General features: G+C 39.0%; 1 protein-coding gene across 1 annotated transcript; it reads right to left on the bottom strand.

Moving 5' to 3' along the window:
- Positions 1-43,816: 43,816 nt before the first annotated feature.
- PELI1 (pellino E3 ubiquitin protein ligase 1) lies at positions 43,817-93,267 on the bottom strand. The gene is made up of 7 exons (XM_081254395.1): positions 92,944-93,267; positions 55,951-56,090; positions 53,071-53,200; positions 49,511-49,612; positions 47,086-47,283; positions 46,807-46,995; positions 43,817-46,229 (listed from the first exon to the last, which is right to left on the bottom strand). The coding sequence occupies exons 2-7, from the start codon at positions 56,019-56,021 to the stop codon at positions 45,663-45,665; spliced, it is 1,257 nt and encodes a 418-aa protein (XP_081110521.1). The 5' UTR covers positions 56,022-56,090; positions 92,944-93,267; the 3' UTR covers positions 43,817-45,662.
- Between the last annotated feature and the right edge of the window lie 50,912 nt (positions 93,268-144,179).

Genomic DNA, 144,179 nt, shown 5'->3' with positions numbered 1-144,179 from the left:
CCAACCCTAAAACCAAAATGAAATAGAGTCAACTTCACCAGAACACATAAAATAAGAATGAGGAAAGATGTGGTTCTCCAAAAAAAGAAAAGCGAAACAAAACAAAACAAAAAACAAAACTGGGGCCCCATTTCAGAAAAGGAAATAAATGTGGGCTGAAAACCCAGGAAACGTGTACCACAGGTCTCCTGCAAGTGAAAAACCAGATTTGCCGATTCCTATTAGGTCAACTTCCCTTTAATCTCTTTCATTTACCACACATGTTTCAGGGATTTGTTTTTGCTTACTTCTTCCACTACTAACATGATTGCAAATAGACTCTTTTCTTCCCTTTCATTAGCTGAGAAGTAGGGTACTCCCTGTTTCTATGGCTTTGAGACAAGCCGAAAACAATCAACCAAACAAAAATTAACAACAAAAATCCGTTTAGAGTTTTAAATATCTGTGTCTGCTAGAAACTACAATGGTTAATAAAAAATAATCAGACCTTGGAAAATAAGTTCTATTTCCGCTCACCTTCAGAGGCTCCTTTCAGGTGCCTCAGGGGATACCTTCTCTGGTAAGCTTTCTTTACCATCTCCTTCCCTGATCTGAGTTACTCAGCTCCTCTGACTGCTTGCTTACACTGTACTGTAATTTCCTGTTTTCTTATCTGTCTTACCCATTGCCTCATGTGTTCCTTGAGGACAGGCTTTGGCCTATATCGCTGTATCACCAGTACAAAGCTCACTGTCTGGGACATACACGATGGAGGGTCAATAAATATTTTCCAAATGAATGAGTGCTTCATATCCCATTTGCATTTAATTCTGGTAACAGCCTGTGAGATAGAGATTATTAGCCTGAGGCTTGGAGGGGTAAGGTAGGTGACTTGCCCAAAATCACATACAGGATCTATCTGATGCCAAAGTCTGGGCTCTTGGCTACTGTCTTGGTCAAAAATGTTCATTTATTTGGAATAAGGTTCAAACTCTAGCTTGCAAAAGTTGTCCATAATTGGATCCTATCTGCCTTTCTAAGCCTTTCTGTCATTCACCTTCACATATCTTTCCTCACAGCCCCTGAATAGACTTGGGTTTTCCTGCCTCTGTTTTTGCTAGGCTCTGCCAACTCTGCCTACTAATCTTATTCCTTCTTCAAGGATCAGCTCAGATGTCATCTCTTTGATGAAATGTTCCCTTATCATTTAGCCAGATGTGACATCCTCTTCTCAATTTTCATATCCTTTATTTCCTGAGCCATGGACATGGCATTTATGACACACTAGTGTCCTGTTCAAGCTATTAGCAGACCTCTTAGTTTCCATATTAAACTATTGCTCCATGGCCTGTCCCTCTATGGCCCCTCGTACAGTGACTTGCACATGGTAGACTTTAAAAATGCTGGATGAATTAATGGTGGCAATGGTGACTTTTTGGTATGCCACCCATCTCCCTCCCTGTCTAGGGCTTATGACTGTGCAAATCATTCTTAAATCTGCCTCATATCTCATATCCTCCTCATATTCCATAGTCTGTGCTCTCCTGGGACTCAAAGGGATCTTCTGCATTCAGAATCACCAGCTCTTAAGTTGGCAAATTGAAGTATAGAAGGGGTTTTTTAGCTGTCAACAACGTGGTTTCACAAATAGTTTGGTGACATGGCTTTGTGAATAATCTATCTTTTTTTTTTTTTTTTTAGTTTAGAAGGCCTAGCGACCGTGAGAGCAAAAAATAAGGGAGTTTATTCTAGGTGTTTCTAGAGCTGAGGTAATTTGGTCTGTTAACAGTAAAACCTGACGTTAACCAGAACCCAATTAACTAGTAGTAATTGGCACCTCCAATGACACACACACACACACACACACACACACACACGAGAGAGAGAGAGAGAGAGAGAGAGAGAGAGAGAGAGAGAGAGAGAGAGAGAGAGGATTTGCCCTTAGGAGAAAGAAACAAATGACAAGAACAACACAATATTATCAGGTGCACTCAAAACAACCACTAGCAGCATGTGCCCTCCTCTCTCAAAACATCATTTCCAGAAGTGAAGCAACTCATACTTCTGAATCATGCAATGTGATAGAAGTGTTTACCAGAAAATTCATTTAACGAGCACATGTCATTTCCCACAAATTGTGGTTAAGCAGTGTTATATCTTAAGACTATAGTGAGCTGCCTAGCAGTTGTGGGCAAGTGTAATTCCTTAAAAAAAAAAAAAAAAAACACAACTTTGCAGACTTCTTGAAGGGAAGAATTACAGCAACTCAACTAACTAGAAATGTAAGCCATTTTCAAAAAGAAACCAGAATCCTCAATGTACAGCTGGAGCAGAAGATTCTGGAGTGCCTTGTTTTCTGCTAAATTTAAGGCTCCTTCAATGATCAGGTTTCAAGTTTTACTGCAGCAACTGACTCAAAGTGATTACTTAGCTTGCAAAAGAGAAGAGTGTAAAGGAACATGACTGAGGTACTGAAAATTGCAATTAAAGAGGGCACATGAAACTTGATCTGTTCCTCCTTTAAATCTGGTTGAACAATACATGGACAAGAACATTTAAAATAAAGTTTAATATTAATGGAAATACAAGAGAAGCAACTAAGATTGCTGGAGACATTTTTAAAGGCATAGTATTTATAATGGCAAAGGGGGGCATGGAGAAAAAGGCTGAAATAAGATATATTTTTAACTGAGTAATCACACATATTAGCATTTGATAACAATGTCAAATTTCAGGTGATTAGAACCCAAGAACTTGGTAGGCTAACCCTGAAGATGCTGCTGGAAGAACACAATAGCCATTGTAAGGTTGGAGGCAAATTAGCATGGTGAGCAAAGTGGCCAGTACATCAGATCTTCAGATGACGGTGATGAGGAGGAGGAGAGCCTGCATGTTCACAGCTACTTCCCCATTATTTGAAAAAAAAATTTCCCTGAGTTTCTTTTTGTTTTGTTTTTCTCCATTTCTTGGATTACCTTCCCTGCACCTCCTCCTACCTGCCTCACCCCCAACTCTGCATATCCAAATTCTACCTCTTCTTCGAATAAACTTTTAAAAATGCAGTTTATTCCAGAAAGTGATTTCTAAGCTCACTACTAGGAAAAAGCAAGCCTCCTCTCTTTATCCCTCCTCCACACCTCTTGTGAGACACTAGTCATTTTCTGCCTTATAATATGGATATGTATAATGGGGCTTGTTTTCCATACTAGATCTTAAGCATAAGATTCATGATTTATCTCTGTATTCTCACATTATCACTTCTGTCTTATGTACAGAAAGCAACCAACAAATATTTGTAAATAATTATAAATTTGTGTTTAGTGAATGGAATAGTAGAGATGGAGTTGCACTGATGTAACTTTGTCTTATTCAGATTCTCTTTGACCAATGTCTCATCTTTTCAAAGGCTAAAGATGCAGTTCTTATGACTTCATGGGCTAAGGATTATCAGTATTAAGACAACATATGATACACGTTTTAGAATCTTTATGTGAATTAACTTTATAAATTTAATTATATTTTAATGCCAGAGGGGTTTCGCTATTTAGAGGAAACATGTATAGGATCCTTTTGAAATACTTAGCTCCTCCTAAGTATTTTGCTGTAATTTTAACACATGGAGATAGTTTTTTATTTAAAAAAAATATTTATGTACAATAAAAGTCACTTTTTTGATGCCTTGCATTATAAGCTTTGACAAACGCACAGAGTCACATAATTAAGACACAGGACAGTGCCATCACTCAAAAAGTTCCCTGATGCTGTCCCCTTGTTAGTCCATCCCCGCACCACAAACCCTTGACAACCACTGACCTGTTCTCTGTCCCTATAGTTTTGCCTTTTCCAGAATGTCATATAAATGGAATCAGATAATATATAGCCTCTTGAGTCTGGCTTCTCTCACTTAGCATAATGCATTTGAGATTCATCCATATTGTTGGCATACCAATAATTTAATTCTTTTAATTGCTGAGTTGTATTCCATGGTACAGAGGTATTACAGCTGAAGGATATTTGGGTTATTTCCAGGTTTGGGCTATTATGAATATATCTATTATAAATATTCATATACAAGTCTTTGTGTGAACTATATTCTTTTCTCTTGGGTAAATACCTAGGAGTGGGATTATTTGGTCACATGGTAAGTGTGTAACTTCATGAAAACTGCCAAACTGTTTCCCAAAGTTTCTGCAGAATTTTGCATCCCCATCAACAATATATGAGAATTGCTCTGCACTTGGTATTATAAGTTTTGTTTTTAGATTCTAATTTTGTTTCCATTCTAATGAGTGTGTAGTGGTATCTCATTGTAGTTTTAATTTATATTTCCCTAATAACCAAAGATGCTGTGCATCTTTTCATGTACTTACTTGCTATCCATCCTCTTTGGTTAAAATATCTGTTGAAATCTTTTTTTTCCATTAAAAAATTGGGTTGTTTATTTCATATGGCTTGCCTTTACTTAAATAATTTTTTTAAATCACATAACTTTGTAGAAAAAGAAGAAAATTAAAATCATCCATGAATCCACAATAGGTGATAACTATTTTAAAATATTGTATATGTACTTCCCATCTATTTTTTTAATGTGGGTTTACCCTGAATTTCCTTGGTTGCACCAGCCTAAATATATAAACGAGGTCAGCAAGTAGTAATAAGTCAAATGTAACTCAGGTCCTTTCTATGCCTTGCTCACAAAATGCTTAAGATAGAAGAATGGAGGATTCTTCAATGGAGAAACTAAATAGCCTTAGAAAAAGGTATTTTCACATACTGGCTTTAGGCAATTGGCCAATAAGAAGGCTGTTATACCAACTGATCACCCTAAGAGAAGCCCATCATTTGACCTGTTCCCTTCACCCCAGCAAGTGCTTTCAGTTTACTTTTTTAGTTGATTTCTGTCACTTAGAAAAAGAACAGAGACCCAAGAGTCACCCAACAATTAAGAAAAGCCTTGGAATATTACTCAGCCATAAAAAAGAATGAAATAATGCCATTTGCAGCAACATGGATGGACCTAGAGATTATCATACTAAGTAAGTCAGACAGAGAAAGACAAATATTATATGATATCACTTATATGTGGAATCTAAAAAATGATACAAATGAACTTATTTACAAAACAGAAACTGACCCAGACTTAGAAAACAAACTTATGGTTACCAAAGGGTAAAGGTGGGGGGAGGTTGGGATTAACATATACACACTACTATACATAAAACAGATAATCAACAAGGACCTACTGTACAGCACAGGGAACTCTACTCAATATTCTGTAATAACCTATACAGGAAAAGAATCTGAAAAAGAATAAAAATATGTATATGTATAACTAAATCACTTTGCTGTACACCTGAAGCTAACACAACATTGTAAATCAACTATACTTCAATATAAAATAAAAATTTAAAAACAAGTCCACAACATCAGAGGTAACAAAGAAAAAAGGAACTTGGAGGAAACAAAGATGATGCAGGATGCAGAAAAAAACCCAAAAAACAAAAAACACCTTTAAAAAAAAAAAGTACTTGAGGGAATTCCCTGGTGGTCCACTGGTTAGGACTCCGTGCTTTCACTGCCAAGGACCTGGGTTCAATCCCTGGTCAGGGAACTAAGATCCCACAAGCTGTGCAGCACAGCCAAAAAAAAAAAAAAAAAAAAGTATTTGAAAATTAAAAATACAATCACTGAAATAAAAAGTCCCAAAGAAGATCAAGAGGAGGATATTGAAGACAAAGAAGACAAGGAGATAGAAAGTAGGGGGAAAATGTAAGCAACTTTAAAAATCAAACAGAAATTCCATTGTTTAGCTAGTTAGAGCTCCAGAGAGCACAGGACAAAAATGAAGGAGAAAAAATTATAAACGAAATCCTAGAAACTGTATCTGATGTAAAGAACATAATCACCAGGTGAAATACCCAGCCCAATGACTGAAAAAAGGCCTGTAACAAGGACATGATGATAAAATATTAGTACACTGAGCATAAAGATCACAAGACCTTCTAAAGAGGGGAAAGATGATTTGTATCAAAAGGAAGAGGGCTTCCCTGGTAGCGCAGTGGTTGAGAGTCTGCCTGCCGATGCAGGGGATGTGGGTTCGTGCCCCGGTCCGGGAAGATCCCACATGCCGCAGAGCGGCTGGGCCCATGAGCCATGGCCACTGAGCCTGTGCGTCCGGAGCCTGTGCTCCGCAACGGGAGAAACCACAACAGTGAGAGGCCCACATACCGGAAAAAAAAAAAAAAAAAGGAAGAAGAAACAATAGCTTCAGCCTTCTCAATAATATCACTCAATTCTAGAAGACAATGGAATATTATCTTCAACATTCTGAAATGAAATTATGTTTAGCTAAGAATTTTATATCCAACCAGTACAGTGTGAGGGTAGAATAAAGACATTTTCAGAGATTCCAGATCTCAAAAATTTATGTCTTATGTATCCTTTCTAGGGAAATTACTATTTCAGAAATATAAGACAGTCAACCAAGAAAGATGACAAGGAGTCCAGTAAATGGGAGAGCTAACCCAGAGGATGGTGAGAGAAGTCCTAGAATGCTAGAATGACAACCATGCCTCAAAGCCTAGGGCTCATTCAGTCCTGATTAGATCAAGAAGACAGAGATTTTTTTTTTTTTTTGAGAAAAAAAGTAGAACTGATAGATTGATGGTTCTGTGTTTGGAGGCTTGGAGAAAAAATATTTCTAGCCTTTTGAGACTTGAAAATCTTTATATATAGTCGTAATTATGTAAGTTCTGACTACTGGCTTAAAACATTTTTGCCTTGTGACATTTTTGCCAAAGAGTCTTGCCATGTGACATTTAAAGATTATGATAAATCTATAGTGGGAGGAGGTGGGGAAGGGAAGTGGAGGTGGAGGTGGAGTAAAAGGGCTAAATCCTCAACCACCATAACAGGATGTCAGTAGACAATGTCTTAAATTGAGAAATCGAGAAATAGCTGAATGAGCAAAGTACTTAAACACAAAGAGGTAAATAATAGATAAAACAGTTAGAAATTGAAAGTGGCAGCCTCTCAAGAGCAGTACGGATAAGAGATGGAGCAGAGATCCAACTGTATCCCCACATAAGTCTTCTAGAATAATTTATTTTTTTAGAACCATGTGCACATATTACTTTGATGAAAAAAACACAAAAATTAAGTAAAAATATTTGCATACACTCTTCAGATAGAATTGGAGTTGACGTTTCAAAAGGCCTTACACTTTTTAGGTATTTGCTATATACTGTAAAATTGTCTTCTAGAAGTTATCAGTTTTATTGCCACCAGCATGTATAACTAGTATCCATTTCCCTACCTCTTTGCCAATCTATATTATTTTTTTTTCAAATCTTTGCCAGTTGGATAGGGGGGAAAAGGTTTTTAACCATTATTTAAAATACATTTTCTTTAATGGGTCCTACTTACAGTTGAGGCTTAGTGGCATTCTGTCAGTTTGCTTCCTGTTAAATTCCTGGATTGCTACTTGATGAAATTGCTAATCTTCTACATGAGTATGTGTCTTAACATCTAGACCTGGAGCTAGACAGACTGCAAAAATTGCCTTAACTGTGAAGTAACAGAAAACATATCTCAAACAGAATTACTGATCTGCTTTCCCAAGCAAGTACCTCTTCCTGACTTTCCTACTTCTATTTAAGACCCTAGTAATTTTGGACCATTTCCTCCATATTTATTCAGTCATCTAATGAATCAACTTTGACTCTACGTAGACTCTTATACTTGTTTCCTTTTTATCCCCTTACCACTCAAATGTTGCTTTTGTTTTCAGAAGAATTTTGATAGATATTTCCAAATTTCCCTTCCAAAAGATTTTATATGAACTTATATTTCCACCAATAGTGTAGGAGAACAACTTTGTCCTTGAACTGTCAACACTTGGTACTAAACTTTTTGATCTTTATCAGTCTAATAGGTGAAAAATAGATGATACCTCATTGTTATTTTGATTTGTACTGCTTATGTATGTAGCTAAAATGTATAATTTCTGCCTACATCTCAGTAACCAACATTAGGTCACATAGACAGGCTCAGAGGCAGGGGGCTCACAATGCCAGCATTTCACTATACAGCCTTTACAGTGCAAGGCAGGGAGGAAGGGGGCTGGAATGGATGTTGAAGCCATCGTCATTTTTCTCATATATGACTGTTGGGTTTTATGTCCTTCTCTACCCTAAGATTAAAATTTTGCTCATTTTTTATAACTTTTTATTATAAAACCATTGAAATACAAAAAGGTAGAGAGAACAGAATAATGAACTTTCTGGTATCTATCACACAGCTTAAAAATTATTAACATTCTATATTTTGTTTCACTTATCCCATGCCTAATTATTTTTCTGAAGTCTTCCAAAATAAAATCTCGGATACTGTATTATTTCACTCATGAATAATTTAGTAGGTTTCCCTAACAGGTAAGGAGTTTTAACTGATGTATAACATATAGACATTAAAATGTACGCCTCAATTAACTTTCATAAAATGAAAACACTCATGTAACTACATCTCATATTAAGAAAGAGAACATTACCAATACTCCAGAAGCCCCCTTTCTGTCTTCTCCAGGTTATTACTGTAGGGAAGAAAAAAGTTGTCTTTGACACTCTTAGGGTCCCTGGATGGGTCTGACAATTAAACTGACAGAGACAGGTTAACAGTCGAAGAGCATACAAATTTAATATAAATTTTACTTGACATGGGGGCCTTCATATGGAAGTGAAGACACAAAGAAACAGAGCTGTGTATTTTACACTAGGTTTGATGAAGAGTGGACAGTGATGGAGGAAGAGGCTAGGTTAAGGAGTATGAGATAATGTAGTAAACTAGGGGAAATTCACAAGGCCTGTTTGTTAGGATGCTTCTTGGTGTCCCTTTGTCTTCCAAAATTAGGATGCACCTTTACTCCAGCTATAGTGAGGGCACCTCTCACATGAGAGTTTTATGACCTGTTTCAGAGGAAAGGGTAGGAAGGGGGGTGAGTAGGGGAAGGTCAGAGAGACCTTCTTGCTCTGCTGTTTTTTCAACTCCTTCAGTTTAAAATAGTATTTCATTGTATGAAAATTTCATAGGTTTTTAACCATTCATTATATTAATGGATATTTGGGGTATTTCCAATTTTTGGCTATTGCAAAAAGTGCTGCTATGATCATTCTTGTACAAGTCTTGCTGCACATATGTCTGCATTTCTCTTGTGTATATACCTCGGAGTACCATCATTGGATGATAGGGTATGCTTATGTTCAGTTTTAGTAGATACTTTCAGTTTTCTAAAATGTTTGTACCAAGTTATAGTCCCACAAGCAGTGTATGAGAATTACAACTGTTCCACGTGGTCATCAACACTTGGCATTGTCAGTCGTTACAAGCTGAGTTCCCTGGGAAGTAGACTCTGAGAAGGAGATGATCAAGCAAGGAGTTTATTGGGATCAACACCTGCAGAAGGGAAAGGGAGTCAGCAGGACTGGACAGAGGGAGGAGTTGGACTGTGATGCAGTTTCAACCAGTGACTCAACTGACCCCACAGAGAGCCAAGTTTTGGGGCCATTACAATAGTCCCCACCCTGCCACCATGGCTGCTCTGTCTATTAGATCAGCATAGGAGCTGATGATGGAGGCTGAGTGAATCAGCCAGCTGAGTCATTTTGTCTCCTGGTGTTTAGTGCCTCTTCTGTGGTAGATGCTCTCAGTGGGTGTTCACATGCAATCTTCATATCCACTTTATCCCCACTCCTATATGGCCATCCCACCCCAGACTTCTTCCTCCCTGATCTCCCAATCTTTCTTCTTCCAGGCCCTGACCAGTTGGCCAATGCGTTGTCAATGACCATGACTCTGTGTATATTCTAACCTCCGGCTGCTTCTCTTTCCACACAAAGTGGATGATGAGTACAGTGAGATAAATGTTTATAAAAGCACCTTGTCAGTGGTTCTCCATGCCCAGGCTATATACCTCAGGCCAATTAAATAAAAATCTCTGGGAGTGGGACCCAGACATCAGTGTTTCTTTAAGGTTTTCCAGGTGGTTCCATTGTTCATCTAAAGTTAAGAACCACTGCTCAGGTGTTCAGCTTTCAGCTAAAACTTGAAAGAGTGTTTCTCCAACTCTGTTGTGCATTAGAATCAACTTGTAGATGCAGATTCTTAAGCTCCAAACCCACAGAGTCTGATTCAGAGAACTGAATTAAGGCCCAAATCTTTGGATTTTTTAAGACACCCAAGAGATGGGTGGATACAAGTCAACCAAAGAGCTAACTCTGACAATCTCTGATATAAGTAAACCAAGTTTCTTGCTTACAAGGAACTCAAATTTCACAGAGAGCAATTTATTTTAATTGGTGGCAGGAGGAATTTTAGCAAAGAGTGTTGAAAATTATCTCTACAGGATTTTAGAAATCAGATAATTCATTATCTGCTAGTATGACAAATAAATCTGTACTTGAAAAACAAATGGGTCTGAATTACTGTGAGACACTAAATAAGCTTATATTTCAAGCTCTCCATAATACATTTGACTTTTTTTTAAAAGCCAGGCTATACTACTGAGAATGTTTTCAAAAGAAGCACCCAACCTAAAATTACAGTGGCTCTTTGCTGTCTTTAGGTTTATGTTCTTTTTTTTTTTTTTTTTTTTTTTGGCGGTACACAGGCCTCTCACTGTTGTGGCCTCTCCCATTGCGGAGCACAGGCTCCGGACGCGCAGGTTCAGTGGCCATGGCTCACGGGCCCAGCCTCTCCGCGGCATGTGGGATCTTCCCGGACCAGGGCACGAACCCATGTCCCCTGTATCGGCAGGCAGACTCTCAACCACTGCGCCACCAGGGAAGCCCTAGGTTCATGTTCTTAATATTCATAGTGGGTTCTCATTTCTGCTAAAGCCCAGAGACAACTGGCAGCAGCAATTTTCACTGTCAAGAGTACTGGTTCTCCGAGACAGCATCTTCAATAAGTGGTGCTGGGAAAACCGGACAGCTACATGTAAAAGAATGAAATCAGAACAGTCCCTAACACCATACACAAAAATAAACTCAAAATGGATTAAAGGCCTAAATGTAAGACCAGACACTATCAAACTCTTAGAGGAAAACATAGGCAGAACACTCTATGACATAAATCACAGCAAGATCCTTTTGGACCCACCTCCTAGAGAAATGGAAATAAAAACAAAAATAAACAAATGGGACCTAATGAAACTTCAAAACTTTTGCACAGCAAAGGAAACCATAAACAAGACGAAAAGGCAACCCTCAGAGTGGGAGAAAATATTTGCAAATGAAGCGACTGACAGAGGATTAATCTCCAAAATTTATAAGCAGCTCATGCAGGTCAATAACAAAAGAACAAACAACCCAATCCAAAAATGGGCATAAGACCTAAATAGACATTTCTCCAAAGAAGATATACAGATTGCCAAGAAACACATGAAAGAATGCTCAACCTCACTAATCATCAGAGAAATGCAAATCAATACTACAATGAGGTATCACCTCACACCAGTCAGAAAGGACATCATCAAAAAATCTAGAAACAATAAATGCTGGAGAGGGTGTGGAGAAAAGGGAACGCTCTTGCACTGTTGGTGGGAATGTAAATTGATACAGCCACTATGGAGAACAGGATGGAGGTTCCTTAAAAACCTAAAAATAGAACTACCATATGACCCAGTAATCCCACTACTGGGCATATGCCCTGAGAAAACCATAATTCAAAAAGAGACATGCACCACAACGTTCATGGCAGCTCTATTTACAATAGCCAGGAGATGGAAGCCACCTAAGCATCCATCATTGGATGAATGGATAAAGAAGATGTGGCACATATATACAATGGAATATTACTCAGCCATAAAAAGAAACGAAATTGAGTTATTTGTAGTGAGGTGGGTGGACCTAGAGTCTGTCATCCAGAGTGAAGTAAGTCAGAAAGAGAAAAACAAATACCGTATGCTAACATATATATATGGAATCTAAAAAAAAAAGGTTATTAAGAACCTAGGGGCAGGACAGGAATAAAGACACAGACATAGAGAATGGACTTGAGGGCGCAGGGAATGGGAAGGGTAAGCTGTGACAAAGTGAGAGAGTGGCATGGACATATATATACTACCAAATGTAAAATAGCTAGCTAGTGGGAAGCAGCTGCATAGCAGGGAGATCAGCTTGGTGCTTTATGACCACATAGAGGGGTGGGATAGGCAGGGTGTGAGGGAGATGCAAGAGGGAGGAGATATGAGGATATATGTATATGTATAGCTGATTCAGTTTGTTATAAAGCAGAAACTAACACACCATTGTAAAGCAATTATACCCCAATAAAAATGTTTAAAAAAAAAAGAGTACTGCTTCTCCACTTCATCTGCATAAGAATCACCTGGAGCTCTTGTCAAAATGCTGATTTGGATTCAGTAGGTCTAGGCTTCTGCATTTCTAACCAGTGATGCATTACTAACATCTTCTGTATTTCTAACATCCCAGGTGATGCTGATGCAGCTGGTCTGGGAACCACAGTCTTAGTAGCCAAGATCCATGGCCTCTTGTCCTTCCCCTGTAGCTCATACTTCACCTTACAACAAATTCTGTTCCACTTTGGTCCTTTGGGTTAAAGCCAATAAACCCAAACTGCCTAAGATGTTAAAATCTGGGAGGTTAACTGATCCCATTACATGTTCTGCTTTGCAAGTTAGAATGAGGACTTAAAGAATTAAACTGTATTAAGCATAGACTTTAAAAACAATTAAGTTGGGCTTCCCTGGTGGCGCAGTGGTTGAGAGTCCGCCTGCCGATGCAGGGGACGCGGGTTCGTGCCCCGGTCTGGGAAGATCCCACATGCTGCGGAGCAGCTGGGCCCGTGAGCCATGGCCGCTGAGCCTGCGCATCCGGAGCCTGTGCTCCGCAACGGGAGAGGCCACAACAGTGAGAGGCCCGCGTACCGCAAAAAAAAACAAACAAACAAACAAAAAAAAACAATTAAGTGCTCGCTTCGGCAGCACATATACTAAAAGTGGAACGATACAGAGAAGATTAGCATGGCCCCTGCACAAGGATGACACTCAAATTCGTGAAGCGTTCCATATTTTTCCAATAAAATGGACAACCTGGAAGAAATGGACAAATTCTTAGAAATGCACAACCTGCCAAGACTGAATCAGGAAGAAATAGAAAATATGAATAGACCAATCACAAGCACTGAAATTGAAAGTGTGATTAAAAATCTTCCAACAAACAAAAGCCCAGGACCAGATGGCTTCACAGGCGAATTCTATCAAACATTTAGAGAAGAGCTAACACCCATCCTTCTCAAACTCTTCCAAACAATTTCAGAGGAAGGAGCACTCCCAAACTCATTCTATGAGGCCACCATCACCTTGATACCAAAACCAGACAAGGATGTCACAAAGAAAGAAAACTACAGGCCAATATCACTGATGAACATAGATGCAAAAATCCTCAACAAAATACTAGCAAACAGAATCCAACAGCACATTAAAAGGATCATACACCATGATCAAGTGGGGTTTATTCCAGGAATGCAAGGATTCTTCAATATACGCAAATCAATCAATGTGATACACCATATTAACAAACTGAAGGAGAAAAACCATATGATCATCTCAATAGATGCAGAGAAAGCTTTCGACAAAATTCAACACCCATTTATGATAAAAACCCTGCAGAAAGTAGGCATAGAAGGAACTTTCTTCAACATATTAAAGGCCATATATGACAAACCCACAGCCAACATTGTGCTCAATGGTGAAAAACTGAAACCATTTCCACTAAGATCAGGAACAAGACAAGGCTGCCCACTCTCACCACTCTTATTCAACTTAGTTTTGGAAGTTTTAGCCACAGCAATCAGAGAAGAAAAGGAAATAAAAGGAATCCAAATTGGAAAAGAAGAAGTAAAGCTGTCACTGTTTGCATATAACATGATACTATACATAGAAAATCCTAAAGATGCTACCAGAAAACTACTAGAGCTAATCAATGAATTTGGTAAAGTAGCAGGATACAAAATTAATGCACAGAAATCTCTGGCACTCCTGTACACTAATGATGAAAAATCTGAAAATGAAATCAAGAAAACACTCCCATTTACCATCGCAACAAAAAGAATAAAATATCTAGGAATAAACCTACCTAAGGAGACAAAAGACCTGTATGCAGAAAATTATAAGACACTGATGAAAGAAATTAAAGATGATACAAATAGATGGAGAGATATACCATGCTCCTGGATTGGAAGAATCAATATTGTGAAAATGACTCTACTACCCAAAGCAATCTACAGATTCAATGCAATCCCTATCAAACTACCACTGGCATTTTTCACAGAACTAGAACAAAAAATTTCAAAATTTGTTTGGGAAAACAAAAGACCCCGAATAGCCAAAGCAATCTTGAGAACGAAAAACGGAGCTGGAGGAATCAGGCTCCCTGACTTCAGACTATACTACAAAGCTACAGTAATCAAGACAGTGTGGTACTGGCACAAAAACAGAAAGATAGATCAATGGAACAGGATAGAAAGCCCAGAGATAAACCCATGCACATATGGTCAACTTATCTTTGATAAAGGAGGCAGGAATGTACAGTGGAGAAAGGACAGCCTCTTCAATAAGTGGTGCTGGGAAAACTGGACAGGGACATGTAAAAGTATGAGATTCGATCATTCCCTAACACCATACACAAAAATAAACTCAAAATGGATTAAAGACCTAAATGTAAGGCCAGAAGCTATCAAACTCTTAGAGGAAAACATAGGCAGAACACTCTATGACATAAATCACAGCAAGATCCTTTTGGACCCACCTCCTAGAGAAATGGAAATTAAAACAAAGATAAACAAATGGGACCTAATGAAACTTCAAAGCTTTTGCACAGCAAAGGAAACCATAAACAAGACCAAAAGACAGCCCTCAGAATGGGAGAAAATATTTGCAAATGAAGCAACTGACAAAGGATTAATCTCCAAAATTTATAAACAACTCATGCAGCTCAATAGCAAAAAAACAGACAACCCAATCCAAAAATGGGCAGAAGACTTAAATAGGCATCTCTCCAAAGAAGATATACAGACTGCCAACAAACACATGAAAGAATGGTCAACATCATTAATCATTAGAGAAATGCAAATCAAAACTACAATGAGATATCATCTCACACCAGTCAGAATGGCCATCATCAAGAAATCTAGAAACAATAAATGCTGGAGAGGGTGTGGAGAAAAGGGAACACTCTTGCACTGCTGGTGGGAATGAGAATTGGTACAGCCACTATGGAGAACAGTATGGAGGTTCCTTAAAAAACTAAAAATAGAACTACCATATGACCCAGCAATCCCACTACTAGGCATATACCCTGAGAAAACCATAATTCCAAAAGAGACATGTACCAAAATGTTCATTGCAGCTCTATTCACAATAGCCCGGAGATGGAAACAACCCAAGTGTCCATCATCGGATGAATGGATAAAGAAGATGTGGCACATATATACAATGGAATATTACTCAGCCATAAAAAGAAACGAAACTGAGCTATTTGTAATGAGGTGGATAGACCTAGAGTCTGTCATACAGAGTGAAGTAAGTCAGAAAGAGAAAGACAAATACCGTATGCTAACACATATATATGGAATTAAAAAAAAAATGTCATGAAGAACCTAGGGGTAAAATGGGAATAAAGACACAGACCTACTTGAGAATGGACTTGAGGATATGGGGAGTGGGAAGGGTAAGCTGTGACAAAGCGAAAGAGAGGCATGGACATATATACACTACCAAACGTAAGGTAGATAGATAGTGGGAAGCAGCCGCATAGCACAGGGAGATCAGCTCGGTGCTTTGTGACCGCCTGGAGGGGTGGGATGGGGAGGGTGGGAGGGAGGGAGATGCATGAGGGAAGGGATGTGGGAACAGATGTATATGTATGACTGATTCACTTTGTTATAAAGCAGAAACTAATAAAAAAAAGAAAGAAAGAAAGAAAGAAAGAAAAAAAAACAATTAAAAACGTGACTCATGCTCCATATTGATTCAGACTCTCCATATCCTTTTATTTCAGCAGTATTATTGTCATGCCTTGACCTCTTATTAATTAACAAGATTTTAAAAGATGGATTGATGAAAATGATCAACATATCTGATGACATTGAAACTAAGTAACAATTCTTTTGGAAATTTACTTAATCTATACCAAGAGACATTAAGTTTGTTTACACCAGCATTGTTTTGATATTTGATCTCATATTCTCATTCCTGATAACATATTACAAATAATTTACTTATACAACAAATATTTGCCGAGCATTTACTACATGCCCCTCCCTGTAATAGATGATGAATTAACTTAAAAGAAGGAAAAAAGCACTTTCTGCAAAGATATTTATTTCAGTATTAACTAAATCGAAAAACTTGGAGACTAAATCTTCAACAACTGGGGAATAATTATGTACATTTTGATATAACAACTCAAAGTAATAGTTCAAGACATTAAAAATGCTGTGTAGATTACAAAATTGTGTGTAAAAGGAATTTAAAAGAGGATTAAAAAACTGTAGAAGCAAAAAACTGAAATAAAAGCTAGGGAGGTGTATTGTAATAATATTACCGTAAATAAAATGTTGCCGTAAAAAACTTATTAAAAAACCACACACACACACACACTTGTAGCAGCATCAAATACTATAAAGGTTCATTTCTTTGACTACCAATGCAACTTTTTTTTTTTTTTTTGCGGTAGGCGGGCCTCTCACTGTTGTGGCCTCTCCCCTTGCGGAGCACAGGCTCCGGACGCGCAGGCTCAGCGGCCATGGCTCACAGGCCTAGCCGCTCTGCGGCATGTGGGATCTTCCCAGACCGGGGCACGAACCCGTGTCCCCTGCATCAGCAGGCGGACTCTCAACCACTGCGCCGCCAGGGAAGCCCTACCAATGCAACTTTTAAAAAGCCTTCTCTTACACCAACAAAAATATTTCTGTCCTTTCCTGCCTCCATAGCCTGCTTCTTCCTGTCTGTAAATGCAGGCAGGAGATGTCGAGCAGGTAATCTAGAGCTCTCCTGATTTACAGTGAGGAAAATAAGTTTCCTGAAGAGGCTGGCAAATGTTATGCAGACATTTTACATCCGCATCAGTGTTATCAATGACATGGATTCTACAAAGCTAAACCCAGGCATCAAGGTATTTTTCTTTCAGCTATTTTTGCTTAAAAGTTATTGGTTTGGGGTTCTATTTTTCTCATATTGCAAACTTTATGGATATTGGGTTTTTAGTTGTAAATATCATCTTGTTTATATTTGAGTTTACTCAGTGTTGGAATCCCTATGTAATTCTTTAAGTTTGGTAAGTTCTCAGGTACAAAGGCATAATTTAGGGAGGGAGAGAGGGAGGGAGTGTGTGAGTGTGAGTGTGTGTGTGTGTGTGTGTGTGTGTGTGTGTGTGTGTGTTTAGGTAGACTACCACAGCTAGTAGGTGATGAATGGCATTGGGGTGGGAGTGGGGGAAAGGGAGCTTGGGGATTTTTTTTGCAGAGAGACTGCAAGGCTCAGGGATGCTGTCCTGCAAACTATCAATTTTTATTCTTCTCTCATCCTTTCACCTACCAAAGACTTGCCAGGGCTGTGAAGAATAGATAAACATACACAGAACTAGAAGGACTGAGTAAGTAATAAGCCTTTTAACAGCAGAGATTTTATGAAGCTTACTATGAGCTAATTTGAAAAACAGTGTTGCTGAATGGTGAAGAAAGGATGCTCTCATATTCAGAGTTAGAGTGATGCCAATTCCTTCTGGGCACCATTCATACAGATAGGTTTGCTTCTTTGCCCTATGTCAAGGAATTAAGAGGAACGCCTCCTGGTTTGCCCTCCTATTTACACTCCTGACACACAGAGGTGAAGGCAAGTGGGGTTTTGCATTATTTTGTACGTGCAAGTGGTTGTTCAGTGACCTTGGAAAAGCCCAGTGCTAATGTTTTACAGCAGGTGGCAGCCTTTCCCTGGGAGAGAAGGAAGAGCTAATCTTACCTAAGGCAAAATTGGTTTTGGTTTTATAGCTTTTCTTTGATATAAGTGTAAGGTGATTTATCTAGGGCCTGAAGTTAAGACTGGCTTTATAACAGAGGGAACAGGTGCAGGAACCCTGGAACCCAGAAAAGGGGATGTGGGCTCACTTCCGGGGCCTGGCCGCTTAGTCACTGACTCTGAGTTACTCAATGGCTGCCCTTGGGGAGCCTGGTCAAGTTCAGACTCCACACCAACAGGTGTGGGTGAAGGCATCAGCCTGAGGCTCAGAAAGGGGCTCTGAGCAAGAGGCCACAGGGAGGTAAAGAACTGACCTAAAGGCATAGAATCAGAGCAGATCAAGAAGACTCTGCTCTATACAGTGAGGAAGGGCGTTTGATAGCAGAAGTATCCCCTTTTCATTCCAGATCTGTAAAGAAACATCTAAACTGCCAAATGTTTTTTTGAAACAGTTATTAAGTTATTCTCCTTCAAGTTTGCGAAGTGCTTAATGGATAGCCAGACTTGGCTGAGAAGCTTGACGCTGGATATATATCCAGTTCGTTTCTACTTTCTTAATGGTATGATTGTATTTTATCATTTATCAAGAAGGAACTATGTCAATTATATTTCAATTTGAAAAGGTTTTATGTAAAATGATGTTATTCAAAACAGTGTGAATAAGGAGACATTTACTAAAGTACTTACAAATGGATCTGCTTTGTGACTAAAGGTAATTACTGTGATGAGATGGGGGTAGGAACACTCGGCTATCAAGGAACCAGCTGTGACTATTTAAATTAATTAAAATTAAAGCAAAAATTCAATTCCTCAGCTGCACTAACCACATTTCAAGAGCTCAATAGCCATCTCTGGCTAATGGCTACCATATTGGATAGCACAGATTATTGACCATTTCCATGGTCACAGAAAGTACTACTAGTCAGTGCTGGACTAGAGGAAAAACTGGGGAGTGCTGCCAAGTGAAAAGGCATGCGGTTAAGAACAAGCCCTCCTTGTAATACTAAGTATTGTAATCATAATTCCTCAGTGCAGCAGGAGTTTCAAATAGAGTATTTCATATAATTCTGAAGGCAATCCACGACCATAACAACACTGCAGCCTACATTTGTGGAAACCTTAATGCTGGCCAGGCACTAAGGGCTCTGTTGTAATAACTCATTGGTCTTTGCAAAAAAACAGTGACTTCTAACTTATCTGTGGTTACCTGGCTTGTAAGGAACAGCTGGAACTCAAACCCATGTTTTTCTGGGTTGTAATAATTAGAGAGAAGACGTGGGAAATGCCTAGCACACTCTGTATGTGAATAAAATCTGCTTTTAAGCCACTTTCCCCTTAAACTGGGCCAACCCTTGGATTCTCTGTCACATACTTGTCTTTCTGGCTGAAGAAGGCTTTTATGCCAATTCTGATAGAGTAACAATGATGCCCTGTTTGTCAGGATGTGAGCCATTTCCTTCCCCCCACAAAGCAGAATAGGCTGTCTGCACAAAGGAAGTTGGTTTCTCAGAAGCTCACCTTTGTAGAAATCAAGTCTATTTGGGTGAAAATTTTGAAGTAAGATATTCTTGTTTAAGACAAAAATATTCTTATTTAAGACTGGAAGTATATATGGGAAAATGCTGTTTTCTCTAGGTTGGTACAATTATGAAAAATATTTCCTCTTTTTGCCCTTTTCACCTTTTTCTTCAAAATGTTTGCTCTATTTTGTAACTTTTCTACATGAATATGTGTAATAACATTTAACAAAATCGAATCCAGATACTACATCATGAAACTGGTTAATTGGTTAACAATATTTTAAGCTTTTGATAATATAGCAAATACTTTAACACTAGCCAATAAAAAACTTTAAATTGGATGCTAAATAATACTTTAACCAATAGCCGAGGAAGCATGGAATTTAATTATAAGGTTAAAAACGGCAATAAACAGTGTTTGGGTACTCACTGCCTCTCTGCAGGTGGGGACTCGGGGTTTTATGTCAGTGGCCCCATGGATGCCTGCTTCATGTCATCCCGTTCAAGACAAAGTAAGGGGCTTCCCTGGTGGCACAGTGGTTGAGAGTCCGCCTGCCAATGCAGGGGACACGGGTTCGTGCCCCGGTCCGGGAGGATCCCACATGCCGCGGAACGGCTGGGCCCATGAGCCATGGCCGCTGAGCCTGCGCGTCTGGAGCCTGCGCGTCTGGAGCCTGCGCGTCCGGAGCCTGTGCTCCGCAATGGGAGAGGCCACAACAGTGAGAGGCCTGCGTACCGCAAGCAAAAAAAAAAAAAAAAAAAAAGATGAAGTAGGGACTGGTCCATAAAACAGTCTGTGATTCACGCTGTTATTTTATCATCAATTAGCACCATATGGTCTTTGAAAACTAATAAACGTGGTGTGAGGAAAGAGAAAAGGGATCTTTTCAAACTATGGCATAGATGTCTGTCCTTCCCAGGTGAGGCTCATTATGTAGGAGTGCTGAAACTGCAGGGAAGGCAAAGGGGAAAAAAAGAGGTTGAGAACTGGCCCGTATGTGCTACGGTTCTTTTCTCCAATAAAATTCAGACTTTGTGATAGTTTTACTTTAAAAGCATGTCTTTACCTACTTTTAACACACCATTGTAAAGCAATTATACTCCAATAAAGATGTTAAAAAAGAAGTGGTGTGGGGCCTCCCTGGTGGCGCAGTGGTTGAGAGTCCGCCTGCCGATGCAGGGGATACGGGTTCGTGCCCCGGTCTGGGAGGATCCCATATGCCGCGGAGCGGCTGGGCCCGTAAGCCATGGCCGCTGGGCCTGCGCGTCCGGAGCCTGTGCTCCGCAACGGGAGAGGCCACAACAGTGAGAGGCCCGCATACCGCAAAAAGAAAAAAAAAAAAAAAAAAAAAAAAAGAAGTGGTGTTCTCTTAAGTGTGTATGCATTTTAATTTTCTTTAATGAAATTTGGTATGCTGCTAAAGGATATCTTTACGTACTTTTAGTTAAACCTGTAGTGTGAGTCTACTGTGAAATAATAGCCAAACGAAATGGTAGCCAAAAACATTTTCAAATATCTAAGAATTCTGATTGAATACAGTTTATAGAATCATTCACTTTAATGGCCTAATTAAAAAAATTTTAAGTATAAAAGATAATTTAGGGCTTCCCTGGTGGCGCAGTGGTTGAGAGTCCGCCTGCCGATGCAGGGGACATGGGTTCGTGCCCCAGTCCGGGAAGATCCCACATGCTGTGGAGCAACTGGGCCCGTGAGCCATGGCCGCTGAGCCTGCGCGTCCGGAGCCTGTGCTCCACAACGGGAGAGGCCACAACAGTGAGAGGCCTGCGTACCGCAAAAACAAAAAAAAGAAAAAGAAAAAGATAATTTAGAGGATCAAGTGATAATGTAGCAGCAGAGAATCAAGAATTCACTCCTTATTCCCTCACTTCCCCACCTCTGAGGCTTCCATTTAAAAGCATTACTGCTAACTTCAGAGTGTAATTTAAGTTAGGTGGCTATAGGTTTAAAGCTAAGGAAAAACAAGAGACATGTGAATTCCAAGCTATCATCTGTCTAAGCAGGCAGTTGGAGATAAGAAAGAATGAACTGAAAAAGGGCAACAGATTCATTCCACAGGTGGTGTACGCAGCTGCAAGGACTCGGTGAGCCAAGCGCTTTTCAGAAACACAGAGAAATATTCAGCCTTGTCCGCTCTCATTCCCTGCAAGAGGATAGACCTGGCAGCCTTAAAAAGGAAGAGTCCTGGAATCAGACCAGGCTCTTTTGTGTTTCCTGTTTGATTGAAGGCATTTTGAAAAAAACAGAATCCTGAGATCAATTCACTTAAAAAAATTATGTACATACACATATGAATACCATGCATTTTATACCGCCTGATGGATGCCAAACAACCCACCTCTGCCAACTAAATTGTCTTTGCAGATGTCTTGGAGCTACCTGTTTGTCTCCTCTATTCTGATTTTCATAGTAAGATATTTCAAATAATTTTTCTTTTTGCTTATGGAAGTAGCAAGGCTAGGGTCACTGATCTGATACCACAGAACGATATGTTCATTCTTGGTTCCACACTGCACTTCTGGTTTCATAAAGAAGGCTGCATTTAGGCTTTGGTTTACAGAGTTCAGTTTACAGGTGTATCCTCCACTCTATTTTATTCCCATCCTCTGGCTTTCCACTGCCGTGTGCTTTGCTCAAGTGTGGTTAAATGGATGAGCTACTCACACAGCGCTTCACATGGATTATCTCAAAAGGCAGGCATCACATCTCATTTGTGGAATGAAAAAACTTCAGGAAAGATAGGGTTTACATCTTTCCTTTTTTTTTTTTTTCTTTTGGACTTTAAGTGCAAAGACTTGAGTTAATCACCCTCCTCAGTTCATGATGGTACATGATCATTCATCCATGCAAGGTCTTTTCTTGTTTCATTTTATCATTTTCTTTTTCTATTTTATTATTTTGCCCTTTCATCTCCAGCATCAGCAGCCACTTTGATATATTTAATATGTGCTTGGATATGCACGGACCCCCAAGTTTTTAATATAATATTGTTTTATGAACGTGTTTTAATTCTGTATTGTTCAATGGCTCATTTCTGTTTATTGATTTTTTTAATGCAGTGCTGTTTTTAAGTTCTTTCCATGTTCCTTTATGCACATGTAGCTAATTCCTTTGAACTGCTACATAAGGTTCCATAGCATGTGTCAGATACCTTTACTATGTCTATCCCCCTAGTGATAGGACACCTGGACTGCCTCTAACTCCCTTGTACTGCAAACAACCCTGTGATAAACATCTTTATACATGTCTCCTTATGAACCTGTGCAGAGAGGAATTCCCAAGTCATAGGTTGCATGTGTGCATGTGAATGTGTGCAAGCACACACACACACACACACAAATTAAATACTGCCGAAGTGCTCTCTAGAATACCTGTATCTATTTACCATCCCACCAGCAGCACACGAGGGTCCTTGTTTTCTCTTTGCCGAGAATGCCAAATCATTGTCCAGCTTTCTAATTTTCACAAATCTGTGTGTAGGTGGTATCTTAAAAAGTCTTAATATGCATTTCTGTGTTTACCGGTGACACTGAACTTCTCTTCAACCCTTCTTAGCCATTTGGGTTTCTACTTGTGAGAAATGGCTATTCTTACTCTTTGTCAATGTTTTTTTTTTTTTTTTTTTACTCAGTCCAGATCTTTTTTTTTATTTTATTGAAGTATAGTTGATTTACAATGTTGTATTAATTTCTGCTGTATAGCAAAGTGACTCAGTTATTCATATACATATTCTTTTTCATATTCTTTTCCATTATGGTTTATCACAGGATTTTGAACATAGTTCCCTGTGCTATACATTAGGACCTTGTTGTTTATCTAGTCTATATATAATAGTTCGCATCTACTAATCCCAAACTCCCAATCCTTCCCTCCCCTATCTCCCCTCCCCCTTGGCAACCACAAGTCTGTTCTCTATGTCTGTGAGTCTGTTTCTGTTTCATAGATAGTTCATTTGTCAATGTTTTGACAAAGATTCTTTACTTCACCAAACTTTAGTCAGGCTCCTGAACCTTCTCCTAGGCCCATCTCTTCTCTGCACTTCCTTGTGAAATCCAGCTTTAGCAAGAACCCCGTGAAGTCAGTTTAACCAGAACCCTCCACCCTCGATATCTGATCACCCTTGATATCTGATCAGGTTCCTCATCCTCTACCATCCCTCAAGTGATGTCTGATCACCCAGGTCTATCTTCAGCAAAAATCTTGTTAGTTTGATTTAGCCAGAATGCCCCTTACTGCTGATTTTCCTCTTAATAATTTTCCATTCACTGACCCCTCCACCCCTGCTCACTTACCCATGCTCTATTTGGAGTTGAGCCCAGTCTACCTCCCTTACTGTATAATTCCATTGCAGTGGCCCCTATACCACAAAGTAATCTGAACAGGGGAAGTTTAATATAAAGTATATTAACTAAAAGTGGGATTAACTACTAAGGAGTAAACAGAACTCTAAAGAATACAGGAATAGTCTATATGGGGAGCAGTACTTTCTAAGGCAGTGTTACTGAACTTCTTTTTTCATTATTGCTCCCCTAAGGAGATTTTTTAGACATTTTCCCCCCTTAACGCTCCCCTCCATGAAATTTTAACACTGCAGATATACTGTGTATCTGTTTATGTGCTGTGGCCTTTTTCAGGGCCATAAACCATTGTAATACTTAAGATTATTTCACACCTCCCCGCCAAGAACCAGTTTTTACCCCCACTGAGAATGCTTGCCCTAGGACTAAGGCCGAACACCCAAGGAAGGGACAAATTTGGAAGAGCCCTTTCTCCCCTCAAGGCTGAGATTCTGATCTCACTGAAGAGGGTGTAGCTGTCATCCATTGGGTGGTAGAGAAATTCACTGAGGTGCTGCAAGTCAGGATGGGGAAGAAATCACCTCGCGGAGTACCTGTGAGACGTGCTGGGCGGTTGAGTGTGGTTGGGATTCTGGTATCCACTGGCTGCCATGCACTGCAGGAGAAGGAAACCACATCAGAACAAAGAAGAGAAGCACTTTCCTCCTGCAGTGGCCCTCCAGTGCTCTTTACTGACAAGGCGTCATGCCAGCTGCAAAGGAGAGTATTTACAGGGTCCAACTCCAGCATCACAAAGCAGGGTAGTAAAGGGTGGATTTGAGCTGAGAAGAAATAAACTGGTAACTGGAACATGCACCAAAAGAAATTCTTTTAAATTTAAGGTTCTAATTAAGTTCTGGCTGATCAAAGCTTTACAATGCCAACTCACCACACTGTGGTATATACACATCAAAAACATCTAGGAATTTGCAAAAATGCAGGGCATATCATCAGTAAAGCAATTTATTAATGTTATGTGTTGCCATTTACATGTGATGTTTATGTCTTTGGCCCGCTGTCAGTGAGATTTATACTTTGAGTTATTTTCTTGAGAATGAATGTGAATGTCTGATTTGTCTGTATTCTTTCTCTAAACAATTCAACCATAGACTGTTGACCAGCTGACACCAATCTTGTCTTTTTGATAGTAACATTTCTCAGGGTAATTCAATGGACATTTTGATTTACCAGTAAACCTGTTGTGAGGCTGGTAAATATATCAGTTCATCAGGACCTGATTATTCTTGGGTGAACAGATGAAATTGAGTTTCTCAGCCACAAATCAAAGGTCTGAACCTTTGATGTAGAGCAGAGCAGATGTACAAATCATTGTACCACGGAAGCCTAGGTTGTCCAGTGAGACTTCCCCACTCACCATATACTGAGCTACCTAAAGGTCATCTGTGCAGCCAAGGGACAGAGCAAAGATAGCTAGTCAGTGTCTTTGGCCTTGTTTGAAATTTGCCCCAGTGCTAATTGCTTATGTAAGCCTATAGCTGCATATCATATAGATGTCTCAATTCATACTTCTAGTTTAGATTTGGGCGTGAAATGGCTTCCTAAAACAGGGCATGTGAATCAAGCTCTCTGGAATTTAGTTTCATTACTTGTAATGTGAGAAAGTTGGTAAAGATTACATAAGTGGTATGTTGAATAAGCACAATTCTCTGACCTAATCGAAAAGCAACCTCATATATTTATTTTTGCCCCCACTGTTCCTTTACATATATATATAAGGTCAGATTGTGAGAGGGAAGAGAGGTCATCTTTCTCTGCCCTAGGCTGAAAATTGAGGCAGGCCCTTAAATTTTCTGGCCACTCTGGCATCATAGACTTTCAACTTCAGCTATAAACAGTCTTGATACAGAAATTAGATAAGTGTAAGATATTAATCAAAACTCCAAAGCTGATGTTAAGAACACACCTTTTCCTCTCCGCAAGCCCAAGACATCTTCACTCTGAAAGCTTGCAGTGGGAAGGGGGAGGGATATTGGATGGCTCTTCCTCAAGCCTTCTTGTCAAGTGAATGGAAATATCATTACACTTTTCCTGAGATCCACCCTCCACCGTTTTCTACCTTCCTCTCTGCCCAGGAGGCTGACCCTGCATAATGTGTTCTCTTTCTCTTTGGCTTCCAGTTGGCTTTGGCCAATGGGGAGCCCTTGCAGAAGACCAGAGAAGGTCAAGGTATTCATCCCTTGGCTTTTTCCTAGTGCGACTGCCTTTGGTTGGCTTGGGTCAAGGTCTCTGCTCCTCTTACTGTGGTCTGCTCCAAATAACACTCCCTTTCCAGATGCTGATAGTCACTCCCTTAGGGTCCCAGGGTGTCAACCACTCTGTTTCTTTTAGCCCCTAGTTCCCAGACTGTCCCTTGGGTTTACATTACACCCCCAACAACCTCCTTACAAACAGTCTCTTTGAAAAGAAGCTCTTCTCAACTTATCCTAATTTAAGTGTACCATCTGTTTCCTGTTGGGACCCTAACTGGAAAAAATTCATCAAAATTCGTATTGCATAGCAACACTTGAAGTTTAAAAAATCCATTTTCTTAGATTAAGTAACACAGCACAATACTCACTCTTAAAATCATTTGCCCCACAATATTATTATCCAAAGTACTTCAACAACTACTATACTGTACTGGGCCAAGTCTAGGTTCAGAAAAGCCAGAGTTGGGGCTTCTAGTCTCTCCCAATTCATCTCTTTCCTTCTTGCTCAGGGCTCTCTTGCTGGTAATCTCTCCCACCGAAAGGAAGAATGGACCTAATTAGTTTCAATATCTTCATGAATTAGTCTAATATATTTCCAGGAAAATATGCATTTTAAAAGAGAACTCCAGGACAAAAAAAATGAAGCTCTAATGACAGAAATTTCAGACTCTGCGACACCAGGAATGGGGAAGTATGTTTGACCTCATCTATTCCGAGCAAGATGAGGCCTAATTTTCCTACATCTTTGTTCTAAAACATGTCACACAGGGCTGAGTTTTAAAGTCCCTGCTTCAGTGTTTGTGCAACTGTTCAGGACTTTCCAGGGTATCAGTTATTCAAAAAAAATTTAGCCCAAGTCAAGGAGAGCTTAGCATTTAGTTTTGAAAGTACAAGAAATACCTAAAGATTGTGGGTAATTGTTTTACAGTGTGCCTGAAAAATCACTAATGTTACCTCTTTTTACGTCTTGCCTCTGATCAGCCCTGCAGCTTCAGCTACACTTCAATGAAGGAAATCAAGTAAACAACTTTTAGCAATCAGGGAACCTTAAAATTGCAGGTGATCTGTAGCAGGTTAAGCACACAGGAACACACATGCAATCATTCAAATTTTGTACCTGGCAAATGAGGCTAACAATTTATACCTTGATCTGACTTGATTATTTGAAAAAGCTGCTTTTCTGTGGCATAAATATAGATGCTAGTTCTGTCTTGCAGCCAAGTTTCTCACTAGAAAGCCACATTAATCTTATGATTCCCTTACAAAGAAACGAGTAGAAATGATTTCTTCTAAACTGTAAACTAATAAAAAGGTATCCATGAGTGCTTGTCGAGTTTAAAAATATTGTCTTTCTCCTTTTCCCCTCTGCGTGAAGTTAGTTGGCTTTGGTCCACACATATTTACTGCTTACTATGTGCCAGGCACTGTTAAATGCAAAAATACAGCGCTGAAGAAGGCAAACCAAGTCCCTGTCCAAGGTGGTTGCCCTCCAAGTGAGGGGGAGAGAGGTAACAAACATTTAAACAAACAAATAATACAATTTCAGGACCTAAGGGCTATGAAGAAGAAAAAAATAGGGTAATATGGTTGACGGTACCTGGGGTGGGATGTGGCTGCATGGTGACATCTGAGTTGAGCTCTGAAGGCTGAGAAGGAGGCAGTAGTGCGACCATCTAGGGAAGAGCTCTGCTAGCAAAGAAACAGTAAGTGCAAAGGACCTGGGGTCGAAATGAGCCTGGTGTATATGAGAGCAGAAAGGTGGGCAGTGTGGCTCTAGTAGAGTAAGAAGGAAGGCTTGGAAGATGAGGCTGCAGAGGGAGGCGGAGTCAGGCCAGAGTGATAGGAAGCTATTGGAGGATTTAAAGCTGGGAAGTGATAGGATCTAATTTATATTTTAAAAAGAAAAGTCTTGGGGCTTCCCTGGTGGCGCAGTGGTTGAGAGTCCGCCTGCCGATGCAGGGGACACGGGTTCGTGCCCCGGTCTGGGAGGATCCCACATGCCGCGGAGCGGCTGGGCCCGTGAGCCATGGCCGCTGGGCCTGCGCGTCCGGAGCCTGTGCTCTGCAGGGGGAGAGGCCACAACAGTGAGAGGCCCGCCTACCGCAAAAAAAAAAAAAAAAAAAAAAAAAAGGGGCTTCCCTGGTGGCGCAGTGGTTGAGAGTCCGCCTGCCGATGTAGGGGACACGGGTTCGTGCCCCGGTCCGGGAAGATCCCACATGCCGCGGAGCGGTTGGGCCTGTGAGCCATGGCCGCTGGGCCTGCGCGTCCGGAGCCTGTGCTCCACAACGGGAGAGGCCACAACAGTGAGAGACCCACATACTGCAAAAAAAAAAAAAAAAAAAAAAAAAAAAAAAAAGAAAAGTCTGGCTGCTTTGTGGAGAATAGATTGTAGGAGGTCGGACATAGAAGCGGGAGACCATGGAGGAGACAATGGCAGAAGTCCAGTGACAGATGCTGGCAGCCAGGCTGAGGGTTTCAGCGGCAAGGCCACGGCTGGCCCACACAGCGCTTTTGTGACAATTAGAAAAAGTCTCCCATTCCCTTTGGTGGTTCTGAATAGCAGATGGGTGATATATGGAGTGTGAAGAAAAGAGAGGAATCCAGAATGACTCAGGCTTGCACTGCCTAATTGGGTGGATAATGGCAGAATCAGGTTTATGTTCACTTTGAGGACCATGAAGTTTTTGCATCAAGTGGGTTTACCCAAGTCACAACTGAAAACTTAGTAACTTTTACCACACTGACACTGGCTTCCCTGCAGCACTGGAAACCTTATGCTGGTGTCATGGAGATAACATTGTGAGATATTCAACCAGCGTGTTTGCCTTCCCGGTAAACCCAGTCCCCATGGATCCTCCACCCAATGAGTCAATGACATGCTTTGAGTCACGGAGAGGAAAAAACCCAGCCAAGAATGGGTAAGTCATCATTTACTTTGAGTTTCAAAATCGGATTGAAAAAAAATTCATAGCAAGACAATGGTTTGAAATTAACTGCCTCTGATTCGTAAAAGCCAGACTTTGTTGAAGGAAAAAAAAATGTATTTGCATACACGGATGAGGCAGAACTTGGAGGGCTGCCCCTGAGCAGGTCACAGACAGTGCCAGGAAGAACACAGGATGTGATGTCAGAGCCGTTTTCCCATGACTGGAAAGGAAGATAAACGTTTAAGCAGCAGGCAGGAAGTTGTGAGAGTCAGAGGGTGTGAGCACAGGGCTGCCCCAGATGAGGGGTGGAGGGGCCCTACGGCAGGAGAGATGTGTACCCTGCTTTTCCCTTTGGAACTAGGCCAACTACAGAGAAGCGGAAATGCTCGGGTTGGGCAACGAGGGGCCTTGAGAAGTGCTCCCAGTTCCCGGGCCTGTGCATGGTCTGCAGCAGAGCCCGTGGGAGAATGACGAAGGCTGACAGGATGAACGGGCTGGAGGAGGCCTGGTCTTGGGCCAAGAAGGTACAAGGTGTGCGGCCTTTACCACTGAGTGCCGTGATGGGGACCGTGGCTGTCAGTAGCTGGAATCAGTGTAGCCCAAACGCCAGAGAAAATGATTTCCTCACCATGGCCTTGAGGTCGGGAAGGCCTGGTGGTTGGCAGACTTCCCCTGCACCTCCCCTGTAGCGTGCCTTTCACCTGGGCAATATTTTTGGAGAGGGAACAGGGAGAGAAGAACCCTGCCATGAGGGAGAAACCCCGAAAGACTGAGTGATTTCCCAAGGGAGACTGGTTTAAACCTAAAGGAGATACCTTTTATTTGCAAGATCAAGTGTTTTCCACCTACATCAGCAACGGGGGCTTTTTAGCAAGAAGTCGTTATAGACAATAAAGTTACCATATATATTTTTGTAAATCTGATTTATTTAGTGTGTCCATTTCAAGGCTCCTACATTAGGAAGGTCTGTATCTTTACTGAATGAAGAGAACTCAGCTTATGTACCTCAGCCTATGATGGAGGGGGGGAGGGGCGAGGGAGAGGGCAGGGCTTGATTCTGTCAACACTGGTTGCCTCCAGGGAAAGTAGCTCGAGGACAGAGGAGAAGGACTTATTTTTCACTGTATACCTTTTGTAACTTTTGTATTTATACCATGTGTAAGCATTAACTATTCAAAAAATAAAGTAAAATGGGAAAAAAATTAAAGTTTCTGAAATGAAAAAAATGCAGATGCACAGAATCTAATATTCGATGCTTGACAATAAACATTCAATACTTTTCATCTCACCAGGAACCTCTGAGCCATTTCTCCTTCTTGGCGCACCCTGGGTTTATTCCTTTCATTTGTGCTGGTGTTGGTTTTGTAAGCTCTCTTGCCACTCCAGCTTGCCCATGACCCATCTGTGCTTTGTACCCCAAACACAGTACATCCTGTGGGTAGACCGTCCATTATCCAGGGGAAAACAGTCCTACTGACCCAGTCAGTCTTACCTGCCATCCTGGATTGAGGTGTGGAAAGGATTAATGAGGGGTAGATCTGGTTGTTTCCACCTCTTTGGCATCAAGTAGCAGTGGGGAATTAGCGGAAAGGACTTGAGTACTGGAGTCAAACTCACTAGGACTTGCCTCTGCCAGCTACTAGCTTTAGGTCCTTGGGTGAGTCTTGAGTTTCTTCTTCTACCCGTTAGAGTTAATATAAGCCTCATTGGGTCAACCTAGCACAGTGCTAGAACTGTTCTGATTACCCTCCATCCCCAGTCCAAGAGAAGAGAGCGTTTGATAAAATCCTACATCCAGCCAAACTCAGCATATACCTCTTCTCCCTGTTTTCCTTGGTTTCTACCCAAGGCCTAAGCCCCTCCATTCATCTATCACATCCTTTACTCTCACTTACATCCTTCCCTATACTTTTGCTCCCGTGACCCAATCTCCCTCTATTTCCTTCTTTTACTAAATGTGTTTTCATTTGCACGTAACAGGCAGCTCAAGTCGAACTGGTTTGAACATTAAGGGCATTTATTGACTCAAGGGGCTGAAAATTCAGCAGTGGCAAGGGCCTTGGGTTGGCTGCAGTTCAGAATTACTATGGTCTCCGTTTCTTTCCGTCTCTCCACTCAACCAACCCTCAGCATTGCTTTATTCTGGGACTGACTCCCCTAGTGTTTATAGGCTGGATGTCAGCAGCAATTGGGCCCACATACTTCCTCATTATGTCCAGAGGGACCGAGAGGGAGTGAGTCTATAAGCATCAAACAAAAATCTTAACCTTCCATTAATTGGAATAGCACGAACCAATCATGGTGACTAGGAGACAGCCATGTGCTACTTCACTAAGGTCTAAATTGTCCACCCTTGAGCCAATCACCGTGGCAAGGGAGAGGAGATTACCATGATTAATTTAGACCAATGGTTCTCAACTGTGAGCAGTAACACCTCCTTAAGATTATTGAAACATGTTGTTATGACTGGGGGTATCACTGGCATTTAGTGGGTGGGAGCTAGGAGCTTCGAATGTCTTGCAATGTACAGGACAGTCCTGTACAATGAAGAATTGGCCTGCCTCAAATGCCAGTAGTGCCCCGCCAAGACATACTGGCTGAGACAATCAGGGCACATCACCCTGAAGTTGGGGGTTTACTTTCCTCTGAAGTGTGACAATACATAAACCACACTAGGGTGAAGAGATACCTGAACAAAAATGACCAGATCACTCAGCTCCTTCCTCACCTTTATTGGCTCCCTTCTGTCTACTTAAATCCCTCTTGACCATATCATTTACTTCCTAGCCCCATTCTGTTGTACCAACCCAGGTAAACCCTATTGTGGCAGTGATTCTTAGTATCTCCCAAGGCCTGGGCTCAAATTTTTAAATTTAAAATATAACTGGTTACATGGCCGTCCATAATAAAGACTAAAATTTTCAGCCTCCTTGCAGCTAGATGTGTCAAAGGACCAAGCTATGGTCAATGGATTTAGGTAGAAGTGGCATATACCCTTCTGCTGGTCCTGCCTTCTTCCTCCTGACCAAAATGCAAACAAAATGGATGGAGCTGGAGTAACCATGTTAGAACATGACATGGAAGCCAAACCCTGATGGCAAAGTAAGGCAGTTGAAGGAATTTTGATTCCTGACACACTGGTGCTCTATTCTAGCCCTATTAGTCTACCTGGATTTTTACGTAAGAGGGCAATCGACTTCTTTCATGTTTGTTTGTTTGTTTGTTTTCTGTCACTTGCAACCAAACATAACTATGTAACAATATTGGACCAATCTAACTGCCTCCCCACATCAATACTGGGGGTTCAAATGCTGATGGTCAGTCAAATCACATGACTAAGCAGATCGTTGCCAATATCTGGTATATTCTCCACCCTCACCTAGGTCCTCAGTGCTGCCCAGCAGTGTCTCCAATTCTCTCCAGTAGCCACTTCAAACCTCCTTCATGCTCCTCAAATTTTCATTCTTTCTTCTCCTATTTCCCTCTCTGCTTATTTCAGAGGGAAGACACAAGAAACCATTAGATAAGAACTTCCCCCCTCAGTTGCCCACCTCCAACATTGCTTATATCCACACCATTGTTTTTTTTCCCCTTTTCTCCAGTTACAATGAAATTAGCTTGTCTCAGGCTAATTCTTCCCATGTGCTACGTTTCCAATCTCCTCTATCCTATGCTCTATCCATTATCCTCCTCCCCTCCTCCAAAGGCTCCTTCCTTTCAGCCTTCAAACATCCTTAAGTAGCTCTAATCTGCAAAGCAAACACACAAAAATCTTTCCTTCAACCTTGCATCTCTGGCCAGTTTTCTCCCTTCTCCTCCTCTCTCCTTCTTGCCTCTCCTCTATTCCCTATTTACTCCCTTCCCTCCCTTCTCTCCTTGGCTTCTCCCTCCATAACCAAACTATTTGACTTTTCCAGGTCTCCACTTCTTCATCCTCAAACCTCTGAAGCTTGGCTTCTGCTTCTCTCACTCCTTGAAAATGCAGTTGTCAAGGTCACAGACACCTTCCTTGTAGCAAAATCCAATGACTATTGCTCAACCCTTGACTTACTTTGCTCCTCAGTAATTTGACACTGTAGACCAGCCCTCCTTAATGGGTTCTCTTCTCTTGACTTCCACGTCATTGATCTCTTCTGGTTTTCTGTCGTTTTTCCTGACACCTCTCAGTCTTTCCTATGGGTTTCTCTTCTTCCACCCTAACCCTTAATGTTCCATCTGGTTAGGTCACAGCTTCCTGGGAGGTCTTACTCATAGGACCTCAGGTTGATACTCTCCAAATCCATATCTCCAAGGTGGATCTTATTTTGGGTTTCAGAATCACACATTCAACTGCCAACAGAACAGCATCATGGATAGTTTATAGTGATCTCAAACTACATTCATCCTCCTCCCTCCCTTCCCTATAAACCTGCTCTTCTGTTATACCATACAGGGAATGAACTACCATCTATCTAGTTGCCCAAGCCAGAGTTATGGCTCCTCTTTCATCTGGTCAGTCATAAAGTCCTGCCAGGTCTACTTTTAAATACATTAAATGTTTAAGATGCATCCGCCTCTCTCCATTCCCACTGCTACTTCCTGTATGCAGTTCCCCATCATCTCTCACTTGGGCTATTCTGCAACTTTTTGCCTCTCTGCATCCAGTCTTGCATACCTGTTCTCCACAGCAGTCAGAGAGAGTGACCTTTCAAAAGTGCAGATCTGATCTCGTCATTCCCCATCTCCCTATGGCTATCAGGATAGAGCTCAAGGACGCCTTGGCTTTTCTTACAAAAGCCCTGTCTGATGTGTCTCCCGACTGTATCTTTTCCTCCCCTTTTTTGTACTTTCCACTTAGCCACATTGAGTTTCAGTTCCTCACATATGCACTGCTCTCTACTGGTGCTAAGCCTCTGCACAAGCTCATCCCTCGCTAGGAATCCTCTTCCCACTGCCTCCACTGCCACCTTCCCCTGTCCTCTTCCTTCAAGTCAGGCTTCTCTGACCTCCCAAGTCTGGTTCAGTGCCCCTCCTATGTGCTCTTAAACGATCTTTATTTCTGTCATAGCACTTACACATATTGTAATTGCTTACTTACTCGTTCCCTTTGACTAGATTTTCGGCATTGTGAGGGTAGGGACCATGTCTGTTTTATTCTTTATAGTTTCAGTGCCTCTCACTTACTAGATGCTCAATATATTTTTGTTGACTAAATGAACCCAAAGTAGGTATTCAATACATGCTTCCCTTCCCAGTGGATAAACACGTCTGACTAGTCAGGTAATTAGAAGGTATTCAATGAAACAACTGCTCTCAGGGTGAGGGAAACGAAAGAATCCCTCTCCAGACATCTTATTTAATGTTGAAAAAAAAAAAAAACCCACTGAGTTTAATAGAGCACTGTAAATTGTTATGTTCGTGTGGAGAAAAAGACCAAATTAAAATCAGCTCTTGCTTTACGATTTAAGTGACATTGTCAACAGGCTTTCTTCCTTGAGGTTTCCCCATGACTCCCACAGAACAAGGAGAGAAAGATGTATCACAACTGTCAGCAAAGATTCTCATTACTTTCCTCTCCACTCAAGAATGAAGTTCCTCTCTCCTATCTTGTGATCTCAAGGTTGCTAGAAAATTAAAAATAACTCTTCATCCTTCATGAAAGAGAAGGGTCCAGTTCTGCTCAAATATTCAATGAATATTTAACTGAAGGCTGACTCTATGCAAGACATCCTCTTATTTTTCACACTCTAAGTTTTATGAAGGATCAAACTTTGTCTCCTGCAAGTATTTTATTCTCTTGCACAGACTTCCCTTCAAGAGGGCAGCCTGTACTCTATTGCCAAAGGCCCTCTAGCTTTTAAGAAGCAGAATGAAATCAGATAAATAGGTTCTGTCCCAGACATACAGGTCCAAATCACATCACTCATTTAAGACACCAAGAAGAATTTTGCTCTGAGCTACTTTTCTAATCATATTGATCATGATGTATTGCACTACTTACTCTTTCTTATCCATTCATTCCAGTATATATTAGCCCCTGGTACCTGTTTGCTGGTCATAGAATAGTTTTTCTCCATGAGAAAACAATTGGTCCAGAAAGGAGATCAAATTTTGGATCAAACAGCAAACCAACTCCACTATCTCCAATTTCATTTAAAGAACTGATCTTCTGGAATTTCACAAAAGCATGGCATTACCTTGTTGGCACCCATCTAAGTTTAGTTTGCTTAGATACAATGCCTGAAAACACAAAGCAAATGCTGGCATTTCAGAAATGCTGTGTTGGCTGGAAATGAACCATGAAAACGGAAGCAAACGGAAGCAAATGAAAGGGGGTCTTAAAGTCAGTGTGTTCTTGCCAATCAGGAAGATGAAGTTGTCACTGCGTAAGATTCCATTTTGTTTACTTATACCAAGTTCACCACATAAATAAAGACTTCTATCACCTTTCCACATAAAAGAGAAACTTAAAAAAAAAGAAAGCCACAAAACAGATTTTCTGGGGCCTCCCTGGTGGCGCAGTGGTTGAGAGTCCGCCTGCCGATGCAGGGGATACGGGTTCGTGCCCCGGTCTGGGAGGATCCCATATGCCGCGGAGCGGCTGGGCCCGTGAGCCATGGCCGCTAGGCCTGCGCGTCCGGAGCCTGTGCTCCGCAACGGGAGAGGCCACAACGGTGAGAGGCCCGCATACCGCAAAAAGAAAAAAAAAAAAAAAAAAACAGATTTTCTGGAAATGTTCTCACTCAATGAGATGTGAGCTTCCCATTGTGTGTAAATCTTCTCTAGTGAATGCTGGGTCTTATGGTTACAAGTGTACTCACGAAACAGACCAGTGGTATTTGGGAACCCAGAAGGTTAGTTGGCAGCTCAAAGTGTCAGCCATAATGAGCAATGAACATGACAAAAGTTAAATTAATGTAATATTCTCAGGCTAAAAATTTAAACTACTACATGTTATATCAATTCTTTCACTCACGTCTCTCCCATTTTGTAGAATATTTCACTGGTAAGCAGATGTAATTCAGAATGAAGGAATGCATCAAAAGGTTAAGAGCGACTTTCTATTTGAATTCCCATTACAACCAAGCATATTTGCAGATCAAAAAGATGTTCAAACTGGTGTCACAGGTCAACATATAATTAAATTCCAACACAGGCTCATAGAGACAAGTTCCTTGGAATTTGTTAGGGAATTTGACATGTTGGGTCACTGCTCTAAACTGTCCCCCAAACTATACCCTTTCAGGGATGTTTTGGCTATGAATAATTTGGAATATCCTTTCTTTTAGCCACTGAATGATTAAAAAGGTCCTTAGACTGAAGATAGCTTTATAATTCATTTAAAATTCTTTGACTTTGTTGTATATCAAAGAAGCTACTGAGCTCCCCAACTGAAGAGACCATAAATTTATTAGTCTGGGACCATCTGCTCTTACAAGTCTAGTTCCACACACAGGACCAGCACCAAAGTCCTTAGGAACTAAGATGAGGTAGAACGAGTATTAATTAACTGATGTCAAAGGGTTGGATTTTCTTTTCCCATAGGATATCAGCTAACAAGATTCATGACCACAGATAGGTATCAGGTAATAAGATTCATGACCACAGATAAAGCCAAGGAGTTAAACATAAAAGTATGTTACAAAATTACAGGAAATACTGGCTTTAGTAAAATTAGATCCTCTCCAAAGGGACTGTATAGCTTGATATTTTCTCACTCCCCTCACTCACTTAGGCTCTAGTTTATTTACAATGAATAACTGCCCATTGTTACCGACTCTGATAAAGGAACATCTGAGGACTGGTATCCGAGGCCAGACTGGATTAAGGCTTGGACTCGTGCCTTGTCTGAAGAATTCCTTGTTTTTGTGAAATTCCACCCAGACATTTTCAATGGCTCTTTTGTATTTAAAAAGGAATTAAAACACTTTGGTAAATAAATATGGCCATATTTGAAGTCAGTAGCAAGAATGAAACCATAAAAGCATCTTCAAACAAACTCTTGATTGTTAACTTTTAAACTTTAAAAATCCTGTAACATGTACCAAAGCAGTAAATGTTCTTTTAGTGCTTCTCTGCGAAAGGCCACATCCCAAGAGTAGTATCTTTGACTTTCATTTCATCACCCCACAAGTATCACGTCATAGTTATATTACATTACCTCTACAACTAAATACCAACTGTGCATAGTACACCTGACTCAGGGCTTCTTGCCACGGTTGAGTGCTCTGAATAAAATCAATCAAAAATACAACTAACATTTGCATTCATTGTGACTAATATAGAAATTACACTAACAAACTTGTCAGAATTTACACACTCAAGTGAACACTGTTTCTTTCAAAAAGGCATCATGAGGAGCTATACTTATTCCAAAATTGGGAGCAGGTGACTGGGGTGTGGGGAGGGGGGAAGGAGAGAGGGAGAGAGAGAAACTGACTGAGAGAGAGGCAGTGGTGGTGAAGGGGGAATCCAAGAAATTGCCTGTCTCTGGATGTAAAGATTCCTGCCCATAATTTCCACACCTGGACATTAGGACAATTACTATGCTTTCTCTGTTGGGGGCCAAAAGTTCTCTAACTTCCCGCCCCCAATCCCTGTGCAAACTCAACTTTGGAAGTAACTGTCTTAGGGATCCTAACATGTTACCAAGACCCACAGTGGGGAATTCCTCCCATTACCTCTCTCAGCTGTCACGAGAGCCCATCCCTTCTTTGGGAGCTCCTACCACCTACAGGTCTCTGACAGCCTTTCTTGTGGAAGTTCTTTTCTTGTGTCTGTACACCTAGCCCAATTTAACTCCTCTCTCTCCACCTAAAGATCTGCCCCTCATGATTCAAGATTTAGACAACTTTATGAGCACTTAGGGTTTAGGTTGCTATTATTATTCAATTACATTGTGGACCAAGAAAAATTCTGAGTTGCTTGACAATACAGTAATTTTAACATTTTAATGAGACACTACAATCACCACTTCAAATAACTTATTTTTCCAAAGGTCAACTGAAAAAGCAGCCTACTGAAAGTGAAGGGTATCTGAATGTGTTGCATTCCTGCAGAGGTTCGGTATGCAAAACAACTGTGCTAACTTCACAATAAATAGAAAAGTAAAATAAGTGCCCTGTCACTGAGTGAGCGCTCTTGTTGGCTGAATGATTCACATAGAGGCCAAATGGCTATAAGTGACACTACTGGACAACTCTTGATTTTCTTTCCCTACTCTTATCTTTCATTTCCAAACTAGATAACCTTTTAATGAAAAGAATTCTGAAACAGGCCATCCCCTACGTTTGGGAGCCACTGTTTATATGACAATGAGAGTTGATGTTTTAACTCTGCTGACACTTTGAATTTAATAAGAAAAACAATTAAAGTGCATGTACTTAATCTCTGCTTCAACAAACAAAACGTGGGAATTTAACTGAATCTTGGTGACTCAAGTTCATGATAATCAAGAGTGTTAGGGGACACAGGGGACCGAGGTTCTAGTGCCGGATTTATCAATTGGTAGCTACTACCTAACAAGGCCTTGGTTTCTCACCTGTAACTTAATTGCCAAGATCCCTTCTAGTTTATATTCTATATTTTTATTAATAGTTATACAGGAATATGATATAGTAAAACTTTAGGAAATTCTAAGGTGGGTATATCTTAACTTTCCCTTTCAATCTTGGCTGTCTTCTGTGTCTTCCCCAACCAATAAAAGGCTCAAAAACTTGAATTTCTGGATGACATACTTTTGGGCTATAACTGATATTTCTTCTCTCTTCTCCAGGATAATCCTTTTTGTTCTTTCTGACACCACCCATGGTTTTCTCCTTGTTGCCCTGTCAAACTTCTAGTAAATGTCACTTTTTGCCATACCTCCACCTTTTCCATTTTTGTCTTTTCAACCAATGAAAACACATTTTCTGATTAAATAAACAGCTTCTGTAACCTTCGTTCTTTGGACTGTTTTTGTTAATGCTTCTACTCAGACTGTTTGGATAGCTTAACAGTTCAGAGTTCTAACAGTTTTCTATAATTATATAAGAAATAGTTTTTGAGCATCTACATGTGCCAGGCACCATGACAGCCCTTTATCAACCTGGGAAAGAATTCTTTCAATGTGTTCCATCATTAAAGTGGGGAAGCAGCAGATATGACACCAAAAGCACAGGCAACAAAAACAAAAATACACAAGTGGGACACACTAAGAAGCTTCTACACAGCAAAGGAAACAACAGAATGAAAAAGCAACCTATGGAACAGGAGAAAATATTTGCAAACCACATATATAAGAAACTCTTGTAACTCAATAGTAAAATAAACTAATAACCTGATTAAAAAATGGACTAAGCACTTGAATAGCCATTTCTCTTAAAGACGACATACAGATGGCCAACAAGTATAGGAAAAAATGCTCAATGCTACTAATCATCAGGGAAATGCAAATCAAAACCACAAAAAGATAACACTTCACACCTGTCAGGTTGCTATTATCAAAAAACAAAAGATGACAAGGTATTGGCGAGGAGTTGGAGAAACTGGAACCTTTGCCCGCTATTGGTGGGAATGTAAAATGGTGCAGCCTCTACAGAAAGCAAAACTACCATATGATCCAGCAATCCCATTTCTGGGTATTTAACCAAAAGAATTGAAATCAGAATCTTGAAGAGATATTAGCACTCCCTGTTCACTGCAGCACTATTCACAAGAGTCAAGAAGTGGAACAACCTGTATGTCTGACAGATAAATGGATAAAGTAAATAAACACACACACATTTACACACACATATACACATATAGTCTGGAATACTATTCAGCCTTAAAAAGAAGGAAATTCTGCAATACGCAACAACATGGATGAACCTTCAGGACATTATGCTAAATGAAATAAGCGAGTCACAGGAAGACAAATACTGCATGAATCTACTTATATGAAGGAATGGCACTGCTTACTGAATGTGAATTTCTCTGCTTGCAGGACCAGAAATGATTACAAGTTTCTGTAGCAGTGGATTTGTTGCTACCTTCCAGGCAGCTGCCTGGATCTTGTAACTGATCACGTTCCCCTCATTGAATAACCTACTAAACACCTTGGCACTAAACAGATTTGTGACTCACCTTTAGCAAGTTTACAGGCCTTCAGTAAATCTACTTGTGTACTCATGCCAATGCTGATTCTATCTTACTTTGTTATAATACCAAATTCTTTTACTTTTGTTCTTCCCCAAATTTTTACTATTGATGGTTAACATTCTTAATTATAATTTTTATAAGCCACCTTAAATCGTTTTTGAAAAATTGTTTAAAATTGATTCTAAAAAAGACTTCAAATTCCATTAAGGGGTGGGGGGCGGACAGTAAAATGTAGCACCTGTGTACACAGGTATGGAGCAAGACTTCCGAGGTTCAAATTTTGACTCCTCTAGTGACGAGCCACGTGGACCTTGGGCAAGTTACTAGACACTGCTGTGTCTGGTTTCTATTGTAAATGGAGACATACAGATATAGAAAACAAACTTATGGTTACCAGAGGGTAAGGTGGGGGAGGGACAAACTGGAATATTGGGATTGACGTATACACACTACTATATACAAAACAGATAACTAATAAGTACCTACTGTAGAGCACAGGGAACTCTACTCAATACTTTGTAATGACCTATATGGGGAAAGAAGCTAAAAAAAGAGTGGAGATACATATATATATTTATATATATATACACACACATATATATATACACACACACATATATATACATATATATATTTAACTGATTCACTTTGCTGTACAGCAGAAACTAACACAGCATTGTAAATCAACTATAGTCCAATAAAAATAAAAAAAAAATAAAATGGAGATAATAGTTCCTCTCTCAAAGGGTTGTTTTGAGTTTTAAATAAAATCAGTAATATACTTAGAATGATGCATTTAGCACAGTGCTTGGCACATAGCAAATGCTCAAATGTTAGCTGTGAGGAATTTTTATGCTGTAGTTTAGCATACATAGCTGGGTTTACAATCTAATGTCAGTGTAAACAAACCAGCATTCCCATCATATCATGTAACAGAATGTTTGGACATGATATTTTACAATGATTACTAGAAAAACTCTTTTGATCTTCTTTACTGCATTTTCTGCTGACAATATTATCAAAGACAGGCATATTTCCTTAAGGGAAGCTGGATATTAAAATCTGGACTTATAAAATAGGTTCAAGAGTTCTTTGTTTTCCGTTAACATTTAAATATTAAAATTAAAACAAACACAACTGTGCTCTGCCACTGCCGGAAAGGATTTGAAGCAACAAAATATTAAGCTTCAATAAAACTGAGAATTTTTTTTTAAAAGAAAGCAAGAGCTAAGGAAAAAGGTGTATATGAGCGAGCTGGGAGAAAAACTGTATCAGAACAAGTTGGCTAAAGGAAGTTACTGTAGTTGAAAACAGAACTTCATTTCCTCAGAGGGCAGCCAAAGCAAAGGGAGAAACATGAGAAGTATCCTGACTCTCTATTTCAATGAAAGGAAGCTGGCCCTTAATCAGGAGGAATACTTTTTTGTTTCTAAGCTAGCATAGGATACATGGGGAACACTGATGATAATAATTAAGAACTTTGACGGTAGTCAAAGAAAAGAAAAAAGAAGAGACAGTTTTCGGTAAATACCTCGTCTAAGAGGAGTCTCAATCTAATGTCCAAGGCTAAGTTCCACAGTCAGTACACCTTCCTCCACAAACTGTTCTCTACTTCACTAAATGACAATTCAATCCTTCTAGTTAGTTATTCAGGCTAATAACCAAGTCGTCCTTGACTCCCCTTCGTTCTTTTACACCCCGTATCTGATCTGCCGCAAATATCGTCAACTCTGCCTTCAAAGCATACCCAGATTCTGGTTACTTTTCAAACCAGCTCCACTGCCCCCACGCTTTGACCTAAGTGGCCATCATTTTCCCCCAGGATTACTGCAACAGTCTCCTAACTGGTCTCCCTGCTCCACTTCAGTCTATTTGGGTACTATTAAAAGTCTGAGCACGTCATTCCCCTGTTCAAAATCCTCCTATGGCCCCCCACTCATTCGGAATAAAGCCAAAAATCTCAGGAGGCTCTCAGAGATCTAGTTCCACCCCCAGGCCCCACTTCGTCTGTCTCTTTACCTCTTTGACCTAACCTGCTCCTCTCACTTCACACCACATGGCCACACTGGCCTCTTGGCTGTTACAGAAATGTTCCAAGCATCAGGACCCTTGCATTTGTGTTCCCTCTGCCTAAATGCTCTTCTCCTAAGTAGCCACTCCCTTCAGATCTTTACTCAAATACCACCTTTCCAGCGGGGCTTTCTGTTGCTCTATTTAATACTGCAAACACTCCGCACACCCACACATATCACACGTGACGTTCTGTATCTCCCTTTTCTGCTTTGTCCCTCAGCACTGCTCACTATCTATCATACTATGTCTTTTCATTTTCATGTTCATTTCCATCTTCCCCACTAGAATGTAAACCCCATGAGGGCAGGGTTCTGTTTTGTTTTTTTTCTGCTACATCACCCAGTGTTAGAACAAGGCTTATTGCACAGTGGATATTCAAATATTCGTTGTAAGAATATGTGGGTAAAATTCTGAGGGCATGGCCTTAGAGTATACTTATATAGGAGTAATTCTGAAAGTGGGAGTGGGAGATAGAGTAATACAGTTCAGTTATGTAGTATTTTGGTGATCTGATTTGCTACATGGTTAATGCTTAGAACACAAAAACCAAAGAATGGATCACAGATCTTTCAGCCAGTGGTCTCTAAAGTGGGGTAGCATAAGATGATCGCTTGGGATGAGGGGCCAACATGTTGGAATTTTATATTTTTTTATAAAGTTAAAGAAATAATGGATGGACTTTCACTGGTGCCCTCACTCAGTCTATGTTTCAGAAGGTCAAGCATCACACATGGTTCTTGGGGCACTCTTCTGAAGGAAGAGTGGAGTGGGAGTACTCATGTTAGATGTAATTATATATTTACATGATTATTTATTCCTATCCTGTTTCACACATACTAGAAGATTTTTATATCATGAAAGTAAGCAATCACAGCTTCGAGAAGATAACGTGATAAAAGACTCCTGTTTCTAGATATCTACCCTGTCTTGCTTCATGACCCTAACATTTTAGATGAAGGGAAATTTAATTCACTGTACAAAGTAAGGAACATTTAGATATTAAGATCACTTTGATAAAAGAATTGAGCCATAAAGATTGTCTTTCTTGAGAGTGCATTTAGGAGACCTAAATACAACTTTTTCTCTTTGGCGAGAATACTGACATTCCCTTAATACAACTGAATAAGTAAAAGTATTCCGTTAGGCATTGGCAAAATGACAGAACTAATAATTAAAATGCTTGAACAGAGAAAGTATGACTAAAGGTTTAAATTACCTGAGTTTTCAAAACTTAAATTTGATAGAAAGTGAACCAGACTTTTCTTACGTGGTAGGAGGAAATTCAGGCACCTTGGGAAGAACATGAACCTTTTATGATCACTGAGGCACTATTAAATGGTCTAGTATGCAACTTGCTACAAGCCATCTCTCCAGCAGGGCTTAACTTAGAAAAAGGCCTCAATTATTCAACCACTAAATAAGTTCCTCTACTGATAAGTAAGAGATGCTTTCCCAAGAGAACCAGAGATTTAAAGTGTTACAGTAAATGCAAACTCCTCATCTATTTCAAGTGAATGTTTTTGGAGTGTGGACTAGATTTGTCCACAAGTTTTCACTTCTGGTTTCCCATTCTCAGTTATGCAAAAATGAACTCACAAAGGCAAATTCAAATATCTATTTTGAAAAGTATTTACTCAGTTTGAATAAATTAATTGCAAATAAAAATTAGCTACAATATATAGCCTGAATAGAAATGACTAGAACAAATACAACACAGGACTTGATTTCCTTGCATTAGTCACAAAGCATGTGACAATCTAGAAAACTTCAAAATCAATTATATTTCTTTGAAAAAGGAGTAACAGCAGTTACTGATACATCACAACTAGTCAACTTATAATACAAAGTTTCCTGACATGCATTTCCTGAGTGAACCCAAATGATTTTTTAAAACAAGGAAATTTTGACAAGTTGAAGTAAAGTAAAATAGTTCATGGCCTCTAAGCAACAGGTTTTGTTTTTTAAAAACCAAAAGAAAATTCAGAACAGCACTGTAATAAGATAAATTAAAGCTGTGCTACCACATACAAAATTTTGCTAGAGTCAATTAAGTATAATACAACTTTTCGAACTAAAGGAAAACAAAAGAATAAAAAAATGATTCTGTCTAATCTAAAAGTGTACTGATTTCTACAAGTGTCACAAAGAGTTTGATGTAGTGCAACTGTCTATACTTTCCTTGTGGTGTGTTAAAAAAAAGGGGGGGTGGGGGGAGGGGAGAAGAAATGTTTTCTTGCTTCTGAAAGCAAAGAACTTACTGGAATTAGAGAATAAACTGACCATGCAAGTATGTCCCTCCATTTGGCTGTCACTGGTGCTCATTTGCCAACCAAGTATTTCCTTGAGTCACACTGTGGCAACTGTCCTTTTAGGATCCAAGCCCCCAGTTAAGGCTGGTCTGTTAGATTAAAAAAAAAAGAGCACTGCTGTCATTCAACTCTTTATATCTCTCTAAATTTCTTACCTGAATAAGTCCAAATACAGGATAGTTAATTAAGCATTTCTTTTTCTAAAAGCAAATCAAGTCACTCTCCTTTCTTGTTATTTATGCTTTTTCTCATGGGAATGATATTTTTTCTAAAAACAGTGAACAGATGAACCACAGTTTATATCTAAAAAATAAACTTGCCAAATGTTGCTGATACTAAAAACAGATTAGTTATCATGGGAGAATAATAGATAATCTAGATTAAATTGCATATTCAAAGGAGCATGTGAAATGTTTCTTAGCATTAAGTTTTTGTTATAGTACTACACTTGGGAGAAACATTAAGGAAAAAAAATCTTTCCCGATTATCTTCAATGTGGTTAAAAACAAACACCTCTTACATAATGGTAATTAATATGAATTTTTTTTACAAAGTATTCTAATTTACCAAATTTCATATTTAGATGGGGGTGGGGAGAGAGGCTCTCTTGTCCTTCTTCCTAACTTTGCAAATCCTTGAGCTATGCTTGCTAAACTACCATTCACACCAAGAGTGTGAGACCATTGTTACCATGCTACTCTACCAAGAACATTCTAAGATATTTTCTATAATAAAGATAAATAGAAAAAAAGTTAATATACATGTTGCTGTATTTTACAATGTTTGCAACAAACTGTAAACTAACATAGTTTGAACCAACAGTACCCTCAGTTATACAAAACAATTTTTCAACACTGAGGATGGGTGATTCAAAACACTAAAATGAAGGCATCAAATTAGACTATGTCTTTTTCTCCTCAAAATATATTTTCAAAACTCAGAATTCAGAAGTCTGGTACTTTTGGAAATTCCTTTGCTTGAGTTTCCCAGATTTTTGCTCAGAAATTGCTACTATTTATTATAAATGTTTAAAAAAATTCTTCATCTTAATGCAAATGACCAGAGCAGAAAAACTGTGATGTGGACAACGGGTTGGAAAACCCAAATCACTTAGCTTATAAATGTATAATGTAGTCCTGGAGGACAATGGTCTGTTAGTCTAGAGGTCCTTGGAAAATAAGTCTGATGTAGCCTTGTTCACCAGCCAACTGATGTGCACAAAAGGGACAGGCTGCATGAAAAGTATGAGTACCATGAGGAAGCGGGATCTGGGACCAGTAGGCAGTTGTCTTTTCTGAACACACATGCCCACACGGGCTGAACGCATGGGTTGGAGGGCCGGCGTCCACATAAAATCCAGCTTCACATCCAAGCCACAGAGGGACATAGGGACCAACAGACCTACACATAGGACATTCACGATCTTTTCCATCACGTTCTTCTTTGTTTCCCCAGTTATGATAGCCATGCACATGGCCGCAGTTCAGATACACCCATGGTTGCTTTTCATCAACAACATCTTTCCTCTTCATACTAGGAAATGCTAGTGTGTTGAACCCTACAGGGCACTGAGGTCGTGCTGCATTGATTTCCTGTCTTAAAGCTTCTAAATGCTTCACGGTAGGAGTGTGGGAAAGGCCTTCTGCAGTACGCCACAGCAATGTTGCACCACAGAGGTCAATTAATGAGCCATCTTGTAACTGATTGGTTTCAATTTCCACCTAGAGGAAACAAGAATCAAAAAAACACATTCACCACTGAGTTTTGGATTTTTACCTAAGAGTTTTGGTCTTACGTGCTCCTTACTCAAGAATCAAGATTTCCTCTGGTTGTTTATTTAAGAAACTCGAATGGCAGTCATGAAAAATATGGGTTTGAAAATCAAGGGAAGAAAATTGAGCAGTAACTTATCTCTTTTCAGCTTTATAGTAAAGACAATTTATGATTAAAACATCTGGCTAATCACTAAGTTTAATATTTCCAATTTGGTAAATATGTTGGTCGAAGATATACAGATACAAGTAGAAAATACACAGAGTGCTGTTTAAATTGGGAAAGCTTAGGTTTTAAAATATATTAACATAATATAAAAGAAGAATAAATTTTTAGAGTGTTCTAATTGAAACATTAAGATATGATCCTCCTGGTATAGTATCTGGTAGTCAGCACTTGATAGCCATACTTGGTACTCTGTGTCAGCAAAAGATTTAATAGTTTTGGGGAATATGTAATGCACTCAGTCCAACTCACCCTATGAGTTTATTGTTGTTAAATAAGAAGCTACATCTCAGTACTTACCATTTTCCCTCTCTGCTGAGCTGATCTGGTTTCACGCAGGCTGAATACATTTCCACACACTGATATTTCTCTCCATATTCCAGGCTTGGAGTCTTCTGTGAACCCATTGCGTGGATGCATAACAAGAACGCCATTGGTGGTCAAGCCATCCATCTGTCCATCTGATGTCTTCCATTTGGCAGCCTTCTCCTAGTAGGAAAAATAGTGATCTTCTGTTTATTTATAATTGGGAAATAGAAGTGGTTATAAAATGCAACATTTAGGAAAAAAGCTTTTTACCCCAAGAAAGATGTTTTTTGATGAGTCAAATCCTGCAGCATAAATCCGTGCTGTGAAGGGGGGATTCCGTTCACATATAATTCTACAGGCAAATCTTGATATGGTGCTTTGCACTGACTGTGTATCAGAATTACTTTGACTTCCAGGAACCGTGTCAGTTACTACAAAGTCAATGGGACTTTCAGTTGACCGACCAATCTAAAGGAAAAACAAATATCTATAAACCTATTCAAAGGAACACAATGGAAAATCCACTCAAGAAAGGCACAAACAGTAAGGTGAAATCATTAAGCCTCTGAAATTTCTAATGCTCAAACTTATCATACTTAACTCTGGGGCATCTACACCCTTGAAAACCAATCTGTCACATTTCCTCTGATGTAGTAATCACTCAGAGCATAAAATTAAGTAGGAACTTACAACCCAGAGTATATGAAACCTCAGGGAATGAAGAGTTTAGGATGGCTGAGATTTCTGGGTGGCTGAAGATTTTAATTTTAACCCCTTTGGACAGAAATATGTCTACCATGTATTACTCTAGTTTCCTTAACAGAATATAATGAACATAAAAGTAAATCTTTTATGATGACTCCAGGACATTACACTATGAATACCTTTATGAACTGCACTGATGTCTTCAGGTGCTATAAAGGTGTAGAGGAATGCTGATCCTTATGTTAAAGGCTTACAAAGCCGTGCTTTGAGGTCTGATGTATACTTCACAGGATTCTTGTGTCTTTTCTGTCAGGTTGTCAGCTATCATTTCTTGCTGTTGGGCATATTTGTCTCTAGCAGCATACCCCTCCTCTAACTAGTTACTCTAATTCTGCCATGGGTTGAGAAATCAAATAACCAAACTTCAAAGAATAGTATTTCAAAAGGTTCTTAGTGATGGCCTAAGGGATTCTCCAGGGAGCAGGGAAAAGTGCATGGACTTTGTGGCATTTATCTTATATGCCTAGATGTCCTTTTTGTTTTCTTCCTCGTTCTTGGCCATGTTTCAGAGAGACAAGGTTCTTAGAACAAAGCTCTGCTGGGTGAGGTGTCAGTGAATTAAACATCTTCAAAGGTCTAGCAAGTATAAATTAATTTCATTTTGGAAGATGAATGTTGAGAAGAAAAAAGGAAATCAGTGGAAGAGATGACAAAAGTGACAAATGTCACAGAGTTTTAAAGTAAACATTTAGAAATCAGTTCATTAATGTATTTGTTATAAAGTAGTATCATAAAAATTAAAGAATACCGTTACTAAGAAAAAATATTGACCCTTTACAAAGATGACGACTCTTAAGTCATTCTTTGCATAGTTGAGCTTTAAGAATTCCTTATATCAGCACACTTTTAGATAAAATTCTTCAGTGTTTTTATCCTGCCACCAAGTACAAAGTCTTTATTTAGTTTGGATAGTGTTAGGGGGAAATTTGTTGGCTAAAAAATGTAACATTGGATGTCCCTTTATTTTTAAGAATATGATATCCAAAGAAAATGGTCTCAGACCTTTGGAACTAAAAATATTTCTACTGTTCTAAAAAATTCAGCATTCCATTAAAAGGATGTGGGGGATAGTGACTTTAAAGAAATACTTTGTTACTGACTACAGCAAAGACACCTCCAGGCCTTTTCATATTCATTTAATTCTTTAAAATAAAGAAAAACTGAGAAGTCATTGGGACTACAATTATAAGAACAACATTATTAGGTACTTTATGTCTCATTTGTTTCAAAAAAGCCCAAGGCCTTACAAAACCCAGTATTAAGGGAGAAGATATCATGAATTTTACTTATGTCTTTGGGTTTAGCTTTTCTATCATCTATCAATTTATAAAACCATCAGCACTGGATTGGTACAAAGAATGAGAGAAATAAAAACTGTTATTGCCAATAGCTTTGACCAAATATGTGCTGAGAAGCAAGTTTGACTCCACATATATGATGTGAACAGTTAGAAACTGCCTGTAGTTTCAGTTGCCTAGAGAGGAAGGTGACAAGTAATAGCAAAAAAAAAAAAAAAAAAATCATAAATGTGTACAAAATATCTCTTGGTTCCTTTTTTTAGATAATAATAGCTAATAATTATTATAGCTACTAATATTACCAGTTAAGTGTTTACCAGGTACCCGGCACAGTTCTGAGGACTTTATAGGTATTAACACATTTAAGCCTCCTAATAGTCATCTGAGGGAAGTTCTATTATCTGCACTTTATAGGAGGAAACTGTGGCAGAGAGTAACTAATTAATGTTTACCAGGAATTCTGATTTCAGAGCCCATCTTTTAACCATGCTACATGGACTTCTACATATGGGGTTTAGAAATCAATATGTTTTAATGAAATGCATTAAAATATGACAATCCTTAATCAGACCACAGCACAAGTCACTTACAACAGGTTTTTAACTTAAAAAAAAATGTAGATGTTACAATACCTGAAACATATCAGTGTTGCTGTCATGAGTATATTCAACCACCACTGTCTGGGCCCGAGACAAGGTGTATGATATGCTATGCTGGTCCTTGTTGCTTATTGCCTAAGGAAGGAAAGATCAATAGCAAAAATTAGCAGCTAGGTCAATCAAAATAGACAACCTTTTCATAAAAAAAGAAAGGTCATCTATTTATTACATGTGTAACACATTTTCCCCCTGAAATTTAGGGTAGAGATTAATAACTCTTGCGTAACCTCGGCTGTGACAGTGGTTTCTTAGGTTAAGTGGGATGCGGAAGAATTCAGGCAGACCTCATTTTATTATGCTTCACAGATATTGCATTTTTTTTAAACAAACTGAAGGTTTGTGGCAACTCTGCATTGTCAGATGATGGTTAGCATTTTTTAGCAATAAAGTATTTTTAAATTAAGGTATATACATTATTTTTTTAGACATAATGCTATTATTGCACACTTAGTAGCATACAGCATAGTGTAAACATAACTTTTGTATGCACTGGGAAACCAAAAAAATTTATTGTGATTTGCTTTATTGTGGTGGTCTAGAACTGAACCCCAAATATATGAGGTATGCCTGTACACTGAAGCAATTATAGAGTAAGAACATAAGTTCACTGTATAAAAACATTATACAATCTGAGTCTCCATTATAAGTATTTTTAATTATAAGGTAATCGAAACCAAATCCCAGGTAGAAACTGAAAGCGGTACTCAGTAGTGCTCTGATAAGGAGAAAATACAAAATTTTGCAAGATAAGACAAATCTTATTTTTAAAGTAACTCAAAGAGGTGTAAAGTTAACAAATAAGCAGAGATAATTGGTTTTCCTAGCCATTCTGTGACTTTATAGATGACAAATATTTGCCATATGCTGGGCTAGATACAGAAAAATTCATAGGATGATTAAACATACCAAAGGAAATGGATACAATGCTTATGACCGTACTTCTGACTTATGCCAAACTAAAAACATTGCTAAAAAGAACTTTTCAGTTTTGTTTTCAGGCGTTTTCTATGTATATGAGTTGACGATAATAGCAGAGGGGGGAAAACCTGCACAAAGGAAGTGGAAACAGGTTGCATAAAAGAAAAAACAGAAAGACACAGAAGAATGACTATAGGCAGTAAAGAGGCTAAATGAAAAAACTTTCTTAACTAGAACTTTGGCATTATAAAATTTTACTTGGTTTTAATTTGTAGCTAATCTGTAATAGATAAAGCCTTAAACCCATAGTTTTAAGATAATTAAGATCGTGAATATTTCAAATATACAAAGAGAATAAACAAACACCTGGGTACTAACTACCCAGCTTTATCATTCTTACTAATGCCATTTTTGCTTCTGATTTTTTAAAAGAAATTAAACTGCAGATATAATGAAGGCTGCCTACATGTCCTTCCCTACTCCCCTCTCTCTGTAGAGGTACTGAACCTCAAGAGTGCAGTGTAGGTCACTCCCGTGCATGTGCTTAACATGTTTTACTACACATTTATGTGTTCATAAACATTACAAAATGGTTTTAAAGGTTTAAAAGCCTATAATTATTTTAACTCAACATTAAGCAGCTGATTTTTCAATGAAAGAATTGCTCAGTATTTTGGAAGTTAATTCTTAACAGCTAAAGAGATTTAAAAACAAAGGTTTTGTGTACTTTGAGATTGTAAGCTGTGGGTTTTTTTTCTGTTGCTTTTTTTTTTTTTTTTTTTTTTTTGTGGTACGCGGGCCTCTCACTGTTGTGGCCTCTCCTGTTGCAGCCTCTCCTGTTGCAGAGCACAGGCTCCGGACGCACAGGCTCAGCGGCCATGGCTCACGGGCCCAGCCGCTCTGCGGCATGTGGGATCCTCCCGGACCGGGGCACGAACCCGTGTCCCCTGCATCGGCAGGCGGACTCTCAACCACTGTGCCACCAGGGAAGCCCTGTTTGTTTTTTAAACTATCAGACCTACTCCTAGATTGAGAATAAGAACTACGTCAAGTTCTCACTGGACTGGAAGGCAGGGTTTAACCAGTCATCCCAGATGACTGCCAGACTCAACAATTAGTTTTCTTCATGACCTCATTACCACATCCCTCCAAAATTGAAAGAGGAAAATGTCAATTTTTGACCCCTAAGATTCTTGTTGCCTAGTAAAGATGAAAAGGAGCCAACAATGAAACATTAGGAGCATGACAGTAAAAATATGAAGAAAAGTACAGAAGAGGAAATTATAGAAGGATCAGAAAGATTTGATACTGGGTCTCAACCAGAGGTAATGTTATCTGTGTAAGGGGAATTTGGAAATACGTAGGTGCATTTTTTGGCCGTCACAATGATTTGAGGGCTTAAATGGCATTTAGTGGCTGGGGACCAAGAATATTAAATATCCTGCAACATGTAGGACAGTCCTGCATAAAGAAGAATTGGCACACCCAAAATGTCAAGAGCATTTCTGTAGGGAAATACTGGAAAGAAGCTCCTCAGATTGGATCAATAAGCCTTTCACTCCACCACCTGCTTATTATTTATCAGCACATCCCTTCTCTGCAAAGGAGCAGAAAGAAACACCTAAAAGAAACTGTCCCTTTTCTACATTCACTGGTTCTCGAACAGTAAAAGAGGACACTACTCAAGGCATGAGAACTCTTGTTTAGACACCACACTGGATATAAAACAAAGCCAAAAATCCAACTGACTTCAGGGACCAGAGCTGTGACCTACAGCAAGGCACTGTATGCCAATTTCTCTCTCGTTTATTAAACCTACAAAAATACACCTCAGATGGTGTAATATAATGTACATTCTGGGGCTGCTTAGCTCAAAATATAGATACTTCCAGAAGTCAAAGAACTCTTTGTAATTTTTATTCACTCACCACAGTATCAAATTCAGTCTGTTATAAAATTGGAAGTAGAGGAATTCACAGGAAATGTAAAGATCTGAAAATTCCCCCTTATTGTCTAGGAAAAGCCCAAGGGTCCTGAAATGGTGGCCCAGCTTCTTGAGATCTTGGTTGGGAAATAAAAAGGGGGTGAGAAGCATTAAATAGGCCAGGAGATTGAGAAGTTATATTATAGACACAATTGGGTATTTGCTTTCATAGCTTTGATTCAATTTAATAATTATTCAGGTCTACTGTGTTCAAGGCAGTATGCTAAAAGCCATGAGGATCATAAAACAAAATATAAAAACAAGAGCATCCATAGGATCTTTAGTTAAAAAAATCACCCCATCCAAACATGCTTCTTAGTACCTGAATACAAATATTATGAACCACATTCCCTGCCCAGCCCAGGCAGGGTCTCTCTGGTAACAGCAGGACGCCCTACTTCTCAGGGGAGTTTCACAATTCCAAATACTACATAAAGCCCTGGCCCCACCCCACCCACACCTTTTTAATAAGAAAAAGGAATTATTTCCTTCTAATTTCCACCCACTGATACACAATGTGAAGGGAACGCTAGAGAATATAAACAGCAAGTACAAGTCTTTCAGTTTCTCCAAGTTAATTCATTTAGTTTTTATTTTGGGGTTTTTTGTTGTTGTTGTTGTTGTTTTTTACCTTTGCAGCCTGAGGAGTACAAGCAATATGCACAGTGCTGGGCTTCACCCCATTTGCCTTAGGTCTTTTAAACAAAGCAAACCTACTTTTCCTCCTTCCTCTATCGCCGTTTGGGAGAGACCCATTATACCTGATGGAGGAGAAAAAAGTTTAGGGAATTTCATGTAAGAACCACACCAATTCTAAAACAAATGTTTTACACTGTCTTAGAGGACCAATCCCCAATTAATTATGTATTAGCAGATTATAAGTGTCTGGAATTAACTTCTAGCAATTGCTGATCCTCAGACCAGCTGCCTGAGTGTGAAACAAAATAAGATTCTTTCTGGTGACATTCGAAGTCACAGAGAAGTACCTTTTGGATTACACACAGCTTTGAATTATCTATATTTTCCTTCCCTCTTTTATTCAAGATAATCAAGAGCTGATTAATGGCATATCTGACTTCTTATGACTCATTCTATTTTTTAAAAAAGGTGAATGTTTGCATGTGCTAATACAACCTTTAAAAGTACAATATAATCTTCTTTAACTATGAACCAAACACTTTATAAATAACTGAACTTCTGAAATAAGGAATTTTTAGATTTGTTTAAGTCTCAGCTACTTGCATGTACACACTCACATTCACATTATGTCAGCAAAACCTGCCTGACTGAGTGTAACTAAGTGGCAGTTAAACATACTTTTGTTGTTCAGACCTTATGACCATTTCTCCATGATAGCATATATATGCCCTAAAGCTAAGCAAGGACTGAACTAATAGGAAAAAAGTTCAAAACATTTGGGTGTTTACTATGTACTAGGCACTAGTGGGTTCTATTCCACACATCACCTCCCTTAATCCATTCTCATAAAAACTGCGAGACTGGCACCACTAGCCACTGTTACAGGTTAGGAATTAAGTTATCCCTCAGAGGAATTAAGTTCCTCAGATGCTCAGAGGAATTAAGTTATTTCCTGAAGGTCAAACAAGTGACACTGGCAAAGCTAGAATTGGAATCCAGGTGTTTGTCATTCTTTTTTCATTCTTTACTGCACCGTTGCGGCATGAACCTTAGCTTAATAATAATCTCTCCTCATGTACTAACCCCTCACCGCCCGACAAAAATCTTTGGTTTGATGGTTTCTTATTTACAGTTGGTTAATCTGGGGGAAAATGAGGCAAGGAATGGGGACAGTTTTGAGGGTGGAGGAGAATGTACTTGTAAAATGGCCTATATTAGTGTCTGGCAAGGAAGGGAAGGGAGTTTACTCAAAGACTGTCAGATACAGAATTACACTGAAGCTTTATAAAATGTCACACACTCTGACTCTACTGGAGAAAACCCCTGCTGGAAGTTCAGAGTGGTGCCCGCAGCTAATGCATGAAGTCTGCTATTCTAGGCTGTGCTGGCCCCAGCCCACCCACTGTGGGCTCTTCACTGCCCCTCACTACTGTCCACCCAGAGCTTGCCTTATTCCTCTCCTGGACATATGCTCTCTATTCCCACACTGTGTTCCTGCAGCTCAGAGCTCTTTTTTAAAGAGCAACAGCATGAAACTGACAACCTTATGCAGCTTGATGTCTCCTTCTAGAGGGTTGAGAAGAAGCATTATTTGCATTTTAAGATACCAAGTGCCAGGTACAGAGACAACTACTACTGATAAGATTAACTGAGAAACTGCTGGGCCAAAAGAGCCAGTTTAAACCATATACTAAATTTTAAATTCTAAGTCTTCAAATGACTCAAATTTCCTGAAGAATTTAACTTTGAATAGTTTTTGGTGGTTAAAAGCTGTTTGTCATTAATACATCAAAATCTATGTGATCTGAAATTGTAATATTGTAGTCACTATATTGTTTATAATCTTTTAAATTGTTTTTGGGAAAAAAAAACTTTTTTTTTTTTTAATCTCAAAGGACCTTAGATGATCTTGTCTAACTGCCATTTTACAGAAGAGGAAACTAAGGCCCAGAATGGTTAACTGACTTGCCTAAGGCCATACAGCTAGCAGTGCTGGAATAAGCACTGGAATCCAGGATTCCTGGCTTCCAGTCAAGCTCAGTAATGCCATATTATCTCCCCAGTTTTTCTTACTTTCTTATCTGAAACAATGGACACATTCTCACTTAAAGAAGAATTTGCACCAACCTGATTCTAAAACATGTTGTAATGTCTAGAGCTGCTTTTTAGGCAGGAGAGAAACAGTAGGGGGAAAGTAAATTTCACAATTTCTAGTTTCTGAGATCTCCAGTAAACAGAGTAACACTGTGTCTCCATTTTGACAGCTGTGGCAAGTTTAGATTGAATAAACTGAAATAATGGAATCATCTATTCCTCAATCACAGATTGTATCTGTGTGAGTTGAATGGATGAGATTACTTTTGAAGTAAACAAGTAGCAAGGTCCTGGCTGCAGAATCATCATATCGTCATGTCTATACAACTCTTTTCTTCAAGTACAGGACCATAAGCACAAAGCAGCCACTGCCTTAGAGGGGAAAGGAATAAATAAATACTAACCTACATGAAATCACCTAAGCAGAGAGGGGATTTTTGGTAAAGTCAGCTGAGGCAAGTTTTCTAAAAGAAGGGACAGGAAAGACAAATGGACTGGCCATGTGACTTTAGACAAATAGCTCTTTTACTTCATCTTTAAGGTTTGTCCTTTCTAGGGGTGAGGGTGAGGCAGAGTTTATGTAGCATTTGAGCACTTATAAAAGATGATATTAAAATGAGAATTAAAGGAGTTTCTTGATTTGGTAATATTATTCTGTAGCTTTAAATACTCTTTGGAAATAGGTAGGATATAAATTCTAAAAAAGGTACTTTTAACCTAGATGTTCAAGTTACCATATATCATTCAATTATACGCTCATCAGATGGGGAAACCTTACCCTAAGACAATGAGTTCACCGTATTTTACTGGTGCTTTGGATGGATGATTTTCTTGATCAGGAGAAAACATGAGCTTGGCTGTTTTTCTCAAATCTCTGTTCACTGGTCAGGAGCCTTGGGACACCTTTTGCATTATTTCCTAGAGGGGAAAAGTTTTCATTAATAATTTGAACAATGAATTTCAGTTTAAATAAAGGTGTTCTTTTCTAGCAGTCTTTGTGAGCACAATATTATGCACATAATACATAAAGTATGTGACATTTTCCTCAATAATGGTTATATATTTGATATAACTGTTTAAATACATTAAAAATGTAAATTTAGCAACTTCTGGTTCCAGGAAGATGAAGTAGACATTATTTTCCCTACTATTTCTGTTAATTATAACTAAAAACCCTGGACATTATATATAATACATAAGAAGACTCCGAAAAGTAGAGAGAAGGCAGAATAGTTAGGGGCCTCCGGGTCCAAGGAACGACTCAGTGGCGAGTTCTTTGGGTTTTCTTTTTGCCTAATATAATCCCAGACTTGGAGCTGAAGAATCTAGCAACCTGGAAATGCCAAACTGGCAGACAGAAGAACAAACGAACAAACACCTGACAAATGCCTGGCCTCTCTAATCAAAGGAACAAGAAAACGGCAGCCTTAGCAAGACAGAAAACTTTTGACAATAACTGCTCTACTGCAGCCAACACCACAGAAAACACTGTGACTCTACCACCACCTTCACCGGCAAGGCCTGAGTGGGGAGCCCAGACTTCTACCTCATGAGGCCATAATGAGGTGGCCTGACCTCCCCTGGCCCTGCCCCTGCCACAGGTAGTGTCAGAGCAGGCCAAGTAGAAAGCCAGCACTTCCAGCCTGTTGGCTAGTAACATGCCCCACCCCACCCAGCATGCCCTAGTGCTGTCAGTGGAGACCACAGGGAGCCTGGACTTCCATCCTGGACTCAGCAGGATCTCCTTCCCTCAGGTGTCAATGGAGGCTGAGGAGGGAACCTGGACTTCCATGTCCACCTGGCAGTAACAAAGAGGCTCCCCCTCTTCCCCTGACAGAGCAATGTGAGGAAAAGCCAGTGAAAACAGAAGGTCTGGATAATATCCAGTGTCAGAACTTAATACAAAAATGTCCAGGTTTGGGCTTCCCTGGTGGCGCAGTGGTTGAGAGTCTGCCTGCCGATGCAGGGGACACGGGTTCGTGCCCCGGTCCAGGAAGATCCCACATGCCGTGGAGCGGCTGGGCCCGTGAACCATGGCCGCTGAGCCTGCGTGTCCGGAGCCTGTGCTCCGCAACGGGAAAGGCCACAACAGTGAGAGGCCCGCGTACCAAAAAAAAAAAAAAAAAAAAAAGTCCAGGTTTCAAAAAACCCCATTTATTATATCAAGAACTAGACAGAATTAAAACAATGCAAAAAGATAATCAACAGATGCCAAAACTTAGATGACACAGATGTGAGAATTATCTAACAAAGACTTTAAATCAGTCATGATAAAAATGCTTCAGTAACCAATTACAAACAAGTTTGGGACAGACAAACAAACAAACAAAAAAACAGAAAGTCTCGGGCTTCCCTGGTGGCGCAGTGGTTGAGAGTCCGCCTGCCGATGCAGGGGACATGGGTTCGTGCCCCGGTCCGGGAGGATCCCACATGCCATGGAGCGGCTGGGCCACGAGCCATGGCTGCTGAGCCTGCGCATCTGGAGCCTGTGCTCCACAACGGGAGAGGCCACAGCGGTGAGAGGCCCACGTACTGCAAAAAAAAAAAAAAACAAAACAAAAAACAGAAAGTCTCTGCAAAGAAACAGAAGATATATAAAGTTCACTGGATGGGCTCAACCCAGAATGGAAGGAATGTAGTAAAGGATCAGTGAACTGGAAGACAGAAAGTACCCAGTGTGAACAACAGAGAGAAAAATAGACTGGAAAACAAAAAACAACAAAAAAACAGAGCCTCATGGACCTGTGGGGCTACAGCTAAAGATCTAATATTTTTATCACCAGAGTCCAGAATGAAAGGAGAAAGAGTGGAGCTGAAAAAGTACTCAAAGAAATAATGACTGGGCTTCCCTGGTGGCGCAGTGGTTGAGAGTCCGCCTGCCGATGCAGGGGACACGGGTTTGTGCCCCGGTCCGGGAAGATCCCACATGCCGCGGAGCAGCTGGCCCCGTGAGCCATGGCCGCTGAGCCTGCGCATCTGGAGCCTGTGCTCCGCAACGGGAGAGGCCACAGCAGTGAGAAGCCCACGTACCGCAAAAAAAAAATAAAAAATAAAAAAAATAAAAAAATAAAAAGAAGTAATGACTGAAACTCACCAAATCTGAAAAGAGAAACAAAACCACAGATTCAGGAAGCTGAACAAACCCCACACAGGATAGAACTAAAGAAATATATGCCAAGACACATCATAATTAAACTTTTGAAAACTAAAGGCAAAGAAATTTTCTTAAAAGCAGTCAGAGAAAAACTACACCTTACCTATGGGGGAAAAACAATTAGAATGACAATTAATTTTTCACCAGAAACTATAGAAGCCAGAAGAAAGTGGCCCTTTTCAAGTGCCGAAGGGAAATAACTGTCAACCAGATTCCTACACCCAACAAAAATGGAGGGGAAATCAAGACATTCTCAGATGAGGGGAAATTAAGAGAATCTGTCACCAGCAGATCTACTCTAATAGAATGGCTAGAGGGAATTCTCTAGACAGAAGCTAAATAAGAAAAAAAACTTGGAACATCAGAAAAGAAGAAAGAACATGGTAGTAAAAATATGGGTAAATAAGCTTTCCTTTTCTTGAATTTTCTGCATTAGGTCTGAAGGTCAAAGCAAAAATTTTAACACTGTCCTATGTAGTTCCAAATGTATGTAAAGGAAATATTTAAGGCAATTATTTAAGGTAATACATATATTGTACTCCTGGGCATTTCTTGCAAAGAAATCAAGACTTATGTTCACACAAAACTTGTACATAAATGTTTATAGCAGCTTTGTTTGCAACAGCCAAAAATTGGAATCAACCCAGATGTTCTTTACTGAGTGGATGATTAAACCCATACTATGGAATAGTACTCAGCAAGAAAAAGGAACAAACTATTGGTACATGAAACAACATGGACAACTCTCTAGAGAATTATGCTGAGTATAAAAATCTAAGCTCAAAAGGTTATGTATGATTCCATTTATAGAACATTCTTGAAATGACAAAATTATGGAAACAGAAAACAGGTAAGTGGTTGCCACAGGTTAAGGACGGGGTGGGAGTAGGAGGGAAGTGGGCGTGGCTACAAAAAGGCAACAGGAAAGAACCACAGTGGTGATGGAAATGTTCTGTATCCTTATCAATGTCAATATTCTGGCTGTGATATTGTACTATATAGTTTTGCAACTATTACCACTGGGGGGAACTGTGTAAAGGGTACAAAGGATCTCTCTCTCTCTCTGTATTATTTCTTACAACTGCATGTGAATCTACAATTACCTCAAAATAAAAAGTTTAATTAAAAATATAAATTTGAGGGCTTCCCTGGTGGCGCAGTGGTTGAGAGTCCGCCTGCCGATGCAGGGGACACGGGTTTGTGCCCCGGTCCGGGAAGATCCCACATGCCGCGGAGCAGCTGGGCCCGTGAGCCATGGCCACTGAGACTGCGCATCCAGAGCCTGTGCTCCGCAATGGGAGAGGCCACAACAGTGAGAGGCCCGCGTACCACAAAAAAAAAAGAAAAAAAAAAAAAAATATATATATATAAATTTGACACATGTATGAAAAACAAAAGACTAGCACTTCTGATAAGCCAGAAAAATCACTACAATAAATAATCCCCACAATACTATGATGTCTATTTTATCAGAAGTTTAATGGGACCAGGTACTTCCTATATCTATTCTCTCGCTGGTCTTCCTGATAGCCCTGTTATGAAGGTTTCACAAGAAAACTTTTCTAGCTAACCCATGAAAGTCTCTTGGTTTTATCCTTCCACTAATTGGTTTCATAGGCAACTCATGAATGAAAAATGCCTTCTTGCCTTTTTCTACATTACAGTAAAATATGCTTGTACAGCAACACTTCTGGAGAGAGGCAACACAGAATATTTGTAGCCCAATGAATAAGAACAAGTAAAAAAACAAGGCTTAGCTTTTCTGATGCCCTTTTATTCCCTTGTAACTGACATACACATTTAGACCAGCAATCCAGACAAACACACTAACTTTTTTGTTGGTAAATTTTAAAATTGCTTACTAAATTAAAGAAATGAAACATTCGTAAAGAACTATTTTAAGAAAAACATTTCCTTCAAATATGCTATAAAATCTTCTCATCTCCCCAGATGAAATCTGCTTTTGATGACCAGATTTTAATATATTAAATTGTTCGAAGTTTACAGAAATCGATATATAGGTATAACACCATAATTATGAGACATTAAGTTTGTGCAGAAATGTTCACAAGTAAAATAAACTATACTGATCAAATACCCCATTTAGAAAAAGAAACTGATGTGAAGCTAACTAAATCCTTCAATGTAAAAATGTAAAAGTTTTAAGAAAAATTAATTAAAGAACAATTTAGTTCCATATAACAAGACCATCTAATCTACACTGTATCATATTTTAATATATGAACATGTATCCATATCTTTTCTCCCCTAAAGAAGCATTCCATTTTAAAAAGCTAAGCAGAAGCTTAACTAGAGGTTTTAAATGTGGTCTTCTTAGACAATTAAGGTACTGCCGTCAAACATGAAAACACTGCTTTGACACACTTCTGACCAAGAACAGCAAGAATTAATTAAATTGAAAATTTAACTTAAGTTTTAATAACACTGCTTTGTCTTGATTCAGATTCTTTTTTAGAGTTACTTTCTATTTTTAGGAAGTGGGGGGTTTTCATTTATAGTAGCAAATGAAATTTCCTTAAAAAGAACTTATTTAAAGAAGTCAATTTCAATAGTATTAATAGGATTAGTAAGTACACATATATGGCAAAAATCTGAAAATGATACATGAATGTCCATATTTGGCTGATATTAGTTTAAAGCATGGCTAGCAAATATTAGCCTATGTTCCAGTTCTAGCTCTCTCTTTGAACAAAGCAATCTGTTTCCTCAACTCTAAAGATGAAGCGACTAAAGTAAAATGAAGATAATTTTGGAGGTGGAAATATATGAGACCATCTGGTCCTAACATAAGAATTTACAAGTAATGTGCACATGGCACTATAGATTTGGTCCTATTGCCTCTATAGCAAAAGGAACAGATTTTAGCTTTGACAAGGAATTAGTAGAGTAGGGCTGGTGTATATGCACCATTCTATACTTTCTAGAACCGCTGGCCAAATGAGCCAAGAAAAATAACATATTCCCAATTATTCTTACTCTGGGTTAGGTCCCTTAGAAGGTCTGATTTGGTATATTTTATCAGTGATATCAAAATTTCAATCACAGGAACACAAACTTGGCTTCTATTTCTGTATCTAATAATCTAAAATCTGTAATAAAATACTTTAGTAGTACTGGTTATGTATAATCCTAAAGCCCAGCAGTTAGATAGTGCTCTTGGATTCACTCTCATTATATAATCTCTGTGTTCTGAAATCTGAATAATATACAGAATTATTCAAAATCAATTCCTTAAGTCATGCTCCTGAGAACATGAAATGGGTATGTACATAAAGTATTTATATTCTAATGCCTCAATCACAGGCCCCACCTGTTGGTATTCAATTAAGTTAGTTGGTCTGACCCCATATATTCAGTCCTACCCCAAGGTGATCTAGCACAAAGAATATGAAATAGCACCATTAATTCTACATGAGACTTGAAAAACATGATAAAGAAAACCTTGCTAAGATATTAATAAGGCTGTTTTCTATAATATCTATTACTTTGAAGCTTTGCTTGATCCTTGAAAACTAAGCATGCTGTTCTCATCAGCAGGGACCTTCTCAAGTTAAATTTTTAAAATAAATATATTCTGGAATAGTGTTGTTTTTTGTGTGGGCAAGGAATAATTAGCCATAAAAATATATTTCTTAGAAATAGTCTCATTAATTTGACCGATACAACATTCTAATCATTTGTTCTTTAAAGGCCAGTGAAATACAATTGTTTTCTTATCAAGTCTTTGCAAGGAGAGACTCTGCACAATATGTAATTGTCAGTTTTACCTTAAGAAGGAAATCTGGGAAACCAATCTTTGTCCAAATTGCTCCCTCAACATAACACTTTTCTTTTTTTTTTTTACATTGCACACAGCCTTTTTGCTTGCTTACTACACACTAAACCCAAGTACAAGATTCCTGTCCTGAAAAATAGAAAGAAGCAAAACAAACACCAAGCAAGGGACAAAACAGATCTTAGGAAGATGTTTACATAATCTTTTGAACACTCCTATTTTGGCGGGCAAGTGAGCAGGCATAAGGGGTGCTGGGAAAAAAAGGAAAATGTTTTAAAACATGAAAATGTTATAAAGCTTCTTTATGGTGAAAAATATAATGTGGATTGCATATATTATCTCTGATGAAACAGATTTCCATCTACACTAGAGTTCTCCTGTGGTTGATTTCAAAAGGATGACTCAAACAGAAGGAACTGTTTTCTTATATTTGTGGTAGAGCCATTTTATGAGACCAATTTAGCTGATGATTGGAGGGAGGTAAACTTATAGCAGCTGCTTGATAAGAGTGAAAAATTAATCACCTTCTTCCTTCTTTTGCAACCAGCAGGATTAATAAGCAGGATTTTTCCATGAAAGGAGAGGAGGGATAGGAGAAATAATGGTGTCAGCTGTAGGAGTATGAGGTTACTACTTTACTTTCTGTCGGTGTCTTCTGGCTTCTGAGTATAGCACTGAAGGAAGTGAAGGCCATGTTCCCCTTCTCAGGATACAGGGCATCCCCTGGACAAACTCCCAGCCTCCCCTTTTAAGGTGGCCAAATGACATGTTGATGTTCCATCAGCTACAGGGATAACGTATTTTCATCCTGATGGGAAAGCAATGAACATCTTTCCCACAGATAGTATTTGTTCCTCTAAACTAGGGTTTCTCAGCCTTGGCACTACTGACAAAATTTTGACATGGGGGCAGGGGGCTGGCCTGTGCATTTTAAGAAGTTCAGCAGCACCCCTGGTTGTAATGATCAAAAATGTCTCACCTTCCCACACTCCATCCCCTAACTTCCTCTCCATTCTTCTTCACCCTCAGAGCCACTGAGAACAAACGGGATAACAATTTTTTTTTCAGAGGGGAATTTCCCATACTTTTGGTATAATGCTTGGTACATATCAAGGTATTTAATAAACATGTGCTTACTACCATAATCATACTGATGTCTTAAAAGGTTAATAACTAAGCCTTGTGATAGTGAAGGCAATGACTTTGAAGCTGCAGTTTCAGTATTTTTTTAGACTTGAAAAGAGTGGCTGGGAGTGAGAATGGGAGAACTATCATCTTACCTTGATGGTGATTAATTATTAATATTTCTGTGCATTTAAAATATTTTAGTATTGCAGCAACCTCTCTCAAGTGGTTGAAGGGACTGGAGTTGGGGTGGCCAAAGAAGTAGCTATAAGGCCAGTGCTGGGTAGCCTGACATTTAGAGAAAGGCTAATCTGTGGATGCCAGATAAGGAAATATCTTCTTGACCTAGGGGACCCATACCTAGAGAAACTAGAAGTAGGCTTTGGAAAGCATAGGGGAATGCTTTTAAATCAAAAGGCGTATCAATTTGAATCAAACTTAGATTAAGGTCTATTTTGTACTTGCACAGAATGTTAATTAGCAAAGTGCTTTCTCATAAGATTATTTTATTTGACCTTCACAAGAGCCATGTGAATTAGGTAGGAAAGTCTTATTAACTCCATTTTCCAGACAGGGAACAGAAGGGCCAATGACTGGTTCAAGGCCACACAGGTAATATTTGGCAGAGCTAGCTGAAACCCATATATTAATTAAGCATACATTATTTAACTCATTTAATTTCTATCACAACTATATCAAGTATAATCATTTATCCTCATTTGATAAATGGGAAGACTGACACTCCTAGAAGTTAAGTAGTCCAGGTTTTTTGATACCACTAATCACATCCCAAACAAGGTTGGGTGGGGCTGACTCCTAAATAAGAGTAAGAGACCCTATTATGGGGCCATTTAGGAGAGAGACTAAAAAGTATAATAAACTCTAGACAAGTTATACTCCAGCATACACTAGTCACAACTATGCAATTATGACTAGGGCTTTTTGAGATTTGAAACTTTGTCACTTCCTCAGTGCTCACTGTATTTGTCAACCCTGTTTCCTGGTAGTGACCAACAATAAAAACATCAGTAAATAGTGGACTTTGCATGCTTATTTTAAAAATGAGGAGGGGAGAAAGGAACCCAAGGGGAAAAGCAGGGTATTACACTAAGACAAATTCCTGGCGCCACCAGGAAGAAAAAAACATGTATTAGAAGAGAGTCCAGATAGCCTAGGGACAGAAGCCTTCATGCACTCCCAGAAAAGTGACAGCCAAGAGAAAACTGCAGGGCAGTATTCCTGACTGGGGAAGGGGGTTTAAATACAACCTTGCCACCCCATTCCAAAATGATCACTTAATTCCCCACGTCTAGAAAATGTGTTTTAAAAGACACAACTAAGGACTCAAACATTTTTACTGTCTCTGCCCATACTTGGCCTGTATTTAACTCTTTTAAACTACCAAAGTTCCTAAAATGATAATATACTTCTCAGACAGCAAGACTAGAAATTCCCCTAGATTTAACCACTAAAGTCTCAAAGAAAATACTGCAGAATGCAGCAAATTCAGTGGGATTAGATAGCTACTTGGAACATAAAACATCTGATAAAAGTATACTCATTGGAAATTCTGTAGTTTTCTAAAGTCAGCATCCAACACTGGCAGGCTACCCTTTTTTCATAGTGTCCAGCACTTCCTGGGTTTTGTCTCTGTGCCAAGCACTGTTCTAAATACTTTACATGTATCAACTGATTTAATCCCAGAACAACCTTATGAGGTAGGAACTATTATATTCCTTGTTTAATAGATAAGAAAACCAAGGTTACAACTCAAACTCTAGCTAGTACTCTGGAACTGCTGAAACAACTGAGTTTCAAATGAAAAGTTAAAAAAAGAAAAAAGGGCAGCGGTTAAGACTCCACGCTCCAAATGCAGGGGGCCTGGGTTTGATCCCTGGTCAGGGAACTAGATCCTACAGGCATGCCGCAACTAAGAGTTCGCATGCCACAACTAAGGAGCCGGTGAGCTGCAACTAAGGAGCCCGCTTGTTGCAACTAAGACCCAGTGCAACCAAATAAATAAAATTAAATGAAAAGTTCATGGGGGGTGGGGAGGAAAGAATTACATTGGGAAACTAAGCAACAAACAAGAAAATCCCCCAACTCTTTTCCTACTATAATGTATTAAAGAGTGAGAGTTTACATAAATGCTATAATATGGGATAAACTTCTATAATATTGACTATTTAAATTTTCTTAGTAATTCAATTTTAAAGCTAAGCTTAAAAGTCCCTTGGATAAAATTTAAATTTGAAAAAAATGAATAAAATGGATTTTTCTCAACCACTTTAAATCTATACCAACCTATAAAATTAAAAATGGAACATGGAGTCCATGTTCCACAAAAAGTATTGTGCAATGATTATTTTTGGTTAGATTACTCTAGAATAATCTGGGTTTTCTCTAGTCCTTATTTTTATTAAAACACTCACCAGGGCCTCCCTGGTGGCGCAGTGGTTGGGAGTCCGCCTGCCGATGCAGGGGATACGGGTTCGTGCCCCGGTCTGGGGGGATCCCACGTGCCGCGGAGCTGCTGGGCCCGTGAGCCGCGGCCGCTGGGCCTGCGCGTCCGGAGCCTGTGCTCTGCAGCGGGGGAGGCCGCGGCAGTGAGAGGCCCGCGTACAGCAAAAAAAAAAAAAAAAAAAACACTGACCAAATTACACACATTTTAAAAAGGCAACAACAATAGCCTCAAAGTACCCCCCCCAAGATACTTATTAATTATAAAGGAGAAAACAGTAACTTCACAGTGGGAGAAACCCTGGAGACACCATCTTAACTAACTGATCAAGGTTAACATTATCTGTAATAAAACACTTTGATAGCATGTATTCCCTGATTATGACTCACTAAAGCCACATCACTTCAGTGGTTATGTTGCCAAAAAATGTATAACCTGGATCTAATCAGGAGAACACATGAGACGAACCCAAATTGACAGACATTCTACAAAATAACTATCAGTACTCAAAGTGCCAAGGTCATGAAAAACAAGAGAAGACTAAGAAACTCCCAGATTGGAGATTAAGGAGATGCAACAACTACATGGGACATGGGATCAGGAATTGGATCCTGGAACAGAAAAAGGACATTAGTAGAAAACTGGCATTTGAATATGTCCTATAGTTTAGTGAACAATATTGTACCAATGTTAATTTCCTGGTTTTGATAAATATACTCTGGTTATATAGATTGTCAACATTAGAGGAAGCTCAGTAAAGGGTATACGTAAACTCACTGCATTATTTTTCCAATTTCTCTGTAAGGTTAAAATTATTTCAAAATAAAAATTAAAAACAAAAAGACAATAAAAATAGAAAACAAAATAGCCCTCCAAATTTAATAAAAATTTAAAAACAAAAAATTTAATTAAAAACATGAATTCATGGGCTTCCCTGGTGGCGCAGTGGTTGAGAGTCCGCCTGCCGATGCAGGACAAACGGGTTCGTGCCCCGGTCCGGGAGGATCCTACATGCCACGGAGCGGCTGGGCCCGTGAGCCATGGCTGCTGAGCCTGCGCGTCTGGAGCCTGTGCTCCGCAACGGGAGAGGCCACAACAGGGAAAGGCCCGTGTACCGCAAAATAAACAAACAAAAAAATGTAGGGCTTCCCTGGTGGCGCAGTGGTTGAGAGTCCGCTTGCCGATGCAGGGGACGTGGGTTCGTGCCCAGGTCCGGGAAGATCCCACATGCCGCGGAGCGGCTGGGCCCGTGAGCCATGGCCGCTGAGTCTGCGCATCTGGAGCCTGTGCTCCGTCCGCAACGGGAGAGGCCACAACAGCGAGAGGCCCGTGTACAGCAAAAAAAAAAAAAAAAAAAAAAATGTAAATAAGTTATGTACTTATCACATAACTAACTGCCCTGTTGGAAAACTCACCTCAACAAACTGCTGTTGGAAATTAAAGTTTAAAAAAAAAAATGAATTCATGATTCAAAGTTTGCTTCCTTTCAGCCCTCTCACAACCTAAAGGTTCAAGATTTCCATTTAGGCTGGCCCTGTCAAGTCACAGTGTGTGGTCTCATGTTCTTTCTCTGATGTGAAACTGCCCCATCCACAGCCTCTTTGGTGAAGAAAGTTGTTACTACACAAGTGTGGCCACTCATTGGACTGAGTGATACCTGAACAAAAGTGATGCATACTGATCTGAATATGGCAGAATCATGCTTGAACAAAAGTGATGCATACTGATCTGAATTTGGCAGAATCATGCTTCACAGGTTTTTCTTTTTTAAAAAGTTACGACATAAGGGCAATTTACTATTGAATGCTCTAGGTGGCAACATTAGAAAACACTTTGTATATGGAATTATATCATAGCTTCTGAATTAATGCTCTACACTGAAACCTCTAACAGTATTTGAATTTGAGTTCTAGCCACCTACACACATTAATCCTGGTCTTAAAAAGTTTATAAAAGGGGACAGAAAGGGGAGCTGGAAGAAAGAAGAGTTGGGAAGCATCAGCCCTGGGTAATTTTGACAGATTTCATTTAAAATAAAATTTTGAAAATTTTATTTTAAAGAAATAAAAAGTCAAATGCTTTCCTGAATTATTCACTAATTATTTCATTATGATACTGTTTTCTTCAAACTAGAAGAGAGACTTGTGAAGGACTAAGCTATGACTGCCTAGGGCCAACCCTGCGAACTCTGGCCCTCGACAGTCATGAGGGCTCTATTAATGGTCCTTCACGAATTCTCAAACCTACAAACCAGTCCTATAACACATAATCTTCCATCTAAAAAATGGGGGCAATATTTTCCACACCTCATAGGATTTGTCACCAGAACTGAATGCAAACAACAGAGCTGCACAGAGATTTGTATGTTGGGTCATCTGCCTGATTCACTCACAAAATATCCAAGTCACAGAATTTTCAGTCTCTGAAAATGATTCAAACTGTGAGAGTTAAGCCAGTGATTTTCAAGGTTCCAATGCCATGTTAAAACAAAAACTCAAGCCCTTGTTAGACGTATTTCGTTAGGCACACAGAGCTGGTCTTGGTAATAACTGTTACCGTCTGGTGATGCTGCCCCATCACTTAATATTTAACTATTTCCTCAGAGATGCATCTTCAGTTCTCAGTAACTAAACAAATGTTTATAATCTGTTCTTTGTAGGTAACTTTGATACCATGTAGAAAGTTCTAATTTTCTACTGCTCATAATATATAACAGACCCTGAAATATAATCAGAAGCCTCAAAGATCATTGCAATTAGTTTCAAGGTTGAATGCTATACAAGTGACTGATTCTCAACAGTGGAAAAAACTACATCTAAATCAAATAAGATTTAGTATATGTATTTCTTGCTCTTACAGGGAAGTTAACTCTTTTATAGTTTCACAATTCCATTATAAGCTCTATTAAAAAGGAGTAGGAGGGCTTCCCTGGTGGCACAGTGGTTGAGGGTCCGCCTGCCGATACAGGGGACACGGGTTCGTGCCCCGGTCCGGGAAGATCCCACATGCCGCAGAGCGGCTGGGCCCGTGAGCCATGGCCGCTGAGCCTGCACATCTGGAGCCTGTGCTCCGCAGCGGGACAGGCCACAACAGTGAGAGGTCCGCGTACCGCAAAAAAAAAAAAAAAAGGAGTAGGAAAAGAAAAATGTAGTTGAAAATTCAAATTACAAATGAATCTCCGGTATTTTTTCTAACAGTAAAATCAGCTACCCATAGAGAGAAGTCATTGTTAAAAGATGACAACTATTATAATCTCACTAATGAACAAAAGTTTCATGTTATGAGTTTTAATTTTTCTTTGGTTCATGAAAAGTTCTCAAAAGTAACAGCAGCTGATCTTTCTTTGACCAAATCATAATGTTTTCCCCATAAATTTTTATAGCAGTAATTTAGAGACATTGTGTGTGGGAGGCTAAGAACATCTATTTTTTAGCAGAGTGAATATTTTAAATCACTCAGTATGGTATTCCTATTTAACTCTTTATTAGGAAAATAATACATACATATAGCTTGGATATTTCTACAAATTTCCTCTTTCCACTCTGATTATTGTCATGGTATCACATTACAAATACCCCAATTAGGTAACTTATGATCAAATTTTCCTCCTAATTTGCAACTTTTCTCTTGTCGCTGACTTGTTGTATACATACACAAGAGAATGAATACTTCCCCCTCATGAATAGATTACAAAATTTGATAAAAAATGAACACATATTACTGGGCAGCATGTCAGTATTCTAGCAAACATTCAGTTTTTCATGAATTTTCAATTTTAAAAATCTTAGTTATACCTTTTCTTTTAATGAAAATAAAATGCTTCAGAAAAGAACACTGCTGGTAACTTATAACTGTTCATCTTTTAGCAGAAAGAGCCTTACTCGCCGCTCCCCCACAATCAATCATCAGATCTAAAATTATTAAATCTCTTCCTACCACATCAGAGAAGAACAACAAAACATTCAGGTAGAGACATTACCTAAAATTCTTATAAAGCAAGACTCTCAATATTTCCAAAAATTCTTTATAAATTTTCCCTACCTTATAAAAATGTTTAAATAGTAAACTGTAGTTATCTCAAAGACCTAGATCTCTTTGAGAGGACCTCAGGAGATTTATGGTCAAAAAACTAGATTCTGAATAAGCTGTCAACAGCTAACCAAAGTACAATGACAGCACCATCATTCTGGCTACCAAACGATTTCCTTCAGAGAGCAACGTAATTCTCAAATTTAATAATTCAAAAGAAAACAATGGACAACACTGAGTTCCAAAGCATGTTAAAAACTAAATACTGTAGCTTGGATTGGGAAAATACTGCAAATGAAGAGTTTTCAGTTTTCTGCTGACCAACAGTCAAAAGGCAATAAACCCCTGTAGTTATTTGCCTTACGCTTTCTTAAAGACTAATAAGAGGTTAAGATTAATAGTCTAAACCTCCCTAAAAACACAAAATCCTTGGAGCCTGAGATTTATTCAACCCTTTTTCTAAGAGGGAAGGAAATATAATTTATACATAACATACTTCTAAAACTGAATGTGAAAAAAATGTGAAAGAATTAAATATAAACCATCTGATAATTCAAATCATTCCTTTTACAGCCCTACCTTTAACCCGAAGCACTGACAATGTGACACTTAAAATTAAGCCACAGAACACCTACCTCTTTATTCCATCGCTATTATCACAAGTTGGATAAACAACCTTCTCACCAGAGGATAAAATCCAGATAGTACTAAAGCATCTTCCAATTACACTTGGAATCACACACAGAATAGCAGTGTGCTCAGTGTTTTCATTTAAGCACCTTCATAATATATGTGGGTGGGCCTGTGTTATGCAAAATAGGTAAACACTATATAATTCTAGATTCTATTGGCTGAATTGGGAATTCACTTCTCCTCCCTCCTCCCTAAGGAAGTCTGTGTCCCAAAAGGGAAGAAACGGAAGTAAGAGGAAAGCGCGGAACAATTTTTAACACTGGCTGAATTTCAAGTTATGGAATAAGGTACCTCAAAAGGGAGTATTCTATTTCTTAAAAGGCTGAGTGAATTAACCACATAAATGCTCTCTAAAAATGTCAGAAATATAACTAAGATACTGAACTACGCTTTCATGACAAGAGTAATAGCCTATTTTAACAGATTTAGTATAATACTCAATCTGTTAAGAAAGAAACACTCCATTTACAAAAAACTGAAGAATCAATACCACTCATATGTAAAGAAAGAGTAAGTACCCTTTTAGAACTATCAAATGAAGCAGATCTTCTTGGTTTTGTTATAAAAAACTACATTATCCCAGGCATAAGAACAGGTGAACATTCAGTCATATTTTTAATTGATCATGCTTGTCTATTTCCAGCTTTATACTTTAAAATAGATTCACTGGGTGTTCATAAACATGGAGAAATGATAGCAGTACCCAGAGGGAGTTGGGATTGTACAAGTTTCACCAAATAGCTACTGAAGGCACCTGACTTACTGACTTAAGCTGCTTTTAGATCATCCTACTCATAAGTTTCATTTGAGGAGTTCCTGCCTGCTTCTCCCAATTCCCCTGTACCTTTTCTTAAGAAATGTGTTTCCTTATGGTGAAGGGTTATACATGTAACTTGTATATTCCTCTACACAGCCAAAGGTGAACCTGTTTTGTGCTTAATTACACTTAAGATTTTTTTAAGCATGCTAACTTAAGTCACAAAGCAAATTCTGCTCCATACCTGTTCAATAAGCTGCATATGCAAACCATCTATACTCTTCACCCACTAAACTGTTGTTCAGCTTGAGTCTAGGGGGCGTATGCTCTTACACAAAAATACTTTTGGTAGCCCTAGGTCTAATAATATCTTGTCACAAAATGAACCCTCTTCTAGCTTAGAGCTACAAGTCTACTTCTGTTGCTACCCAGCATTCCATAACTGTGTCACATCCCCTGAAGCTATTCTTGTGTAAATCTGCATACTGTTTCTTTTGCTCATTCTGCTGGCAGCAGGCCCACTTAGGTTACTGTATAGTAAGTCTGCTCAGGTAGTCTGCTTTTGTCCAATGTAGATACATGCTCAGTTCAGGAAACCCATTTGTAAAAATGATCTGGGCATATTCTAACATTTTGCTATTTGGTGATCCTGCCATGTCATGTGCTTCTAGGCTGATGAAACTGCTCAAGAAGCCAGACATGACAGGTCCAATACTTATACTAAACAGAATGTAGTTGTTATTGACTATGCCTTAAACTTGATTCCACAACAAAACCTGAGGACCTGCCATTCTTTAGACCAATATATTGACCTCAGTTTTGGGAGTGTATTTCTTGCTCAACTCCTAAGGCAGTCAATATATCAATAGCTCATATACTATCATGATGACTTACCTTAATGATTAAAAACAGAGCATTGAGAGTATAAAAATTCCTTACATATTTCAAGCTCTGTGTTTATACCAAATAACCTCCTGAAGGAATATATTTTTCTTAAAGAGCTCTAAGAAGACATTAAGGACAAAACCTCCCTATTTACTAAGTGAGTATGATGAGCAATTTTTAAATGGGACAAAGACCCATATTCATAAGGGAAAAGGGCTAGAATTAAATTTTTAAGCTTTTTTTCCCCAATTTGAATTGACTAGTTACCTGTTTTTTTTTTCTTTTCACATGCGATTTATTTACAATGATGTCTTATTAAATAACATCATGGAAGCCAGTCAAATACAAAAATAAAACATTAAGTAGCTTTGTTGGCTGGTAGGAATCAAAGTTACCAAACTCTGGCAGATGGACCTTAATCTCAATGACCTTTCCCCCACTCTTCCTCCATATCTGCCTTGGCTTACAGGGTCAAACTTCCTGGTCTTCACCTACAATATCTGAACTTCTGGCACTTATCTCAGTTGGGCTCAGAGACGAACAAAAAACTTTCAGTACCCTGAAAACTTTAAAAAATCAATCCAGAAGAAAACTAAACAAAACAAAGTGTACTTACTTCACAATTTCTATGCCTTTTTCAGATGTTTCTTTTCTCATGTCCTATTTTTCTTATGTGTTGTAGTTTAAGTTTTGATTTTACCTTTGGACACAACTGACCTCTGAGAGCTTGCTTCTCCCCTAATGATCTCTGAATACTTCTGAGGACGCAATCAAGGACTCACTCCTCCTAGTCCCTTTACCTCTAGCCACACCCACAGCAGGCTTATAAATTATTTCATCCTTTAGTTCCACCTCACCGGTGACAGCTATGTCATGTTCCTCTAACCCATAAGGCAAATTCACATAGATGGCCTTGGCTATTCCACAATAAGCGTTTACTGAATATCTACATGTGCCCAGTTTTTTACTTGCCAAATGCATCTAACTCTCATCCTTCTGAGGCCTAAGATTTTTCAACAAGGCATGTCTTCTTTGTTTAGGGGCAGGAAGAAGAAGAAGAAAAACGTCACTGGTATTACTGTATCATATAACCACTTATTAAAGCTGGAAAGAACCCTAACAAATATCCTATCAGCTTACTCAATTTTCAATTCCCTCATTTTATAGATGAGGAAAATCTATAACCAGAGAGGGTAAGGTATTTGATTAAGTCATAGGACTAAGTAGTGGAGCCAGCTAATAGATCTTTTGACTTCTGTTAGGTTGTTTCATTAGTTTTGGAGGCAATACTACAAACACTAAAGAACAGAGCAGGCAGCTAACAAGTAACTCATACCTTGTACCATAGTATTATCACATGAGATGGCCAAGTATTTACCTTTAGCTCTATTCTTTGCTGTGTGTTGTTACTTTATACCATAAAGAAAAAGCTGAAAATTAGACAAATAAAAGTTTGATGATGTGCATACCATGGAGATTTGTTTCTTTTTGCTCACCAGATGGGTAATGCCTCCCCTAACTGGTCACACTCCCACTTTGTCGGCTTTGCTAACCTGGAAGTCTCCCTAAACAAACCAAAGAAATCTAGATATCAAAAGCACTGCATTAGATAACCCACAGAATGGTACATATCTATATCCAGGTACAGATATATAAAGAACTCTCGTAATTAAATAATAAAAATATAAATAATCCAACTAAAATTTGGTAGGGGAATCTGAAAAAAGACTTCTCCAAAGACATACAAATGACCAATGACTACAGGAAAAAAAAAAAAAGGCTCAACATCAATAGCCATTAGGGAAAGGTAAATCAAAACCATCATGAGATACCATTTCACACCCACTAGGATGGCTATTATCCATAAAAGAAATATTGTTGACGATGTGGAAAATGCAAAATCAAAATTACTGCTGGTAGGAAAGTAAAAAGTGCAGTCACTTTGGAAAACAGTCTGGCAATTCCTCAAGAGATTAAACACAAGGTTATCATATGACCCAGGAATTCCACTCCTAGGTATATGTTCAAGAGAAATGAAAACATATGTCCAAAGACTTGTGCACGAATGTTCACAGTAGGATTATTCTTAATAGCCAAAAAGTGGAAACAACCCAAATGTCCATCAACTGATGAATGGATAAATAAAACGTGGCACATCCATACAACTGAATGTTATTTGGCAATAAAAAGGAATAATATACTAATACATGCTACAACATGGATGAACTTTGAAAACATTATGCTAAGAGAAAGAAGGCAACCACAAAGGATTACATATTACAATTCCATTTTGAAATGTCCAGAGTAGTCAAATCCAGAGACAGAAAGTATAATTAGTGGTTGCCTAGGGATGGGATGGGGGTGTGGCTGGGAAGGGGTGATGGCTAAATGCTATAGGGTTTCTTTTTCAGGTGATGAAAATGTTCCAAAATCGATTGTGAAGATGGTTGCACAACTCCATGACTATACTAAAAACCACTGAAGTATACGTTTTACGTTGGTTAAACTGTATGGTATATAAATTACATCTCAATGAAGCTATTATAGTAACAAAGAGAGAAAGAAAGCATTACCACATTAAAAAAAACAAACAAAAAAATCTGCCATAAACTCAAGATCACTGGATGCTGGCATGCACCTGGAATTCAAATACTGATCTTGAACTTGCTATTTCCTGAACCATAGAAACTGAGGGAAACAATCATTTGAATGTTCTACAAGATATACAAGTTTTCACAAACAGAGCTGAAGTCTTTCCCAAACCAACTACTTTTTGTAATCTCAAAATTCACAATTAGGCCTGGAATTTCTAATTTCACATTCTGTTTCAATCTACCTTTAATTGTAGACACAGGTTTTTTGGCTTTTTTTTTGGTTTGGTTTTGCTGACATCTTACATCACCTTCAGCGAGTGTGAGTGACAGGTGTTTCCTCTAACACCAACCAACTCATCAATTCTCTGACACCAACTGGGTGTACAAGAATTCAATTTAATTCTGACACTATCTACCTGGAGTAAGCTCAGATCCCACAAGTTAAAGGACTCAGTCCTACAGAAGGGCCCCATTTCAGACGCCAGCTGCAAATCCCAGGCAACCCTTAATTCTGCTATAAATTGGGGGTTCCCATGACTATCTCTTCATGCTCCATAATTTACTAGAATTGCTCACACAACTCAGGAAAACATTTAACGTTTACCAGTTTATTATGCAGGGAAGTATTATTTAAATATTTAAAGTATTAAACAGCTTATAGTCTTATTTGGCTAAATAGCTGAAAATAGAAAATTAATATCTAGGTTACCAGATGATGGTATCTCTCCACAACAGGATTATGAAGAGCCACCCTTCTCTCAATATTCTAGATTCCATTAAATGCTTATTGATGATTTCTTCTACTAACAACAGCAATTATGGGCTTCCTTGCACTTTAATCAACTTAGATGTCTGATAATTTTCAAACTGAGGCCTGTGGTCTCCTTACTTTTACACCTAGAGTCACATCTAGAGTCTAATAATGCAATTACTAATCCAACATATTATTGAGCATTCACTACAATGCCAGAAGCAATAGGAGTATTCAAACTAATGCAAAAGGTATGATTCCCTATACTACCTCTCATTTACTTATAGTTATGAAAAAAAAGGTGTAAATCAGTCAGTCCAACCCAAATCAGTAAAGGACAGGTACCACATTAAAACAAAAGACAATAGATAAGGTAAGACTTCAAAGAAAAGTGTTACCACTTTGGTAGAAGAGGACCCAGGGAAAGCTTCATAGAAAGAGGGGTATTTGAGTTGGGCCTTGGGAGACAGTCTAGATTCTGATAAGTGGGGAAAAGGCATTTCAGGTGGGAGAAACAACTTGCATCAAGATTAAAAAAGGCAAGCGGAAAAAATGTATTGTGTGCTCAGGAAAGGGTAGGTTCCCAGGAGTGAAGGGTTTGGTTAGGAGACCAACAAACAGTAAGCCTGGAAATCAGAGACCATGTAACCTTCTGTAAGCTCAGTGACTGTATCAGCAAGCATTGATAAATGTTTAATAACTGAATGAGATGGAGCTGAAAGGTAAAGAAGTGCCCGATATAGTGGGCCTTAAGAATCTGGGTAGAGATTGAACTTTACTCTGGAGTTAGTCCAAAGTCTTTAAATAAAGCTTTCAGAAAAGGAAGAAAACAAATTTGTATTACCTACTATGTAGCTGGTAAGAGCTTTACATTTGTTAAACTCAATCTTTACAACAGTTTTATGACAGATGAGAAAATCAGGCAAAATAATTTGCTCAAGGTCATTTAGAAACTAAGTGGCAAAAGCTGACATTTGAGTTTAAACACACACCCTGTCTGCCATTCTACACAGCAAAAGTCAACCAGTCAATCAAGCCAGGGCCAAAAGATGTCTGGCCACAACGTCTAGGATAAAAATAACATATTCTGTCAAATTAAATTTTTTAGTCTGCTTATTACTACATTATGGTAAGATGGGTTTTTGCCAAATTTGGTTAGAATGTTGGGATAGTCTAACCCAAAATATAGGCTGTAGTAGACACATAAAATTCATTTTGGGCATTCTTGGGAAGTCATCTCAAAGAAAGAGTTATCCTTCCAAACAGATTAAACTGATATAAGAGAAGTTAATCTGAAGAGGGAAATATATGCCAATTCATTAAGATGAAATGGATGATGTAAGCCATAGAAAGCCCACAAGGACACAAGCAGCATGGCTCCTTTTCTAATCACTGATTCTCCTCACAATTTTTTACTGTTTATTTATGAAAATCTACATTGATGAATACAGAAGGCTGGTGTGCGCTCCCTCAGCATTTGTGTATGTTAATATTCAATTTCTCCCAGAGGTAAAGCTCTTTCCCCAAGGAAGGCAGGAGACCCTTGGGGTCACCACATAGGGATGGATTTGTACCTTTCCTTTTTCTCAGGTTGATGGATCAAGAACAGATTAATAATGTGGCTCTCTCCCTAAGTGAGATCAGTTGCATACATGTTTCTGGAAGGCAAGTATGTAAATAAAGTACGAAGCTGTATATAAAGCTGAAAGATGCTTATTAAACTTTTTAAAACTAGCCAGGCCAAACTGATCAAAAGGAATCTGTTTGATGTTGGATATGGTTTTCATATTTCTAGGTACTGAGAACCAGGACAAACCTGACCAAGGATCAGTTTACCTATAAGAATGAGAAGCTGGGTGGGGTAGATTGGAAGGAAACTAAAGAAATCACTCATCCGTTATGATAAAATTAGAGAAAACACCTTTTCCCCCTAGAATTCTTCTGAGATTTCCTATTTTAACCATATAATGGTCTTATAAGCAAATAAAGTTACACACTATACACGTCTATGCTTTTAAAACTAAGCAATCAGATTTGTAAATGTACTTTTTAAAAGTACCGTATACATTTTTTTTTTTTTTTTTTTTTTTGCGGTACGCGGGCCTCTCACTGTTGTGGCCTCTCCCGTTGCGGAGCACAGGCTCCGGATGCGCAGGCTCAGCAGCCATGGCTCACGGGCCCAGCCGCTCCGCGGCATGTGTGATCTTCCCGGACCGGGGCACAAACCCGTGTCCCCTGCATCGGCAGGCAGACTCTCAACCACTGCGCCACCAGGGAAGCTCCCACACATATCTTTTAATTTCATACAGCTTACAATTCTTAAAGAGGATCTCCTCTATCAATATTTTCACCTATTAACATTTGTCAAAGCACTGAGTTTTATGTGCGTTAACATGATTATTTTTCATAATAGAAATAAAACTTAATTAACATATTGCTCTTTCTCTTTGAAGGCCCTGACACAGACAAGAAATTGCTATTTGGATATGTAAGTTTGGAGGGCCTTTGGAGTTTTTTGGTTTTGTTTTTACCTTTGACTATATAGCATTTGTTCTATCACTGTTTACTGAGCCAAGTATCTACAAATAGCAAAGCTTTCTATTCATTCCACTAAGTCAATTAGGTTATTCACACATTTACTGAACACTTGCCAAAAAGCCCTTTTTTTTCGGTAGCAATAAAAAGCAACCTTATAATAAAGGTGTATTTTGTTTTGGAAAAAAAAAAGCCAGGGTTCTCAAATTCATATTGCAACTCTTGCTTCACTTGCCTTCAATATTGTGTAGGTGGAGGAAAGAAACCAAGACATTCAGAACAAAATGTGAAGGGAAATTTTTAGACAGCAATAAATGGTGAAAATGACTTCAACTTACTGTCAGAACAATCCTTTGTAGAGAAACATAAATGTAGGCACTTTAATATACCCCTGACATTCAATGAAAAAAATACTAGGCACACAATACCACAGATTCAGATCTTATTTTGTTTAAACTAATTTGGGCTCTTTTTCATATAATTCAATAAGCTGCAATTATAATCATTCAAATAGGCTTTGTCTAATTGTTCTTTTTAAGACTTAAAGACTTAAATTCTTAATAACTCATGAAATATATTATTCCCTTTTTTATTATAAAAATGTTCTTCAGTAAATATTCAGACTATTTATAAATTTTCTAAGACCACTCATTTAATGTCACACTGTACTGTGGAAAATCCACTTTAAATGAACCATCCTATATTTGTAAAATGCACTAACACCTATATAAAAACCATGTAAATAAATACATTGCTGATTCTAGAAGATGTAGAATACAGTCTACAATTGGTAATATTGCTGATCCATATACCGTTACAGGGATTTCTTTAATAATGACTCTAATGTTAGAACATTAATTTAGCACCCCCTAAGGCAATGTATGTACTACTAAGTTTTTATTCAAATCATTGATTACCTACAGAGAAACAATGTAATTTTTGTTAGAAATGATTCTCAACTAGTATTTATACTAGGAAGAGTTACTGTGGTGGCTGAAATAGAAAGCTCCCCAGTTGATGTGCCCCAATAAGCTCCATTACTTCAATTTTTAAGTTTTAAACCATGTGTCTTTTAAATCCATTGTAATTCAAATTCTTTCCAACTTCTTCCCAAGTATAAAGTGCCATGGCTGTCCCTCTCTATGTCATATATAACACACGTTTTTGACAAAAATGAAACTGAATATAATAAATGCTCAGTAAACAGTAACTTCTAATGTTATCCCTATTTACCCATAAAAAAATTCTGTTAATGTTTCAAGACCCATTTGATATTCCTTCTCCAATCAGGAAATCTTTCCTCATCACCTAAACTCTTATCCTTATATCCAGCTTTGCATTACAGTTATGTATGACCTTGTGCTATCTCCTATTAAAGCTGAAAACTCCCCCAAGAGAAAGAGTGTTTTGCTCATTTTGCAGCACTTAATAATAAAGGAAAAGATGATGTTAAATATACATTTACATTTTAATTTTAATTTTGGCGGATACAGCATAAATATTTCTGGGGTGTCAATAAATTTAAAAGCAAAAAACTAAAATTTCCTAGACTATAGAATATTAAAGCCTTATGGGGATGGAGTACTCATTCATATACATATTAATGTAACATAAGAACTAGAAGCAGATAGCTAAATGATTATATTAGAGACTGAAATGTAAATATCATTTGCCACTTCATTTCATATTTTTGATATTAAAAAGCAAGAAAAACCCTACAATGGGTATCTTATTTTTTCAGTAAGAACCAAGTTTTCATTTTCAGACTAAAATCAGTCATAGAAATCAATATGTAATGTCTTTACTAGTGTCCTCTATCGCCCCTTACTCCACCTCCTCTCACCAAGGCCCTGAGTGTCCAGGAGAGAATATTCGATTTTATGGTTCTTTATGAAGTTCTTGGTCCAAGAGCCCAGTCTGCTCAAGGCATTAAAGTAGTGTTAACCTAGAAAAAGATGTTAATCCATAAAGACATTGCCCTATATCACAAGAACTAGCTATCAACAAACTGGATTAGGAAAATTAGTAGTATGGTATTTGTTAACATAGCACCAAATTTTAAATTTTGATACATTCTCAAAGCTCTTCAGAGGTGAAAAGTCTAGCAATTCCCATTTACATACTGCTTTAAACAGTAATTTGGAAGTGAAATTATACAAATTCCAAATTAGCGCTAAATACTAAATTAAAAAAAATCAAACTGGTCTTTGAGTGCTAACTCTTAAAATGGAAAAGATACTATAAAATACATCTATTTTCCACTGCCCAAAAAAACATTCACTCTTCTGGTGATATAATGATATCTTCATTCCCTTATTGTAAATACATATAGCTTATGTGTGTTTGGTGTAGTTGACTACACCCTCAAACTCGATAGCTGGGTACATGGCTCTGTCCCAGACAACCCAAATTTCACATTCCCTTGGCTACAAGGGAAGTGGGCTACTATGAGCCCATGAGATGCAGTGAGACTTTTGCTGGGACTTCTAGGAAAAAGATGGTTAATCTTTCCAGATACACATGACTAAGGATTTAGGGGCTGAAGGAACTGAAGTTATCTTTTGCTTATGTAGGGCTGGAGAACAAAGCTAACACTGAGGAAGCAGTGCCAAGAAACATACAGAAATTGAGTCTTGATGACATTATTTGAGCCTTGGGTGGAGCCATTCTTGATGCCACACCTATCCTGGACCAGTTTACACAAACCGTAATAAATCTCCTTCCCCCGCCCCCCGGGCTCACCCCTACTTAAGCCAGTTTGAATGGAGTTTTCTGTCAAAATAGAGTCTTAGCTGATATAACAACTATTTTAAGTGTTTTCCAATAATAAATACACTAGGTCATAGAATTCCGTTTCAGAAACAAGGTGAAAACAGACTCTTCCCCATAGATGATTCTGGTTTTTCAAAATCCACTCTCCTTCTCAAGAACCCCCCATCACCTGCTAAGTTCAAAAACCAAGAAAGACTTTATATCTTCTGCCTTTATACTGTCTTAATACAAAAAAAAATTTTTTTTTTGCCGCAAAGGAATAAGAATAAAAAATCAACAATGGAAAAAAGAAATAAGTAATTGGGGGGAGGGGGAAGTAAATCCTCTATAGAAACTGTAAATAGTATCCAGATGTGCTTTTTACTAAACAGTTAAATGAAAGTCAGAGACTAAAGCTTATAAAATTAAGCAGATTCAACTACATCTAGAATCTAATACAAAGATATAATGCTAAAATCAAAGTTCTTATTTGAAAATCAGCCGATAAAATTAAAATTCAAAGACAAATTCCTTGGGAAATTGAAATGTCTTAGACTTCTGAAAACAGACAAATCACTACATAATTTCAAAAGAGGTAATAGCTAATCAAAATCATAAAAATTATTGATTTTAGGGCTTCCCTGGTGGCGCAGTGGTTGAGAGTCCGCCTGCCGATGCAGGGGACACGGGTTCATGCCCCAGTCAGGGAAGATCCCACATGCCACGGAGCGGCTAGGTCCGTGAGCCATGGCCGCTGAGCCTGCGCATCTGGAGCCTGTGCTCCGCAACGGGAGAGGCCACAACAGTGAGAGGCCCGCATACCGCAAAAAAAAAAAAAAAAAATGATTTTAAGCATATTATGTGGATACAACATGCTATTGAGCCCCCAAGTCATTCTGAAAATTTTAGCTAAAGAGGATTTAACAGAGTAAGTAAATGACAACAACTGAAGTCACTTAAGAGTAATACAGAATTAGTACTTCCATTTTCTAGGGATTTTCATGACTTAACTGCTAACAAGAAAGGGAAAAAAAACAAAAAATACACATGGAATAAAATGGAATTAAGATGTATATTGTGCTTCTCATATCTTACTGAAGTGAAATTTTACCTGCATATTTTAGATCTTCTACATTTTAAACACCAGGTGTGTTTGCTGGAATGAATTACAATACTCTTAGGATCACGACGAGACCATTAATTTGGAGTCCGTGTGCAAAAGGATGAGATAAATTCTTATTAGTTGAGATGAAGTAAAATAGAGTGGTTAAGGGAGTTCTGGGGTCAGACTGTCTATGTTGACTCTTGGCACTGTCATTTAATAGGTGTGAGACTTGGACCAACTGTACTGAGGTTCAGTTTCCTCTCTTGTAAACCTGAGATAATAATAAGTAATAATCTTAACATGTACGCAGTGCTTATCATAAGTGCCAGGCATTTTTCAAAGACTTTTACATATTAATTCTTTAACTCCTTCTTAGGAGATATTAATGTTCTTAGGAGATAAATAATAATAACTCTTGAGATTCCCATTAGTTTGACTTGGAACCTGAGAATCTGAGTTACCTTTGAGACATCCATGGGAAACAATTATACGTACAAGTCTGGAGCTTGGGATGGAAATATAAACCTGGAAATCTTCTAAAAAAGAAATTACCTAGGAAGAGTACAGAATAAGAGAAGAGAAACTAAGACTAACCCTTGGATTTCCCTGGTGGCGCAATGGTTACGAATCCGTCTGCCAATGCAGGGGACACAGGTTCGAGCCCTGGTCTGGAAAGATCCCACATGCCGTGAAGCAACTAAACCTGTGCGTCACAACTTCTGAGCTTGCACTCTAGAGCCCACAAGCCACAACTACTGAGCCCGTGTGCTGCAACTACTGAAGCCCGCGTGCCTAGAGCCTGTGCTCCGCAACCAGAGAGGCCACCACAATGAGAAGCCCGCATACCGCAATGAAGAGTAGCCCCCGCTCACCACAACTAGAGAAAGCCCGCACGCAGCAACGAAGACCCAACGCAGCCAAAAAATAAATTAAAAAAAAAAAGACCAAGCCTTGTGGAATTCAAAAATTTAGGGTTCTGCAAGAACAGCAGCAGCTTCTGAAAGAGATTAAAAAAGCAACAGCATTAAGGTGTTGGTGTGAGGTATATGGTGTCCTGGAAGTGAAGAAGAATGTCTCAAAAAGTAGGAAGTAGCAACAATGTCAAATGTTGCTGAGAGGTCAGGTAAGATAAATACTGGAAAAGTGTCATTGGATTTAGCAATATGGAGATAATAAGTGATCTTCTGAATCAAGAGACTTTCTTATCCTGAATCATACTGCTTCTCCTTTCTGATATACTTATTAAAAATAATATTAAAAAATCATTTTTGTGTAGTAGATAATAAAAATCAAACCAATTAAAATTTAACTGGGGATAAATAAGTCCTCAGAATTTACAAGTCCTGTGATAAAGACTTACATGTAAGTACATTCAAAGATTTAAATGAAGCCCACAACCTCTAAGTTGTATCACTGTGATCAATGAATTATCTCTTGACTCAGATTGTTTTCTGACAATTTTACTTCATGGCGAGTTTTTCCATTTGACAATTCTTCTTTAGAATTTAGCCATGATGACTCAGGGCACCTAGATGCTATGAAGGAGCTTTCAATTTAAGAAGTAGGAGGAGAATGAGGGGGCATATTGAATCATTAACAGCCTATTCAGTTTTGAAAACTACGAAATCCTTTTTGGAAGCCATTTTAAAACACAGCTTCAAGAGGCAAAAGCCTTAAAAAACTGGTCTTTTAAGAGCTCAACTATATGCAGATAAACTGGCGTGCCATTTCTACAAGAGATACAATCAAGAAGCTTCAGCAGGGGCTTCCCTGGTGGCGCAGTGGTTGGGAGTCCACCTGTCGATGCAGGGGACACGGGGTTCGTGCCCCGGTCCGGGAGAATCCCACATGCCGCGGAGCGGCTGGGCCCGTGAGCCATGCGCCGCTGAGCCTGCGCGTCCGGAGCCCGTGCTGCGCAACAGGAGAGGCCACGGCAGCGGGAGGCCCGCATACCGGAAAAAAACCCCGAAGCTTCAGCAAAATGGGATTTACTTTTTGTTGAGGAAGTGTTGTTGGTGATGAAATTTTAAAAAGGTAGTCCACCTCAAAATTAATAACTCCTTCAGTGAACTGACAGGACTAATTCAGAGACTGAATCATCCCATTTTAAACGAAAATTACAGTAAAGCAATAAGTAAATTTGAAAAGCTTTCAGATACATGAAGTCCGTCTATAGGGCTGTGGTTCCTAATTAGAAGCAGCCAGAACTTTATAAAAGAGACACATTTCACACGTTTTCTCATGAATGATAAACTTAACTTTGTAATTTGGATGTTTTGGTCCTTTGGTAAGTTTTAAAGTATGGTAGTGAGGGACAATTCGAAAAAAAGTCCATTATGTTAACTGTAGTCTAAAAGAAAATCAGCTTTGAGTATTTCCAGTACATGCAGTTCATTAACTCTGGCGTAAACCCCCAGGAACATCAAGTACCGTGGATAGTATCTGCCAAGAACCAGGAGTACAACACTAAAGTTTTGAAGAACCACACACCTTCAATTGTTTTCGTTTATTGTTAAAAAATAAAATTAAACTTAATTGTGCCTTCTGAAGATTAAGCCAACTGACATGTTGAACACTACAACTAGCAAAAAATCAGGGTCACTCACCTCATATTTCATTCTACGGAAGGAAGAAGTTATAAATGACTTCACCATATTACTGATCTTTTTCTCCTTTCCTCTCGACTGTCAAAAAGCAGCTCAACATGAGTCTAGACAGAGTTTTTCCCCCAAGGCCATTTATGATTAACTATTATTACAGTGATGATGAAGTCCCTGATTGTTTGACATTTGAAAGACAACAACATACACCAAGAGCTGAAAACAGCTTTTGAAATTCCACTAGGCTAGTTTAAGTATAGATTCTGGATAGATGCAGGATTAACTTATGAGGCTTTCAAATCAATGAGTTTATTACTGTTTCCTACATTACTGAGTTCAAAAAGTATTCCATCCTATAGGTCAGTTAGTGCCAGCTAATACAATATACCATCCCTCCACCAGAATACACACCAAAAATAGCACAAGATAAAAAGAAGCTAAGTACATAAGACACAAATAGGAAAAGTGTTACACTTGCCATCTACATGTCACTTCTTTTAGGCCCTTAATTCATTCCAAGCCCTCTTTATAAATATAAAAAATGGCAGACAAATGTAGAAAACACTGTATAAGAGCAATGGACACTACTAAAGCTGGCGAAGGAAGATAAACAGAGCCAGTGAGAGTGATGGAGAGATGAGCATGAGAGAGATGAAGTGAGAGAGGCAGGGATGTGGAATATGAGTATTTGCAATGCACAAGGTGAAAGAAATAACCTAGAACCTGATGCTGCAACCATCTACAGAGCTTAAGTAATAGACTGAATTTCCATATAATTCTTAACTACTGTTAATCATCATCATCATCAATTCCAAGATGAAGTACAGGCTTTATCATGGTCATAATGTTTAAATCAACATGAAATATAACATCCCTTTTGCAAAGCAACTTATTTTCTTAAAATGGAAGGTGTATTATCATTACTATTCTCTACTTCATTTATAAGTTTGAGTCTAGCTCATTAGGTCACGGACACTTAAATAGATTCAAGTTACAAGAATTATCTATCCGTGGTCATGTTTACTATTTTGTGAGAACCGATTTTTTTCTTTCCTTCCTTCTCTTGCTCCCTCCCCTCTCTTCCTCTTCCTCCTCCCTCAGAAGTTATTTATTCCACAAAAATGGAAATGAAAAACAGATTAATAATCCTACCACCAAATCAAAAGACTGAAAGCTATTTCTAAAATGAGCCACACATAAGTACAGTCACCACTTTAGAATTTCAAAGTCCTTTCTGAAAAACTACCACCATTTTTATTTTACAGATGAACCAAAGATAGCTTTTTAAGACTTTCAGAGTTAGTGGAAAGCCCAGAAATTAAACATGGGCTCTGTGTTCCATGCTCATAGGTTAGTGTTTAAAACCTATTAAATAATCCAGCCTAGCAGCTCAATCCTAATAGTATGTGCAGTATATGAAGAAAGGGTCTGGCTATCTACCTATCTATCTATCCACCAAAGGGACAAAAACTCTTGAGTGAATTAAAGAACTAGATTCCTAGCAATTTTCTGAAAAATAGGAAGCTTTGTTAAAGTATTCCTTTTACAGTTATATACTTATATGCTTAGTGGTCACTTTTTGCAATCTATTATGTAATAACATTTCACAAATTCTACTTAACCCATTATATTCTACACATTATTGGTTAAAGAAAATATTGTGCCTTCCCAGTATGCATAATTAACTAGAAAAAGGATGTTTTCTTTATTCAGTGTTATCAGTAGAGTAAAAACCACTGAAATACGTTTAGTTTCTCAAGTTGGAAAACTTATTCTTATAAAAAAAATGAACTAGTATAAAAGTATTCAAAACTAGTCATCTCTATATGTACATTGCCCCCTTTTTTTTTTTTTTTTTTTTTTTTGCAGTACGCGGGCCTCTCACTGCCGTGGCCTCTCCCGTTGTGGAGCACAGGCTCCAGACGCGCAGGCTCAGGGCCATGGCCCACGGGCCTAGCCGCTCCGCGGCATGTGGGATCTTCCCGGACAGGGGCAGGAACCCGTGTCCCCTGCATCGGCAGGCGGACTCTCAACCACTGTGCCACCAGAGAAGCCCTACATTGCCCTTTAAGTAGAAGATTTAAAAAACCCATATTTATGGAAGATTTTTTCTGGGGGTGGGGCTTTCAAACATTTGGAGGATGAGGACTGATTTTTCTATAATTTTAATAAAGATTTAAAAAGAGGGACTTCCCTGGTGGCGCAGTGGTTAAGAACCCGCCTGCCAACGCAGGGGACACGGGTTCGAGCCCTGGTCCGGGAAGATCCCACATGCCGCGGAGCAACTAAGCCCGTGTGCCACAACTAGTAAGCCTGCAGGCCACAACTACTGAGACTGCGTGCTGCAACTACTGAAGCCCGCGAGCCTAGAGCTCGTGCTCTGCAACAACAAGCCACTGCAGTGAGAAGCCCACGCACCGCAACGAAGAGCAGCCCCCACTCACCGCAACCAGAGAAAGCCCGCACGCAGCAACGGAGACCTAACGCAGCCAAAAATAAAATAAAGTTATTAAAAAAAAAAGATTTAAAGAGAGTTCTTTATGGGAAATCAGAATGTTCTTAAAAAAATTACTAATCTGAGATTTGAAGCATGAATACAAGAAGACTTGAAAGCCAGTTTCCTAACACTAAACGTGTGCTAGTCTTTCAATTCCCAAGTGTATGCCATTGCAACAAGAAAGTTATACAATTTCATTACAACGATAAATGCCATCTCTTCAGTCTTGGATGCATGACACAAAGGAAACTTATCAGCAATGACTGTTTTGAATACTTAAGAAATATGCATGGTCTTGTATGTATATGGTATGTGTTTTAATGTATGAGAACTTAAATATCCAAATGAGTATAGTCTCTTCCATATTAGTCACTCTCACAGGTTATATCCTTACTTTAAATGATGCTACAATTGTCCAGAACATTATTAAAATTCCTTTTTAGTCTATGGGTGGATCTGATTTTCAGAAACAGTAATGGCCTTCTCAGAGTAGATGTGACACTTACAAACAGCCTGAAGTTATTTCCTATTTTCTTTCTGTCAAAATCCTTTCTGAGTCATATCTGATAAATAAGGTATCATGTGGCTAATACCTCCCTTTTCCTTAAAAACAAGGCGGAAATAGAAAGTAATGAGCTCTGTTCATGAGTGGCTCTTAAACTGGCTTAGAAAGCAATTAAAAAAAAAAAAAGAACCAAAAAAATTTGAGTAATGCTAGTATTGTTGAAATAAGTGTAGAGCTTCCAGGGGGACTAAACTAGACTTATTTTAGATAAGTGTATAAAATAAATATCTTTACTTTAAAGGAAGGATGGACAACCAAGTCCTATACCATCTAGTCTCCTCTACCCTTCCTTTATATTTGATTATCCCCTGCTATTCTCTCTCACTCTAACCCAGACACACTGGTTTTCTTGTAAGTTCTTGCATTCCAATCAAGCTCCAATCTCAGGGTCACTGTACTCACTGTTCCCTCCACCTGGAATGTCCTGCCCTAAGATTACCTGCAAGGCTTTTACTCCCTCACCTCCTTCAGGTCTTTACTCAAATAACTATCACTTTCTCACTCTCATCCCATACTCACATCCCACATATTCCCTCTTCCCCCTTTCTGCTTTATTTGTGTGTGTAAAACTTAATTATGGAATTTTTCAAACATACACAAAAGTAGAGAGAATATAAGAAATCTCATGTATCCATTATCTAGTTTCAAAAATTTTTTGATATAGGGCCAATATTGTTTCATCTATGCTCCTCTCCCCCACAAATTATTTTAAAGTAAAAAAATCCAGATATCATATTTTAATTCATAAATATACCTCCAAAAGGTAAGGACTCTTGTTTTAAAACCATAAAATATTACTACACCCTAAAAAATTGACAATTCCTTTTTATTAAAAAGCCATCAATGTCCAAATTTCCCAAATTTTTCATCAATGTCCTTTTACAGTTAGTTTGCTCAAAGCAGGATCTAAGGTCCACACAATACATTTGGTGGATATGCCCCTTTAGTTGCTTTTAATCTTATATCCCCCCTCCCATTTCTTGTTATTTACTCGTTAAAGAAACCAGGTCATTTGTCATTAAAACACAAAATATTTTACCTTTTTATTGTCTGTGTCTTGTTATTAGAATGTAAACACCATAAGGCAGAGATTTTAGTCTGTGTGATATCAGCATCTAGACCAGTGTCTGACACATAAAAGGCATCCAGTAAGTACAAAATGAATATTTGCCATTCATGCCAAAAGCCCACCACCCACCCAACTGCAGAAATTGCTAATCACAGCACTCGCTCCTGCTGAGTCTGAACCAGGACTCCCAATTTTCTAAACATAACACTCCAGGCAGTCACTACCAGGCAATCAGATTTGGTACCCAAGATGAAATCCATTGGCTATATCCCTGCTTTAGCCCCCTTCAAAGTAAGTATACTTCTATCTCTAAAACAGATTCACATACCTAGTATTTGGAAATTTAGCTGAAGCTCAGCATAATAAAATTACTGACTGTATTTCTTGTCAAGTATGTTTAAACATTTCTTAGCTCATTTTAGACAATTTAGGGGAAAAAGCAAATTGCAGCCAAAAAATTAATAGAAAAAGAAACTGCAGAGCATGGTGGGAAACTAGGGGGTACTACATATTTTTAGAACTAGCAACATCCCAAGAGGTTCATTATAAAATAAAAATCAGCAATAAATTCTTTGAAAAGGAAGTAAATTACATGTGTACTCAATTAAAAACTTTTAACTACATGAATGGTCACGATTAACTGAGGAATGACAAACATCAGGATTTTCCCATAGGCACCAGCAACATATTCTATTTTTCTATAAATGGTATTTTGAGGTGTAAAAAAGCATTACAGGCATGATACAAGGAGTAACATGTAGAACTCTACTTCTCTGAAACGGAGTTTATGGTGGCAAAAAATCTAAAACATCATGTACAACATTCTGAAAAATAATCAGGTGTTCTTAGGCTCATTTGTAATTCAGTTCTCTTAAATCACCTGATGAAGCTCTTTTCCTCTTAAGTTTATTTCTGAAGGAAGCTATGCTAATTGAAGGGCTCCAATCACATGTTCATCAGTTACTTCTATTTAAAAAGAAAAAAATTAGAAATTCTCTGACTCAGGAAATCTTGTGCTTTCTCTGTATTACTTGTAAATTCATTCAGCAAAAACAAAAACTATGTAGGATCTACTAAGTGCAATTATTTTCAGCCTTTGGAAGGAACAATTATTAGAAGGGATCTTTCAAGAGAACATAAAACAAGCTAGTGGTACAACTTGAAATTATATCTAGTTCTTTCAGTGTCCAATATTTCTTGTTTTGAGGTTCCCACACATTAGTCTGGGGAAAATGTTCTCTGGCAGAGGTCAAACTTAAAGAAAAACAATAAACCTCCACTACCACATGTGTAAAAAAAACCCCAACAACCCAAATCCTTTGAAAGAATGCTTTCTATTTACTTTTCCTGTGTGATATATTTAGAGAGAATCATGAAAAGATGGCTAGAGATCTACAAACAGAAAATGCTAAGTGGAATTCACTGTTTACAGACTTTAGCTAGAATTTTGTCCCTTATACAATGTTGTCAGGAATCTGTAATATTGTACTCTATAAAAACATCTTCACCAGGTTTCCTTCATTCTACTGATTTTCTTCCTTCTTTCTACTGGCTTTTAAATTTGTTTTATTCTCCTCAATTAAAAGACACAAATGTAACTTTATGAAATAAGATGATTTTTCCAAAGAAACTCCTAGAACCATCTCTCAGTGCCATCATGTGTTTGTCATTATGTTTTCATATACACAGTTAAAACAGATGAAATAAAATAATCCATATAAGCCTTTCTGATTTAATAAATATGAGAATAGGCCTATATTGATATGCCATGGTAAGATGTATGTATGCGAGAATGTTAGATAGTTCTCAATTCTACCTCCTCCAGCTTAAAATCTCTATCAGTTACAGAAGCTTCTGTCTGAAAACAACTGTTCACAGAGCAGGACTACTATAGTCCTTATCATCTGACCTACTGGACAACCACAGTAAGGCATATTCTGAATTGACAAACTCTTCATATACAAGTGACATTTTGACAACCTGAAAGGAAGCTGAAACAAAGACAAAGGCAAACACACTCAGGCTTTCCCTTGAAACTTGGCTCAGTAGCTCAGCAGTACTAGACTCAGTTCCCTGCCCTGTACTCTTCACTCATTTCCTTGAAGGGGTCCCAAAGAAACTAGGAAACCTGCAATGCCAGCCTTTGACAGTCAACACTAACTTCTGCCTTTGGATTCCAGTGACTGAGCAGACATTGTGTTAGTAGCTACCTTAAAGTACAAATGCCTCTGGCAAATCTGGTTTGTAAACGCTACAGAAAAAGTTCAACATAACCAACTGTAAGGTCACCTAAATGAAAATTTTAAGGAGAGCACAGAGTCCGCCCCCCACCAAATCCGCTACTAAGGCACAATTCCCAGATCACTTTTTTTTCAAGTCAATAAATACTACTATTATTACATTACAGCACTTCTATAATATTAATAAAAACCTAGGTGACAGTTTTCTCTTTAAAAGTCTTAAATTTATTAGATGAAGTATTATAACCACTTCACTACATACAACTTTCCATACACTTAACTGTATGTTCCAAACAACTTATTTTTCTATTTTTTAAACTCAAGATCTCTTTCAACATACTACAGAAAGGGGACAGGTTAGAGGATTGGGGGAAAAATATTAAAATAACAAATGTCTTTTCATTTTCTGATGGGACCACCAGAATCTAAAGTCTGGGGGCAACTATAAAATACAAAATTAAATTCAAGAGAATTTAGGATAAGAGAAAGTACTGTTACTACAGTTCTGATCATTATTCATCTCAGGAAATAACTAGTAGAAATGATGCTTGATTTAAAATTTTAGTACCTTCCAGTTTGGTTCAACTACTAAAATAAACAAACTTGTCCTCAGAATTATGTATTTTCCTCCAGAAGAGGTTTTTGATGTGAATAAAAAACATAAGGAATTCATATGCTGTATTTGTACAAGAAGGACAATGTTTTGAAAGATATAAATATGATCACACCGAGAAAACATTTTCTCTGTTAGCTATAAAGAAAACGGCATAAACTGAAACCAAAGAACTGGAGAAACCGAATCTTCTCCACAATTCAAAAATTTAAATTCACACTACTATGCAAACTAAACAACAACAACAACATTCTTACGATTCTGCTCAGCTATAAAAGTAACACATATTCAATGTAGAAAAAGACAAAGCCAGTTCTAAAACAAAAGATCAGCTGCTAAGAAAACAAAATAACGTTTCGCAGACTAAGAGAAGTACACAGTCTTTGAACCAAAACAAATAGATGACCGTTTCGTACACTTAAAGCGTCAGTTCGTAGCACAACCAGAGCCTTATGGATAAAGTGCTCACTCAATTATATGATGACTAAACGATGGGAAGGTTGTTGGTGCTATTAAAACCAAGACACATTTCCTTGTGTGTAGTGATTAAAATCTGTTAAGCCTCCATTAAAAAAATCTCTGTCCTCCCTCCCCCAACCCCATCCCCCATCCCTGCTCTCCCGCCTTGTAAGAGACCTGCATGTACAAAAATAAAAGTAGATGGGTGAGGTGAGTTTGTGATGTACAGTATTTTCCCCACTCGGAGTATTTTTCAAGACTCTTTTGAGGTTTTAAGATTCAAACACTATGTAAGAAGAGTTATTGTTTGAACTACCTAACAATCACCCCGACTTCTTTTAGACTTTAGTTAGCCTGTAAGTAAAATGAGCATCTTTAACTTTTCCACGGGGCACTGAAGAACGAGTTCTTACTCATAGATGCTTTCAGGTCCTCAGACACCAGGTGCGGTGGAAGAGCAAGCGTTTCCATCAATTAGAGAGCTCTTCTGGACCTCAGTTTACCCACTTACAAGAACGGGCTTATTAACGTGTTTCGTAGGGGCCCCGGAGGTGTAATTAATTAGTGTTTTTAAGTGCTCCGAGATCCAGAGATGAAAGAAAACGCGAAGGACACGCAAAGATGATGGCAATAATCGTAACAAAAAAAAGAATGACTAACTTGGGAGTCCGTGTTATGTAAGGAAGGAAGAAGAAGTTATCAGATTCGCACAAACAAAAGCCCACCACCCCCTTTGTTTCTCTTTTTTCTGTCTTGCTCCCCGCCCCCGCGGAGCTCCCCTCCAGCAGCTGGCGGCCCGGCGCGGGGCGTAGGGCGCGGGGCTCGGACTTGGCCGCCGCGCGCCCGCACTCAGGCGGAGGGGGAGGGGGCGCCCGCCGGCTCCTGACAAAGGCGCTTCCTCCTGCGAGAGCGCGGGATGCAGGCGCCGCAAACTCCTCTCTCGGCCGCCTCCGGCGCGGGGGCGCGCAGGCGGGCGGGGAGAGACGGCCGGCCGCCGGGGGAAGCCGCCGAGGAAGTTGCGCGCCCGCCTGGCCCGCATCCCTCGGTGGCCCCGCCGCGACCCCTCCCGCGGCACGCCGCGGCCACACTCACCGGACAATTACTGGTGGCCGGAATCCCAGCACGGCCCCGAGACCCGGAGCGAGGGGGGTGAAGAGTGCGTGCGCGAGGAGCACGAGCAGACAGCCCGGCGTTCCACCGCAGCCTTCCTCGCCTGCCGGCCGAGCCCGGCGAGAGGAAGTTGGCCGCGGAGCCGAGCGCTGGAGAAGCCGCGAGCGGAGAGAAAGCCGTGGGGTCCGCTTTGTGATGCGCTCCCGGAGGACTCAAGGCAAATCCGAACGCGCGGAGCGGCTTGTGCTGCTGCTGGAGGCGGCGGCGGCGGCGCCCCCCGACGGTTCCTCCGCCTCACACCGCCTCTGGGTCACTGACACACTCTCGGAGGGAGGGGAGGGGACTAGTTGGAGGGCGGGGCCGGAGGGAGGGGACGGGGCAGGGCCACAGCGGGAGGCGGCGGCGCGGCGCCGAGTGGTCTCTTGGGAGTTGTAGTTCTCTGACTGAAGAAAAAAGGTGTACCTGGTTGAGGACGTTTCCTGGCTCGCTCTGCACTGCGCATGCTCGAGGGGAGAGGCTCCGCCCCGCTGTTACTATGCTCACCGACACACTAAGGAAGGGAACGTGTTCATTGCTGCTCCTGGCTGAACAAGGCCCTCCTTGTATTACGGTGCTGTTAGGGATCCCCCTCTTCGCTAGTCTTTCTTACTTCGCTCCACCTCCAACTCCTACCCTCACCACTCATAAGTGCCCAGTGAAATCTGACTTCCTCACCGTCTTCCCTGCTGCTTAATTTTATCCCATGAATTCGGAATCACGAATACCCATTTCCCTCCGTTCCCTCAGGCGAATCCTCTCTGCCTTAAATTCAAGGGTTTCTTTGCTTGTTTTTGTTTTTTTTAACCTAAGGCTTGTAGAAAGGTAGTTGCTTCCAATAACTTAACAGTTAATTAGGTTACAAAACGGTTAGGAACATTGCCACTGTCAGATTCGGTAGTTCATTTCTTCGCTCAATTAGTCACATCTAACTTTAAGGCCAGTAAAGGTAAAGCTCGGGATTAAGATCGCTGTATCTTACTTGATCACTGCAAAATAATCCAGATTTCTAAAATTTTAAGGCCTACAATTTTTAAGAAATACAAATTTCATAAAGTAGAAGTTTAAAAGATAAGTGGAAATTTGAACATTGTTTACGGTATATACATTGGCCAACTTTCATTTGGCAATAAGATTAACCTGAACCAAGGTCTGAGTATGCTGTTGGGCTCATCAGCTAAGTCGACACCCACACAGGGCACCCAGGTGTGAATAGGTGGTGGAGGAGACTGGTGAAAGGCAGGACATGTTACTGGATCTCCAGAGGACTATAGGCAACCTGTCCCAAGCTCTTTTGTTTTCCTTCTCTGCCTACCTAGAACCCCAAATTCTGGAAGAAAAAGATTAATGCTTAGAAATCAGAAACACAGGAAAAGTTAAGGTTTTCGGATAGAGTTTCGAGATCAAGTATCCTTATGTTTGCAGACCACATAATTATTCATTCAAAAAACATTTATTGAGTATATACTGTCTCAGGCACTTTATTAGGTCCCAGAAATAGAGATACAGGTATGTAAAAGAAGGATTTATTATTTTTCAAAGGGCTTACTGTGCAGAGGAGGAGCCAGGTAAATAAACAAACTCAGTGTGATAAATACTTTAGTAGGAAAGTACACTAGGTGCCTTGACACAGTTACCCCAGACTCAGGCAGGGTCAGGAAATGCTTCAAAGAACATTTAAACTTGAGGATGACTAGGAGTTAGTGTGTTTGTGTGCTTTGGTGGAGGAAGTAGAAGGGAGAAGTGAGTGAGAGCATTGGGAACATAGGTTAGGGTTACGGTTAGGGCAGCGAGAGTAAAGTGCTAGAGGCGTGAGATCAAAGAGTATTTTGGTTCAGCAAAGAGTTCAGCATTGCCTGTGGCAGGATGGGGTTGAAGGGAGTGGCAAAAGGAGACACGAGAAGGTAAAGGAGACAGATCATGAAGAATCTTGTACAATATGCAAAGAATGTAGAGTCTTTTCTAGAAGCAAGGGAAAGCCATGCCAGGATTGGAAGCAGATGAAATTTTGGTAAGGTATACACTTTAGAAATGCATTTTATGCATTTTAAAAAAGATGAGAGCCTGAATTGGCACTGGCACTGGCAGGAGACAGAACTGAGGGAAATCAGACACTATTTAAGGAATAGAATTACTAGAACCTAGTGAGTAAATTGCCTGTGTTTGGGGGTGAAGGGTGAAGGAAAGTTATCAATTATGATGCTTTGGGTTGCAAGCAGCAAAAAACTCAACTCTAACTGGCTTAACCAATAAACCAATATTGACCTGTCTAGATAGAAAGTCCAGTGAAAAGATGGGCTACAGGGCTGAATGATTCAACAGCTCAGTGATGTCATTAAGGACACGTTTCTTTCTTGTTTCACTGCTTTTCTTTCCTTAGTATTGGCTTTACAGTTGCCAACAATTCTTATGGCTGTGAGTTTCACCATCTAGGTCCAAGGAGAGAAGAAGAGCGAGTATTTAGGAAAACTCTTTTAGAAAGGAGAGAAAACTTTCCCAGAAGCCTCAAGAATTGATTCATGGTGGCCAGGGGATGGCATGAGGCTAGTTATCTTAGGATAAAGACATATGCCCTGCCTCTAGGTCCAAAGCTGTGATGACAAGGTGTGGATATCCCAATGAAAATTGAGGTGATTACCTAGAAAAAGAAGAATGGAGGCTAAGAAGGGGAGAACCACAATACCTACTACAAGGAAGGAGAAAGATGATGACTCACAGATGTTTGGCTTGTATGATTATGAGCTAGTGATGCCATTCACTGAGTTAGGGAATACAAGACATTGAGCAGATTTTGAGGGGGAATTTGACGAGCTCATTTTGGATATGCTGAGTTTGAGATGGCTCTGAATCTAGGTGGAGAAGTGGAGTGGGCAGTTATACATATGAATCTAGTGCTCTGAAGAGAAATCTGAACAGCAGAAGATATAATCGGAGTATACCATCATATAGACGGTAACTGAAATTTTGGGAGCAGATGAGATCAGCCAGGGAGAGAATGCACAGCAGAAAAGGAGGAGCCAATAATAGCATCAAGGTATCTTCATGCTCTTCCTGCCTACGTCTTAAGTGCTGGGAACATCAGCACTTAAAGAGTAGGCAGGAAGAGCATGAAGATGCGTAGGAACTAGCAAGAGAACTAGGACATATTACAAAGTAGGAAAATGTAATCTATTACATTTTCAGGAAAAAAAACTCAATAAACAAAGCCAAAAATGACAGAGGTGGTAGCATTAGCAGTCAAAATATTAAAACAATTATTATAAATATGTTCTATATGCTGAAAGAGAGAAATTAAAGACATAAAAATGGAATTTCTAGAGATTAAAATTGCAACTTTTGAAATAAAATATTCACTGGATCAGATTAACCCTCAGAAGTAGATTAGGCACTCATAAGAAAAGACGAGTAAACTTGAAGACATAACAGTAGAATCTAGCCAAAATAAAGCACACGAAGAACAAAAACCAAAAAGAAAAAACCAGAGAGCCTTGGTGATCTATGGGATAATACCAAATATGCTAATATATGTGTAACTGGAGTTCCAGATGAGAGGAGGGTGAGAGGGGTGATAGAAAAATTATTAGTAATATGGCTGAAGGTATTTTCAAATTTGATGAAAATTATAAACCCAGAGACTCAAGAAGCTCAGTAAGCCCTCAGCAGGATAAACACACACATTCCCACATGCTCACAAAAACCACTGCAAAAGACATCCTTAAATTGTTGAAAACTAGTGATAAGAAGAAAAGATTAAAAGCAGCTGGTGGAAAAAAAGGTAGGTTATGTATAAGGAAACAAAGACAAAAATTCAGTAAACTTCTAATTAGAAACTATGCAAGTCAGAAGACAATGAAAGGGCATTTTTAAAGTGCTGAAAGAAAAAAAAGTCTGTCACATAGAATCCTATATTTAGAGAAGATATCTTTCAAAAATGAAGGCTAAAGAAAACAAAAGCTGAGAGAATGTTGCCAGCAGAACTGCATTACAAGAAATGTTAAAGCAACTTCTTTGGCATAAAAAACCAAAACCACATGGAAACTTGGATTTATGCTAAAGAATGAAAAGTGCCAGAAATGATAACTACATGAGTTAATATATAAAAGACTTTCCCCTCATTTAAAAAAATTTAAAAAGATAATTGACTATTTAAAGCAAAAATTATATAAGTAGAAGTAAAATGCTTGACCACAATAACTATCTGAACTCAAAGGATGGAAGCAGGAAATGGAATTATATCGTTAGAATTTACATTATACTATTATTTGAAGGTAAATTGTGATAAATTAAAAATGCATATTCTAAACCTTAGAACAGCCCTCAAAAATAAAATAATCAGGTAGAGCTAATAATAAACAGGTATAGATAATAATAGGTATAGCTAATAAAAACAGAAATATAGATGAAATCTGTGTCCCTAATGACCATGGAACTGACATACAGCTCTGGACTTTTCACCTCCTGACTTCTTTTAAGTGAAAGAGAAATAAACTTCTGTCTTGTTTAAAGGCATATTTATTTTGTAGTCTGTGCTATGTACAGCTGAACCTAATCAGAATAGCCAGAAGCCTAAAAGTAGTTTCATCAAGCGTATTTCCCAGAATCAGGCAGACCCACACATTGCCCAGAATTTGGCCACATGGCCAATAACTTCAACACATGTTCTGGAGTTCATAATTGTCACTATAATTCCAAGGATAGTTCATCCTTTGTATGAACATCACTTACTATTAATTCTTCAGTTTTTCTTGAAGGAGGAGATACATGTAAATTGCTTAGCATAGTCCTTGGAATATAGTAAATGCTCAGTCAATATATGTTACTTTAAAACAGATCCACAATAATAAGATAGATGTACCACCTTTTAGACAAATGGTGGGGTTTGTGCTCCAAAGTTAGGTGTAGAAAATCAAGGTGGCATTCACTTATATATCAAAATCTGTGAATCTCTTTTTTGAAATTGTATTTACCACACAGTTCTGTATAGTTCTTCAAAATCTGCAGTCCTTTGAACAGAGGACAGTTCAGTCATGGAAAGTGAGTGCACCTCTGATTACCATCTACTCAGTCCACATATCTAGTTTAATACCTTCATTTCCTTGACCAAAGTAGCTAATCTTCTGTTATCTGCAATTTCAAATTTGGTATATTCAGATATCTAGCCATTTCAGTAAGAAAGTGAATCCTAAGGGACTAACAAGTTGGATTATTTCTATCCCTTAAATTCTAAAAAGTTTTTCATCTTGGGAAGTTGCTCAGTAAATTTCAGCATTTCCTCTACTATATGACTATGTAAAAATCAACTAAAACTATGTTTCTACTCTCCCCCAAGCAAATAAAAATGGTATTTAGGATATGAACATAAGGAAAAATTGGTACCTTTCTCTAAAACATCATGTGATAAATCTAATTTACTAGTAAATGATGCAGAGGAAATCAGACACACCAAACTTTTCTTATGACTTGAAAAAAACGGCTGCAAACTTGCTTTTCTCCTTTTACTGGAAAATTTTAATTTCCTGCAAGTGAACATATCTTTTTATGTTTAGTCCAAATTTCTCTTATTTTATACTGACAAATGATTATATACTGTTAATTCATGTATGCTAAAAGTTATTTTTTGTTGCTAAAAATTCAGGCAGGCTTCCCTTTGGGATCAGAAAAACCCTACACTGCATTTTGGACTGCATATCAGACTCTTGCTAAGATTCTTGGATTTGAGAGTAATAAAGTATGTGTGTGTGTGCTCATGCATGTGTGTGTGCATGTGTGTGTGTTCATTTCAATATTCAGATAATAAATAGGTTCTCTCTCAAAACTCCTACCTTCCAACATTCCTTCCCCAAATAAAATTATTCTCTCCTAATGTCCTCAAAGTCTCCAAATAGCTCATAGCCAACATGGAACATGTTCCTATTTTAAACCTGTGAATGGCACACAATTTGAAGGCCTGGGCTTTCACTCAAAAGATTTGTAGGCCCCAAATGCTGGCTCTGACATTTTAGATATATTTGGAAAATGTCAAAGACAAGCTAGTTAAGATTTTAATGTTTTAAAGGAGTATGCTTGTACACCAAAGAATGCAGCCTATATATTCTCAGTATTAGTCCAACCAACATGAGCGCCAGCAGTTATTTTGGAACTTTAAAAAATACTGAATAATGAGAGAAGTGGAAAACTCGTGAAGAGAAAATTTAGATTGTGTTTCCATCCCTATCGATTTATTTACTCATGGAATAATTACTTGTATTTTTGTACCTCAAATTTCATGCATTCATTCTTTTACCAAATACTTATTGAGCATCTACTATGGTGCCAGGCTATGGACACAAAGGTTAATTAGCCATGTTCCCAACCCTGAAAAAGCTTATAATCAAGTGAATAGATAAGTGCAATAAAATTTTATAGGCACTCTTCTAGAACGATATTTAGGGAATTGTGAGAATGTAGATGGGGGAATAATCAATTTTTCATGAGAATGCAGTCAGAAAACACTTGTAAGAGGAGTTGGTGGTTGAGCTGAGTCCTGAAAAATGAGAAGGTGTTCATCAGGTAAGCAAGGACATTTCAGTATAACTAGCACTTTAAGAAAAGACATGGAAAAATGAAATAGCAGGGCCTATTTAGAGAACTACAAGCTGTTCAATATGGCCAGATCATAGGGTGTGACATGGGCACCCTGAATGTTGAGGTTGGGGGAATTTTCTGGGATCAGATCATGAAAGTCGTTGTATGCCACGCCACGCCATGCCGAGAAGTTTGGCAATGAGGAACTGTTGAAAGATTTTAAACAGAGGAGTGACATAAATCATATTTATCTTTGAGCATGGTGATCAGTTAAGAGAATATGCAATAATTCAGGTGAGAAATGATGGACAAACTAAATATCTATGGAGCATGAAAATAAGAGAACAGATACCAAAGACATTTAAGAGGCAGACTGAACAGGACTTGATTGATGATTGGATGTGGGAGGTAAGAGGAAAAGGAGGGAAGGATAAGGTGGAGGTTTCTGATTGTGTAACTGGGCATTACATATTGGAGCTATTCATTAGTACAGTGAACATTAGAGGAGAAGCAACTTTTTAGAGAAGGATAATGATGAATTTCATTTTGGACAGGTAAGCTTGAAGTGAATTCTATGATAACCAGGAAACATAAGATAAATATTTAGGACTCATCTTATCACTGAATCCAAGAACGTGGATAAGACCACCCAGGAAGAGTGTGTAGAGTAATGATGATGACAGTATTTAACATTTATTGCATTATTAAGATCTTATTTGTGCCAAGCAACTGCTGTATAATATTTCATTTAATCTTTGCTAACACCCTATGAGATAAGTGCTTGCAAAGGTTAATTTTACGTGTGAACTTCACTGGGCTAATGGAATGGCCAGATATTTGGTTAAACATTATTCTGGCTGATCTTTCAGCAGAAACTCTGCAAGCCAGAAGGGACTGGCAGAACATATTTAAAGTGATGAAGGAGAAAAACCTACAACCAAGATTACTCTACCCAGCAAGGATCTCATACAGATTAGATGGAGAAATTAAAACCTTTACAGACAAGCAAAAGCTGAGAGAGTTCAGCACCACCAAACCAGCTTTACAACAAATGCTAAACGAACTCCTCTAGGCAAGAAACACAACAGAAGGAAAAGACCTACAATAAAAAACCCAAAACAATTAAGAAAATGGGAATAGGAACATACATATCGATAATTACCTTAAATGTAAATGGATTAAATGCTCCCACCAAAAGACACAGACTGGCTGAAAGGATATAACAACAAGACCCATATATATGCTGTCTACAAGAGACCCACTTCAGACCTGGGACACATACAGACTGAAAGTGAGGGGATGGAAAAAGATATTCCATGCAAATGGAAATCAAAAGAAAGCTGGAGTAGCAATTCTCATATCAGACAAAATAGACTTTAAAATAAAGACTACTAGAAGAGACAAAGAAGGACACTACATAACGATTAAGGGATCAATCCAAGAAGAAGATAAAACAATTGTAAATATTAATGCACCCAACATAGGAGCACCTCAATACATAGGCAAATGCTAACAGCCATAAAAGGGGAAATCGACAGTAACACATTCATAGTAGGGGACTTTAACACCCCACTTTCACCAATGGACAGATCATCCAAAATGAAAATAAATAAGGAAACACAAGCTTTAAATGACACATTAAACAAGATGGACTTAATTGATATTTACAGGACATTCCATCCGAAAACAACAGAATACACATTTTTCTCAAGTGCTCATGGAACATTCTCCAGGATAGATCATATCTTGGGTCACAAATCAAGCCTTGGTAAATTTAAGAAAATTGAAATCGTATCAAGTATCTTTTCCGACCACAACGCTATGAGACTAGATATCAATTACAGGAAAAGATCTGTAAAACATACAAACACATGCAGGCTAAACAATACACTACTTAATAACGAAGTGATCACTGAAGAAATCAAAAAGGAAATCAAAAAGTACCTAGAAACAAATGACCATGGAGACACGACGACCCAAAACCTATGGGATGCAGCAAAAGAAGTTCTAAGAGGGAAGTTTATAGCAATACAATCCTACCTTAAGAAACAGGAAACATCTCAAAACAACAACCTAACCTTGCACCGAAAGCAATTAGAGAAAGAAGAACCAAAAAAAAACCAAATTTAGCAGAAGGAAAGAAATCATAAATATCAGATCAGAAATAAATGAAAAAGAAATGAAGGAAACGATAGCAAAGATCAATAAAACTAAAAGCTGGTTCTTTGATAAGATTAACAAAATTGATAAACCATTAGCCAGACTCAAAAGGAAAAAAAGGGAGAAGACGCAAATCAATAGAATTAGAAATGAAAAAGGAGAAGTAACAACTGACACTGCAGAAATACAAAAGATCATGAGAGATTACTACAAGCAACTCTATGCCAATAAAATGGACAACCTGGAAGAAATGGACAAATTCTTAGAAATGCACAACCTGCCAAGACTGAATCAGGAAGAAATAGAAAATATAAACAGACCAATCACAAGCACTGAAATTGAAAGTGTGATTAAAAGTCTTCCAACAAACAAAAGCCCAGGACCAGATGGCTTCACAGGCAAATTGTATCAAACATTTAGAGAAGAGCTAACACCTATCCTTTTCAAACTCTTCCGAAATATAGCAGAGGGAGGAACACTCCCAAACTCATTCTATGAGGCCACCATCACCCTGATACCAAAACTAGACAAAGATGTCACAAAGAAAGAAAACTACAGGCCAATATCACTGATGAACATAGATGCAAAAATCCTTAACAAAATACCAGCAAACAGAATCCAACAGCACATTAAAAGGATCATACACCATGATCAAGTGGGGTTTATTCCAGGAATGCAAGGATTCTTCAATATATGCAAATCAATCAATGTGATACACCATATTAACAAATTGAAGGAGAAAAACCATATGATCATCTCAATAGATGCAGAGAAAGCTTTTGACAAAATTCAACACCCATTTATGATAAAAACCCTGCAGAAAGTAGGCATAGAGGGAACTTTCCTCAACATAATAAAGGCCATATATGACAAACCCACAGCCAACATTGTCCTCAATGGTGAAAAACTGAAAACATTTCAACGAAGATCAGGAACAAGACAAGGTTGCCCACTCTCACCACTATTATTCAACATAGTTTTGGAAGTTCTAGCCACAGCAATCAGAGAAGAAAAAGAAATAAAAGGAATCCAAATCGGAAAAGAAGAAGTAAAGCTGTCACTGTTTGCAGATGACATGATACTATACATAGAGAATCCTAAAGGTGCTACCAGAAAACTACTAGAGCTAATCTATGAATTTGGTAAAGTAGCAGGATACAAAATTAATGCACAGAAATCTCTGGCATCCTTATACACTAATGATGAAAAATCTGAAAGTGAAATTAATAAAACACTCCCATTTACCACTGCAACAAAAAGCATAAAATATCTAGGAATAAACCTACCTATGGAGGCAAAAGACCTGTATGCAGAAAATTATAAGACACTGATGAAAGAAATTAAAGATGATACAAATAGATGGAGAGATATACCATGTTCTTGGGTTGGAAGAATCAACATTTTGAAAATGACTTTACTACCCAAAGCAATCTACAGATTCAATGTAACCTCTATCAAGCTACCAATGGCATTTTTCACAGAACTAGAACAAAAAATTTCACAATTTGTATGGAAACACATAAGACCCCAAATAGCCAAAGCAACCTTGAGAACAAAAAATGGAGCTGGAGGAATCAGGCTCCCTGACTTCAGACTATACTACAAAGCTACAGTAATCAAGATAGTATGGTGCTGGCACAAAAACAGAAATGTAGGTCAATGGAACAGGATAGAAAGCCCAGAGATAAACCCACACACATATGGTCACCTTATCTTTGATAAAGGAGGCAAGAATATACAGTGGAGAAAAGACAGCCTCTTCAATAAGTGGTGCTGGGAAAACTGGACAGGTACATGTAAAAGTATGAAATTAGAACACTCCCTAACACCATACACAAAAATAAGCTCAAAATGGATTAAAGATCTAAATGTAAGGCCAGGCACTATCAAACTCTTAGAGGAAAACAAAGGCAGAACACTCTATGACATAAATCACAGCAAGATCCTTTTTGACCCACCTCCTAGAGAAATGGAAATAAAAACAAAAATAAACAAATGGGACCTAATGAAACTAAAAGCTTTTGCACAGCAAAGGAAACCATAAATAAGACCAAAAGACAACCCTCAGAATGGGAGAAAATATTTGCAAATGAAGCAACTGACAAAGGATTAATCTCCAAAATTTACAAGCAGCTCATGCAGCTCAATAACAAAAAAACAAACAACCCAATCCAAAAATGGGCAGAAGACCTAAATAGACATTTCTCCAAAGAAGATATACAGATTGCCAACAAACACATGAAAGAATGCTCAACATCATTAATCATTAGAGAAATGCAAATCAAAACTACAATGAGATATCATCTCACACCGGTCAGAATGGCCATCATCAAAAAATCTAGAAACAATAAATGCTGGAGAGGGTGTGGAGAAAACGGAACACTCTTGCATTGCTGGTGGGAATGTAAATTGATACAACCACTATGGAGAACAGTATGGAGGTTCCTTAAAAAACTACAAATAGAACTACCATACGACCCAGCAATCCCACTACTGGGCATATACCCTGAGAAAACCATAATTCAAAAAGAGTCATGTACCAAAATGTTCATTACAGCTCTATTTACAATAGCCAGGATATGGAAGCAACCTAAGTGTCCATCAGCAGATGAATGCATAAAGAAGATGTGGCACATATATACAATAGAATATTACTCAGCCATAACAAGAAACGAAACTGAGTTATTTGTAGTGAGGTGCGTGGACCTAGAGTCTCTCATACAGAGTGAAGTAAGTCAGAAGGAGAAAAACAAATACCGTATGCTAACACATATATATGGAATCTAAGGAAAAAAATGTCATGAAGACCCTAGGGGTAAGACGGGAATAAAGACACAGACCTACTAGAGCATGGACTTGAGGATATGGGGAGGAGGAAGGGTAAACTGTGACAAAGTGAGGGAGTGTCATGGACATATATACACTACCAAATGTAAAATAGATAGCTAGTGGGAAGCAGCCACATAGCACAGGGAAATCAGCTAGGTGGTTTGTGACCACCTAGAGGGGTGGGATAGGGAGGGTAGCAGGGAGGGAGGGAGACGCAAGAGGAAAGAGATATGGGAACATATGTATATGTATAACTGATTCACTTTGTTATAAAGCAGAAACTAACACATCATTGTAAAGCAATTATACTCCATTAAAGATGTTAAAAAAATATATACATATATATATTTGTAGTGTTTTTTTATTACTGTTTAGCTACATATGCATTTCGGTTGTTCTGTTGTTACTTCCTATTTTCCCTTATAATTAAAATTAATTTTTTAAAACACCAAAAAAAAACCCCACATTATTCTGGGTGTGTCTGTGAGGGTGTTTTTGCATCAGATTAACATTTTAATTGGTAGACTGAGTAAAGGTCCTAATCTTCTTTACATTAGGGCCCTCCCTAATGTGTGGGCCCCATCCAATCAGTTGAAGGCCAATTTGTATAGAACAAAAAGGCTGACCCTTCTGCAAATAAGGAGGCTTTTCCTCCTGCCTGACTGCCTTGAGCATGGACATTGAACTTTCCCTGCCTTTGAACTCAAACTGAAACATTGGCTCTTCCTGGGTCTTGAACCTGTCAGCTTTCAGACTGGAACTACACCATAAGCTCTCCTGGGTCTCCAGCTTGCTGACAGCACATCTTAGGACTTGTCAACTTCCATAATTGTGTAAGCCAAATCTCTTTGTGTGTGTGTGTGTGTGTGTGTGTGTGTGTGTGTGTATTATTGGTTCTGTTTCTCTGGAGAACCCTAACTAATACAATACTTTAACAGTTGAAGAAACCAGGGCTTACAGGCCTGAGGTTACTCAACTATACAAAATTGTGAATCTAGAACTCAAATCCAGGTTGTCTGAGCTGAGAGCTTGATCCTTGAGAACCAGGGAAAAAATCTTGAGGAATACCAACATTAAGTGCTGGCAAGAGGAAGAAAGAGACATTCATGAAGGAATAGCAGAGAAGTAGGAAGAAACCCATTATGCATTATCATGGACTCCAAAGGAGGAAAGTGTTTTAGAATGGGGGAGGTTGGGTAAGATGAAGTTTGAAAAAATCCATTGCATTTGGCAGCTAAGAGGTCCCTAGTGTCTTTTTCCAAAGCAGTATCTTTTGGAGTATTTCAATATTTACAGTGAAAGGATATAAGAAATTTAAAAATATATATATATATATATATATATTTTTTTTTTTTTTTTTTTTTTTTTTTTGCGGTACGCGGGCCTCTCACTGTTGTGGCCTCTCCCGTTGCGGAGCACAGGCTCCGGACGCGCAGGCTCAGCGGCCATGGCTCACGGGCCCAGCCGCTCCGCGGCACATGGGATCCTCCCAGACCGGGGCACGAACCCGTATCCCCTGCATCGGCAGGCGGACTCTCAACCACTGCGCCACCAGGGAGGCCCTAAAAATATTTTATGAAAAATTTTAATTTTCTTATTCAAGATTAAAAACCTGATAAAAGAAAAAAATAATAAAATATTAGATCTGGGTCTAACCAACAAATTACTTATAGTTGAAAAACCAGTGCTTTATATATTCAGACCAGTTAAGGATTATCATTAATATATGATTCTAAATCTTTGAGATATTCCATTATTAATTTATTGACTTTAATAGATACATTACCGTGGAAAATATGTCTATAAGGTTGTAGATATCTTTTTCAGATAAGGTTTCATAGAAAAGGACAGTACCTCTGACTGTGATAGAGGAAATGGGAATCTTTTTGTAAAACAAAATACTCTTGCAAAAATACAGATGGTAAATGAGTGTTCTTTAAAACAAATTAAGATATTTTCTAAATCTAAGAGTTGACAAAACAAAACCAATGGATGTGACAATGTCCTTAATTGATTCTTCCCTGTTTTTCCTCCACTACCTCTTTCCTAGCTTCCATTGATCTGCTCACGTTTTCCTTATTTCCCCCGATTTTATCCTTCTCATAACATGGTTCCCAGTTAGTGGTGTCACCGATCTCTTAGGGGGCATTTAGAAATGTGTGTGGTCATTTTTTTGTTTTTCACAATGACTGAGCATTGCTATTGGCATTTCATAGGCAGGGCCAGGATTACTGCACAGAGGAGAAATGTCTTACTCAAAATGCCAACTGCATTGACTGGTTAGGTGGTTATACATTCCATATCCATCATTCCAATGGTTACCCTTAGATTTTTAATAGGGTATACTTATTTAATCAACATTTTAAAGCAGCTCCCAAACAATACAAGGAATTCAGAAAGATTCTGATCATAGCCTGCCTGTCCCACCTTCCATATTATTGTTTTTAGTACTACCTTGTTCTTAACTCCCTAAAAGTCAGCTGTCATTGTTATTTTATTTTTTTTACAATAAATGCTTATTTATATTTATGTGCCTATATTCTCACCAACCTCTATTTTCTGTCACTTTCATTTTAGCTATTCTAGTGAGTATGTAGAATCCACTGTGTTTTTTATTTCCATTTTCCTGATGGTTAACGAAGTTGAGCAACCTTTTATAAGAATATTGGCCATTTGGGAATCCTTTCTTTGAAGAGTTTAAGTTAAAATCTTGCCCATTTTCCTATTATAATTTCTTTTTATTATTAATAGAAGTTCTTTATATATTCTAGTTATAAGTCCTTTATCATATATACATGTGTATATTGTATACATATATATGTATATAATATTTTTACTACCTGGACTAGTTTTTATGAAAGTTTCTCAACTTGAGAGTCTCTTATCACAAAGGTAGTATAAATCCAGACCCTATAGTCGCCAATTATGGAGCTCTGGGTTTAGATTTCTCCAAGGAGAATTGTTTTTCTCTACTCAGAGCTCAGAATAGAAAACAAACTGCTTGCTACTTGTCTAGTCCGGTAGATAAAACTTTTCTAGCTCCTTTTCACTGATTGTGCAGCTATTTAGAAGTCCTGGCATTAGCAGGAGTCCCAGTTCTAACCTTTGCACTGCAGGTGGGAGGGCACATCTCCTGTCCCCATGTGGGCATTGAAACCCTGGACCCCAGCCCCTCAGGCCTAGATTCAGGTCTCTGGCTTTGAGTCCCCTCCCCCTGACACAACATTTTTTTTTCTGGCAGCAGGGATTTCTCTTTCTTTCTCTCAAGCTTCATTTTTGTTTCTGTTGTTATATTTACCCAGCAAGTCTATATATTTGTATCAGAAAAGGTGGCTCCAATTAGCTCAGTCTGCCATGATAGAGGAACCTATTTTTCACTCTTTTTGAAAACTGTTTCAAATACTTAGCCATATACCATTACTTTTAAGAACATATCCAGGGCTTCCCTGGTGGCGCAGTGGTTGAGAGTCCGCCTGCCAATGCAGGGTACGTGGGTTCGTGCCCCGGTCCGGGAGGATACCACATGCCGCGGAGCGGCTGGGCCCGTGAGCCAGGGCCGCTGAGCCTGCGCGTCCGGAGCCTGTGCTCTGCAACGGGAGAGGCCACAATAGTGAGAGGCCCGCGTAACGCAAAAAAAAAAAAAAAAAAAAAAAAAAAGAACACATCCAACTTTCTAAAATACTACTTCATTAGTATTCAAGTAAAAAAGAAACACGTTGACTGTTAAGCATTACAGTCTCAGGTGGTAGTACAGAAACTCTTGTTACATGGTTGGGGAATACTGGGAAGCCAGGGTAGGGTGGGGAGAGGGTTTTGGGTAAAGAATCATATTTAAATTTGGTAAGTTATAGGACTATAAGCTCACGATACTCACTTTAATTCTCCCTATTTCATCCTCGCAGCTAGGTAGGTGCCCCATAACCCAATCTTCCTTGTTTGTTTCCTCTAGTCCTCTGAGTTACTTTAATAAGCAGCAAGTTACTCCTTAAACTCCTCAGTTTTTTTTGGTTTCTGTTTCTGTGTTTTTTTGTTTTAATCTCTTTGTAGACTTAAGTACAGGAATCCTGGACTTTGCCAATAGAAATTTCCTATTTGAGTTCTGCCCCTCTGAGGATTGATTCTTCACAACTACCTCTCTTGAACTGGTACTTCTTTAATATTTTCTCACATAATTCCCCCATGCACTTTCACATCCTGCCTTAATCATCCGTGTCTCCTCCTGCTTGTCCTGCCTCCACAGTTACCTCTCAGAGCTCAGTTTCTTCACAACCCCACCCCACTGTGTCACCATGCAAAGCTCCCAGCCTCCCAACCTGAGTCACCATACGCCCCCTTCTAGTGTTACCAGCCCAGGCTCCTGTCCCCAATCTACCCCGTCTCTTCTCAGATAGAATCAGCATTGCACATGAGTAGAGATACAGTTCCATCCATTTGACTAGACTTAGCCAGCCTGGAGTTTTTCAATTTATGGGAGTACTTTTTAAAAAATGTAGTACTTGGGGGGCTTCCCTGGTGGCGCAGTGGTTGAGAATCTGCCTGCTAATGCAGGGGACACGGGTTCGAGTCCCGGTCTGGGAGGATCCCACATGCCGCGGAGCAACTAGGCCCGTGAGCCACAACTACTGAGCCTGCGCGTCTGGAGCCTGTGCTCCGCAAAAAGAGAGGCCGCGATAGTGAGAGGTCCGCGCACCGCGATGAAGAGTGGTCCCCCGCTTGCCACAACTAGAGAAAGCCCTCGCACAGAAACGAAGACCCAACACAGCAAAAATAAATGAATAAACTCCTACCCCCAACATCTTAAAAAAAAAAATGTAGTACTTGGAAATCTTTTTATTACAGAAAATTTCAAATATACAGAATGACAGAGAATAGTCTAATGAACCCCATGTACCCATCATCCAGCTTCAACAATTTTCAACTCCTGGTCAATCTTGTTTTATCTCTACCTCTACCACACCCACTGGTTTATTTCAAAGCAAATCCCAGATGCCATATAATTTCATCTGTATTTCCATATATGTCTCTTAAAAAGTGGGATTCTTTATTTTAAGAACATAACTATAATGCAATTATCACACCTAAAAATACCCTCTCTTGAATATTTCCTTAATATCCTCAAATATCCAGACAGTTTTTATGAACTGAGATCCAAAAAAGAATATACATGCCATTGGTTGTTATATCTCTTAAGTTTCTCTCTATTAAAAACAAACAAACAAAAAACCTTTGTGTTATGGAAATTTCCTAACATATACAAAGTAAGCAGTATAATATACGTACTCAACACCCAGCTTCAACAATGATCAACAGTCTGTCATTCTTGTATCATCTATACCTCCACCTACTCTCCAATTTCCATTCAATTATTTTTTACAGTCTTTTGAGGTAAAATGTGCATGTATTTAAATATACAAATCCTAGTTGTACAATTTTGACAAATGGATATATGTATGTAACCCAAACCTCTGTCATCACACAGGACATTTCCCTCTCCCTAGATGGTTCCCCTGCACCTCTTACCTCCTCACTGGCAATCACAACTTTGATTGTTTTAAGCCTTAGATTAGTGCCTGTTCTAGAACTTTATACTATTTTATGTTCAGCTTCCTCTCAGTATAATGCCTGTGAAATTCATCCTTGTTGTTGGATCAATCTGTTTCTTATAATTGCTATCACTATTACATATGTTTATCTTTTCTCCTGTTGATGACATTTGGTTAATGCAAGGTTTTGGCTAATGAGAATAAAGCTGCTAAGAACATTATTATATAAAACTACCAGTGATTATTAAGTCTCTTTTAAGCTCCAAGTTGTGTGTGTGTATGTGCACGCGTGCGTGCGTGTGTGTATGGCAGTTGTTAGTTGCTGAAGAATCCAGGTAATTTGTCCAGTAGAATCTCTCGTCTGGATTCTGCTGATTGCATCCACATATATTTCACATATTCCTCTGTCCTTTGCATTTTCTGAAAATTAGTAGTTAGATCTAGAGGCATAATCAGATTCAGGTTCAATTTTGTCAAGACTATCAAAGGGGGTGCTGTGCACTTCCGTTAGAAGATTCGTAGTGATTGATGTTCTTTTATTTGCCACTGTAACTCTGGGATATATTTCTAGAAATACAACTGTTGGATCAAAAGATAAATGTATATATAACATCGCTAGATTTAACTTACAGGACTTTTCAGGGGCTTATACACTGTAATATGCTGTTTAGTGAGGTATTAGCCAGTTGCAGTAATTTTACTACATGGAAACACACACACACACACACACACACATACACCATTGAATCTCATTACTGGTTATAGTTATGTTTGATAAAGTCACTGAACTAGCAAATACTGAATGATTGCTCTTAGAGGAAATACAAGGTTAAGTTCTTGCGAGTGTCCGGTCCCAACATTTTAGTCAACTGATCAGTACACAACCATGTTTTATGTGTACTTCTGTTTAAAGACACATTGTTTAATATGTACTGTTGATTCATTAACATTGAACTCACAGTCAACAGCACTACAACTCATGCCGAATGAAGCTTGTACTAACACATATTTTCTCCAAAGGCAACACCACAGTTTTCTTGCACTTAGGAACACTAGACAGCACCTCAGCACTACATTTGTGGGCTGTTTTAGACATTGAAATCACCAACGAAAAGCATGAAAATGTGAAAAATTTGTCACTAAATGGACCACAAAAAGGACACTTGTTGACAGTGTGAGAGTTGAAACAAGAAGGCAGAGCATTGCCTTTCTCAGTTTCAGGTAGTAATGTGAGCACAGGTGACTCAAATTTTGGCTGTTCTTCATACGTTCATGAATGATCTGCAAATCACTATGAGTATTGGATTGGGGGTTACAAGTAAATTTTAGTGAGTAAGCAAATTCACAAATATGTACTCCACGAATAATAAGGATCAACTGTATATATAAAACAGGATTCTCCTCTCTTCCGAATCCCCAGAATTTGGGAAGATAAAAAGAAGAATAAATTTCCTATTTTCAGCAAACTTGATGGGACTATATTCCCATGAGTCTTAGGCTTGATTTGGTGTCCCACCCCCAAATATGTGTAGATTTAAGGGTTATCATGACTCACTGTGATAGGAGAAGATGTAAGTATATTGGGTTTTAGATATGCTGATATTTTTACTAAAAAAGAATCCTATCTAGGTGACAAAAAATATCATATGTAGAGGTAGAAATGGCATGAGGTCTAGAAAGATAAATATAAAAGTGTCTAAAAAACTAGCTAAATATATGACTTGAAAAAAAGAGAAGACTGAGAATTGAGTACTTAATTAAGGCAAAAAATCTAGTTCTAAGATATTTCAATGAAGCGGAAATGAGAGACATACTACCTAATGAGGATGTCTGGTGACCAGAAGAATCACTACTAGATCTACTACTAGAAGTAGCGGTGGGGCACAAACAGAAAAGACTTTGCCTTGCCGATGAAAAGGAAAACAATTCTGACTTGGACTTGAGGGTATATGTATGGGAAACTTTAGTAAGAATAGACCAAGTGACTGCAGAACATATATGGGTAAAGGAAACTGTCTCAACATGGGCATGAACCTTAGAGAACAATTTGTTATAAATCTGACTGATTAACTTAGTGGCATTAGATTAGTACAATAAATAAAACTGTATGCCTGTGATTTACATGTTGAGATAGATTTTATTCCTCCCAAGACCTCTATAAATTGTAGTCATATGTTTTGTTTTCTACTTCACATACTAAGCCAATGCTGGAGTGAAGAACACTTCCCGGGATACTACAGGGGATACAGCATATTCTCCAAACATTACCATAACAATTACCCTTTCCCACCTCTATGCACTAGTACCATTTTGGGGGGAGGTGACAACACTCCCAAGAAAATACACCACTAGACTTTTGCTTTGGTCTCATCCTTAAAATTTCCCTCCAGGTCAGATATCCAGACTAAGGCATTTCTTCGAGTCAAGTCCCAGAGACACTTCTAGTGCTATCTTGCTACCCTTGACCACAACACTTGTATCCCTACGTCAGAGACTCCAGTTTCCTTCCCAACCTCAACCAGGATTCCCGTAAAACTCTCCTATAACTCCCTCTCTTACACACTCTCATGATAGCCTGTCCTAAGTTGTGGTTTGTTAGCCTGGGTCTCCCTTTGTTTATTGGACATCTTGCTTGCACTCACTGGTTTCTAGCTGGATTTAAGAATTTCAGAGACTATATCTGGGAAATGAAAAAAATAATCCCTTGATATAGAGGGGAAAATGGTGCTGAAAAAGTCCACCAGTAGTATATACTTTTAAAGAAAGCAACTTGGCTAATAAGATTATCATTACTATGACAGACACCTACATTTCAGTTTCTGACTGGCCCGATTTCACAATATTTAGGGAAATTGTGAAAAGTAATTCTTACCTCCCAGAAGACTAGAATTCAAGAAAGCTCTGTCACTCAGAAGTAGTTTTACTGATTGAGAAGAATAAATTCAGTAAAAAAAACTCAGTGAAAACCTTGTCTGTACACATAAAGTAGTAGGACTGATATAAAATAAGAAAATAAGCCCTTTTGTAATTGCAGGTTCAGTTTGAACTATTGTTTACTCCATTTCTAAATTTCATTGTTCATTTAGAACCCTAGATAACACTTATGAGATTATTTTGCTATCCAGAGCAATTTGCTATCCACTCCTCAACCACAGCTATTACCCCCTCATCAATTCCAAATTCCAACAGATAATACACTGCAGGGTTAGACTGGGCTAGGGGTTGCTGACAACTAGGTGATATGTAATAAGAAAATCAGAATAGGTCAAATCACTCTGAAGACAGATCCTCATGTAAAGCTGTGAGAGTCACAAAGGGCCTGATTAGTGACCCTGTCACTAATTTGGAGTCAGATCTGAGATTTGGGAATGGTCTTCACTGGCAGTCACTGTTGCCTCTCACCTTCCCCCTTGGAAAAATATCTGCTATGTTGCAATCACTGAGCAAATGCCAAATGCCTTCTGGGATGTTCTGATCCTGCCAGGAATACCCTGTCCCTCAAGCTCTCATCTGCTCCGTGGGAAAGTTTTTGAATTTCCAGTCTCTAGCCTGCTGCACCTAGATCCTGGGCAACCAAACCTAACAAGTGTGTGGTTCAAGTGGTCCCTTCAATCTCATGGGTAACCAAACATGTCCAGGGAACAGAAGAGAATTATCACATTGATGATAACTTGTGCCTGTTTAGAGCTTATGTGTAACTTTTAACACAGAAATTGCCATTAGAATTCTGCTGATATATATATATATATATATATATATATATATATATATATATATTTTTTTTTTTTTTTTTTTTTTTTTTTTTTTGCAGTACGCGGGCGTCTCATTGTTGTGGCCTCTCCCGTTGCGGAGCACAGGCTCCGGACGCGCAGGCTCAGCAGCCATGGCTCACGGGCCCAGCTGCTCCGCGGCATGTGGGATCCTCCCGGACTGGGGCACGAACCCGTGTCCCCTGCAATGGCAGGCAGACTCTCAACCACTGCGCCACCAGGGAAGCCCAAGAATTCTGCTGATATTGATACTGATATTACGATCAAGAGTCGAATTATGTCTTGATTGATAAGCATAAGAAGGAACACAGTAAAAACCTTGTTTTATAGGTATAGTGAGATTGATACAAAATAAGAAATAATCCCTTTCATAACTTGAGGTTCACTTGAAACTTTTGTTTATTCAATTTCTAGATTTAATTGAACCATGAGTATATACCACTTAAGCGATTATTTTGCTCTCCTAAGCAATGTTACTATTCACTCCTCAACAATAGCCATCTACCCTCATTTTTTACTCTCCATTTCCAAATTCCAACGGATTATTCAACTAGAGGATTAGATGGAGCTAAGAACTGAAGACACATAGGTGATACTTAAACACAAAGAAATGGAATACATAATGTAAATATCTGACAGTTCTATTCAATTATGAGACGTGTTTGGTGTTAAGATTTAGAAATACAACTGCTGTGAATTTTTACTGATGACATGCTGAATTGTGGCCTTGGCTATTGACACGGTTGGCCACGTGAATAAAAGGCAAACATTTATATGTGACAACACAGGCAAACTGGTTAGCTTATAAGAAACTTCAAATCTATCTCTATAAATAAAACAGAGAAAATGGATTAAAATAACATAGTAAGAAAAAAAGATAAGTTATCTCACAGTCCTATATGGTAAAAATTCCAATTATCTTGAGATCATTTATCTAGCAATCAAAATAGGACCCACTAACCCAGAGGTAAGAATAAAACTTCTGAGCTGCTAGAAAAAGAAAGAAAGGAAAAGAAAAGAAAAAAAGGTTTAAAAAGCTATACTAGGGCTTCCCTGGTGGCACAGTGGTTAAGAATCCACCTGCCAATGCAGCAGACATGGGTTCAAGCCCTGGTCTGGGAAGATCCCACATGCCATGGAGAAACTAAGCCTGTGCATCACAACTACTGAAGCCCGCGTGCCTAGAGCCTGTGCTCTGCAACAAGAGAAGCCACCGCAATGAGAAGCCCACCCACCGCAATGAAGAGTAGACCCTGCTCGCCACAACTAGAGAAAGCCTGCGTGCAGCAACGAAGACCCAATGCAGCCAAAAATAAATAAATTTATTTTTTTAAAAAAAAGCTATACTAAAGCTCACAAACTTTATTAGTAGAAATTGGTCTAATACTTAAGCTCACTTAAATAAACTTGATTATTTCATTTCTGGGGCCACAGAAGATTAGAAACAATAAATTGTTTTTTTCTCCAGTCATTACAGACCCTTGTATTTATTGTGTATTTACTATGTGGGAGGGATAGTTACAGAAATAGCTAATTCGATCCTATGAGGTATGTACTATGAGTCCCCTCATTTCACAGACAAGGAAACTGAGGTAGAGAGAGGTTGATAAATTCGCCCAAGAACACACAGTAGAAGTGGATAGGGTCAGGAGTCAAACACAGGTATTTTACCAGAGACCACACCGTCAGGTATTCGTGGCAGAAATACAGTGATGAACAGGTCTGAGGAGCTTCCTGCTGTCACAGTCTACAAGCGACAAGGAAATGTAAGAGAAGAGAGATGGCAGGAGCAAGAACTGACACACAGCAGAACAAGGAAGGAGGTTGAGGGTTGGCGAGTACCAGACCCTTTACAGTTATTATTTAACTCTCTCTTTGCAACCATTCTGCAAGTTAGCATAAGCACTTTGCTGATGAAGAAACTGAAGCTGTAAAGAGTTAAATAAATTTCCCCAAATTGCATTACTAGTCAACAGTGGACCTATGGTTGGAAGCTTAATTTCTTTCTCCTACACGTCACTACTCAAACACAGGCTCATAGTCAGCGTTTCAGCCTAGACCACTCTGTATGAAAGGAAACAGCCCTGAACACACTACATCAGCCTGTGAGGGCCTTGGGTAATGCATTAAATGGTTAAATGTAAAAATGGTACAATAATGAATGTGTAAAATCGAGACCCGAATAATAAACAACCAGTTATATCATGTTGATTACTCTCTGTCTAAGAAAATGTATAGCATATTTTTTAAAATCTAAAAATAGACATGGTGAAAATAAAACTAATTTGTGGATTTAAAGAAATGAGCTTCGAGTATCTGGAAAATTTTTGGAATATTTCTTTTCTAATGAAACCAGATAAAGTTTTCTATATTGGGAAATAGTACAAATAGGCATATTAAATAAAGGCTAACACAATTTTGTGTCACAGGGCCCAACAAAAATAGTCCCAACACTTTAATACCAGGTTGGATTATGTGTTAATACTGAATCAGGCAGCATCTAAAAAGTGTTTCTACAAGTTATGAGAGATTATAATTTATCAGGAATTCAAGCTATTAGGAAGGTAAAATAATTGAATATCCCCCCATACCATACTTTCCTGAGCCAAAAAGGACACCAGGTATTTTTCAAAGACTTCTGAACTTAAAATTCAGGTATTCAGTGCCAAGTAAACAAAGGGTTTACATTAAAGAACAATATACATGGCATGTCTTAAATTCAATGTTTATCTATGTTTCCTACACTTTCCCATGTACAGTGCTGTATTGATGATTGTCTCATAATGATAATCATGATCCACAATGTACCCTCTGAGCTATAAAAAGGCAAAAAAGCTAAAAACTACAGTCAACGTAATTTGGGAGTAATATATTTGTCTCTGTCTTTAAAAAAATTAGCCAACTACTGCTTAACTCAGTGGTCCCCAGGTACCAGGGACCAGTTTCATGGAAGATAATTTTTCCATGGATGAGGGGGGTTTCAGGTGGTAATGCGAGTGATGGGGAGCGATGGGGAGCACCAGATGAAGCTTCGCTTGCTTGCCCATCACTCTCCTCCTGCTGTGCTACCCGGTTTGTAACAGGCTGCGGAGTGGTACTGGTCCACGGCCCCAGGATTGAGGACCCCTGGCTTAACTAACAGCTTTCAGATAACTCAAATCATTAGTTAGAAGACGTTATTCTCCAGCCTATTCAAGGGAGCATTTGAAAAAAAAAAATTATGGAAAGTAGTCCTAGAAATTCAAGAAAATCATGTTTTCACCTATTGCACATTAGTTGTATCGACCTGAATGCTCTTTTAAAGTCCCATGTCCTGCTTAGGTGTTTGGTGTATTTTTAATGAAAAAGTTTAATAATTTAAAAATAGCTCCTAAGAATTTTTCAGTTGGTTAATGATCATAGACAATTCAAACAGACAAAAATACTATTTGTTACTGAATAGCTTTAACATTTTACTGTGTTGCAAGAAAACTATGTGTGGGAGATAATTACTTAATTTAGACCTATATATTTGTGCACTCAAAAGTGGCGCTTTAGGTCAATGACAAAAACATAATCATAAATAAAGGTTAAGTTCTGTTCAAGCCCTTTTGCTAATTGTGGGGGGTTTTCAAAAGAAATCAAATAAATGGATGTAGTTTAAAGTACAAGAGAAAGCAAAACATTTTCTTCCTGAGCTTTCACACAGTGGAAGATGTGTAGCTACAATTACTTTTTCTAAAATTTCCAAGACAGTTCCAATGTTAATATTACATTTTGAAACCATGTTAAGCCATTTGCATTGATTTTTGTTTCAAAGTGTTTGGACACCAGAGAGGGTAATAGTCTAATATAGATATTTTTAGGAAAATCTTACTTTTACTTTGATTCCTAATGATATTTAGGAACATCAGAGAGTTTGTAAAAGTAGGTCCCACACTCATTTAGAAACTTAGAACATGTAATTAATAAAAAGTAACTGAGGGCTTCCCTGGTGGCGCAGTGGTTGAGAGTCCGCTTGCCGATGCAAGGGACGCGGGTTCGTGCCCCGGTCCGGGAAGATCCCACATGCCGCGGAGTGGCTGGGCCCGTGAGCCATGGCCGCTGAGCCTGCGTGGCCGGAGCCTGTGCTCTGCAACGGGAGAGGCCACAGCGGTGAGAGGCCCGCGTACCACAAAAAAAAAAAAAGTAACTGATTTTGAGTAGGTCTTTCTTCTGATGGACTTCAGAAATTTTATGAAATATGATCCAAGTTTATAACAACACAGAGAGATTTACTTATGAAATTTCTTAAGCCAAAGATACTCTGATAGTTCTTTCTTCCAGCCTTGGTCTTAATATAGTGCATATACACTGATTAATCTGTAAGTTAAAGAGTCCATCATCTATTATTAGAACAGCATTTCAACCATGTAAGAGAATATATTTCTCCTTTTAAAAACATTTACTATCATTATATTTTCTAAGGAATCATTTAAATAGTGAATCAGTATAACAGACCTTATCAAAGCAACAATTGAGTAATTGGCCTAGAATGGTACTTTGCACACCTAGAAGAGGCTCAGATAGTAGACTCATTAAAAGAACATTATGTCCTGTTTTCTTCCCGTTTAAAGGAAAGGAAGCATTTTAGCAGAGGTATAAAGAGAGGACATACCTATTTCTTGCTTATTAAGGAAAATGTTGAAAGGGAACCTTATCTCCACCTGCTTGACATCTTCTCAGAAAAGACTAATCTTTTAATTTCCTTTCCTTTTTCTCCTTACAACTTTTAATTGGTTCACATGTTCTAGACCTCAGGGGTCAATGTCATCTTTCATTTTTAATGTGGCGTGTCCTCAATTTCCTAATGCCCATGCACACACAGGTGGTGTGACATTGGTGGCTCGTAAGACATACTTGTCTTTGTGTCATACTTGTATTATATATCTTGTGTGACAGTTATGACATACTTCTTACATCTCAAATAAAGATTTAAATTTAATTCTTTTGAGATAATGCATATAGATGTCCCCTAAAAATTATACATATATGTGTAATAGACACAGAAATTTATATATTAGTGTCATTATTACTGACTCATAGTATGACCCTGAAGGTATTTTTTAATGACAAGATCATACACACGTACAAGAGAAGGAAGCTCTTAAACCATCTACATATTCATATAGATTGCATCTAAAAACTGCCACGGAAAGCTCAAGACTCAATTCAAGTCAGGGGACTGGAAATGAGAGAGCATTTCTGTTTATATTTGATTTCCTGGTGCTGTGTCTTTATATAAGTAAGAAATGATGTGAATTCACATAATTATGGCCAACAGCCAAATCTTCCACAAGCACTTGTGAGCGTATGTGTATATTCATGAATAGATATATTAAAGATTCCTATCTTTGTAATTCATAAACTTCTTATGTCTAGACAGAAACAAATACAGTGCAATGTCTGAGCATTATTTCTGATGTGTGTGATAATTTGCAGAGACCACTTAGACCAACTAAAAGTATGTGAATTAAATGTGGTGCTTCTAAACAGAAGCCCTCTCTTTTTCACTCTGGAGAAAATAATTTGCTCTTTTACTTAACTATTTTTCCCCCTATGACTCAAGGGAACCCATGACTTCAATATATTTTTCTTGTAGGTATTTTAAATAATATACTATAAAAATAACATATAGTAAATGCAAATTTAATTAAATAGGGAAATGTTTAAGAGTGCAACTTTTAGACTACACTCTTGAAATTTAGACAATACTCTTCCCTGAAATTTTAGTGAGCTTCAAAATTTATAAATGTTTGGCCCTTTCTTGAATAAAACATTATCCAACATGTAATTGAAAAATAAAAACTTAACATATCACAATATTATCATTGTGTCTGTTCATCATATATGACGCACTACTTTATGCAATCGACCAATTTAATCTGGAAGTGACATGTGGCCTCTATTAGCTGCTTAAGAGAGTCACAATGAGCAGCAACACGGATGCAACTAGAGATTATCATTCTAAGTGAAGTAAGTCAGAAAGAGAAAGACAAATATCATATGATATCACTTATATGTGGAATCTAAAATATGACACAAATGAACCTATCTATGAAACAAAAACAGAATCAGGGACAGAGAAAATAGACTGGTGGTTGCCAAGGGGGAGGGGAGTGGGAGAGGGTTGGGTTGAGAGTTTGGGATTAGCAGATGCAAACTGGTGTACATAGAATGGATACACAACAAGGTCCTACTGTATAGCACAGGGAACTATATTCACTATCCTGTGATAAACCATAATGGAAAAGAATATAAAAAAGAATGTATATATATATACACACATATATATAACTGAGTAACTTTGCTGTACAGCAGTAATTAATACAGCACTGTAATTCAACTATACTTCAATAAAAAATAAATTACAAAAAATAGACAGTCACAATAGACTAGATGTTGATTTTTTAAACTTAAAGAGAGCATCAGTGGCTTACTAAATTTTCTGGGCAGAGCAAGACCTTTCGCCATCCTGTAGGGACAAAATTCATTCTCTGGTTATGTCGTTCAACCTTCCTTAGTGTTCACCAGAATGAGAGTCAGCAGCAGCTCGCAAGGCCCCTATTTCACCATCATTCTGTGTCGCTCAGCTCACAGCACTGCTTCTCTTTGCTGTTCCTTTGATATCTCTACTGGCTCTCTCCTAAAAACGCACCCGCCCCCCACCCTCCCGGGACCCTACACTCTCCTTTTAGCCCTCACTGTCTCTCCCTCTTTCTCTTCCCATTCAAGCTCCCTGAGAGAGGGCTATATTCAGTCCCTCCATTTTCTCATCTCTCGTTCACTCCTTTATTATCTCTCTTTTTCCCTTTTAGTAAAATATGCATAACATAAAACTTGCCATTTTAACCATTTCCAAGTGTACAGCTCCGTGGCATTAAGTACATTCACATTATTATGCCACCACTGCCACCTGTTTCCAGAACTTTTCCATCTTCTCAAACTAAAACTCTATACCCACTAAACAATAACTTTCTATTCCTCCTCCCCCGCACCCCAAGAGCCCCTGGCAACCACCATTGCACTTGCTGTCTCCGAGGTTGACGGCTCTGGGTACCTCATTTAAGGGGAATTATACACTATTTGTCCTTTGGTGGCTGATATTCACTTGGTGTAATGTCTTCAAGGTTCAGCCCTGTTTCCTTTATTCTCTATTTTCCGACCCTGTCTTCCCCACATCACTGAAATGTTCCTTGCCAAGGTCACCAGTGATCCCCTATCTACTCCTCTGGAAAATCATCTTTATTTTTCAGTGGCATCAACTGCACTTGGCACTTCTTAATACTCTCCTCTCTTTTCACTTCCAAGACATCCCTCTCTCCTGATACATTTCTAGCATTTCTTTGTGGGTTCCCCTCCACTTTAGATACTGTTTTTCTTTTGTGTCTATGTACATTCTAGAGCTTTCTCCTTGGGTGATCTTGCCCATTCCCATGGCTTCTACTACCATCCACCTGTGAATTCCGACTCTATCTCCAACCTAGATTTCTCTCCTGAGCTCCCAAGGAGGGCAAACACCTGTAGCTGGAGACCTCCACATGAACGCACTATGGACAACATGTTCAAAACTGAACTTAGCATATTTCCCTCCAGATTTATATAAACAAATGGATGGAACCATCCTCTGAGTCATTTTTTTAAATTAATTAATTAATTTGGCTGCGCTGGGTCTTCGTTGCTGCGTGTGGGCTTTCTCTAGTTGCGGCGAGTGGGGGCTACTCTTTGTTGCGGTACATAGGCTTCTCATTGCGGTGGCTGCTCTTGTTGTGGAGCATGGGCTCTAGGTGCGTGGGCTCAGTAGTTGTGGCTCGTGGGCTCTAGAGCACAGGCTCAGTAGTTGTGGTGCAGGGGCTTAGTTGCTCCGCGGCATGTGGGATCTTCCCAGACCAGGGCTCGAACCTGTGTCCCCTGCATTGGCAGGCGGATTCTTAACCACTGCGTCACCAGGGAAGTCCCCTCTGAGTCATTCCTGACTTTTTAATTTTCCCTACCCATAACATTTAATTGATGTCAAAGTTTTCTGAGTTTTGCCCACTGAAAATCCCTGGAATATCCATTCTCACTGCTGCTGCTACTTGTCAATTCAAGTATTATTCTTCTCTCTGGATCACTGCCACAGCGTCCTAATGAGTCTGCTTCCCTTCCGCAGTTTCATCCTCATCTAATATATTCTCCACCTGTTGCCAGAATGATCTTTCTACAAAGCAAATCTGATTATATCACTCTCTGAATAAAAATTTTGAATGTCTTCCCATTGCCTTCAGGAAGAAGTCCAAACTCCTTAGCATAGAGCGTCACGCTCTGCATCTAAACCTCAGCGCTTACTGCTTTCCCTTAGGCGTTACTCCTTCCTACAGGCGTGACAAACCACCCCGAATGCACTCTCCTCAGGCTGTCATGTCTTTGTACGTGCCCTTCCCCTGGATAACTCCTGCTTGTCCTTTAGGACTCAGCTCCAGGGTCACCTTGTCCAGGAAACCCTCCCTGAAGGTGGGTGAAGTGTATGTGATGGCATGATGCTTGGATTCCTCTACCTCCTCAGGACTAAAACACTTATCCTTCTAACTGCTCAGAGTGTTGGTAGCAGTTTAGATCTCTGCTAAATTTCATTTTGGAGATTACCCTGGGTTGAAGAGCCACTTACTTAAGGTCATGCCTTCCTTCCTAAGGGCAACCCATCTCAATGACTAGTCACAGAGGTATACAGAAGTATAAAGGCTGGTCCCATGGCCCCAACTGGGACAATGTTGCAGGCCATCCTAGCCCCATAGTTCTCTCTTGGAAAGGCAGAGGACTTTGTTGCAACTGCATCACAGCCCAACTTATTCTTCTGGCCGGTTCACCTTCTTTCACTTCTTCCTACAGGTGTTGATCATGAGAACAAGTCTTCCGCACATAAATCTCCATCTTAGAGTCTGTTTCACAGGGAACTGAATGGTAACATTAGGTTAGGACTCTCAACACCACTTGCTTATTCCTATCATAGCTCTTAGGCCACGATATCATCATTGTCTGTTTACTCGTGGGGCTATGCCTAAATATAGTGAGCAGCTTGAGAACAGGGATTTTCAATCTTGTCTTTTCATCTTCACTTCCTTTTTATCCTCACTCATTAAATCTTTTTGAATAAGTGAATGCATAAATGAATGCATGAGATCACCATCTTCAAAAGCCTTGGGGGCTTTCCTAAAATCAGTTCAATCCTTCCTGAATCTTATTTCTTCTAGGAATAGCCCCAGAAAATCTGGAATGTCTCTCCCAGAATGTATTTTAGGCTTGCTGCTGCTTCTGCTTCGTGAAATTGTTAAAGCACGAATTTGGAGATCTGGATTTATTAACCTGGAATGAATACTCAGTCATCATAGCTGTGTGACTTTGGGAAAATCATATAACCTCCTCATGTCTTGGTTTTATCAGCTGGAAAATAGTAATATCTAGCCCATAGATATTGCTTGGTGATAAATAAATGAGATAATGTCTGTGTGAAGCAATGGCACATAGTAGATACTCAGTGAATTTTACCTCTCTTTTTTTCTTTTTAGATTTAACTTACTCTTTTTATAATAATTTGCAAAGAAATAAATTACAGTAGTTTGGTCCTACTGAGATGATCTCATTAGCTCTCATTACCTTCTCCCTCCCCCTTACCACATGGCAAAAATCCATCATCCTCTGCTACTATTCTTATTTTAGAAGGGAAAAAAAAGGGCTGCTGAAAGCATCTACTCAACAGTGCAAGTCCCTGCTTGCTGTAAGTTTTGCTATTTATCATGAGGCATCAAATTTGCTAGTGGCATGAGGTGCGGCTGGGTGTGTCTGAGAGTGAATCAAAGTGAATAAATGACATGAACGTAACACTACCTGTTGGGTTTCAGTGAAGTGTATGAAGGGCTAAAATGATTAAAATAAGGCACGAAGAAAAGGTTAAACATACGGTAACAAGGTATCCCATATATTAAGTACCTGATTCACCCATATTTCCAGTTTCCTTCTCAGTACTTGGAAAATCCCATTTCTCAGCTTCCTTGCAGTTGAGTGGACAATGTGATAAGCTCTGGCCAATGGCTGTTGGTAGAAGTAATAGATCACATGTAGGAGAAGAATTTAAAAGCCAGTGATGAGTTTTCGGCTAGAAGTCTGGAATGTTGAAGGACATAGGCCCTAGACATTCTCCTAGATCTGGAGCAGATTCTGTGAAGAGTGAAATAATCTGTTGTGTTAAACTACTGAGATGTTCGTGTTCCTGTTACCACCACAAAACTTAGCCAGTTCTGACCAATGCACTGGAGCTCAAGAAAACTCAGGATAAATCTGAATAAACAAAACATCTCAGGCAAAATAGGAAACATGGCCAGCTTTCTCAGAAAATAGAACTGGAAGGGTATTCTGGGTCTTTGTCACTCTTTACTGTTCCACCACTAAAGTAACTTAGCTTCTCTCTTTGAATCTGCTCCTTTCTGTGTCTGTCTCCTTCTCTCACTTCCAACTGCCAGTTGTCTTTCTTTGCATCATTGTGTCTCTGCATCTCTGTATCATTCGTCTTTCAAAGAGATAGAACTCAGTCCAATTTGGACAACCATCAGAAAGAGCTCTTGTACCAGATTACTTTGTAGGCTGCTGGGTAGTCTACAAATTGGCTTTCCTTGAGTCAGATGCCCTTCCCTGGTCCAATTAGCAAAAGCCATGGGATTAGGTCATGAGATAAAAAACATGGCCACCCATGTTTAAAGAAAGGCTTGGGATCTCCCCTGACCTTCACACTCCCTACCATCCCCTCATCAGGAACTGTAGGTTAGAGGGCTGTTAGATGGTGCTGCAGATATAGTAGGCATCATGTTGGCTTGCCCAGTAAACTGGGATACAGACCTTTCAGGTCAGTGAGAGAGAGACTATTACTCCACTGCTGTGCCCACTGGGCATAGAACTGGTTGTACAAGTGCCTTGGCCTTGACCTGGAAATTGACCTGTGACTTCTGAGTCAGGACAGAATTTTTGTTAAGCTGATGAGACTTCCTAGATGAGACAGGAAAAGTGTATCCAATGACCCTGGGTCAAATGCACAAGATTTCTGGCCTCCTAGATACTCATTGATCAAGAACTAGATATTTGGGTTTCCTTGGTGGCGCAGTGGTTAAGAATCCGCCTGCCAATGCAGGGGACACGGGTTCAAGCCCTGGCCCAGGAAGATACCACATACCGCAGAGCAACTAAGCTCCTGCACCACAACTACTGAGTCTGCGCTCTAGAGCCCGTGAGCCACAACTACTGAAGTCCGCGTGCCTAGAGCCCGTGCTCCACAACAAAAGAAGCCACAGCAATGAGAAGCCCGCGCACTGCAACAAAGAGTAGTCCTCGCTCGCCACAACTAGAGAAAGCCCACGCACAGCAACGAAGACCCAACGCAGCCATAAATAAATAAATAAATTAATTAATTAAATTAAAAAAGAATAAACATAGTTATATTGTAGCACGTAATCACAATCACCTACTGACGCCAAAGTATACTCTTAAAAAAAAAAAGAACTAGATATTTAATTTTGAGAATTTTTTTTGGTTGATAATAGACACAAAAGGTGATAGTTGTTTTAGGGTAGTGTAACAATCAGTGATTTTAAAATGGTTTTAGTGTCAGAATATAAGTTAAGGACCATTTCACTTCACCATGAGCATTTGGTTAACTTATTCATAAATGTGAAATAAGAGCTTCCCTTTGCTCTTAACATCACCTTCCTGCCAGTCTCTTACAAATATTCTTTTTAATGTATGGTCGTCTTTGTTTGGACTGTATTTTATCTTCTTAAAATGTTTATTCCATTTTAAACTCCACTCCTTAGGCCAGCCCCTATTGTTTAACTTCCCCTGAGGCACCTTCTTATCTTTCCCAAAATACTTTACTACCCCCTCAAATGGCTTCAACTCCCTAACTGCCCTCAGTCCATTCCCAACCAAAATCCTCATTGCCTCTGAGGTGATCTCAGTTGGAATTAAAAGGAAATAAGCCAATTAAACTACTATAAATTAAGAATGTCTGATAGTTAAGTGACAAAATAAAAACAATGCAGAAAAGTTTTTTGATCAGAGATGCCTTCCTACTGTTCTTTAAATTATTGCAGTTAGGTTCTTTTAGCTTCCTTTTGACACTACAAACAGAATAGAGGCTCCAACACCAGCTCTTGGTCAGAGGTAATGACACAGGAGAGGGATGGTGGATCTAATATTTTTTGAGAAACCATGACCACATCTCAAGTAATTGAAGAGGCTATCTCATTTATAAAATGCATCCCTACTTCAGGAATGTTAACTTGTAAAAAAGGTGTGCCATAAATTCTACAGAAATATGGTAAATGGTAGACATCATGTTGGTACACTGTGGGGAAGCTGCAATGAGGGAGTGGAGTGTGTGCTGATCTTTCACTGAGACCAGGTTCAGCTTCCAACCCTTCCCCTTATTAGCTGTGTGACCCCGGGCAAAGCGTCTCACTTCTTTGAGCCTAAGAATCCTCATCTGAACAATGGGGATAAAAATAGCTACAGAGTTATTAGATGATTTACGGAATATTATTGTACATGAAAGATCCTGACACATAGCAGGTTCTCAGTGGGTGTGAGGTGAATTTGAATCTGCCTTTTAAGCACCCTGTAAACTTGAGGAAAGAGGTTCCTGCCTTATCAAGAGGATTGATAGAGGACTGGAATGAACTCTTTGGTTGGGAGAGAAAAGACTTCAGCCGTGGATACCCCATCTCCTTTGTACCATTGTTGATTAGATAATAATTTACTTGTTGTTCCTTCCTTCATGTGTTCCTTCACTCAGTCATTACTTTTGGGGTCCCTACTTTTTAGCAGGCACTGGGATAAAGTGATAAATAAGACATGGTGATCTCCATGGATCTATGAACGCAACAGGGAAATAGAGGCATGTGAGCAAATAAGCGAGAAACATTAAGCAAATTATTCTTTAAAAATCTGCAACCGTTTCCGTTTAACAATTTAAAAAAAACCCCAAACCAAGGTAGAATCCCAATATCTTCTATGATTTGCAAAATGTTGTAGAAGCATGGGTGATCCAAACTAAACTCTATCACAAAGAATATTGCCTTCTTCAACTTTTCTCTCTTATTACAGTTAATTTTGACTTTGGCATCAGGACACATTTTGTTTTCCTTCTGCTCTCACACTCTGCATCTGTTACCTTCTCTGTCAGGCAAGTAGAGAAAGTAAATCATCAGGCAAGAAACAATAAGCACAGCACACATCTAGAAACTGAAACAAAATTGGTAGGCATAATTTTAGCTCTACCTGCTTTCATAGTGCTTTGCATATGGAATACTGTATCTATAGGACTTTTAGATTTTTGGTGAGGCAGTATGGCACAGTGGGAAAAATATAGGTGTAGAAATCAGAGTAGGTTTAAATTTTGGCTTTATCGTTTGCTAGTTGTGTAGGCAAGTCATTTAACCTCACTGACTCAGTTTCCTCATTTGTAAAAATGAGTGATAATAACACAAGATTATAGTAACGAACATATATGCTTACTCGTAGGCCTTTAATAAATATAAGTTATTATTGAAATCATATGACACAAAAGAAAGTATTTTCTCAGCCCTTGGATAACTGTATAAAATACTCAAACAATTTAATATAAATTGTGTATATTAAGGGCAGGATTTGACCTGATTATATTAAACAGGCAAATAGTTATTAGAATTGTCTTAACTTGGGTCACTTACTGGGAAAAGATCATTACAAGCTGTAAGTGTCTAGCTAGAGTGATCAACCCTGAAAACAGGGCTGGGTACAGGTTGGAGCCAGTCCTCAAGGTGGGAATGTGGAGCAGGGAATTAAGCTCTACCTCTTGGAGGGCAGTACATGTAATATTTGGAGTTCTTGGGTAAGAAAGAGTTGTTTCTTATTCATTTATTCATTCATATGGACTTGTGTATATTTTATATTTTAGGTAATATCTAATGGTATGTTATTTATCTTGTTATTCAAATTGTTCTAGCTTTGGCCATGGGGAGCATTTTCAGCTTGGTTCCTATGCCCCTCTGACACACCTACATCCTTTTGTTTTTCTGAGCACTACTTTCTTTCTGGGACTACAACATGCTTTGGGCTCCTCTTCTATTTTCTCTGCCCCAGCCCTAGAATCAGCCGTCTCTCCAAAGAGCCCTGCTTCCTTTGATTGGGGAATGGCATTTAGAAATCAAGATCTCGGTGATAGGTGTGCTCAACCAATATTTTCTGAGCATTTTCTATGCATCTGGCACTGTTCTGGGCACTGGAGATAACAACAGCCAAGGTCTCTGACCTCAAGGAATTTACATTCTAATGGATCATGAAAGTTAAAGGTGATACTATGACCAAAACGTCCAGAAAAACACTTGGCTTATAAAAAGTGCTCAAAAATGTTAGTAAATCCTTCCCCCTCTCCCTCACTATACTCACTCTACAATTGTTCTAATCCCTTTCTCGGGGATTGGAGCAAACTGGGCTGTGCTGAGGGCTGGAATCCCCTATAGGAGTGGGTGTAGGGATTATTGCTGGTGCTGGGCTGCATGGCACCTGTGCTCCACAAAGCATGTTTGAAGTGTTCCTGAGAAGGCAAATCAAAGCCTGTAATAGAGGATCAGTATCTAACCCTAACCCAAGGGATACAACTCAGACCATGGAGGAGAGGAGTCAAAAGCTCAGAATTTCAGTTGATCGAGACCAAGTGTGGAAGCAGAGTACAAGTTGAATCAAGTATAAAAGGTCCCAAGTGAAGGCCATGAATGAAGTAGTGGATCTGGGTCTTTATTGGGTGCTGCCTCCATGGTATAGGGGCGCCTTACCTGCTGATAAACCCAGGCAAGGCAAATACACTTGATCTTTGAATGTCTGTCTCTCTGTCTTGCATCTTCGGTCACATTTCCTGTCCATTGTTTCCAGCTGTCCTGCCATGCATTTCAGAGTCCAGATAAAAGCCCACAGTCATCTGGAGGAACTCTTAGTGCAAGCATAAAGCTGACACCACAATGGCCATATTGTCACCCAGAATCATAACGCAGGAAATGGAGAGTAAGCTGTTAATAGCTGCCCCCAGAATTGAGGCTTACTTAGGGAACACCATGTCTCTTGGCTCTTTGCCTTTATGCTCAGGTCCTCTTTTGTGTTGGATGAACTGGGAAGTTGCTACCTGGGAGGGTCTGTGCTGAGGAGTGGCAGCCCAGGGTCTCACCAGGAATTGTGAACAGAGGGAGAGGCAGAGGTCAGCACCAGGGAGGTGGTAAGCAGAGTCCTGCCTGGGGCTACAGATAAGAAAATAACCCAGGAGGCCAGACTCTGGGAGGGCTGAGAACTGGTAGGGAAAAGAAGTACGAGAGGGGGCATACAGAGAGGTATAGGACGAAGGCTGAAGGTTAGGGCTCCATGTGGCCAGTTACCTGTGCTGCTGGCTGCTGAGGGGTTGGGTTTAAGGGGTTGGGCTTGATGGGCTAAAGGAGCTTTTCCAGGCCTCGCTCCAGAAACTCCCAGGGACTGATATTTCCCCTTCTTTCCACAGTGACAGTAAATAATGAACAATTATTTATTATAATATAATGATAATTAATTATAAGATAATTAGCAACTATACTATTTATAACCATATATATACATAAATAATAATAGATCAAAAATTTGCCTTCTGATGCCATTCTGAGGCCTATGGTAACCTCTTAAGAGTCAGAACGCACCAAAATGTAGTGAAAGAAATCCAGAAGAGAGGTAGTCTTTTTAAATAACTGCATTTTAAACCATACATTGAGTTGAGCCTACCCTTCTCAACCTCATCTTGGGACAGGAAGAGAGCAATGGGTTGTCACAGCAAGTTTGGTGTCCCCTTATCCCTTTGCAGCCTGGCCCCTTGACTAGGGACTGAGGCATCATGGAGCTTAGAGGGAGGACCAGGCCTAAAGGAGGGAAGGGATGGTTTGGGGCCAGAGGATTTCTGTCCCTGTCCTCTCATAAAACCCGTAATCCTGGCACAGTCTTGCCAAAAACATACTGACCAATGCTTAAAATGCAAGTCAAGAGCAGTGCATGGGCAGTCATGAGGGATGACGGTGGAGATGAGGTGATTTGTCCTTCGAGTCAGGCACAATGTCCTCTCGCCTGCATGAACATCAGGACATTTGAAGAGCACTTTCTATACTCAGAGTCTCAGCTGCTTCAAAGTGGAAAAGAAAATCCAATAAGATTTTTAACTAATTTCTATGCCTCCCTGGCAACTGTAATATTATTCATAGTAAATATCTAGGGTAAACCAAGTAGTCACATGGGAAAATGATATTTCACACCTCTGTTTTGGAATTATGTGCAAAGTTTGCCACATCCCTCATGTTGACTATCACATAGTTAAATTGTTAATTACCCCAGTTGAAAATGATGATCTGAAATTAAATTATTAGTCATCTTTCTGTTGCATAAAGCTATTTGATTTCTCAACTCATGGACAAAATCTGTAATAAATGTTGCTGGCTTACAAGTCGATATTTACCACTGATTTATGCAAGGTTCTAAAAAATTGATTAACAAAGGCTAAAACAAGAGAGTGAAGAATTTAAGAAATTATTAGGTTCTCTGTTGAAAAAAAAAAACACAAACCTCTTATTAAACTTTAGATTCAGTTTCTAATAGAAGGGTAAAACCGAAAGGGCATTTGCTTCCTCAACAATTGAACACTGGAACTCAGCAGTCCTCTGGCATATATTAGCAATGCTTAAAATTCCCCCTTTAAGCTAAAAAGGAAGTATTGGGAATTCCCTGGCGGTCCAGTGGTTAGGACTCGGCACTTTCGCTGCGGGGGGCCTGGGTTTGATCCCTGGTTGGGGAGCTAAGATTCGCAAACAGCCTGGTGCAGTGTGGCCAAAACAAACAAACAAACACAAACCAAAAAACCCGCTATCCCGTCCCCTTTTTCTTTGATCACTCACTTTTCTCCCCTTCTCCCCATCTAGTTCTCATTGTTTCCTCTCTCCTTATTTATAATCTTCAAGCCTTGCCTCTTTTCTTCCCAATCTCCTTCCTTGTCTCCCTCTTCAAGGCAATGCTGCCCAGTGGTTATTAAGACCATGGGCTCTGGAAGCAGATCAAGGCTTCCAATTCTGGCTCCACCGTGCACTGAGTGACCCTGGGTAAGCTGCTTCATCTTGCCATGTCGCCACTACCTTGTATCAGTCAAGGTTCAATTAGGGAAGCAGAACCACTAGTGTGGGAGGCACTGGGGAAGCAGAGGTCTGAAGGGGGAGTTGAAAGATCAGAGGGGTCACCCATCAGTTCATCTGAGAAGGCAGGTGTGTCCAACTGTCTGAATGGGTCTCTGAGTAGAGAGCTGGTGGAGAAATCTATGGGAGCTGTTGCCTCAAAAGGTTTGCATTCAAGCATCTGGTGATGTTGAGTCTGATCAGGAGGGCCAGAGGTCCCCCCAAAGAGCAGGATGTGGAGTGGAGGAGAGCGGACAGCTGGAACCTACTGGTACCTTCATGTCTGTCCATTGCTGCATCTAACCATGATGACCTTCAGAGAGTAATGGCTGCTGCTTTATTCTGCCTTCCAAATCTCATGCAAATTCCACTTTTGGCCAAATCAAACTCAGAACTATACAGGGAAGAGGATTCTGGGGAACTTAGGTCTAGTTTAACCAGGGTTTTTAGTACAAACCACCACGTGAGTAATTTTCAAAATGCAGTTATTAGGAGTTCATAACTCATGGAGATGTGAAAGTAAGTGAGACTTAAAACATGTAAAGAAAGCACTTATCACAGTGTCTGACACATTATAAGCTCCCATTAAATGTTAACTGTCATTTCCTCTGTTTTCAATCCACTTCCTCTTATGTTGCACACTTACACCTAAGCATTATGACCAAATCTCTCAATGTCATTGACATTGCATCATCAATGTTCAGGTTAATTAGTAAATGATGTGGGAAATGTAACAACAAAACAGATATTTATTGAGTACTTACTAGGTGACCTTTGTATGCATCAACACATGTGATGCTAATAACAACCCTACGAGCTAGCGATCATCATCATTCACAGTAAAAGATGAGGCCACTTAAGTAGAGAGATTATTTACTTGCCCCAAATTACACACAATTTAGACACAGTACCGGTTGAGAGTGGAGTAAGCCCATTTTAAACACTGTTTTCATTAAGGGTGGGAGTACCACCTCCAGGAAGATCATCTTCAGAAATACAGCACCTTCAAAACTAACAAAGGATCTTAGAACTTCTTTTCTGTTGTTATTGTTTCACACAAAATTTGGACGAATTATAAATCTGCTCTCCATGGTTTGGACTACAAAGCCAGTGGTCAGAAAGAACTCAGTACGTGGCAGCGTTGCGCAAAGCAGCCTTGATCAAGCCAACATGTGTTGAGGTATTTGGGGAGGGAGTTGGAGAAAAGTTGAAGAAAGGTTAAAGTTAGTTCATAATTAGATATAGTTTTGCAACCTAAAACTTGAAAAACTTGCTCCAAATGGACTCCCTGGCCCTTTTTAAAGCATGGCCTTGTGACTTTTACTGGAATGAAAAGTTTGTTGTTACTCCCGCCAGTAACTCTCTCCCCGACCTGCCCCAAGCTCAAGCTGTCCCCTAAAGCAGAAAAACTCAATTTGCAACTCCACTGATTGTACTCATTTTTTTCAAAAATTTAAATGTTTTCGGTTGGGGCTTATCACAGTTCCCACTCATCTTTCTGTATTTTCTGTCATCCAGCCTTATTTCACTCATCGATGTTACATGCCTTGACCTACAAGGCATTTGAGCTTCCAAAACGTGCAAGATAATGGTCTCTAGGAGCACAGATTTCAAAGGGATTGTCTGGTCTTGGATTTCCGCACTTAAGTCAGCAGAGATAAGGCACATGGACCTTCCCAATTCTATTTTCTACTCATTTGGTCCCTCACCACCCAACAAACTCCTTAAAGTTCTTTATGGATAAACTTGCTGTGTGACATTCTGACAACCCTTAGGTTTACCTTTTAAGAAGTAAGATCTGAATTACTCAAAAGCCAAGTGGAGAAATCATACAATTTCACCTTTGCCAAATGTGACATGCATTTTGTAAAAGAAAAACCCTGAGATATGAGGGCTAAGTACTGAAAGAGTAAAGCAGAAAATCTAAGAATGTTCATAAGTAGACACAGGTGTAATCCCTGCAAATGCACTTGAAAAAGGGTTAATAGTGTACTTTTTAGTTTGTAGGGCTTGAAGTTTTAAAGTGTGCTATTAGGGAAATATTTGATTTCTTATGGTTTGGAACACCTGTGATATGAAAACTTGAAGATACTAAAATATGATAAATGATAATGTTTCAGCTATGCTGACAAGCATGTTTGGCATTGAGGTGGTTACCCGTCAGAAACAGTGCTGGTATTCGTGACTTTTATTAATGGTCACTGAAACGTGGGACATGAAAGTGATGGTTCTGTAAAATGTATTTAGTTCAAAAGCTGGTTTTGGTATTTTATGATACAGATTGACAAAAGTGTGTGATATGTAACTTAAAACATGTGGGTGCAGTTAAAGTAACCATAGTATTTATTGGATAGAATCTTTTGTTATTTTTAGAGATATGGAAAAAATCGGATTAGATAGAGTCTAGCTTGCTAAAAAGAGACACAGAACCTTGCTTTTTATTACAAGAGACAAAGCCTCCTAGGGGTTTGCATTTGCAAATTTCTCCTGGCGTCCTTCAGGTTTGTGTACCTGAATCTGAGCACCATATCATCTTTACCATTCTCTTATCTTCTCTCTAACACTTACATAACTAAAGATGCTTTTGCTTAAATGGGTATTTGAGTCAAATTATTACTTTTAATTAAGTATAAATGTTATAGTTTTGCTCTCCTAACCCCTGGCAACTTTCTAATCTCTGCTCTCAAAAGCAAAATATTTGCTTATACCACATAGAATAAGATGGTGGTAACTAGAGTCTTAGGTTTTTAAAAAATGCTTGATAGTCGAAATGAAAGGATCTCAGTAAACATATCAAGTATTATTTATTTGGAACACTATACCAGTTTAACACATAATTATAATTTCAGAATGTGTGCCATTATGCATTTAACATAATTAAGTAAATTAATACAAATCCAAATTCCTCATACACTAAGGATGACTCCTAGAACACATTATATCTTTCCCATTTTTATTCTCAGCATAGTGCATAGAAGCCTGGCCTGTGTAATAAATGTACTTTTAGAACAATGGATTTTCTCAATTTCAAGGACTCTTTTGGGTGCTTAGCAAAGTATACAGAACAATAGGTCCTTGGACTCTTACTGATCAAAGCAGCCAAATGATTTGTTGATGTTTTGGAAGAAAAAGAGGTGAAATATTCAGTTTACATTTAATGATTGAGTGGAGAATAGTTTTATAGGAAAGGGGTTTAAGTCACACAGTTAATATTAACAATAGCAGCAATAATAATGAGTTGATTGAGCCTGGAAAAATAATATTCTCCTTGGCTAGAATTTTAGGATTACTTGAACTGTGCTGTCCAATAGAACTTTCTACAATGATGGAAATGCTCTACAATCGGCACTGTCAAATATGGTAGCCATTAGCCATATGTAACTATTAAGCATTGGAAATGTGGCTAAGGCAACTAAGGAACTGGATTTTAAATTTTATTAATTTTAATTAATTAATTAACATTAAATTTAACTAGCCACATGTGTCTAGTGGCTATTGTGTTGGATAGTGCAGTTCCAAAGAGTTTTGTTTTTTTTAATTTATTTATTTTTATTATTTATTTATTTTTGGCTGCTTTGGGTCTTTGTTGCTGTGCTCAGGCTTTTCTCTAGTTGCAGCAAGCAGGGGCTACTCTTCTTTGGGGTGTGCGGGCTTCACATTGCGGTGGCTTCTCTTGTTGTGGAGCACGGGCTCTAGGTGCACGGGGTTCAGTAGTTGTGGCGCACGGGCTTAGTTGCTCTGTGGCATGTGGGATCTTCCCGGACCAGGGCTCAAACCCGTGTCCCCTGCATTGGCAGGCAGATTCTTAACCACTGTGCCACCAGGAAGCCCCCAAAGTGTTACTAATAAAGCCTCTTTGAGTAATTTCTTTAGTTCACTCATCTATTCATGCACACATTTTATATATTTTTACATTCATTAATTCAACAAGTATTTTTTGAGCACCTTCTTTGTTTCAGGCACTGAGAATGTGATGAGCAAAACTGACCGGGGGCGCTACCCTCCCAGAGCTTATATTGTCTCATGGAGTAGATGAAAACCAATCAAATAATCACACAGCTGGTGGGAATTAGGAGAATGTGATGGTTTTAAGATTATTCCATGTGGCTGATTTCTGTGAGGAAATCCAGGCTTTTCAACCTCTTTAAAGTCTTCTGATTTCCCACAAGGGAGTGACCTCTGACCTGGGATCTGAAAGATGTTTGGCCCTCTGAAAGGGATAGATTTTATCAGTTGACACTACAGAGATCAAGCAGGGTTGGTAGAAACAAATTTGGATAATTATCAGACTGACTACACATGTAAACAAAATCACTGTTTCTCTTTAGAAAGAAGAAGAAGAATATCAGGAGCTTGGTGGCTTAGAAGCATTAAAGCTGTCAAAACTGAAAGTAGAGCAGTTGATCATAGGATATCCAGGGAGTTTCCAAGTCATTCTTTCTCACAGTATATAAAGGTACAGACCCTCTTAAGTGCTTCTTTCTCTTTTATTGAAATAAGGTGTAGAAAACACACACACACACACACACACACACACACACACACACCTGGGTATAATTAAGAAGTAAGACGTTAGGTAAATTACATTTCCTTAAAGAAATATTTTGATGTTCTTGGAAACCTATACTCCTACTGAATACTAGCTAAGTTTCTGATATAGACAAACTGTGCCTCCTGTAAACATGCCATATGAAACAGCACTAATCTCTCCCATCTAAATATTTCCCAGTACCCTAGGATGGTCATCTGTGAAATAGATGATATGAAGGTTCAGGAAACAAAACTATCCAAAGGAGCACAAATAGTCATCAGAATGTAGTTTGCATGTAGAATTACAATCTCCCTGGAACTTCTAGCCGGTAATCTAATTTAAGCATGAAATGATATATGATAATTTGAAAATAATTATGTACTCTTAAATGAGAAGTCACTAAAGCACAGCAGCACAGAATTAAAGTAGCATGTGACAGTTTCTAATTTTACCTGCTGTAATTTTAATTTGGGGTTCAGAGTCAGGGTGGCAATGCCTCTTCAAAATGTTCTGGTCTTGATAAAAAATATCCAGGCAGAATATCTAAGAGAAATACACTCTGTCATTCTCAAAAGAGTGTAAAAAGTGCATCTCGCACTTCCCACGGTGCAGTATTTCATGAATCTGTCTAGTTTTGTGGAATGCTGCCAGATGGCTGAGCTCTATTTCCACACATCCCCACCCCTTTTCTTGGTATGCCTGAGAGCATATGACTTAGGCTATAGCCATGCCTACAGCAAAATTACACCGTGCTTAATTAACAGAAATCACTACACAACACACCTATGGACCATTCCTGGGGGTGTGTTGGATAGAGCCACTAGGAACTCTTGGGTCAATGCAGTGTTGAATGCTTTTCTCTCACCTACAAATATTAACATGTATTCTTCCCTGAACCAACAGGTAAGATCTCCACAACTAATGGGACACTGCTCCATAATTCAAGTCCGCAGATACCCTGAAGCCTCTGAACTAGATTGTGCTGAGTTCAAGTTTCTATAAAACCCACGACGACTGTCTTTTCATCAGGATACATGCTCACTCCCTTCCCAGAGGTAGGCATTGCTACTAGGGGATCCCTAGGTTGTTATTACCCTACACCCAGTCTTTCTAACCTGTAGTTTTTCACAGGAAAGAATTCTTGTTGAGAGGGCTTCTGTGTGCAGAGGGGAGGATGGGAGTAGTGGTTTGGGGAGGAGAATTCAGCTCATTTCACTAGTGGTCACGAATGCCTTTCTGTCCAATCACTCCTCCAGGCCCAAACCATTATATAATACATGTTGTGGCCTTTTGCATGTAGGTTATAACCTAAGCAAATAATCTTGTGGAATACTTTAACTTTTTATAATGTAAAATTTCAAACATATCCAAAGGTAAGGCACACTAGTGTGATGAAGCTTCATGTATTCCCATCACTCAGCTTCCACATGACCAACTCATGGCCAGTCTTATTCCAACTACACCCCTATACCCCTACCACCTGTATTATTTTGAAGCAAATTCATGAATAGTTTGCACTTCGATGGAGCAGTTAATAGAGGAGGCCACTTTTTCCCTGAAGCTGGCTTTGATTCTTCTCTTCCCAGCAGGAAGAAACTGTGATCCTTGAGACTCCCTAGCATTTTATTTCTACATTTCTTCTAGCACCAATCACGTCTTGTCTGGTATTATAGGTCTTTTTGTACATCCTATCTTTCCTATTGAACCCTCAGTTCCTTGAAGGCAGGACTTAGGACTCATTCATCAAGTATTCAATAAGTGCTTATTGAATGAAAGAAGAAATGTACAAAGATGGGCTACAATGACTAAAATCCAAATTCAGATCAAAATAGATACACATCCAGCACTGGGAATCAAAGAAACAGACATTTCTTCACCTCAGATTTGCTCCTTCTGTTTATAAATCTAAGTAGAGACCTTGAGTTTCTTCCAAACGCCAATACAATCTTTAGGAAAAATATGTTTACCTTGAATGGGATGATAAAGGACTTAAATATGGTGAAAGATGTATTTGTTATTTACGATAATGTAGATAGAAGTGGTTTCTTGTAGCTATGCATTAATATAATACAAACTTGAAAACAGCGATATTTTGCATGAAATAACAAAAGAAATTTGGGAAGGACAATTTTCTTCCACAGGGAAAGAAAATGGACTTTGGAGTTGGGCAGACTTGGCCGCAGAGCCCTGCCTTCAGCAAGTTACTTAACCTCTCCGACCCTTACCTTCCTAATCTATAAAAGTGGAAGGATTTTTTTCTTGCTTCACATGATTGTGAAGGATTAACTGGGATAGCATATATGAAATCTCCAGCACTGCCTGTCATATAGTTGGTGCCCTTATGCACTGTTAATAATATCAGCAACCACTTAAGAGTTTACTATATGCTGGTCCTGGATTAAGCAGGATACATGTATTATTCTAATTAATCTTCACAGTAACTTTGAGGACAGTTAATATTTCCATTTTGTTGATGAGAAAACCAAAGTCTAGAAACTGAAGTAACTTGCTCAAGGTCACATAACTAATAAGAGGTAGAGCTGGGGTTTGGAGATTTAAACCTGGGTCTCTCTGACGCTAAAGAGGAATTCTTTGTAATTATTGTGCTGCCTGACTTTCTTTCATTAAAATTTCTTTGAAACTTCGTATAGAAAAGGGCCTTTCTTAAAACTTTAAGGAAAATATCTCTTCTTTCAACCACTTATTGCTGCTGTAATAGAACCTGAGAAATAAGCAGCTTTGAATAATGAGGAATTTTTGAAAGTGGGAGCGTTAATAATGGAAGGATGAACATTTGAAGACCACATTCACTTTTATTTTAAATACTTATAAGAATAGTGATTGTATGGAAAATTAATATATTTATTTAAGGGATGTATAATATACGAAGACTTTTTTAACACTAATTCTAGTGATGTTGCAGAAAAATATACCTGAAGGCACAACTTCCGTAAGACACCAACAGAAACAGCAACATCAAACATGTATAAAATTTACAAAATTTGGAAGATTTTAAGTGAAAAAGCTAGTAAAGTGTTTAGTGCATGATATATAATGAACATGGAATAGATATTTGTTGGATAACATGAAGCATGAGTCATAAAACACCTAATATATTAAGTCACTCAGAATCTGAGGCAGTGTCCAGTGTCTAATTAAGTCTTATGAAAACCTCTAAGAGTATATATTTTCTTTTTCTCCTTCTCCTTATTAGAAGTTCTGGCATTTCCTAAGTCTATTAGTTCCATTGGTTATCCCAGTACAAAAGCCTAGAAAGGCTTCCATTGAAATATTCAGGTTGACTATTAGAGGTTGTCAACACTGTCCTCTTTGAATAAAAATATTTAAAGGGTTTGTTCTTCTAGGAAACGTAGTCCAGCTTGAAAATTCATCTTTAAGATTGAGCTGGAGTGGCTGTTCCCTACAACTCTCCACATTCTGAACACAGATTTACTGTAGTAAAGAAAAATCTGAGTCAAATGTCTGAGGAACAGGGTGCGATTGAGCTAAAACTGCCAATTTTGTTACAGCATGTTAGGAAAAGTTGCCCCCAAACCGGCTGTCATGAGTACTTCTTAAATTAAAATAATTCCCACTGAATCTTTTGAAAATAAATAGTTGATGTCCAAGAATCTCCCAGGAAAAGCCATTGTAAAGTCTTATGAGGACGGGAACTTTTGTCTGTGGCACTCACCTCTGCATGCTCAGGGCCTGGCACTTGGCAGGTGCCATAGATCTGTGTGGACTTGGGAATAAAGGAAAATTATTTATGCCACAGTTCAGCTATACCAGGAGCCTGGCTTTGTGCTTATTCTTACAGTTGAAGCTTTCCCTAAGTGAGCTCTAAAATTCCCAGATGTTATAGTAAACACTCCTCAAGTAAGTTTGGGATAACAACCTTGATATGGTTCAAGTCATATGTGGCAAAGATAAACCTGCCCTAGTACTGTTGCACCCTAAAACTCCCCATGGATTTGGAAGCTGGCAGATAAAGCAGACCCCAAGATGGTCTCAGCTGGACAAATGTTGAACAGAACAATTGCTGCCTCCAGTTGCTTTTGACACAAGTATTTGGTGGGGCGGGGAGCAGAGGAGGATAGTATGTTTGATGTTCGGGGACAGGCTCTTTCTTTTTTATCCTGCAGCCTTTGGAAGTTAATGATAATAAATTAATACTGCAGGGTCGTCAAGGTCAGACACCCTGTATCCTATGGGGCACCTGGACTTCCGATCCACTCAGATAAGGGGAAAGACAAAGGAGCAGTAGCCACCTGTCTTTATTAGAAATGGTGCTTGGTGCCCTGGTAGGGCTCTGCCAGTCTGCTTTGGCTTGCATGTGGGTTGGGCAACTCGCCACTAAGAGGTCCTCACGGGGAGAAAGGCTTGAGGGGGTGGGCAGCATGATAGAAGAATCACCAGATTGAAACACAAGTCTAAATATATTCATCTTGTCCTTGTCTCATCTTTAATGTAACCACTTGAGGAATTAAGTTGCTCCTGTATGTTAGGTGCCTCAGTTTCCCTAAGTTTTGCTCTCCCCCAGTCTAGCCATGGGCAGAGAATACACTTCTACCCTAGGGGCTGCTGCTTGTAGAAGGAGATAATGCTCTTGCACACATTACTAAGCTCAGCGTGAAATTAGTCCCCAAAGGGAGGAGGCGTGACCAATGTGTGTCAGATGTTCAGGCTTTCTGCGTGACTCCAGCCAGGGGCAGGGATGTGGCTATGGGGAAAATAAGGTTGGGGAAACAAAGGAGCTTGAAGGCAACCAGAGTTCCAGGCTAACCCCACAGAATAAAATGCAAGGAGTGAGGAGTGGGATGGAGGGCGAGTGGGAGGCAGTGGAATAAAAGAGGGAGGGGAGATCTTTGCAAGCCATATATTAGAGGTCTTGTTAACTGGCCTGGCCACTCACCAGCAGTGTGACCTTGGACAAGTTAACTTTCCTGGGTCTCACTGTCCTCATTTGTAAAATGTCATCAGGTTGTTAAGAAGAGCAGATGAATACATGGAAAACATTTTGGTTTGCACCTGCACCCTGCCCCCCCTCAAAATGCTCAATAAACATTAGCTCTTATTATCTGTAGCTCAGGCTTGCTTTTATGATTTGGTTTGATTAGTTTATCTACAGTTTGTACTAAGACAGGGTTATTTTGAAACACAGAGTTTCCACTCGGTATCACTTCATAGCTTGAGTAAACTCACGTACGCCTGTGCTGGGAAAGGTTGGAGATCCTTAAGAAATGTTCTTAAGAAGGATTACACCTGCCACTAGGTGTGAATTATTTGGCTAATTTAGTGTTACAACTAACAAAAAGAATGAAAAAAAAAAAGGCTTTCCTTACATCTGTCCTCACTTGGTAATATAATAGGAGACTTAGTGGCTTACTCTCTCACTTGTTCAAGAAAAAAGGCAATTAAAGAACTTCACAAAACATTTGGTTGCAAAGCCTGAAAAGAGTGCACATCTCGAGAGCAGTTCCTTTCTTCTGCAGGAATACATTTTCATTAGGTCTTGGGTCAGCCTGTATCTAGGCTTTGGGAGAGAGTGTGCTGGCTTAAGGTAGACCTCTATACCAATTTACAGTGGGATCTGATAAAAAAGCCCACGAGAAGAAGAAAGAAGCTATGAGCGTCCAGATAACTACATGGTCAAGAATTCATAGGACTTGAAATTCTGATCTAGACCAGAATGTGCTTTTGACAAACACAGGGGAGAAATTGTTGTAAATGTGCTATGCTAGGTGGCCCAGTAGGAGAAGTGGGACAAAAATATAAAAAAATTTGTTTTTAATTTTATTATTTAAATCCTGAGGTGAGGGGGAATCAACAACCTTTTAGGTTAATCTTTACTACCTACCTTACCAAGGGAGTCAAAACACTTGATACAAGGTCATTTTAGATGTAAAACAAGAATAACATGGAGGCATAATTATTATATACAAAACATACATCACAGCAAACAGTGGGGAAAGGGATGGGCAAGATAGGTGTTGGGGATTAAGAGGTATAAGCTACTAGGTATAAAATAAATAAGATTAAGGATATAATGTATAGCACAGGGAATACAGCAAATATTTTACAATAACTTTATATGGAGTATAATTTATAAAAATGTCGAACCACTATGTTGTACACCTGAAACTAATATAATATTGTAAATCAACTATAATTCAATTAATTTTTTAAAAAATTACAGCAAACAAATTTTCATAGAGACTTGGCTAGTTCTAGTCAGGAGAAAATTCTTGGTGTATTTTCACTGGAGTTACCTTCATAGTGTAACCTAGGGAAGTTACACTAGTGTAACCTAGTAGTGGAGTTATTGGCAAGTCATTATTGTATAGTGGCTTCTATAATTAGTCTATGATTAATAGGTCCCTGACAGAAATTAACTCTGAGGAAAGCATCATAGGGAAACTCAGTTTTAATCTAGGGTTTTGCAAGTTCATACAATTGGCAGTGGCCTAAGGAGGAAAATGGGTTAACTGAAGTGGGCTGTTACCAAATTGTTTGCATTTAACCTTAGTTTTCTTCTTATTAATAAAAAGGTAATGTGTTTTCAGGACAAATATTGTGAATGCTCCATAAGCAGAAAAAATTAAAGTTATAAGTTAAATTGCCATAATTCATTAGGAGGGAAAGAATTAAAAGAGAAAGAAAAGTTGAACTTGATACTTTCAAGTTTAGTGTCAGAACTTTGAAGTCTGGATCTTGCCCATTTGTGACGGTGTAATCCTGAATAGGTAGGTAACTTAGTTTCCCTACATATGGCCTTGAGTAAATAACTTAATCTTTCTGGTACAAATTAGGAATACTTTATGAACATTTCATCAATGTCTACACAGCAAAAAATAAAAAAGTTATTGCTGATTGCTTGGTTTAGGTGATCAGTGAAGATAGCAGAACCAGCCAAGACAAGTCTGAGACTTACTGCCCTTGACTTGCCTGCCTTGATTACTTACATGGCCTTAATTAGCCAGCTTGGTGCAGACTTCCCTTCACTTTGTACTCAGCAAATTTGACTGCAGAGTTGTTTTCCTCTCCTGTGAAAATGAGCAATGTTTATATTACTAAGATCTAAAAGAAAATGTTTAAAGATGACTAAAAACTAGAGCGTGGAAAATTTTCATTTACTGAGCCTCCACTTTCTACTTTCTTGTATCACCCAAAGGGTGGCTCCTCACTCCGTTGGGTCACCTGCCTCTAGTTCAGTGGCTCTCAAACTTTTTTTTTTTTTTAGATGTTGGGGTAGGAGTTTATTAATTAATTAATTTATTTTTGCTGTGTTGGGTCTTCGTTTCTGTGCGAGGGCTTTCTCTAGTTGTGGCAAGCAGGGGTCACTCTTCATCGCGGTGCGCGGGCCTCTCACTACCGCGGCCTCTCTTGTTGCGGAGCACAGGCTCCAGACGCACAGGCTCAGTAGTTGTGGCTTACGGGCCTAGTTGCTCCGCGGCATGTGGGATCTTCCCAGACCAGGGCTCGAACCCGTGTCCCCTGCATTAGCAGGCAGATTCTCAACCACTGCACCACCAGGGAAGCCCTCTCAAACTTATTTAAAAATTAATTTTTATTGGAGTATAGCTGATTTACAATGTTGTGTTAGTTTCTGCTGTACAGCAAAAGTAAATCAGTTATACATATATCCACTCTTTTTTAGATTCTTTTCCCATATAGGTCATTACAGAGTATGGAGTCAAGTTCCCTGTGTTATACAGTAGGTTCTTATTAGTTATCTATTTTATATATCGTAGTCTGTATGAGTCAGTCCCAGTCTCCCGATTTATCCCTCCCCCTGTCTTTCCCCCTTGGTAACCATAAGTTTTTCTACATCTAGGGGCCCTCAAACTTGACTAGCTTCAGACTCACCTCAAGGACTTGTTAAAACAGATGGCTGGGCCCCACCCCCAGAGTTTCTGATTCACTGGGTCTGGAGTAGGACCTGAGAATTTGCCTTTCTAACAAGTTCCCAGCGATGCTGGTGCTGCTGGTCTTGGGACCACACTTTGACAACCACAAAGGGAACTGGCCTCCTGCCAGGTACTTAACTGTCCCCATAACACCCTCCCCTCCCCCCACCTTACCCCTAAGCCTTTATCTCCTCCTTGGGCCCCTGCTTTCACCACTGTAAGTAAGCAGTGGGATCCCTGGCCTCTAGCTGCTCCCTCTGGGTGGCCCCTGCTGGGAGCTGATGTGAAGGAGTCTTACTTCCTCACAACCCCTCTAATGCATGACTCTTGATTTTTTAAATGAAAAGACAGAAATAACTAGAGGGCATTACAAACATTAGTGGATAATGTGAAACTGAAGCTAAATGTGATTGTTCTAGTACACAGAAGCTTGGGTTGAAAACCCCACCTCTGCCAACTGGTGATGGTGGCTCCATTATGATGGCCACTGTGTGCCATATTAGTGACTCCTACTTCCTATCCTGGAAAAGACATTAGAGGTACCCGACTTGAGCCTGCTTATTCTGTACTGAGGAGTGAGATCCAGATGGGTGTCCTGGCTGTTCCTTCCTCTTCCTTTGCTGTAAGTT

The sequence above is a fragment of the Mesoplodon bidens genome (assembly GCF_964165515.1).
Source record: "Mesoplodon bidens genome assembly, chromosome: 14".
Lineage (NCBI taxonomy): Eukaryota > Metazoa > Chordata > Mammalia > Artiodactyla > Ziphiidae > Mesoplodon > Mesoplodon bidens.
Note: the sequence above shows the minus strand (reverse complement) of the source record. Positions and strands in the feature narration are given on the sequence as shown.

Excerpts from the sequence above, each read along its gene's own strand:
- PELI1 (XM_081254395.1), bottom strand. The coding sequence starts at position 56,021 with ATGTTTTCTCCTGATCAAGAAAATCATCCATCCAAAGCACCAGTAAAA. Across the intron at positions 47,284-49,510 it reads GCAACACTGATATGTTTCAG|ATTGGTCGGTCAACTGAAAG; the intron begins GTATTGTAACAT and ends TTTTTCCTTTAG. Across the intron at positions 46,996-47,085 it reads CAAAAAACATCTTTCTTGGG|GAGAAGGCTGCCAAATGGAA; the intron begins GTAAAAAGCTTT and ends TTTTCCTACTAG.